The 122,768-nt window shown below is 55.8% G+C and overlaps 2 protein-coding genes across 2 annotated transcripts; both read right to left on the reverse strand.

Moving 5' to 3' along the window:
• Positions 1 to 6,227: 6,227 nt before the first annotated feature.
• On the reverse strand, positions 6,228 to 16,436 carry CACNG1 (calcium voltage-gated channel auxiliary subunit gamma 1). The gene is made up of 4 exons (XM_065897753.1): positions 16,202 to 16,436; positions 8,122 to 8,196; positions 6,888 to 7,025; positions 6,228 to 6,454 (listed from the first exon to the last, which is right to left on the reverse strand). Exons 1-4 carry the CDS (start codon positions 16,434 to 16,436, stop codon positions 6,228 to 6,230), a joined length of 675 nt encoding a protein of 224 aa, XP_065753825.1.
• Positions 16,437 to 30,412: 13,976 nt separating this feature from the next.
• CACNG4 (calcium voltage-gated channel auxiliary subunit gamma 4) lies at positions 30,413 to 84,614 on the reverse strand. Its single transcript, XM_065897295.1, has 4 exons — positions 84,395 to 84,614; positions 39,750 to 39,833; positions 34,979 to 35,119; positions 30,413 to 30,951 (listed from the first exon to the last, which is right to left on the reverse strand). The coding sequence occupies exons 1-4, from the start codon at positions 84,612 to 84,614 to the stop codon at positions 30,413 to 30,415; spliced, it is 984 nt and encodes a 327-aa protein (XP_065753367.1).
• Between the last annotated feature and the right edge of the window lie 38,154 nt (positions 84,615 to 122,768).

A 122,768-nucleotide genomic window follows, 5' to 3' on the forward strand; every position in this document is an offset into this window, starting at 1 on the left:
AGCGCAAAGTCGGCGGCGACACGAGGCGTGAAGAGGATCGTGGTTTCGGGACTCTCGTCGGTTGACGGGAGACGAACGACCAGGCGGCAGATCTGAAGGAAGGGACGCTTACTCCCCTACCTGAGGCTTTCTAGCTGCTTCCCTGCCTGTAGCCTCTGCCCCTTGGCCGTCTCTCACGCGCATCCCCTGTTCGTATGCCTTTATCATAGCGCTTCCCCCTCAGAGACCCTCCCTGGCCTTCCGTGAGACAAGTAATGTAAACTTTATTTTAAGGCTTTCTTGCTTTCTTGAACTCTGACAAGTCTGGACTGCTTCACTGAAGCAGTGATTAAACGATCGTCAGTGGTTTCCAAAAATTGTAAGCAGCAGCGTTCTTTTTTCTAACAAAGTCCTACGTTAGAACCTAAATTTCTCAGCCCTAAATATGTAATATACAAAATATATTTTTTTACTTTTATAAATTTATTTAGTAAACACATTCTGTAACAGCTTCTTGTAAAATCAATTTGTAAGGGCAATGATGATATTTTGAGGAACACAAATATTGGAAAATGGGGTTTACGGAAGACAGATGCAGTCTGACATCTAAATCTAACACTAATTTATTTTCCTTGCTTTCTTTGGGCAATGTGAGCAAACACTGTGATTTATAAAGATAAACAGCCTGCACCACTGTCTGAGCAGACATGCACAGGCCGGAATTTTCCAAAGACCAACGCAGAGCTGACAATCCTAGTCCGTGAAACACAGGCAAGAAGTTGAAATGTACGCAGAGAAATGGCCAAAGAAACTTTGTTTTAAGGCCTCCTCAGGAGAAAATTACAGCACACGTTTCAACCCTTTGAAGGTCTTTAATATACATACCAGAATGATGCACGCAACACAGGTAAGTCCACGTTGGGTTCTGTTCCAGTCAGAATAAATTGGAGTCCAATATCTGCACAGCTCACAGGGAACCTCCGGGATCCCTTGGTCTCTCCAGAAAACTGGGACCTGGCAAGACTGACCCATATTAGCCAGCAAGACAGCTAACAGCTCAGCTTCTGGAAGGAAGCAGACAGGAGCCTGGCTCTCCTTCCTTCCTCTGCTGTGTGCCCCTAGGTTAGCTACTCAGCCTTGCTGAGTCTCAGTTTGTTCATCTGTTGAATGGGAATAAAAGCGAACACACGGCTGTTGCAAGGCTTAGGAGAGAGAACACATGTCAAGCGCTCAGCCAGGTCAAAGGCCGTCTTACCAGTTCATGTGTGTTTCATGGCGAATTTTAAAATGTGAGATTTATGTTTGCCGAGGTATGGGACCACTTTGTGCATCTCCTGGTATTAACAGACGCAGAGAACCGCAGAAGCGGAGGGAGCGTAACGATGAGTTAGTCTAACACGTGCTCTGGTCTCGCAGGAGTTTGTTAATGTTCACAAGTGAGGGACTGAGGCCCAGAGCAGGTTGGCAGCGGCCCTAGTCTGGATTCGTCCTACCACAGCCCCTACTATGTACAGGGAGCGCATAGTAGGGCCTCGAGATGAGGGCGACTGAGGGGACACCTGAGTCCAGGAGACCCTGGCTCAGCGCCCTGGTCGGTTCAGATGGGACGCAGCCCCGTTCGTCTTTCCTCCACCTTAAGTGGAGAGGATCATAGGCTGCCACCTCCCTGCCTCTTGGACATTTCTCGGTAGACTGTGTCCCTATTTTATTAGCTTCACTTGGTGCTTGAAGCACGCGCGGGGTCACCCCAAGACCCTCTGTTCAAAACGCAGTGTAGGTTGGCTTCCGACTGTCTCAGCCTGGCAGGACCGGGCGGGAAGGGTGTTAGCTGTTTAAATCAGTGACTTGGATATTTGTTTTGAGCTCTTCAAACTCAGGGGTGAGAACGCTCAGACTGTGCTTGCAGACCAATCCCCCGAACTCTGTTTATCCCTGGGGCTACCAGGGCCAGTCATGGGCAGGGGGAGAGGCGGGTTTAAAGCCAAATCAACGAGAGCGTTTCCAGGAGGTCAGGGCTTTCACATTCAGGCCAGAAACTTGTCAGGAGCAAAGGCAGAAGAAGACAAAGCATCACTCCTTGTCATGGCAATTACCTTAATGAACTTTCTTCGCCAGGCGGGATGGATGGCCGGGGTGGCCGTTAACTTGCGGCCTCAGTGGCTGCTACTGAGTGAGGCTGTGAAGCGGGGGCTGAAGGAGGCCACGGCAGCTGCAGCCCCGCGGCTTAATCGGTTCCACGTCGTGCGTTCATTCATACCTTGTCTCCACTTCAGATCTTTTCTGAAAGCAGGCAGGGTATAAATTAGAAACGAATTGGTAAATAAAATATTTGATCAAAATGGACAAGTCACGCCAGCAGGGGAAATACTGCAGGAGGCTGTGATTCAAACCCCTCTTTATTGGGGCGGTCAGGAAAAATAGAGGTAACAGAATTGAAATGTTCAATCCCAAGGAGGGATTAATAAGGACCAAACCACCAGGACAGACCCCATTATGTGTTAGCCAAGGAGAGGATGCCATGTGTCTCGGACCCCCTAGATACCTGGGCAGAGGCTAAGTGAGGACCGGACGGGACCCTGGTTACCCAGGTGGGAAACCATCAGCCTTGTTCTCGTTCCTGCTCTGACACCAGTTAACCAGATCTTGGGAAGCAAGTCCTTCTCAGGTCTTCAGCTGTTTCTTCTGTACAATGGCCACAGGAGAGGGATCAAAAGGAAGAATCAGTAATATGGATCCAGTCTCTATTTAAAATTTTGATGCTGTCTTCATCCTGGATACTTTGCAATAATTTTGATTTTAAAAAATCACACATCACCTATCCAAAAGAACGTGAAGCAAGCTCCCAAAGACATATTTGTCCATCCATGTTCATAGCAGCATTATTCACAATGGCCAAGAGGTGGAAGCAACCCAAGTGTCCGCTGAGGCATGAATGCGTAAACAAACCTGATGTATCCATACAGTGAAGTATTGTTCGGGCTTTAAGAGGAATGAAGTTCTGACACAGGCTATGACGTGGATGAACCCTGAGGACATTACGCTAGGTGAAATAAGACAGACACAGAAGAACAAATAGTGTATGATTCCACTCATGTGAGGCACCAGAGTAGTCAAATTCAGAGAAACAGAAAGTAGATGGTGGTTGGGAGGGGCGGGGAGTTGTTAAAGGGGACAGAGTTTCTGTTTGGGAGATGAAAAGAGTCATGGGAACTGGCTGCACATGTAACATGACTGAGCCGGGCACTTAAAAATAATTCCGATGGTAGATTTTACGCTGTGTCTGTTTCACCACATTTCTTAAAAAGTCCCACACTTAAATATTATTTATCTTGACTGAGTTGCTCGTCCTGGCTCCCGTACCTCATGGGATCTGATGAATTTTAGAAAGCTGAGAACGTGAGAGCGTTATGGAACCTCAGGGTCGGATGATTTTTCCGTTTGTGTCCGTCCCGCTTGGCTGCTAACTGCCCGCCTCAGAGCCAGTGGCGCGGTGTCCTGCTGCGGGCCCATCGGCAGGCCCCTGGCCGAGCGCTGCGGTGAAGCCCGGGGACGCCCCGAATCCTGAGCCCCACCCGTCACAACGTCCTTCCCGCGAGCATTGGTGAGCGGACTGGAGACAAAAAGACGTCTTCCCTCATTGGTTTCGTTGATCTCTTTGTTTTTCAGCGCTGGGCTCTGTTCTGCTCTGTCGAGCTGTCTTCTTCCCACAGCAGAAGCTGGAGCAGACGCGGCTGTGTGCCGCCTGGCTGGAGCCGGCCGACCCCCGTCTGCAGAGCAGTTCCAGGCCTGCTTACGTGTCTCTCGAAAGAGCTAGACGCTGGGAAACCAAAGTATTCTGCGATGGATATTCAGTGGATATTCCACTCAGAGCGATTTTGGCTGCTAAAAATACAGCTATCTAGGTGGAAATACAAAACGCACACCAGTCTAATTCCCCTAAAAGTAATGATAATAATAAAAACAATAATGCTGGAGTCCAAAATGGAGTTTGTGGGACGACAGCACCCTTCTTACTCACGAAACCGTGGCCCCAACTCCCAGGCTGGCGTGGACTCTGATCTCCTAGCCGCTCATCTGGAGCAAGTCGCTCTCAGGCTCTACCTGTGCGTCCTCGGGACGCGTCCCGCCCTTGGCTGCAGGACCAAGCAGCCTCCTCTGGGCCTCGCCCGCCACCCGCCCTTCTCGGCAGCGCCCACCCTCTGATGTTACCCCTGCTCTCCTTGACCCTTTCGGCTTCACAGCCACGCACGGGGCATGTGCATGTTCCCTGACTCAAAAGCAGGCTGGGCTGGGCTCTGTCGGCCCCTCCAAGCGCAGCCCGGAGCCCTGAGATGTCAGAGGGCGATCTTCACCAGCCCCACCACGGTCGCTACCCAGACGCCCCAGCCTCCGGCTCCTCCCTTCTAAATTGTTCTCAGCAGGACGATCGAGTTGCTTTCCTCTCACTTTACAGATGCGAACAGTTAGGGGTTAATAAGCTGGCTGGTGAGAGTAGTTACTTCAGTGACTGGCCTGACATTGCAGGCCAGTCTTAACCCAGCCTGGAAGCAGGAATTAGCCATCGGAGGGGTGTGGCTGTGTCTTGGTGGACTCGCTCCTGGACCAGATTCCAGCCAGGCCGATCCCAGCCCTCCTCTCCCTGCCACCTTGGCCTAGAACGACGCGAACAGACACTAACACAGTTTCTAACAGCTCAAGGCCGCACCCCTAGGATGACCCCAGCCCCCCTTGAAGTGTCTGCCTGAGAAAATTCAAGGTTGCCTGAAGAGTTTGCTGTTTGTTCCAGGCAACACCCGAGGACAGGGCCCTCGTCTCCGAGCCTCTGTGAGCGGGTCAGCGCCTAACTTGGATCATCTCCAGTTCACACAGCCCCTTCCAGCCCTTCGCGACCTTTGGCTTCTCTGACTCTGTGCGGCCCTCCTCACCCCTCCCTCGCTCACCCTTTAAACCTCCCGGTCACCTCTGTGCAAAGAGTTGAGTTCAACTCATCCCAGACTCTTCCTGCTGCAGTAGTGCCTTACTGATTAAGACCTGTCCTGACCACTTTAACTGTGGCCTTGTTTATCTTTGGCAGTTCTGATAAAACCTTGCTTATGGACACTGAAATTTGCATTTCATGAAATTTTCACATCACAAAATCTTTTTCTTCTTTCGATTTTTCTTAACTATTTAAAACTATAGAAACCATTCTTAGCAGGCAATGGGCCCCAGGTTGACCCACGGCCAGTGGTTTGCTGCCCCTTCTCTGCAAGAAAGGTGTTGACATGGACCCCTGGTGCACGGTGAAGGTAAAGGGCAGAGGGGTCCTCTCTGCCCACCGTGTCTGACTTATCATCTCTGAGGGCTGGCCAAGTACGGTGAGGTTTGAAGGCGCAAGGGTGTAAATTATGAAACTCCAGTGGCCCTATGTGTCTAGCTGCTAAGCCCTCCTTCCTGATGTTCATTGCAACAAAAATCCAGTGTCTGAAATCAGACCCTTGCAGCTGCGCGGCTGGAGTGCCGTGTTAGCACTGGGATGCCTAGCGTGCCGGGAGCTCTGGAAATAACCCTCTGTATTTTTAACACCCTTGGCTAGTCAGAGCGCCTCTGGTTTCTCCCAAAGACAACCCCAGGGCCCAGAGTTACCAACTGGAATTCAGAACCTCTAAGTCTCACTGCCAAGCAGACCCTCTGTCCCTCTCATCCCCACAAAAGTCCTCAACATCCCCGGGGGCTATGCCTTCACTTCCCCTGCTGGGTCAAGGGGCCCCTGGGCTGTGGTCAGGAACCCAACAATTTCTTCGCAAGGCCAAGGAAAAAGCAAGTTTTTGAAGAGGTTTTATTTCAAACCACAGAGTCTAACCAGTTAAAAACTGCTTGTTGGGTCTCCCAGAAGCCAAGGAGGGGCTGTTCGGGTCACCAGGAAGGAGAGAGGGTCTGGCCATTCGCACAGCTGGACGCCCAGAACAGGTAGATGGCCCACAGAGGACCATCTACCGATAAGTCGGTGGGCTTATCGAGGACAGCCGGGCCCTCCAGCAGGAGGTCGGGCCTCTCCAGGCGCCTGTACACCTGCCTTCCACCTGCACGGGGCAGGTCTGGGCCACCGCCAATTGTGGGCTTCACCACCCAGAGAAGTGCTCAGACAGGGCGAGCAGCTGTGCTGCGGGGGAAGGGGCAGGTGGGAACGGGGAGAAGTAACGCTCCCGCCTCCTTCTCAAACGTTCTGGGCTGGGCTCGGCTTCCTTGGGGACAGGGGCCCAGGAGGGCTAGTGCTCGGGGTCGGCGTCCATGCAGGACTCCCAGGGGTTCTGGGGCATCCGCGGCAGGGAGAAGAGCAGGAGAGCCAGGCCGCCGAGGAAGAGGAGGCCGAAGGCCGCGCAGGCGCAGGCGAAGGACCAGGAGTAATAGTACTTGATCCAGACGGTGTCCTCGCTGTCTATCATGCGCTTCACCGACTGCCGTGTGACCTCCACCGAGACGAAGATGCAGAGACCTGGGGGCAGAGCTGGACTCAGGGCCCCGGGCGCCCCCCGCCCCGCGTCAGCTGGGCTTCCGCGTGGGCTTCAAGGTGGAGACCCCGCCGGGGGAGGGGCGGGGGCATGAAACGGCCCCGAGACCGAGGTCCCGATCGGGAAGCTGCAGAAGTGCGCCCTTTCGTTCCTTCTTCCCTTAGCACTATTTTAAAGTCAATTTAAATTTTTGTTAGTAATTAGCATCCTCCCCGCCTTGAGGATTGTCTTGGTAAGAAATGGACAGATTGCCGAGATCTGCCCCCTCCCGGCCCACCAGCCCTGGCGGAAGCCCTGGGCAAGCTTGCCCCTGGGTGGAGCCTGGGAATCTGTCCACACCCAGGCCCCAGGTAGGCATGAGAACGGGGTCGAAGCATCCCCCCAGACCCGGCACCCGGACAGGAGCCCCCATCCTACCCGCAAAGGTGTAGAACATGGACGCTGGCCTCAGCAGGTAGTCGCGCTTCTTCCCGAAGGACAGGAGCACGCAGATGGTTCCCGCGATGGTGAAGCCCAGGCTGAAGACGGCGATGGCCGCGGCCGAGATGCTATACTCTGTGGCACACAAGGGGGCAGGGATGCCGGGACCTCAGAGGGGCCTCATCCCCTGCACCTTTCGTCACCACTGGCTGTGTCTGCAGCCAGGTAAGTGAGTACCACATTCTACTATTCCCTTTTCCCAGGTGAGAAAACTGAGGTCCGAGAGATTAAATCACTCCTTCAGAGTCGCACAGTGGCTAAGGGGTGGGACCAGGATGTGCACACGACCTGATACCTTCTGGCAGGTCAGGCACCAAACTGAAGTTCCTCCCTCCAGGGGCAGAGGCCTCGGAAGGAAGCGTGAGATTTGTGGCTGGAGACCTTTCTGGAGCAGAAACCTTCCTCCGAGTGTCAGGGCAGAAGGTGGCACTCAGGCTGGCGTGGTCTGTCCTGGGACTGGCAAGCAGCCTCTGGACGGATGACGGAGTGTGGCTTGTTACAGAGCTCGGTGCCCAAGAGGATCTGCGTGTGTGTGTGTCAGAGTGTGTGCACCTGTGCATGCGTGTGCATGCGTGTGTGTTTGCACGTGTGTGTGCATACCCATGCCGTGTGCAGTCTTCTGTACACAAGCACATGCGGGTCTCTACTCAGTCCAGGGGGTGCCTCCGAGCTCGGTGGTTCCCACAAGGCCCACCAGGGCACGTGTGCCTCAGGGGCCCTCACGCATCTGCCCCAGTCCCCACCTTCTGCTTCTCGGGGAGTGACTTATAGGTGAGGGAGGGACTCAGACAGACTCCCCGCACACTCTGAGCTACCAGCCCTGCAGACCACCACAGGGTCTTGCATCCTTGTTCCATTGTCAGAGCTCCTGGGACAGTGGCGTCCCTTGGGCTCTGTGGGGAAATGGACTCCTTCTGCCCTTTGGGAGCTACCAGGCAAGTCTCTTTCACAAACTCGCCCGAGCCCTGATGCAGGGACGCTCAGGGTGCCTGGAGATGCGTGATGCTGTCTCGGGGGCGCAGCGGGTGACCAGGCTGCTGCTCAGATGCATCGGGAGGGGCTGCTTGTCATCAAGATCCGGAAGTCGGGGCATTTGCACCCGTGATTTTCTGGTTCAGCAGCGTGACGGGAGCCACGTTTCCTCCCCTCCTTGCTCTCCACACGGGCTCACCTTTCTGAGTGGTAACTTCGAAGATCTCCGAGCTCTCGCCTGGGTTAAAATGCCTGAAGTAGGAACAGTTTTTCTCTGCAAAGGAGGGAGACGGCCTATGAGTTGAGAGAAAGGGCTGCAGCCGGGGCAGGAGCTCAGCTGAGAGAGGGTGGGTGCAGTCCCCCAGGGGGCTTCTGCTCCCCAAACCCTGACTCGGGGCTGAAACAAACATCTTTCACTAACCCTTAGACCAAAACGTTGGTAGGAAAGAGGGTTGCATAAGAGGCTGGGAGATCATCAGGGAGCGGAGGCTGACTGAGTCCAGGGGGCACAGAGCACTGGGGTACTGAGCCCATTAGGCAGACAGGGAAACTGAGGCCCAGAGATCAAGTCATGTGTTAGGGGGTACAGGACCCATGGTCAAGCAAGGGCCAAACAGTGGTTCTCAGCCAGGGCTGATTCTGCCCCCAGAGGACACTGGGCGGTGTCTGGAGACATTTTTATGTCACAACTGGGCAGGGCTTCTACCGGCATCCAGTGGGTAGAGGCCCGGGATGTGCTGAGCATCCTACCATGTACAGGACAGCCTCCTACAGCACAGAATTACAGGCCCCCAAATGTCAGTAGTGGTGAGTCAGTAGTGGTTCACATCCAGTCTAGGGCTGGGTTTCTTATCTGCATCCAGGCCCACCCTGAGGCACTGGGTGTGACCTGGGAAGCAAAGTGTTTTTCAAGAACTTTCCAAGAGATTCTGGTGTTCAGCCATGTTTAGAAGTCTGGCTCTCGGCCCCTTGAAATGCCCTTCAAAGGGCTTTTCTGAGTGGGCCCTCTATATGGACTTGGGTGAAGGGCAGAGAACCTCTACCTGAGGGCCAAACGTGATCAAAAGCTCATTTCATTGGGCCCTCAATGCCTGTAGCCATAGAAACAGCCCAGATAAGACCTCCCCAGGTGAGCTGCTTCCCCACCCAATTAGTGTCAGAAAAGCCATAGAAGGTCTGTGTTGGCAGTAGGACCAAAAATATGGATTTGATAGGGAGCAGAGGAAGAACTCAGAACAAAGAAATTCACACTGATTTTCAATATAATTTCTCTTCCATTCTTCTCCTTTAATCTCTTATAACTAGATATACTGTAAAATCAAAGGATAGTCTTATTGCTTATTGAATACAGTTTAATATTCTATACTCTTGATTTAGGAAGTAGATGAATGGGTTATTTTATACTATTTTGTTTCTTTAAAAAAAAAAACTAAATTAGGTTGCTTTTTATTTCTGTGAGGCCCTTCATTGAATTCTTTTTCCTGCGGATCCTTGAACCTCAATAGAAAAACATCTCTGCTCCTAGTTTATATGGCGTCTAGTTTGTGCATCCATTTCTTTACCTACATTCAAATGATCACCAGGTGTTTGATGCCTAGTTTCTTTTGGAAACAAACCTGAGGTTTGCGAAGTCATAGCTTTCATTGGGGTCCAGGCTTCCGTCTGCCTGACCTGTATAACCTTGTTCCACTGAAGCCTGTGGCCTCCATTTCCCCTCCCCCAATGTCAGGGTTACTTCTGCTCCCCTAAGTCCAGGAAGAGAGTGACCCTGGGAGATGGAGCCTGGTTTAGCAGCAGTAAATGTTCCATGAGGTAAACAGCCTTTTCTTTGAGCTTCTATATTTAAATCACTTTCCTTTCGAGCTGAGTTGCCTGGGGTGTGTGACTGCCGCTGGTGATTCAGGAGTGATGCTGTGCTTTTCTCTCTCGCAGCTTCTGCTGTTACTTTAAAGCATAATGGAACCCTCTTACATTTGTTAGATTAGTAGCTATAGATTCTCTTGAATCCCTGCTTCAAAATGGCTCGTGCGAAGTTACAGGTCTCCTCATGTCTCCCTCTGGACGGAGGAAAACTTCTGTTTCCTTCTTTAAGAGCCAATCTTGGTCATCATTGAAAACACCCTGAAAAGAACTGACAGAATTCAAGTGTGTTTCATGGTCAGTTCCCTCCCTGACGACGCAGAAGCCAAGTTAAAAGCAGGCCCGGAGATAAAGGCCCATCGGAAGCCCGGCCAAGGCCCAGCTGTCTGGCAGGTCCGCGTTGCCGAGGCTCCTCTTGCACAGGTAGTGTTCGGGGTGTCGGCCCCCCGCCAGACAAACACCAGGCTCCTGGGGGAGCCACCCTGCAGACTCGGGGGTGGGGACGTGGGCCCAGGTTCAGTCTTCCCCTCCCTCCCCTCCTCTCTCCAATGCTCTCTGGGGGCGCTGGGGGGCACCCACGCAGGGCACCTGGAAGCCTCAGCTTCTCTTTCATGTGGCTGGTCCTCGGGCTTGAGGATGGGTGAGCCAACCCCGTCTGCTCTCTTGGACTTAGCACACGAGGAAGGCCAGCGGCCTCTGAACCAGGAGAAGCGTCTGCTACACGGCCCCGTGGCTGCCCGTTGGAGACCACAGCCCCTTTGCGGTCCCGTTCGGGATAAATCAGCTCGGGCACCTGCCAGTGTCACTCAAGAACTGCCCAGGGTCCTGTTGGGATGGGCAGTCCCCACCCCCGCCCCTTAGCCTGGGTGCTGTCTGGGTGAACCGCATCAAGGGCAACTTGAAAAGGAAGGACGTTTGAGATGGGCCTGCGTGGGTAGCGGGCGGGAGGGAGAGACCGCGTGCAGACTGTGAGCCTTCTCGCCTCTGCCTCTCTGACGTCCCTCTGCCCCCTGCGCCCGGTCTACATCCCACCTGCTCAGCACCTGCAGCTGTGCCTCATGGGCTCCAGCCCCTTCACTGGGCAGAAGGGGCAAGTGCTTTGGACCAGGTTGGCAGAGATACCAGCACTGGGGTGGTGACCTGGGACCAGAATTGAGCACCGAGGCTCCTCCGGCCTCCTTGCGTCTGCAACTGGCTCACGGTGATTTTAATATTTGTATTTCTTTTTTTCTGTGTTTCAGAAATGTCTACCATGGACAGTCATAAGGCTCAGTGACCTAACATCTTTAAGTGGATTATTCCTTTAAAAAATGTCGTAAATCAGTTATTGGGGTTGGGCTATTCTGCTCACCAAAGATTCTGATTAAGGGAGGGCCTGACTATGCAGAACCATATCTGCCAATTTCAGAGAACTAGAACAGAAGGCACATTTAGCTCCAAGCTGAACTGGAGTTAATACAGATCTTTCTCTGATAGTTGGAACAGCTTGTATGATTAGGGGATGCCTCTGGGTTATCACTGAGAATGTATCAACCCAATGCTGGTTGATGCAGACTTTAATACATTAAAAAAACCCAAAAAAACCCACCTCGTTGATTTGCACAAAACCAAGGGAACGAGTGCTCTGGGGGTCAGAAGAAATGTTTCACCCACTTGTTACTTGCATCAGTGCCAGGGTTGTCTTCACCCTTTTTGTAAAAGAAGTTCTTGATGCTCCCGATTAGTGGTTGCTCTGTGCTCTGTGTTCCCCCGTCCCTCTGATTGAAAGGCGTTGGAGAAATGCTCAAGACCTGACCCCAGGGCCTCAGAGCATTGCTGTTGTATGGGGGAGAAGTCTAGTTATGGCCAGTCTCCAGCATGGGCTCCTGCGGATGGGAAAGGGAGCCTCTGAGATTCTTGGGGTCACAGGAGTGTCATGTTCTTTCATTTGGGCTCCAGTCCAGCCCCACGTACTAGGAGAGAAGATGGGCCACCAGAGAAACTGGGCACTGCTGCTGCCTTGTGCTCAAGAGGCAGAGTCGGAAAAGAAAGAACATTCCACCCAGCCCAAGGGCGAGGGATGACCCTTCTGAGGACTCACTGGGCTTGCAGACAGGCAGCTCTTCTGACAACTGGGAAGCCCCTGCTCTCACTCTGGAGACACTGGAACTGACCTCAGATACTGATGCTGTGCATGGCAGTCCTTCGAAGACTCGCGGTCAGTGGAAAACCCAAATTAGACAATTTGTGTCCTCAGAGCCTCCAGCTTTCTGTGGCTGAGTGCGACCTTGAAAAGCTTCCTCTATTTCACCAGCTCTCGATGCAGCTTCCTCTAAATCACGTCATGTCAAAGTTGGTATCTAATGTGTTTGCTTGGGTCAGCAGCTTTTCGGAACGGTGTTTGTACGTGCAGTGGAGGGTGTGGGGAGGGACTGCAGAGCAAAGAAACTCTGGATTTGAGACTTTAGCCTCGGAAAGACGCCTCTGAGCCTCAGTTTTCTCACACAGAGAATGAGGACCCTCTGTAGAATCCAAGTCTCCTCACCGGGTGGTTGTAATAAGTGGTATAATGTAGCAACTAAGGTGAATTCTAGGTGTATGGGTCCTGGCTGCTCTGCCATGGTAACTGTGTGACCTCGGTCAAGCTACTCAACTTCTTCGTCCCTTGTTTTCTTTATCTGTAAGATTGGCTGATGATAATAGAATGGACCTTGTCAAGGATTTTGTGAGGATCTGATGATTCTGATTACTGTCTATCTGTCTATCTATCATCATCTGTCATCCCACTGCCCTCTGGCCTCCATGGTTTCTAGCAAAAATAAGCTGTTTAATCTTACTAAGAATGTCTTGTACGTGATGAGTTGCTTACAAAATTCTGTGTCTTTATCTTTCCGTGGTTTGATCATGATGTACCTGGGTATGAATTTACCCTGCTTGGAGTTCATTAAGCTTCATGAATTTGTAGGTTAATGTTTTTCATCAGATTGGGAAAACTTTCAGCCATTATTTTCCACGTAACCTTCCTGCTCCTCCCCCGCCCCCATCTCTCTCCCTCTCCCTCCTTCTGAGACTGCTATTCTGCATATGTTAATACATGTGATACTGTCCCGCAGGTCTCTGAGGCTCTGTTCATTCTTCTTCATTTTCCTTCCCTGTCTGTTCCTTAGACTAGCTAATCTCAGTGGACCTATCTTCTGGTTCACTGGGTTTTTTCTTCTATCTGCTATATAATCCCTCTAGTGAATTTTTCATTTCAGCTGTTGTACTTCAAAACTTCGGAATTTCTCTTGGGTCTTTTAAAAATTGTTTATATCTCTTTATTGATATTCCCTATTTCATGAGATATCATTCTCATCTTCATTTTAGTTCTTTAAACATGATTTCTTTCAGTTCTTTGTATCTAAAATAGCTGATTTAAAATCTTTATCTAGTAAGTCCAATATCGGGGCCTCCTTAAGGATCTTTTGGCTGCATCCTCCATCCCGACCCCCACCCCATGTATGTGCCATGCTGTTTTAGTTCTTTGCATGCCTTGTAAGTTTTTTAATTTAAAATTTAAAACTCAACATTTTAAACAATATAATCTAGCAACGCTGGAAATTAGATGCCCACCCTTCCCCAGGGTTTGCTCCTGTGGCTGTTGGTTACTGTTGCTTGTTAAATGATATTTCTGAATTAATTTTGTGAAGTCTGTATTCACGTACGGCCACTGAAATCTCTGCTCAATTAGTTTGGTGGTCAGCTCACAGAGATTTCCTAGAATGCTTGGAACCAACACATCTCCCAGTCTTTACTGAGGGGCTTTGGGCTAAGCAGAGGACCAAGCACTCACCTAAATCGCCTACATTTCTGCCTCAGTCTTTTTTTTCTTTCCCTCCCTCCCTCCCTCCCTTCCCTTCCTTCCTTCCTTCCTTTCCTCCTTCCTTCCTTCTCTCTCTCTCTCTCTCTCTCTCTCTTTTTCTCTTTCTTTTCTCACACAGCTGTTGGTTTTCAAGGCTATGACAGAGTCGGGGAGGGGAGAACAGGAGTAGTGCACATTAAGACACCACAAAGCTCATTGTTCCCACTGAGATTCACCAGTTTTTCTTGAATAAGCACTTGCTGGATTGCTGCAAGACTGGTTAATTTCTAGAGTTCTGAAAAAGTTTATTCTGACCATTTTGGCAAATGTTCTCATTGTTTTTATGGAGAAGAGGAGTTTTGGAGGTACTTACCCTGTCATTTTTTCTGATGTCATCCAAAGTTAATATATGTAAGGCACTTAAAAAAACAATGTTTGGGGGACTTCCCTGGTGGTCCAGTGGTTGAGAATCTGCCTTCCAATGCAGGCGACACAGGTTGGATCCCTGGTCAAGGAACTAAGATCCCACATGCCGCGGGGCAACTAAGCCCATGTGCTGCAACTACTGAGCCCTCACGCCTCAAGTGGAGAGCCCATGTGCCGCAAACTATAGAGCCCACGCGCTCTGGAGCCTGCACGCCACTAGAGAGCCTGCTTGCCACAACGAAGATCCCACGTGCTGCAACTAAGACCCAACGCTGACGAAAATAAATAAATAAATTAATTAAATAAGTATTTCGAAAAAAAACCAAACAATGTTTGGTAGATAGTGCTATGTTTGTATTTGCAGTTGTTGATGTTGTTGTTAATAAATGAGAGAACACAAATGAACTCTGTTCCTCCCTCTGGAAAAGAGTGATCCAACAGAACACAGGAAGGATGGGTGGGGAAGGAAAAAGATGTCCACTTGCAGGAGGAAAGAAGGCAGGAATACACTTCGGAAGCTTGTTGGGGGTAAGGCAGTGCTCACAAGTATGGAAGGTATGATTCTCTCCGGACCAGGATAAGACAGCCTGGAGACAGACTCTGCTCAGGCTCAAGGCCAAACCATGCTGGCTCGTCCCCCGTGGCTGGTCCACTCACCTCCCTCCTGCCTGTCTCTCCTTGTATAGACTCACCTCACCTCTGTCTTCTTCTGCTCTGTAAACTCACCAGGCTTTGAAAGGCTGGCGCCAAGGACAGGTGGACAGGGCCTTAACAGTGCGTTCCCATGCATGGTCCCTGGAGACTCTGCCCTGCCCTGCCCTGCACAGTGGGGTTGGCTGGATGAGGCACCTGTTTATGGGTGTGCTCCGCAGTGGCTGAGGGGCGTGGGCATCTGGGCTATGTGATACCCTTCAAGCACATGTCCGTGCCTGTTAAAGCCCTCAGGCCTGGGACTTGGTGTTTCCAAGAGAGCTGGGTGTTTATGAGTCTTCCGGGTAGAAGCAAGCAGGGCAGGGGTTTCCTGGAGCCAGCAGGAGGCGAATGAAGACAAAGGAGCCAAGTGGCGGAAAGGGGTTTGGGCACCTTCCTCCCCACGTGGACTGCAAGATCTTCGGGGACTTAGCAGTGCCTTTCTTGAAGGTAAGGGCTCCAGGAACAGCCCGTCTGATAACAGGGAGAATAATTCTGAAAACCAGGTGGGATGCTGCACTCACCCTGGCCCACTGTCACCTTGGAGTGACAGCTGTAAGCACCGGAAGGGGCTTTATGTTGCTGAGCCCAAGATCCGTATTTTATAGGAAGAAGCAGAGGCTGTGATGGGCTTTGTCAAGCCCCATGGTCCTTTGGGGGTCGTGGCCTCTGATTCCCTGCACAAGCCTCTTTCCTCAGCACCTACTCTATTTGCTATGAACGGGGAGGGCTCCACGTCTGCAGAACAGACTAGTCACCCTCACACCAGGTGTTCTGGCGAAAGAGCTCTCCTTCAACGTGCGCTTCACTCACATGGTAGGAAATCGAGGACGGCATTTAAATCACAGTGGAAGGAAACACTTTCTAATTCCGAAGGGGTCCTAGGCCAGGGAGGGTGCGCAGAAGGACCCACGGTTCTGGCAAAAAGGCAGGTGGCTGGTCCACAGCCGGGTCCTGCCTCACAAACATGCGAGCTGTGCCGTTGATCACGGCCCGTGCCCAGGAGGGACTCCCACTTGGTTTCATGCTCTGCTCTTGCCGTCTTGAAATTCTTAATAATCAGGACAAGGAGTCATGCATTTTCATTTTGCACAGGGCCCTGTAAACTCTGTGGCGATCCTGTCTACACTGCAGCCTGGAGGCTGGAGAATGAACCGCCCCCCCTCCCCCGCGCCGGGGGTCCCTTTCACCTGAGGACAGAGGCCTGTGTTTGCAGGGAGAGGGTGGGACCGGGCGCAACCGGAGCCCTAGTCTGGCTTCTTTCCTGAGCCTCTGTCCGCCCGTCCAGACCTCCGCCCTGGGCGCCGAGTCCCGAGCCCCAGCCGGACGCAACTGCCTGCAGCCGGACGCCCTCAATGCCGGGCCGGCGCGGGCCACCAGCTGAACCGCACACCGCCCCGCCCGCGCCCCCGGGCCCACGGGCGGGCGGCCTTCCCCGGAGGGACCGGGACGGGCGGGAGGGGGGCTGGGGAGGGTACGTTACCCCCAGGCAGGGTGATGGGTCCGCAGCTCCTGTCCCTGCCGTCGCCCGGAACGATCCGCTTGGTGCAAATCCGCCAGAGGCCGAAGTGTGCCGCCTGGCAGCTGGCGTTGCGGTGCTCCGCGCGGGGGCTCAGCACGGCCCAGTGGTCGGTCACCACGGCCACCAGCGCCAGCACGATCCCCGCCAGGACGCAGAGGAGGGTCAGGCGGACCTTCAGGGCCTTGGTCTGGGACATGGCGGCCACGGAGCGGCGGGCGCTGGGGCAGGCCCGGCGGCCGCGTCCTCCCGGGCAGGTGGCGGTCGCGCCGGGGCGGCGGCAGCTGTTCAGTGTGCCCGGCGGGGCCGGAGGGGGCCGGCCGTGGGCGGAGGGGCGCTGGCCGGGCTGAGCAGCTGCCCAGACGTGTCAGCGGCCTGCGGAAGCTTCTATTAATGCCCATCCCGGCGCCTCGCCGAGGACGGCTGCTCCTCGGGTTTCAGGGCCGTCTTCGCTCCTGGAGCCAGAAGCACGCTGTGGGGGTGGGGTGGGGGTTTGGGGGGGCGAGGACAGCCGGCGCTGATGTGACTGCAGACGCTCTCCTCGGGGGACCTGAGCTGGGAGGGGCGAGGGGCAGGCAGCCGGGGCCGGCTGTGCGAGCATCTTCCTTCTGGGGCCGGAAGGACCCCGGGGGACGCAGACTGTGTAGCCTCTGTCCTTGCACCGGGCGGGCCGGTCACCGGGGGGCGGGGGGTGAATGGGTCCTCGTCCCGGGGTTCTGGGGGGAGCCTGCCGAGGGACACGTCGGGGATGCCCTGCTTGGGGCCTCTGGAGCCCACTGCCCTGGCGAGCGCTCCAGCCCTGAACCCCACCATACCCCAAATGGCAGGAGGATCTCCGGTGGTTCCTGAGCCTCGCATCATCCCACACTATTTCCTTATCAATTCTGTTTCCATCCCCGCAGTGAGGTCTAGAAGAAAAGCTGTCTGGGGTTAGTAAGTCTTTAACCCCTTTCTGATGCTTGCAAATCCAAGACTAGCCTCGAGAGGACAAAAAACCCAGCTGGATTTGACTGTGGTGCTGTTGCCACTGTACCCTTTTAGTTTTTACCTTCTATTAATGGCAGGTAATAAAGATTTTCCAGTTACATTGTCCTTTAGAAAATAAGTATACTTAAGTAGGAAGAGCAGAAGTAGGTCGATTGACAGGTGACTCTTAAGAGGCTAAGGGGCGTGTGGCCCAGAGGACACATGGGGTTTGGGGACCGCCTACCCGTGCCCGCTTCACCTCAGGGCCGGCACTCCAGGCTGGAGCCCCTACATGCCTCCCGGGCTTCTGCATCTCCGTTCTCAAGTCACCAGGGGCCTCTTTTGGGGTGTGTCCAAGAAGCTGATGCATGGCCAGGAAGAAACCCCTGAGCTGGGCAGGGGTTTGACCTCTAAAATCCTGGCCTCTAGTTGACACAGCTTACAGAAAGACTGCCTGTGTGAGGAGAAGCATTCAGGGGTCCAGCCGCGAGGTTGCAGACTGTTAATAACAATGCTGATCATAGTGAGAGCTCAGCCTCAGTGAGTGCTTACTACCTACGAGGCGCTCCGCTAAGCCTTTCCATATACCACTGCAGTTAATCTTCACACCAGTCCATGAGGTAAACACAACTATCACTCCCATTTTACAGATAAGGACCCAGACGCTCAGAGACGTGAAGTAACTTGTCCAAGGTCACACAGCAGGTAAATGGTGAAGCCAGGTTTCAGAACCCAGAGCCCAAACTCTTAACCAGTGGTTGGAGCTGGGAGGAACTTTCGAGATCTGTTCTGACTGCAGGGGAGGAAAAACATCTTTGTCCTCTACCCTAACGAAAGACAAATTGACAAGAGTAAAGCATGCAAATTAATGGGTTTTTAAAAATTAATTAATTTATTTTTGGCTGTGTTGGGTCTTCGTTGCTGTGCACGGGCTTTCTCTAGTTGCGGCGAGCGGGGGCTAGTCTTCATTGCGGCGCGCGGGCTTCTCATTGCGGTGGCTTCTCTTGCTGCGGAGCACGGGCTCTAGGCGCGCGGGCTTCAGTTGTTTTGGCTCGTGGGCTCAGTAGTTGTGGCGCATGGGCCCAGCCGCTCCGCAGCATGTGGGATCTTCCTGGACCAGGGCTCGAACCCGCGTCCCCTGCACTGGCGGGCGGACTCTTAACCCCTGTACCACCCGGGAAGCCCTGATGTAAGTTTTATGTGGCACAGGAGTCTTCGTAAAACGTGAAGACCTAAAGAAACTGTTAAACTTGGACCTTTTTATTTTTTGAGTAGGGTATTTATTGTAATAATTTAATTTTTTTCCCTGAATGAAAACATGTTCATTATTAAAATGCAACCACATACATGTATATGGAGAAGAAAAGTGATACTTGTTGTTTTTGTATTCCTTGTCTGTAATACCCCTTTCCTCGTCCAGAGAGAAACCCTGTTCACAATTTAAACCTGAGCGTTTTAATGCGTGCTGTGTGTGATGAAGAGTGGGTACAGGGACTTCCCTGGTGGTCCAGCGGTAAAGAATCTGCCTTCCAATGGGGGTTTGATCCCTGGTCGGAGAATTAAGATCCCACATGCCGCGGGGCAGCTAAGCCAGCGCCATAACTAGAGCCCACACGCCCTGGAGCCCGCACACCGCAACTAAGACCCAACACAGCCATAAATAAATAAGTAAGTAAATAAATAAATGCTTTTTAAAAAAAGAGTGGGACATACAACAGGACAAATGGATTGAGCGAAGGGCACAAAACTCGTGGGGGGGAAAAGCAAGGTCTGTTTGTTCAGATGCCCCTCTACATTTGTGGGACGTTTGCTCCTTTCTTCTGGGTGTAAGGGCGAGCACCTCCAATGTGAGTGTCTCATGACCTGCCTCAGAGGAGGGTCACAGAGGCCTTCCTGTACCTGCCGTTTCTCAACTTCCTTCAGTTTAAATGTGCAGTGTGCCAAGGTACCATATCTTGGGGCAGCGTGTCCTGAACCCCGTGTGACTGATTAAGGAACCTGTGGCCTAGAGACAGGACGTCACAAACCAGGACCCCCATGAACAAGCACAGGGCAGAGACCTCGGGGCTCCAGCCACAGACTGGCCTGAAACTCCACATCACACACCAGCCCCTCATCCAAGTTATAATCTCCCGACAGCGTCTCTCTGAACCTTCCTCATCTCTGCCCCCCTCCTCTCCCTGTCTGCATCCCCCCCAACCCATCACAACCCGGTGACTTGCCGACATCTGTCACGGCTTGCTTCAGCTCAGAGAGTGCCTGTGTGTCTTCAGGCAGCTGGCCCCCCCGAGAGCACTCCTGGAAGCTGGGATGTGACACGCAGCCTCAGGCCCCTCACATTGCCCCTGCGGGCCCGGCTTCAGGGCCTAGCCGGCCGGGGTCTCAGGGGGCGCTGGGTAGCCTGATGCAGACCCACGGTGTGTCAGGCACCCCAGCCAAGCAGCAGGTGTAGATGCCGGTGTTTCAGGACTGACCATCTAGGAAGAAGCACATTTCCTGGTGTGGTGGGGATGGTACCCTAAGCTTACCAGCGCCGGGAGCCCCCCGAGGTCTCCGAGAGCGCCCTCAGGGGGCCTGGCCCGCGGGCGCACTCAGCCTTGGCCACAGCAGCACCGCAGGCCCCTCCAAGAAGCCAGGCCGCTCCGGGCCTCGGTGTGGGGCAGGTTTGTGCCACATGCAGGGGTCCTGACCCTCAGCCCAGCAGCACAAGCATGAAAGATGGATGCCCTCTTCCTTTTGGAGTAGGCTTTGTGTCAGTCTAGCTCAAGGTCGGCAGCCCCAGGGGTTGCAGGCACTGCCAGGCTGTCTGCCCTGCTCCCCGGGCCTCGCCGGGCCCGGGTGGGGGGGCAGCTCCGTGGAGGCCCGAGCTGGGCCACGCCGGCGTCCTCCACTAAGGCCCGGGTAGGGTATTTCCCGGGGACTGGCCTGTCGGTGCGGGAGCCAGCCAGCTGCACGGTCGGAGCCCTGCTCTGCCAGCCTCCAGCTGAGTGGCTTTCAGCCAGTTAACCTCTAAACGCCTTTTCCTCTAGATCTGAGATAATGCACTTCACCAGCTCAGCCCGCGGTTGATGCTGTGCACTGAATTAGGTCCCCCTTAAATGCATACGTTGAAGCCCAAACCCCAGCCTGATGGTACTGGGAGGTGGGACCTTTGGGAGGTACTTAGGTTCTGATGAGGTCACGAGGGCGGGGCGCTCGTGACGGATTATAAGGACAGACGCCAGAGGACTTGCTTTTTCTTCTCCTCTGCCACAGAAGGACTTAGCGAGAAGGCAAAAAATGCCCAGAAGAGGGCTCTCACCAGAGCCCAACCGTGCTGGCACCATGATCTAGGGCTTCCATCCTCCAGAGCTGTGAGAAAACACATTTTGTTCTTTAAGGCACCCCGTCTGTGGCGTTCTGTCATGGCAGCCTGAGCTGACTGATATAGTAGCAATTTGTCCAGCTTGGTTATTGCTACGATTGGTGCTTATAGACTACAGATGGACCAGCTTTGTCTGATGGACTGTAAGCTTCTGGAGACTCTATTATGTACTCATTCTGCGTTCCCTCAGAGAACCCCCTGGATTTGAGCCCAGGGTTGGACCTTCATAAAGGTTTGTTGAATGACGGATGGATGGATGGACAGATGGGCTGAAGGAAGGGGACAGAAGCTCAGATAACTGACTCCACTAGATGAGCCAAAGGACATTTTCATGGCCACAGGGGCATAAGAAATGGCAGCTCGGGCTAACCCAGTACAGCTTGGACCAGAGGCTAATGTGTTTCCGGGTGCTGAGGGGCAGCCCAGGAGGGCACCATTGCCACCTCTGTGACCAAGCGCGTGAGGAAGCTCCGATATTTTCTACAGGAATTCTTCAGAGTAGAGATGCCACGCTCAGCTCACCGGGAGTTGTCTGCACTTCACTCGTCCAGATGAACCATTTGTCCCAAAAGACTGCTCTTTTTCCAAGAAGGAGCCGACATAATTGAGGGAAGGAAAACACTTCTCAGAAGCGGGCCTCATCTGGAGCCGGGACCAGGGCACGCCTGGGTGGGGGACCCTCTTCAGAAACATGTTGGTCTGATTCTGAGCTCAGGCTTCGTTAGGCTGAGAAATGGCCTTGGGTGTATGTCTTAAAAGACCATGAAACAAGGCACCACCCTGTTGTCTCAACCTCTTTTCGCAGCTTCATCTCCCTCCCTGCAAGGTTCAGCGTGGACCTTCTGTTGCCTCAGGCCTGCCGTCCCCAGTTCTAACCTGTGAGCCAAGGACGGTCTCTGCCTCTGTCCAGGGGCCCAGACTTCTCCCGTCTGCAAACTCAGAGATCCCATCGCTCAGCCTCTGCTTCCATCATCATATCCCCTTCTCTGACTCTCCTGCATCCCTCTTTCCCTTAAATGGACCCTTGTGATCATGTGGGATCCACCCAGATAATCCAGGACAATCTACCTGTCTCAAGATCCGTAATTCAGTCACATCTGCAGAGTCCCTTTTGCCACGTAAGGTGACATCGTCGCGGGTTCCGGGGATTCGGACTCGGACATCTTTGGGGGCCACTATTCTGTGCGCCACACACACTGATGTATGATTTCCTTGATTTTTTTCTGGCATCATCGCCTTGCAGCTCAGGTGCAGAGATGGAGAAGGTGGGAGGTGACACTGAAGGAGGGCTGGGGCTCTTCCAGGGGGAAAAACTAGAAGGAAGAGGCCGAGGGAACTGAGGGCAAGGGTGGGTTTAAAGGATGATTTGTCAGGTCTGGTTAGGATTGGTTAGGTCATGGTTAGGGTCGCCCTGCAACCTGGAAATGTCACCGTGTTGGGAGAAAATGGAGAGGTCGAGACCCTGAAGGGCTTGACGAGGTTGCAAAGCAGGTATAGTGGGGGGATGGGAAAAGGAACTGGGTGCATTGGAAGCTGTGGTCAGAGGAGGATGGGCGCCCTGATGATCTGGCAGGGGGGACAGTCAGGGGAGATGGTGAGATCCAGGCTGGGAATGAAGGTGAGTGGACACAAGAAGGTCAGGTGGTCCCTGGAGGTGAGCAGGCCGGAGAGCTGAGAGGCCAGGGGTCGGAGTGTTGGCCCCGTGGACGTTGATGTGGCAGGACTTGGGGTGTAGAGGAGGGCTTTGTGGCAGAGCTGAAGCCTCTGATGACGTGAGGAGGCAGCCAGGAGAGTGTTCAGGAGATGACAGTGGTGAGAAAGGGTTCGCGGTGGTCTACCCAGGCCCTCTGAGAAGGCTTTTCCCCAGGAGGGTGGAGGAGTGACAGTTTGGAGGTGTCAGCATCCCTCCACTCTCCTCTCCTGCAATTAGAAGTCCAGGGACGTGAGCTCATAACCTCCTCTGATCGCAGACTTCTGTTCCTGAGGTTGCATCGGCAGTCTTGTTGGGACCTGCAAGTTTAAAAGTGTCTGAATCAGGTGTATCTGCCCCCCAGCTTCCTCTGGATCCTAAGGTCCCTTAGATCTCCCTTCTCCCTTTCCAGTTCCACACCTCTTGGGACTGAGGATGGGGCTGGGCAGCCTGAGTGTTACACTGGGACCCTGGCAGGGAAGCCCAGCAGGAGGGCAGGGGAAAGGAGAGTCCTTGGGGGAGAAGAAGGGTTCATCTGTCACGGGAGGATAGTTCCAGAAGACACAGTGGAGATGGAGGGTGGAAGGGAGGGTCGGCCCGTGGAGAAGCCTGGAGAGACTAGGCGGCCAGAGTGCAACTTCCCAAATGGCTGCAGCTGCGTTCCTGCTCGCGTACGTTCCTCCAGAGCCTGCCATTCCCCGTCAACAAGCAGAGCGGGAGTGATGCTCTGTGACCTCTGACACGCCCACCTTTCCCTCTTGCTCTGGGGACACCCGCCCTTGGGCCTGGCCACTGTGCTGTGAGAAGCCTCGTGTGTAGACATTCAGGCTGAAAACTGAAGCCAAGGTCTTTGTCAGCAGCCAGCATCACCCGCCAGGCCTGTGAGCTGAGCGGCCTGAGATGATCCCAGCTCCCACCATCGGGCACCGAGTCTTCCAGCCGAGGCCCCAGGCACAGGAGCAGAGCTAAGCCAGCCTGACCCTGCCTCTGTCAAGCAGAGATAAGATTCTGTGACGGGATTTAATGGTTGCTTAAGAGCACTGAGTGTTGGTGTCATTTGTTACATAGCCTTACTAGCTAATACACTCAGTGACTGGAAGGTTTTGTAATTGAAGGAAGCAGCCCCAGCTTTCCAGGAAGCACTCAGTGTGAAGATAGCCTCCTGGCAGGGAGTGGAGGAGGAAGGCCATGTTCGCCACAGCCCAGACCCCCTGTGTGTACGCAGACAAGATCTTGACTGTGTCTGGTGGTGGACAAGGAACCCGGTCTTTTCACCAGCCGCCAGGACAAAGCTGGGCCAGAAGTTCATCGTGTGAAGTCACCAGATCATTTTGCTTTGTTTTGTTTTGTTTTGGCTGTGCGACTTGCAGGATCTTAGTTCCCCCGCCAGGGGTTGAACGCTGGCCCTTGGCAGTAAAAGCACGGAGTCCTAACCACTGGACTGGCAGGGAATTCTAGAGAAGTCACCCGACCTTAACCAAAGGCAGCCTGAATATGCCCGAACTTTGGTCTCATCCAGACACCGTTTAAGATCTAAAGACCTGGATCCGGCAATTGTTACATAAATGGTGGGATCTCTGTGTCATGCAGTCATTAAAGATTATGTTTTCGGGCTTCCCTGGTGGCACAGTGGTTGAGAGTCCGCCTGCCGACGCAGGAGACACGGATTCGTGCCCCAGTCCGGGAAGATCCCACATGCCGCAGAGCGGCTGGGCCCGTGAGCCATGGCCGCTGGGCCTGCGCGTCCGGAGCCTGTGCTCCGCAACGGGAGAGGCCACAACAGTGAGAAGGCCCGTGTACCGCGCAAAAAAAAAAAAGATTATGTTTTCGAGGAATAATCTAAATTAAAGACACGGGAAGATTCTCATAATGAAAAGCAGTGAACAGGGGCAGGGAATTAACCCCACATACATCTGGGTGCAGTGAAACCCTAACTGTGCTCACGCCTTAGGTGGTGGGATTTGGGCTGGTACTGTTTTTTTCTTCTTTAACTTTTCTGTATGTTGCAGATTTTTTTAAAGGTGAAATGTAATACTCTTAGAATGAGAAAAACATGAGTATTATTTGTTTTAAAAAGCACCTAGTTATTTGCTATTTAATTTGTGAACTCTGGAGATCTCACAGGGGTTAACGTATCTCCGAGAACGCTTATCAAGACACAAAGGTCAGGACGTAGGTCCCTCCAAGCCCCCTTTCCTGAAGCTGTGGGCACGAGGAGGAGGCGTGGCCACCCTCTTTGATCGCAGACTTCTGTTCCTGAGGTTGCACCAGCAGTTTCATTGGAAGCTGCAAGTTTAAAAATATCCGTATCAGGTGTATCTGCCCCATCTCCCGCTCTGGATCCTAAGGTCCCCTCGGTCCCTCTCCTTGGTTCCTCCCCTCCCCCGCCCAGCTCTAGGGCTGGGCGGCCAGGGGTGCTATATTAGGAGCCAGCGCAGGGAGCAGAAATCACGTGGCTGGCCCTGAGCTCCCTGCAGGGAGACCTGGCCCCCATCTTCTTCTTCTCGCTGCCAGGCCTCTCCTCTTGCCAACTGCATGCTAGGAACCTAAAACAGGACCTCTCCCCACACAGTCTGGGGACCCCCGAGGGCAGAAATGAATGGGCACCAGCCAGGGAAGCCACCGGGACAGGAGCCTCCACCCGGGGGCACCACACAGTGTCCGGATCGGCTGAATGACGGGTTTCTCCCCAACCAAAGTGCTGCTGGCACAGACACCCTGCGGGCCCGGCTCTCAGAGCACCTCCTCCCAGGGCTGTTCTAGAAGAATTCTTCTGGGGAAATTCCTCGAGTGTTGTTAGTCGACAGACGCTCCTGAAAGTTCACTCTAAGGCCAGTCCCTGAGCTGGCGTATTTATGAATATTTGCTTAAGTTAAAGTCTAATTCATTCTCCCAGCGGCCCTGGGAGGGAGGCGCTGTCCTCCTCATTTGACCCGGGAGGGAACTGGGGCTCTGAGGGAGCTTGGCTTACTGGCCGGTGCTGCCCAAGCGCGGCTGGAGGATTTGACCTCTGTCTTTCTGGCTCTTGGCGACGTCGCTGCAGCTGCCGGCAGTGGGTGGTGAGGCCCGGTGTCCAGCTGGGCCAGGATTCTGGGCTTGTTCTACCACTGCCCTTTGGTTCAATTCCATCAGCATTTTGTCCCCAAACCCTGGGACAAGGCACACCTACCCTCACCCAGCGAAAGGTGGCCGTTTTCCCAGTTCCTTCTTCAACCCCCCAACTCCTGTTTTCAAAACTGTTGGCTCAGAAGCGAAGAGGAGAAAGGCAGAAATTGAAGTGTGTTGTAGGGAAAGGAAATACTGGGAATAAATACGTGAGTTTTCCCAATGTGTCCGCAGCCTAGATGCAAGTACTGAAAACTCGCTGTGTGAGCGTCACCCTTTCTGTGCCTTGGTTCCCCTCACTGTAAAACCAGCCTGGGAATTATTGACAGTTTGGACCATCTTATTCTTGGGGGTGGGGGAGGGCTGTCTTGTGCACTGCAGGGCATTGAGCAGCCCTGGCCTCCAGCCACAGGAGCCAGTAGCATCCCCTCCCCTGCTGTGACAACCAGAAATGTCTCCAGACATTGGCAAATGTCCCCTGGGAGTAAAATCACACCCACTTGAGAACCACTGGGCTAGTGGTGTCTCCCTTTTGAGTTTGTTATGAAGATCCTCAAAAAATTTCCCTTCCTTCCTTTTATTTTCCCTTCCATCGCCCTCACCTCCTTCTTTGGACTTGATTCCTTTTCTATGATGAGCACATTGAATGAGATGATTCTTAAGACACCTGCCACTCCTGCTGGTCTTGATGTCCAGTGATCCTGAGATTCTTGTTTACGTCAAGGCTTGAGCTCAAGCCTGCTCCTCCAACCTAGGAAGGAGGTAGCATGGACCCATTTTACAGATGGGGCAGCCAGAGCAGAGAAGAGGCCCGACTTCAACTCTGGAGCTGGAAGAGGGGCTCTGGACACACAGAGGCTGATGCGGTCCCAGGCAAAGGGGTCAGTTTCAAGTAGGCAATCCCAAAAATGATCGGGGAGGGGAGGCAAAAGAGGGAGACGCCCAAAGACCCAGACCAGGAGCTGAGACTGACCAGCTGTGCCCCAAACTGTATTCCTTCCGTCCCTGGCTAGACTACACAGCCCGTCTCCCGGCTCTCAGGTGGGACGACGTCACTGAGCTCTGGCCAGTGGCATGTGCGCAGAAGGGGATGTCACAACCTCCTGGTCCACTGAAACCTCTCACAACACCCTCTACCCACAAGACCACCTGCTGTCCCCCTTCTCCGTCTGCCCGCTGGATATCAACGCCAAGGACAAGCTTAGACACCCATGTTGTGGATGGCAGAGCCTCCACGGCTGGTCTCTGAACCTCTGAATGACAGTGTGTATTCTGTACACAATGTACCCACCCCATGGATCGGACTCTCTGAGTGAAAAATAGACTTCCATTGCACTAAGCCATTCTGCACTCGGGCTGGTTGGCGACGTCATCAGGCTACGCGGAGTGATACAGGTAAAGGGTAAAGTGAGGGCCGGAGGGGGCCCTGGGCCCTAGACCACCCACTTCCGAGTCGTTCCCGTGGCTCTAACTCTGCCGGTTATGGAGACAGAGTTTTTCGTTGAACTGAAACGCGTGACCGCGTGAGCCCCGCGTCGGACGGAGGCCGTAGCGTGGCGCTGAATGCAGGCTGCACGGGAGTCCGCCCAGGACCGCTGCAGAGCGTGTGCTGAGCCAGAGTCTCCTCAGGGCTAAAAATAACCAGTTCTGGCCCCTGGTGCCAACGCCGAGTGTCGTGGCTCTGGGCTGGCAGAGCCGTGAGCCCGGAGCTTGGCAGGGGTCAGGGGGTGGGACAGGGTGGAGGTTCCCTGCCCCTGCACCGGGTGGCTCGGCGCCCCTGGGAACGTCAGTTTCCCCGGGTGCCTGTCTCAGGAAGGAAGAAAGGGGGTTAAAAAACCAGGGCTGAAAGTTCAGACAAGCCGGTTCCTGCAGCCACAAGGGCCGGGATGTGGGGACACTGGGCCCTCAGCCTCGCTCCCAAAGCCCTGGAAAGGCCTCCGTGACACCAGCGTTCTTCTGAAGGAAGCTCGAGAGTCCAGTGCATCTTGGCTCCAAGAGGACCAGAGAAGGCCACGGCTCTCAGGAAGAAAACTCACCGTCTCGGTCCTGAAAGAGAGCGGAACACGTCACTCACTGCATGTGAAGGTGCCCTGGGCTGCGGCTCCCGTGGGACCAGGGAAGGCTGTTGATTATCCAGCCTCGAAGGCTGTCCAAGGGGTGGGTGGACGTATGGCCAGTGCCCACCTGCCAGCGTGAGCCTGGAGGGTTGCACCATGACTGGCGGGGGTCTGTGCAGTATCTTGATCGGAGGGGTCTCTCCGGTCCCCCTCCCCATCCCTGATTTCTCTCCTCCGGTGCGGTGGCTGGGAGCGGGCGCAGCCAGCTGCCATACCTGGGATTGGGTGGCTCCGTGCCATTTGACCTCTGGCTGGAGCTGCATTCTCCCGTCCAGTTCCTCCAGGCACAGAAGCTCACACTCTGGGACGGGAATCCTCTATCTGCTTCTCATTCTTTTTGGAATTGGGAGGGGAAGGAGGCTGCTTATGGGAAGTTTTAGGAACCCACCAGGCAGCTTGGCGCCCCTGAGGCTACAGCTCTGTCCAGCCAGCGCCTGCCCTGCAAACTCTAAAGACAGGCCTGGCTTGCTCAGCTGCCCAGATGCTTCCCCCACACTGGGGGTGGCCTGTGCCTCTTCTGGCTCCTCTGTGAAAAGGCACCTCCATGGCATCACCCAGGAGCGTAAAGCCAGCTGGTGGTGCCGGGGAGGTGGCCAGTGACCCGGACAAAACCCAGAGAAGCTGGACTTGACCAGCACCGGGTCCGCTCTCCCCTCCCCTTCTCCTGGAGGGTCCCCAGCATCTCCTACACCTGAGGACACTAAGTGCCCACGAAGACTTGCAGGGACCTCCCCCCTCCCCCTTCCCACATCGAGAAGAGAACGTTTTAAAAATGTTTTTATTTAATTAAAAAAAAGACAGAACTAACAACCCAAAACCAGTAGTTGGTACGGGATTCACAGGGGCTTAACTGGCGAGACACACAGGGGCAGGATGGAGCGGGCGTGGGGTCGGGGGAGTGTGAGGGCCACAGGCCACCTGGGGCCCCCGTGGGCGCAGGTCTCAGAGCGAGGGCAGGCGGGGAGGGGGTGACCAGAACCTGGGGCAACGGTGGGAGAAAGGCTGTGAAGACCACGGCGCTGAGGGAGCTCGGTCCCTGCTCTTCTGTCCCTCCTGTCGCTTCTTTCTCCTTTCTTGGTCCGAAAGTGGGCCCTGCGCTCTCTTCCTGGGACTGGGCAAGAGGTAGGATTCATCGGAACGCAGCTTTCTCCACGAAATGACGGAAACTTCCAGGGCAGCAGGTGGGAAGGTGGCTTACGTGGAAGAAAGGACAAGGCTGCCTGTTTTTGGAAGTGACCTTGCTGGGGGATGAGTCTCCGGATTCCGCCCCCATCCTCTAGCCTGGTGCGATGGTGTCATGGCCTGGGGAGGGGGAGGGCGGGCAGGGGCAGGCCACGAGCCCAGACACTCCAGCACTCACTGCTGTACATGCTTGGACAAGCCACACAAAGCCAACCTCGACGGGAGGGAAGGGTTTCGAGCAGTGCGGAGGGGCCCCGGCACGCGGCCACTGGGGGCGGGACGTGTGGAGGTCCCCTCTGCGGACGGTGGAGGATCTGAACTCTTGGGGCCAAGTCCGCCCAGGGGGTCCACGAGCAGGTGGCTGAGGTAAGAATTTGCTTGTCACTTCTAAGTACGACAGCTACCGGGATCGCAGACAACTGCTTCAGAGGGATTACCAGGTCTCAAAAAGTAAGAAAGGATCTGTCTTCAGAAAGCACGTGTTTATATAAAAGAGGCTCAGCTCCGTGTTCCAGAAAGCTGTTCCCCTGAGCCCGGACACGCTTCCACATTCTCTGCTTGCCTCCGGAGGCGAGAAACGGTTGGAAAAACGTCAAGCTTAGAACCTGCCGCCTCCCTTCCCAGGTGCTCGGCCCTTTCATCCAAACTTCCTCGCTGAGTGCTTTCAGGGGCGGGGCGAGAACAGAAGAAGTGACAGTAACGGGGCTTGGGGCAGGGGCTGCTGCCACTTTTTAAGAGAGAATGAATGTAACTGCTCTCTTGGCGTTTCTGCCAGAAATCAGGATGAGTGACCACCCCGGAAACGGGGGGTTGTTCTGATCTTTTGGCCTCTGCTCACCCTCGGGTCTCCCTTTCTTGCACAAGGTTCAGGCTCTTGTTGCCAAACACCTGGGGGGAAGGTCTGTCCCTATGACCCCCGAGGAGGGGCAGAGCTGCTCCTCAGGCCAGTGGGCAGAGGTGGGGGGACAAAGTAAGAGGCCACCCTTCCTCTGACCCGTGGAATCTTCCTGACTCTCAAGTACAGTCAGTGAGTTCTGCCCTTCCCATGTGAGGCAGAACATTCCAGAAGCAGAGAGGAGGAGCCTTTACCTCACACCCAGGCCAGCAAAGACGCCCTCAAACCCCGCGGATTCCTCCGCAGGCCTCGATGTCCCCAGGCTGAGGGAAGCGGCCCTGGACAGCACAAAGGCCAGAGCACCAGGTGGTCACAGGCTCTCTCCTCAGCATCAGTGTTGTCTCAACAAGCAGCCACTGCCAGAGACAAACAGACAGAGGGAAAGGGGGCAAACTTCGGCTTCTTCGCCTGCGGCCCACAGACCAGAACCTTGGGTTCAAAAGCAGCTGCCCAGCATCCGAAGGCCCCTGCGGGCCCGGTGAAGCCGGGCAGAGATGGAAGGCCCCGAAAGCCTGTTCTTCCGGCAGAAGATGTGTTTCCAAGAGGAGATAATGGCTTGATTTTGTTTTCCCGGGTGGGGCAAGGCTGTGCAGCCTCAGGAGAGCTCTGGGGCCTCCTGGGAGATTTCGGAACCCCGGGGCATCAAAACACCCTCCTGGGGGATAAAATCAGCCATCTTGCTTCTGATTCCCATCTCCGGAGCTTCGCTTCAAGCCAGCCTGCGACCCATTCTGGAGACCCGGGAGGGTGGGGTTCGGCCTCAGTCTGTTGTTGGTCTGTCTTAAGGGTCAGATGCCCCCTGGGGGGTCCAAGCCGCCCATCTGGGGAGAGGCCGGTGCTGAGAGGACGGGGCAGATCACACAGGGGTGGTCCGCCGGTTGAGCACGCTGATATGCACGCCTCCCTTCAGGTCCTGCTGGAAGAAGTCGTGCGCCTGTAGGAAGCTGGCCTCCCGGTCGGGGCTGTAGCTGGCAGCCGTGGTCACCTTGAGGGGCTCCCTGGACAGCGTGTACATGGACAGCTCACCCATGGGAATGGCCCCGGCGATCTTCAGCCCCACTGGAGATGCGTCCCTGGACGGAGAGGCCTCGGTGGACCTGGAGCTGGACCGCGAGCGCCGCCGCCGGTACCGGTAGCTCGGCATCCTGGCGTAGGGTGATGAGGAGGGAGCCTTAAGGAACTCCCGTTTGGTCTTAAATCTCAACTCTTTGTTTTTCTCAATGTAAATGTTTACGGCCAGGACGCCCACGGTCTCAGCCACAATGAAAGACAGGGCTCCGAAGTAAAAAGACCAGCCGTAGTTGTAATGGTTTTTTTTGTCTTCGTCGCGCTTGTCGCTGGGGTCTCCCGTGTTGCTGGAAATGTAGACGATGATGCCGATGATGTTACTGAGGCCTGAAAGGGAAGCGGGGGTGGGGGGGGGTGGGGGGGTGGGGGGGCGGGGCGAACAAAGGCAGAGAGAGGTTAGACCCACAGCTGGGCAAGGGCAGGTGGGCGGGGCAGGGGCAGGTGGGCGGGGCAGAAGCTGGTGGGCAGAGCAGAGGACACGTGGGTGGGTCAGGGGCAGGTGGGCGGGACAGGGGCTGCTGGGCGGGGCAGGGGCTGCTGGGTCGGGCAGAGGACAGGTGGGTGGAGCAGGGGCTGCTGGGCGGGGGGGGGGGGGGGCAGATGGGTGGAGTAGAAGGCAGTTGGTGGAGCAGGGGGCAGATGGGTGGGGCAGGGGATGGTGGCCACTCCCCTTTTTGGTGGGTATGTCTTTGTTCTGGTTGCTAATTTTAAGTAAAAGTAGTTGATTTTGAATGGGTAATAAAGTACAGAGTTTGGGTGAGTATATAATAAAACACAGGCTCTTACTACCCAGTTCCCCTCCTCAGGCAGCTACTGTTATCTTCTCTCGTATATCCTTCTCATATCCACATCCAGTCTCTCTCCCTCCCTCCATCTCTCTCTCTCTCTCTCTTCCATTTTTTTCTTTGCACAATACTCTTTGGCCCCTTGCCTTTTCACTCAACTGTCTCCACCCGAGAGACAGTTCCCTATCAGGACAGGAAGAGCTGTCTCTGTCTTTCTAACTGCTCATGGCACCAACACCGCCGCAGGGGCATCTACCCAGGCCTCTGCTCTGGACACGCAGGTGGCTTCCAGCCCTCGGCTATGAGACAGCCTTATGTCTACATCATTCCACACACACGTGAGTAAAAATGTGATGAATTCCTAGAAGTGAACCTGCTGCCTCACTGGGTGTGTGCATTTACAAACAAACTTTTATTTGGGGGTAATTTTAGATTTATTGAAAAGGTGTGAAGTCAGTACAGAGAAAGCCCCTTTCCAACTCCCCGTTCCGTTTTCCCCCATTAACTTCCTATGTTACCATGTACATTTGTTACAACCAGGAAGCCCACCTGGTGTGCTACTATCCGTTTACCTTCCAGACTTTCCTCGGATCTCACTGGGGTCTCCACTAATGTCCTTTTTCTGTCCCACGATCTCGAGTTGTGCGTAGTTGTGTTTGAATTCAGAGCCCCAGCTCAAGCACCCTCCATAGCGGCACAAAATGTCTCATCAGCCTATAATTCATTTGCCAGTCTGGGAGGCGAAACCCACTACTGTGTTTGTGTGATTTTCTCTCGTTATAAGTGAGGTTGAGCAGAGCCGAGCTGCCTGGGTTTGAATCCGGGTTCTACCAACTCTCATCTCTGGAACTTTATGCAAATTACTTACGTCTCAGGGTCCTCACATGCAAACTGGGAATGCTAGTGGCACGCACTACACTGGGTGGGTGTGTGGATTCAACGAGCTAATGCATACAAAGCACTGTGCCCAGCACACCGAGAGCATGCTTTGAGTTCTATTACAGTCTATTGTGTTTTATCGTAATGTGTCGTATCATCTATGCCCTGCCCGGGTCCTCTGTCCATCTTCCTACTGCACCAATCCCAGCGTGGATGGGTTAGAGTATTTCCTGCTAAGGGCTCAGCGATCCAGCTGTAGGTCTGGACTCCTCACCCCTTCCGCTGTGCTCCCCCCACTGACACGGGTTTTCACAATCACGGTTTGCTTCCTTCCGCCCCTCCTCCCCTGCCTGCTGGCTTTGTCTCTCCTTCCCCTATTCTGCACAAGCCATAAGAATGTAAATCACACCCCAACTGATTCCACGTTCCCAAAGAAGTTACCGGCGTCCTCTTCTGACTCTCCCAGCTTTGAGACCATACTTCTCCTGAGGCGCCAATCATTTTCCACCTAGAATTATTCACGGCCTGTCTCACCTCACTGCCGGGCCCTGCTCGTGACTCTGGGTCTGTGCTGCCTTGGCCCACGATCAGGGCTCCTTGATCCGGGGAATAAACGGGGACCAACGAACAGCCCCTGCTTGCCTGCATGGCCATTGTGTTTCCTCACGGCCACGTCCTCTCCTCTGTGGCTAGACCTGTGCTTTCAGCTGAGTGTCTCTGCGCCCCGGGCTCCACAGCCCCTCTGGAGACCCAGGGCATCTGGAGATGCCTTTGAGAAGGTTCCTCCGGGGGGAGCAGGCAGTGCAGGGGGCAGCGCGCTTTAGGGGCTGACAGCCCTGGGCTCAGCCTGTCGTTGCCGCCGGGTGACTTCAGGGAAACCGCCTGGGCCACGTGACCACCTCCTCAGGAGCTGGGGTGATGGGGGTGCACTCGTGCAGCATTGGCACTGGTGTTAGTGGAAGTCTTCTTTCCTTCCTCGGGAAAGGAAAGGGGACAGGATTCAAACGCCACAGCAGGGTTCAAGTCCACACCCTGAGCAATCTGCCTGCTTGGAGGAGAGAGAATGGCGTGTGTCCCTGTCTTCCTGCCTTGCCCCCGTTCTGCACTAAGGTGAGGAGAAGGGACAGGACAGGGACCTGGCCAGGAAGGAGCATCCTGCTTCTTCCTAAGGAGATCCTCCTTTCCAGCACACGCTCACACACACACACGCTCACACACACTCACACGCTCACAGTCACGCACACTCTCACACGCACACACACTCACACACACACACACACACACACTCCTCACTCACATACATCCCCCACAGATGCACACACACATATATTTACTGCACTGGAAGGAGACAAAGACTGAAGTGGGGCGGGAGAACAAGCGCAAGAATGGCAGCCAGGAGCCCTGAGATTCTGAGTCCGTCCCTGAGTGGCTGTGGCCCGCAGTTCCGCGATGCAAACGGCAGTCACCTTCCTTCTCCAAGAGGAGCCATGAGAAGAGATGGGGATGAGATGACCTCTGGGGACTTACGTGGGCCACGCACCTCGCAGGCCCCTTCCTGGGCCAGTGAAGGAAGCCCGGCCCGGTGACTGGGAGCCTCACTGTCACCCTCACGGTGCCAGTGGGCTGATTCAGGGTTCAGAGACCAGGCACAGGGACCCTCGCTCCACTCAGCCTCACAGGTCCGGTGTGAGAAAAAGGCTCTTTGAAAGCCAGAACGCCGTTAGGACCGTGCAAGGAGCTTTGATGACAATTCAGGAAAGGGCTGCGGGCGGAGCTCTGTGACACTTCTCACGCGGATTTACTGGAACGAGGCCTGGGAAGTCAGCTGCTCCAGCCCTGCTGCACCGTCATCTCCATCCCGCCGGGCTGCCCGGAGTCTTGAGGACACCACTGGCCGAGCTTTGCCCCTCAGACGCCCCGCCAAGCCCCCAGCTCCAGCGACTCAGGCCACTGGATTCTCCCCTGGACCAGGCGTGAGCACTGACCCCCCTCCGGCCTGCAGCGCGCCGTCCGCGGCTAGGCTCAGAGGAGCGACCATGTTAGGCCATTTCGGACCCACTGGGCAGGGAGTGGGTTGCTCTCACCCACAGCTCTGGGGGGCGCAGAGGTGCTGTTGCCCGTCTCGGAGCCGGGAGACTCGGACAGTCAGGGTGGGCAGGTGGGGCTCCGCCCCGCGCCCCCCTCGCTCACTCCGCCCCAGGCACGCTGGGCTCCTGCCCCCTTGCCGGCCCTGTGCGTCTCCCCTTGTCTTCACCGGCTCAACTCCTTCAGGCCTTGGCTTCTGAGCGTCCCTCTGAGGCCCGCCCCGACCCCCAACTCTGCCAGGCTCCCCAGGAGGGGCTTGTAAGGCACCAGCGCTGCCCCTGTGGCCTTCTGCACACCTGGACTAGTTATTCTTATTTTTAATTGAGGTGAAATTCCCGTAACGTAAAACTAACCCTTTAAAGCGCACAATTTAGTGGCATTCAGTTCACGGTGTTGTGCAACCACCCCCTCTGCTCGTTCCAGAACATTCTCATCGCCCAGAAGGAGACCCCATACCTGTTAAGCAGCTGCTCCCCACCCCCTGCCCGGCGCCCCACACTTTGGACCTGCGTCACCCACGGCGATGTTATGACCTGCCCCCCGTCATCCCCACCGCACGCCGCAGACGAGGCTCTGTGCAGCGGGGACCAGAGCGGACGGCTCACCTGCAGCCACAAAGAGGATGCCGGCACTGAGGACGATGTTGTTCTTGCGGCTGTGGAGTCTCCCGGCGCCAAGGCAGAGCCCGCCGAGCAGCAGGAGGGCGGCGCTGAGGATGGGGAAGGCGCTGGAGGCGCGCACGAGGCCTGGCCGGCGGGAGACACAGAGAGGGCCGTGGGGCTGGCCATCCTCCCGGCCCGGCCATGGGCGTCGGCCCCGAGGCTCTCAAGGCCCTTCCGCTGACTTTGAAGATTCCCATCCCGCCCTGGAGACCCCAGGTGGGTAGGGAGCTGGGGGGGGCGGGCAGGGTGGAGGCCACCAAGTGATGGCCCCGGCCTGCTGGTCACTCCCCCTGGATGCCACGTGGCCTGGAATCACATCTGCCCTCGTCTCAGACTCTCCCTGGATGTGGGCCCCACTTCTGCCAGCGGAGATCCCCTCAGCGCCACCAGGGAGGCCACAGCAACAGGCACGAAAACACTGTCAGACGGCCCGTCACAGCTCGTGGACATTGTCTCCGTGAAGCCTCCGGGATGCTGGAGAGTGGATCCGGATGGGCGGCCGAGGGCACGGGCTTTGCCTTCGGCGGGCCCGGGTACCCTGCTTTGTGACACGCTGGCTGTGTGGCCTTGGCCAAGGTGGGGCCTCCCTAACACTGGGTTTCCCTAGTAGTGGGATGCAGTTCATAACAGGCCTACATCCAGGGTGGGTTCTGCACATCTAATAGGCTTATTTAGCAAAGGCCCTGCCCATAGCACACACTCCTTAAGTGACAGCCTTGATCTCCCATCTCCGTCAACACCAGCGTCATCACCCCGGGAGGCTCCGGACCTCGTGAGGTCACCGAGGAGGGGGTGGCTGGACAGGGGAGCATGTCCATGGCCTGCGGGGTCCCACGGAGCTAGATCTGCAGCTGTGCACTGCCCAGCGGGGCAACCAGGGCAGCTAGCTTCAGACCACTTCACTCCCCTCTTTTACAGCCTGGGGAGAGTAGTAATACCTACCTGTAGGGGTTGAATTGTGGCCTCCCAAAATCTATGTCCACATTCTAACTGCTGGTACCTATGAGTGTGACCAGGTTTGGAGAAAAGTCTTGCAGCTGTGAGTAAGTTAAGGCTCTTGAGATGACACCGTCCTAGATCACGCTGGGCCCCAAGTCTAGTGACAGGCGCCCTAACATGAACAGGAAGCGACACAGCAGAAGAGCCCGTGGGGAGAAGCCACGTGAGGACGGAGGCGGAGGAAAGGATGACACAGCTCAAGACAAAGATGCCGGGGCTGCCAGAGCTGGAAAAGGCGGGAAAGATTCTCTGCTAGAGGCTTTGGAGGGAGCACAGCCCTGGCAACGCCTGAGTGAAGACGTCTGGCCTCCACTCTGTGTGAGGGTACCTTTCTGCTGTTCTAAGCCCCCCAGTTTGTGGTAATTTATTACAGTGGCCTTAAGAAAAGAACACACTACCTGCAAGTGCTGTGATGAGAATCTGACGGAATAAGGTACATCAGGCGCTTTGTAGGGCCCTGGGGGATGCGGGTCCCCCTCCCTGAGCATCTGGCTGGGAGAGGAGGCGGGAGGAAGGGAAGGGGTACGTGAGCAGAACCCCGAGCTCGGCCTCCCAGCCCAGGAGAAATCCCGGCTCCGTGGACCTGGGGGCCGCCAGGGGACAGTGAGCTGGGGGCACCGGCAGGCCCCCCCTCCTGAGCCAGCTGAGCTCGTTTGTGGCCTTTCAGCCTCTGAAGGCAGCGTTTGTCTCCCTGCTTGTAAGCCCGCCAGTGTGTGCCCTGCTGCACAGAGAGCGGCTTGTCTGGGGCAGTAAATGAAGCTCTTCTCTCTGCCTCCCCCTCCTTCTCCCTCTGCCTTCTCACAGCCGCAGGTTTCAGGAGGAGGTTTCCTGTGGGCTTTTGAAATGCGCCTCTGATCCGTGCGGGGCCGGCAAAGGGGGACCGGGTCCCCCTCGATACCCTCGTTCTGCAGGTGGGTCAGAGGGGTTGCAGCGAGGGAAGCCTGGAGCCTCTAACATCTCCGAGTTCAGGCCTGGCCCAGAGCCGTCCATCCTGCCCGCGTAAGTCACGTGAGCACCGTCCTTTGCCACGTGGGCTCACCTGGAGCTCTAGACGCGCAGGCACCAACCGCGGTGCAGGCTGGGTCTTGCACAGAGCGGGGCCGATGTCCAGCCCACGTCCCTGTGGCTACATCGAGCCCTGGCAAGGATCTGTGTTTTTGCCCAGAGGGCGGGCATCTCCTCCTCACTCGCCCTCAGGCTCACCGTGGGCTCTCAGCAGCCCTGACACCAGCACTCTGGGGTAAGCACAGAAACCATGCGCCCAACCCGAAATGCGGAGCCTGGAGAAGGGGCACCAGGCCCAGGGCAAGAGGGACGGGAAGCCCCGAGGCCAGCGGGCTCAACAGAGAGAAACGGCAGGGAATCAGGGAAACTCAGGCCGGATGGCCTTGGCGACCGCGGCCTTGTTCTGTCCTGGAATGTTGCCCACTCCCTCTGGCTCCCAGCTCACAGGCACCTGCACTCTGGGGCTCAATTTCAGGGCCGATTCTCGCTGTTTCTGCAGCCCCCGAGGTGAAAACCACTTCCCTGATGGAGAGTCAGCTCTGCCCTCCCCACCAGCAGCCGAGATCACAGGCCCCAAAGCCATCACCCCTTCTCTTCCTTGGGCTCCTGAGTGAACCCCGCTGGCTCCCCACGGTGCACAAATGAGGAAACATTTCCTTCCCAGATGAGCTTTGACGGCTGCCTCGGGGCAGCGCTGGTGGGTTGAGGACAGCAGAGCCTGCTCCGTGTGCCCCTCCCGGCCCTCGGGCCACCTCTCTCCGTCCTGCTCTGGGCCCTGGGAGGCTGCGCCAGGGACCGGGTCATCGGGGTCCCTGGACTCCGGCTTTGGGAGGAGAGTGCAGGGGAGACGGTTATTCCCCTGGCTTCCTTCCTGCAAATGAGGACGAGGTAAGGTGGCTGCGCTCTGTCATAAAGGCCACAGCCCTGCCGGGAGGCCTGTCCTTACAGCTTCCCTGGTGCAAGCGTCCATACCTGCCTCTCCCACCTGTTCAGGCCGAGGGCTGTAAGGGGTCCTTCTGTTGCTAGCCGCGGTGTGTTCACCGCCCCTTGTAAGTTTCCCTCAGCCCCGCCCACAGCTCTGTAATTAGTCCTCCACTAAATGCCCTTCCTTCATCCCATCGGAGTGTCCCCTCTGCTTCCTGCTGGGACCCCAGGAAGCCGCATCGTCTGACCTCTGGGCTGATGTGCCATGAGGCCCATCCAGAAAGAGATCCCAGCACTCTGGGGACCATGAAGGGGAAGGGCAAGGGAGTAAAGAGGCAGAGCCCACGCCGATTAACCTTAGGCAAGTTCATGTGGGAAGTGGGGAGGGAATGGCGTGTTTCTCCAGGAGCTGCTTCCGCACAGTCCCAAGGTGGCCAGGTTAGCAAATCTGCCCTCAGAGCCTCAGGGACCATCTGACTGCCCTGGGCCGGCAAACAAGGGGAGGTCCTGTGTCAGGGCTGGCTTTCACCAGCAGCCGCCCCAGATGGCTGTGCAGGCCACGCACCATGCAACTCACAGAGTGTAATGTATACGCTAGTCTATGCAAATGACATCCCTTGAGTTGTGCAGTGTGCAACCTGCACAACCATCTGTGGCGGCCCTATGGACTATCATTTGCTGGGTTCAGTGGTGGCCCGCAGAAAGCAGAGAGTACAGGCGTCAGGAAGGGGAGAAGGTGAGGGAGGAGGGATGGGAGGCAGATCTGGCTACATTATTCCAGGTTCCGGGCCTGACGCTGCCCCAGGCTGCAGGGGAACCGCACGCTGTTCTATTTCACTAGATGACTCAGAACCAAAATCCTTTCTCTTAGAAAAGAACGATCCATAAGCAGGTGCAGAGTGAAGCGTGCTCCCTCTGACACACTGGTATCGATTCTCCATAAATGAAGCTGGCCTGAGCCCCTAGGGGAGCCGCTGGGAGCAGCTCTGCCTGCGTCTTGGCTAATGCAAAAGGGGAAAATGACTTCAAAACGGTGCCGTTTTTTCCATTTCCAGGTTCCTCCCCAGGCTGAGGCTCCATCCTTTCTCCCAGGGAGGTGCCCTCGGACGAGATCTGGATTTAGGGTGTGGGACGGGGTTTGTCCTTTGAGTTCCGGGTTCCAGTCCGGGGGCCAGCCCCACTGCAGGACCCGGGCAGGGGCAGCTCATGGGCTCTACCAGTCTGTGCCGGAGACACTCAGGGCCACATACCCGAGGCTGGTCCCACCACTGTCCTCACGTTCTCCCACAGGCTGCCTGGCACCCAATGGCTGTTTCAGCACGTGACTTAATCTGATTTTTCAAGACTAGAATGCTGGGTGGGGGTGGGGAGGGTGGGCAGGTCCAGGGCTGGCCGGGCCATGTGCTTGGGGTGGCACAGCCCCCAGGATGCCGGGCCCTGGCAAACCTACGTCCTGACCTCTGGACCGGACACAGCAATCAGTTCCTCTGAAGACAGCGGCCCTGGGAAGCAGGGATTCCCCCACCCTGCTCCATCTTCCCGGGCCGCACCCGGGCGTGGTCCTATCAGCCAAGCAACTCCCCCAGGACACCCAGCACGTCATGGCAACTTTGAACGACACTCCATCCTCCGAACTAACGATTCGGAATCAGAAAGGGAGTGAGGGCAGCACCCGGGGACCAGCCCCCTCCACCCCCACGGGGCCCACTTTCCTCCCCCGCAGCTGGCTGCCCACCACCGGCCCCCGCTCCACCCACAGAGGAAGCGAAGGACCCTCGGCACTCACGCAGGAGGTACTCGGAGCTGTCGTGGTCGTAACCGTTGTCCTCTGGGAAGTGGTTGATGCGGAAGCAGTGCCCTTTATAGACCCCTGCAGGGAGCGAGGGGAAGAACGGTGTAAATGTTCCGTGGGCTCCACGTCCTTTCTCCCCAGACTCGCTGGCCGGGTGTGCCTGGCTCTGGGCGTGGAGGGCGCAGAAAGGCCACTCCGATGGGCGTGGGGCACAGAGAAGAACCGCCCAGCGGGGGACGCGCCCCAGGCTGACCGCGTCATTACGGTCCACGTCTGGACACCCGCGAGAGGGAGGGGCACCAGGACACAGGGACAAGAGGCCTCAAGCAAAGCATCCTGGGCCAGCAGGGACCAAGGGGACTGCGGAGCCAAGGCTTGAAAGGTGACAAAGACCTTCCCAGCGGGATGGGGGAGGAGCCAGCCAGGCAGAGGCGGGGCTGTGAAGAGGCAGGGCTGGGGCCGGCGGTGTGTCTGGGGAGGGTGGGAAGTCCAGTGCAGCCAGAGGTGAGAAGGACACGTGCAGGGAGAGGGGCTGTGGGCCAGGATGAGATCCGCCGCCCACCTCCCTGCAGCAGTGTCTGTCTGTCTGTCTGTTTTCCCCTCCCTCGAGCACACAGTTACGGTGAATCCCTCCTACGTTACAGGCCGAATCTGCACACGGTCGGTCGGCAACGTGACTGTAATCCCTTCACTCGGTGTGATAGAAGGAAGAGAAACTCCCGGAAAGGCCCAGACCCTCTCCTGCCTGGTCTCCCTCCCCGCTCGGAGAAGTGGCCTTCGCAGGACACCCTGAGTAGTTTCGTGACGGCAGGAGGACCGCCCAGCCCTCCCTTCTGGAATCTTCTGCCAGCTCTCCCAGCGCCTGCTCCCCTGCAGTGTGGGCGTGCGCAGTGCAGAAGCGGACGCAGGTCGGGGGACACAGGGTGCCGGGCTCTGTCCTGCCAGCCCCCCGCACGCCCAGGCCGGGCCCCTGGCCCTACAAGGAGCTCCTCCTGGCCCCCACACGGGCCCGCCTGCTTTCAGCTGGAGGCCGTTCTCGTTTTGCAGCTGCTGCTGAGCGGCTCGCTGACCCTCCCACGTCCCGGCCAGACCTCCTGGTCGGGCGCACGGTGCAGGCAGCAGGGCCCGCGCCAGGCCAGCCTCCGTCCCCGTCCTTTCCATGGAGAAGGGCCTCGACGAGCTTGAGGGCACCTTCAGCGCCTCCCATTTACCAGTCAGCTGCCCCCCAGCCTCCCCTCAGCTAGGCCCATGAGCTGCTGCCTTCAGAGAGCTCAGGGGCTGGTCTCCAGGCCACTGCTGGGCAGGCTGGGTTTGGTCAGGGACAGTGGGGGACAGTCTGAACGTGTCAGAGGTGGCGCCTTGTGTGGGGTACGCTTCCACAGTGTCGTCTGAGCCGGGTCAAGCGTGAGCGTTTTAGCTACCTGCCTCAGTCTCCTGCTCTGGAGAATGGGGACAACCACAGGCCTCATCTAGGGATCTCAGGAGAGTCATGTGAGACGATACCGAAAGGCACTTCGACGATTCTTGGCCTGCGCTGATGGCTCAGGGGAGATTTGCTGCTTTGGGACCCAGACATCACCCACCCTTTGCTCCGTGGCTCTTACTCTTTGGTGGAGAGCCATGAGTACCTGTGAGCGAGAGGAAGGAGCCCCAGGGCAGGCCGGTGTCAGGGTGGCCAGCGCGGGGCCGCACCCCAGATTCAGGAGTTTTGTGGAATGCCGAGCAAGCATCTTCCAGGCGTGGGTGGGTGAGGTAGGGCCCTCTGCCCTCCTTCCCTCTCCCCCTGCACACTTTTGGGGCTACTTTATGGGCCTAAACAAAATCACCAAGTCCCCCACGCTTGTGGGAACAGTCAAACATTAAGAGGCTGAACAAGAAGTAAATAATCTGTCTTCAGAGTTGATTTCCAGGGGTCAACAGTCGGCTGTGCGTCTTCCCACGTGTACACGGGTGTGAGGCTCCCCCTGTTTTTAAAAATTAATCTTTTTACTTGGAGGTAATTGTAGACTCACACGCAGTTGTGAGAAACACTGCAGGGAGATCCCATGTACCTTTCACCCGGTTTCCCCAGTGAGAACATCCCGACCAGGATCCTGACATTCTGCCACCTGGAGGACCCCTCGTGTTGCCCTTTCATAGCCACACCCACCTCGTCCCGGTCCCCAGGCTCTGACCCCGACGCAGGGCAACCACTAAGATGATCTCCTTTTGCACAGTTTTGTCATTTCCAGAAGGTTCTATAAATGGAATCTTACAGCGTGTGACCTGTCGGGCCTGGCTCTCTCACTCAGCGTAATTCTCTCGAGATTCACCGAGTTGTGGTATCGATAGTTTGCTCCTTTTGACTGCTGAGTGATATTCCACGGCACGGATGTACTACAGCTCATGACAGCTGGGTTTGCGCCCAGCTATTGCACCTGTGGTTTCCAGCTATTTCCAATAACGCTGCTATGAACAGGTTTGGGGATGAACCTAACTCTTCATTTCTCTGGGCTAAATGCCCAGGAGAGTAATTGCTGGGTGACGTGACAGCTGCGTGTTTGTTATAAGGGACAGCCAAGCTGGTTTCCAGGATGGTTATATCCCTTATTTTGCAAAAGGAATAATACAACACACTTTACCTTGCAAACTACTTTTTTCATGTAATAATGTATACACACTTCTCCAGGTCAATACCTATAGATTTTAAAAACTTGTTTGTTTTTAATAAAAAAAATAATAAGTTGATACTAATCCAAAAGTTGCTGACAGCCTTAGAAGGCAATAGCACAGGGACCAGGGCAGTGAAGGCAACAGCACGGGGACCGGGGCAGTGAAGGCAACAGCACGGGGACCGGGGCAGTGAAGGCAACAGCACGGGGACCGGGGCAGTGAAGCTTTTGCTGCCCCACTGATGATACTAAAACGATGCTTCGCCAGGAAACCGCATATTTACATATTCGATCGGAAAAGAAAGCAGGTTCTGAAACTAGCTTGCATGTAGACACGTTAGTTCCAAATGCCCTTCCAATGTATTTTGCGAACCTCCACTCTGCATTTAGGGTGATAGTTTCTATTTGATAGAAACTGTAAATAGGGATCACACTGCCCAACATATTAACAGATTTCCTGACACATTCTTTTCAGTGGCTGCGTAACGATGCGCAGTCCAACTCTATGATAGGAAGAGACATTTCCCTTTCTTGGGGCCGTGTGTACACACGACGGATCCTGCCGCAGGGTGTTCTGCTCCGAGCGTGCTGACAGCGCGCTCTCCCGCGTCCCCCCCGCCCCTCCTCTCCTCTCCTAACTTCTCTCCACTCCTTCTCCACACCAAGCTCCTGTGCACAGACTGAAGGAACAAGCATTGCCTTGGGTTAAACTGTGTCCCCCCTGCACACACCCCCTGCAACCCCCCCCCCGAGAAAACTCATGTTGGAGTCCTGACCCCTGGTCCCTGTGAATGGGACCTCATTTGGAAACAGGATCTTGAAGATGGAATCAAGTTAAGATGAGGCCACACTAACTTAGGGTGGCCCTAAATCCAATGACTGGTGTCCCTATAGGTAGAGGGAAACCTGGACCCAAGGGAAAAGGCCGTGTGAAGACAGAGGCAGAGGTTGGAGTGATGCGTCTACACGCCGGGGGATGGCAGGGATCGCGGGCAACCAGCCAGAGCTAGGAAGAGGCAAGGAAGGAACAACGTACCCAGAGTCTCAGAGAGGGCAGGGCCCTGCCGACACCCTGCTTGCGGACTTCGGGCCTCCAGAACTGTGCAACAACTGTATTCTGTTGTTCCAAACCTCCTGGTTCGTGATGGTCTGTTCCAGCAGCCCCAGGACGCTGACACAGGAGCGCTGCTGTGTGAGAGGAAATGCAACACGCCTCGTTCGCTCACTGGGGTCAGCCTTGCAGGAAGGCAAACAGATGTGTTGGCCCTTCCTGCTCCTCTGTCAGCGGCAGGGGCCCACACGCAATGTTTGGGAAGCTGCGTGTACTGCATCCGCAGAAGCATCTTCCTGTTGCAACGAGACACGTGCAGTCTCTCAGGCTCACGCTTCCAAAGCCCCTGGAGCAGGTTCCCCACCAGGGACTCGAATCCTCTCCCTGTCCCCTCCAGCTAGCGACAGGGACCTCGCCACCTCCCAAGGCATATTCTGTTTCCAAACAGCTTTAACTTCAAGTTCCTGAGAGGTTGTCCGCCTCCACAAAACCCTATCCACGGGTATTACTTATAATCCCTGGGAATAAAAGAACCCATCCTCTGTCGTGCGTCAACCCTTCAAGGCACTGAAGAGAGGAACTGTATCCAACAGGATGAAGGACAAGCTAGTTTTCCAGCCATCCAGGGTTTGCACAAAAAGGGAGGCCCAAGGTCGAGGACGAGAGGAGGCTGGCAAGTTGCCAACAGTCGGGACCAGACGCGTCCCCCGGCCCCAGTCTGAACAAGTGGGGTCTGCGGAGGAGTGGGGCACCTCGAGTAGAGAACGTGGGTATGTCCCCTAAATGAGCATCCTCTCTAGGTCAACTATCCCCATTTACTTTATTTATTTATTTATTTATTTATTGCTGTACGCGGGCCTCTCACTGTTGTGGCCTCTCCCGTCGCGGAGCACAGGCTCCGGACGCCCAGACGCGCAGGCTCAGAGGCCATGGCTCACGGGCCCAGCCGCTCCGCGGCACGTGGGATCCTCCCGGACCGGGGCACGAACCCGTGTCCCCTGCATTGGCAGGAGGACTCCCAACCTCTGCGCCACCAGGGAAGGCCTCCCCATTTACTTCAGCCGTTTCTTTTTTTTTTTTACGGTACCCGGGCCGCTCACTGTTGTGGCCTCCCCCCTTGTGGAGCACAGGCTCCGGACGCGCAGGCTCAGCGGCCATGGCCCACGGGCCCAGCCGCTCCGCGGCATGTGGGATCCTCCCAGACCGGGGCACGAACCCGTGTTCCCTGCATCGGCAGGCAGACTCTCAACCACTGCGCCACCAGGGAAGCCCCAGCCGTTTCTTTATTGATGCTTCCAAGACCCTTGTCCAGCCCCGTCCCCTGCCCTGGGTCCGCCTAGGAGCACAGCCCTGCCTCTCCTCTTCTCGGGATCCTGTGCTTCTGTTCTCGGGACCTGCTCTTGCTGGACTCAGCCTCCCAGGATTTTTTCATGAGAGCGGCCTCACCTCCCCCAACCTGTTTTTGTCGAGTGGAGTGTTTAGTCCGAAGGACTTCACATCTATCCCTGTCAAATTTAATTTTGTGAGTGTTGGCCTCAAGGCATTTAATAGGGGAGAAAATTAATGGCTGATGTGAGCAGTAAGAGAGAGCACCATTTCCAATCCATCGCACACGTGCTTTCTCGGTAACTGGGCCACTTGCTGCGTTATCTGCTAAGTGATGAGCTTCGTTGGCTAATTGTGAGATCCCAGGTGGACCACACCGCGGGAATACCGCAGCGCTCCCGGGGTCGTGGCCTGTGCTCCCGGGGACACGGCGGTCCTCTCCCTTTGCGAGTCAGGGAACCACTGTGTGAAGAGGCTTCTTGAGACACATAGCCCCAGACGCGTTACTTCTTCATCTGTTAAAGCTCGGGAACTGGGTCCAAAGGAGTCCCTCCTGCCCTAAGATTCTAGGACCATTTTGTGTGCAGATGTTAACATATCCATTCATCTACATACATCATACTAGAGGTATTTCTCTAAGCCTAGGAAGCATCTGGAAAGAAATATCCTAAAAGGTGTCCACTGTTTCATTTCTCTGTGAATTCAGATTTTCCTCTTTACATTTTCTCTGTAATTTCTAAATTTTCTACAGTGTCTGAAAATGAACCAATGAGGTTTATCGAAAGAAAGAAAAGAAACCGGATCTTTGACTCCAGGGAAAACGTGGCGCTGTGTCTGAAGTGACCGCAGGGCCGCCCAGATGTGGAGGCTGGTGAGTGGCGGGTGACCCGTCAGGGGGACATGTGTGTGGGTGACCTTTGGCCCCCGTGGGTGAATATCCCCACTGCTTGCCTCTGGGCAGTGATGGTCGTGCCCTGGGGTTACGCCCTGGTAGACCGCGAGGGTGACCGACCCCCAGGACTCAGGCGGTGACGGGCATGTAGGACTTTCAGTGCTAAACCCAGGAAAGTCGTAGGCAAACCGGGACGAGCTGGTTACCCTGCGAGTCATTTCAGGGTGTGACATAAGCCTCCATAACAGGCCACCTCAGAGGTCGGTCGCCATCAGGGGAGCGCTGGAGCAAAGGATGTTAGACGGTGACTTGCTAATAATGGTGTCTTTGTGTAATCCCTTACGGCGGCTGGCAGAGCGCTTCCACAGGCACAACCTCGCCTGTTCCTCACAGACGCTGAAGCAGCGCTGGCCCCGGCTGAGCGTGCATGGGCCCCCTGGGGCCCACCCCTCACGTCTCTGCCCGCCTTTACTCCAGCCCCTCAGAGCAGCAACCAGCTCCCTGGGGTGTCGCCTGCCGGAACCTCGATTCAGCCGCTCCAGTTGCTTCTTCCTTTTTGGCCCGCGGCACTGGGTAGGTCGCCCGGGGGCAACTGCACACACACTCACTCGCTTGTGGAGCTGGAGGTTTGGGGGGCGAGGGCCCCCCGGCCCCGGGGTGACCTTGGTGCAGGAGGATGGCGGCCGGTGGATAGGTGTTCCCATTCTACCTGCTTCTGGGGGTGGGTCCCAGCAGGACCAAACCAGTGATGGTCAGCTCAGGGCTGCCCCTCGCACTGCCTTTCCCTCTACCTGGGTTCCCTCTCCAACCCTCCCACAGGCCCGCTCCCCAGGATGGCCACCCGGGACACCCCGCCTGCACACAGGCCCTGGCTTGGGCTTAGATGAAAGCTGGCCCATCAGCCCATCTCATCTTTGTAAAAACACACCTTTGAAGATGCAAGAAAGAGGCGTAGAGATGTCACAAGCCCTGCTTTCCCAAGCCCCGGGGCAGAGGCCCAGCTCTGAGCACTAGGCCCTACCTTAGGCCGTAAAGGAGACGTCTCTGCCTCGTCTTAGAGAAGAGGAGGCTCGGAGCGCCCATGGCAGAGCAGCTGCTGGAATCCGGCTCCTGACGTCTCACCACATGTTCTTCCCAAGCGCCCGATGCCCACGCCCTTCCAGGAATCCTCGCGAGTGCCACAAAGGGCTCTGATGCAGTGTGGGTCCTCCCCAGACACATCAGGGAGTGAAGCCAGGTAACAACCGCGAGTGCTGGGTTAGCTTTAAGGCAACCGCTTCCCCGACAGTGAAGCAGGAGGCAACTGGCGTCCCCAGACTTTGGAAGAGGCAGCTCTGGGCGGCAGGGCGGGCGGAGGCCTGGTCGGCAAGGCCCCTTGGGCTCCAGGACGGGTGAACGAACGTGAGTCGAGTTGGCCCCCTGTATGGGTTTCCAGCTGTGCCGTTTCAGGGGGAGATACGGTTGGACAGCAGGGGAGGGATGTGAGGCATTTTCGATCCTGGGCTCTTGTCCCGGAGTTGAGGCCGAGCTCAAAGCCGAGGTCGGGGCTCCGGTGTGAGGCCCGCGTCCGGGAACAGGTACTTCTGCAGCATGGGGTGTGGGGAGTGCTCAACTCGTGACCTCAGAACATCCGTGTCATCGCCGGGCAACAGAGGAATGGGAAAGCCCAGACGAGGCCCGGCTGCTGGTGAAGGCCACCCAGACCGGAGAAGGAGGTAAGGGTGAGAACCCCGTGTGGACCAAGCATTCCAGCAGCCTTGCTCGAATCATCTTATGTGTGGGAAAATAATCAAACTACATTAAGTGTTCTAAATAGCTATCAATTTGGACTTTATAATAATTCGAGGTGGCCGTGCCCTAACTGGTCCAGATCAGGGAGGTCTCACTGGACCCGAGTCAGACTGTCCGTACCAGCTGCAGCCCTGGTCCAAGGCCAGACGGACCAAGTCCGTGTCTCAGGTGGGCCGTGGGAGGAGCTCAGAGCCCGCCTGGGCCTGCACTCCTCCCGTGTTTCCCCAAAGCTGCCCGGCCCCTGACCCTAAGCCCCCACGGGGACAGCCCGGCAGGCCTGGAGGCCTGTGTGTCTCCAGGAGGGCACAGGCCTTCCAGGAAGGACCCAGGGCTCTGTGGAGGAGGTGGGGGGCTGAGGGGTACGGGGCTGGGCTGACGGGAGAGGAGGGGAAGGGACAGTGTTATCCTCAGGGTAAGAATAACATCAAGAGTTCACTTAGCACCTGTATGGCCAGGCACTTTTTAAGCACCTGACATCTGTTAACTCACTTTGTCTTCATATTAACCCTGTGATGCAGAGACGATTACTGACACCATTTGCTACCAAGTGCCCGAGCCAGGATTCGAACCGGGGCCGCCCGCCCAGCTCCAGAGTCCGGGCCCTGACCCTCCCACACTCGGGAGGCAGAAGGGCATGGCGTGGCCTCAGGGCTACGGGTAGTTCTGATTGGCTGCAGCGTGACTGGGAAACATGGGTCCTCGACACTCTTCATTGTTGGGAAACCTGTTCTTCCAGAGTCTTGGGCTAAGGGCGCTGGCTCAGGTTCGAGGCTGGGTTACCCTGCACTGGAAGTGGCGGTTCTCCAGAGCGGGACCCTCCGGTTGGGGCAGAGGTCAGGGAGAGGTGGAGGAGGGTGCGAGGGCACAGCTCGGCTATGGTGGCAGCTCAGGGTTTTCCAGAGGTGCTGATGTGTACAGAGGGGCGCTCCTGGGCTCCGTATACGCAAAAGGGCAGAAGTGGACAGGCAGGCCGGCCTCGTGTTCTGGAACCCTGGGTGGCCTGGCCTGGGGGGACAGCGGCCATGGGGATGCAGCGGCAGAAGAGGCCAGGGTGCGGTGGAGGTCCCGCAGGGAGGCCGTGGAGATGGGACCTAACCGCACAGCCGCCACGAGGGTGACGGGGTGGGAAGGCTTGAGGGGCAGCCTCTCCTGAAGGGAGCTGCCTGGGTGAGGGCGGCAGGCAGGCGCGAGAGGAAAGGGCAGCCCGGGACAACGGCAAGCCGTGCGCTGTCTGGGGGAGACCCTGGCTCCTGGTCTTAGATGTGTCTGCAGACGAGGGACCGGAGCCCAGGATGGAAGTGACCTCGACCATTCCAGCACAGACAGGCAGGGTGGCTGTCGTTACAAAGCGCCACAGACGCATCCACGGCCTCGCGGTTCTGGAGGCCAGAAGTCCTAGAAGGAGGCGCGGGCAGAGGCGGTGCCTTCCCAGGGCTCTCTGGGGCATCCTCTGCACCACTGTCCGTCCTGAGCTCCTAGGGGCTCGCTGTCTACCGCTGGCACCCCTGGGCTTGTAGAAGCATCACCTCGATCTCTGCCTTCACCTGCACACAGTGTTCTCCCTGTACGCCTGTCTGTCTCCAAATTCCCCCTTTTCACAAGGACACCACTCATATATGACCAGGACCCATGCTCATGACCTCATTTTAACTTGATTAGCCTCTATAAAGACCCTATTTCCAAACACAGTCACACCCCGAGGTACTGGGGTTAGGACTGCCACATACGAATTCCGAGGGGCGCAACTCGGCCCGTGACACCGGCTCAGGGGCAGACGCGACTGGCCAGGCGTCCGTGCCCCCGGCTGCCACCACAAAGCCAGGCTCCATGCCTCCCCGGCCCCGCCCCACCTCCAGCTCCCTGTAATTCCCCCTCTGAACACCCCCTCATCATCTCTCCGCTTCCATGCTTATCTCCAAAGAACCTCCTAATAACTGTGATTTCCCGGCTGGCACACGCTGGTGTTCTCCGGAGGGCTGGCCTCTCTCCAGCTGTAAGGCGGCAGGCTGTGGGAAGCCTCTCCCCCGGGCTCCTGCAGAGAACTGCCAGGCTTGGAATGGCAGCGAGGGCTGGGCTGGACTTTCCTGGCAGAGCCTTAGCTCCCTGGCTTGCAAGTGACCCTGTGAGACCCTGTTAAGCATTATGACCTTATGCATTATGAAGTTCCTCCATCCAGCTTACATTTTTGAGCACCTGCTGAGTGCTAGATGCTGGGGACCCAGATGTGGCAGAGGACCTGCTCACCCCTCTTCTTCCTGGACTCAGGGCTACACTGGATCTCTCAGCCTCCTTTGCAGGTAGATGGGCCATGGGACCCAGCTGGCCAATGGGAAGTGGGTGGAAGTGATAGGCGTCCTTCCTGGAGAGGTGGGTGCACCTCTCCCTCTCCACAGCCTCACCCGCCAGCTCAGGGGGTGGTGGAGCCACAAGACGGGCACAGCCTGGGTCCCTGAATCCTTTGTGGAGGAGAGCCATCCCCAAAGAGGATGACCCACCTTGCATCAAGGGCAGTAATCCACTTCGATTTCGTCTCAGACATTCTACGTTTTGGCGTGTTTCTGTTTCATCGATAATCAAGGAGAAGAGACAAGACAGGCGTGGTCTCTGCCATCCTGGAGCTTTCCAGGTACACAGTCATCCAGTGACACCTGAGGACAGGGTCTGAAGGAGGAGGCCAGAGTTTCAGAGAGCACGCCATCCAAGGCCGCAGAGGAGAGGTCAGGAGAGCTTCTCCTCGTCGGGAGGATGGGAAATGTCTTTACCACCTTTGAGAGCGGAAGCGGGGCCTAACCCTAACCCTAGCCCATGTTGGTCAGAGCACTTTGAGAAGATCAGTTGTGGTGATGTGAAGGGTAAGTCTATACTTTTAAACTTCTCATTTCTAGGAGCTGCCTTCGGACCAGACTGTGGAGTTTGGGGAGGAGGCCCCGTGTCCCCTCCACGGCCAAGTGCTTGGGGTTCACAGCCTGCACAGCTGCTTTGAGCCCCAGTGCCTGGGACAGGTTTCCCTCGTGCTCTTTTCTCCTTTCTAAAGTGAGCTCATAGGTCACTGAAGGGCCTCGCTCCCCCTCTAGCATCTGTTTGGGGTCTTTGTTTGGCCGTAGACCTCGTGTTTTTGTTTTTTTTTTTTTTCCAATAAATTTATTTATTTTGGGCTGCGTTGGGTCTTCGTTGCTGCACAGGGACTTTCTCTAGTTGCGGCGAGCGGGGGCTATTCGTCGTTGTGGTGCGCAGGCTTCTCACTGCAGTGGCTTCTCTTGCTGTGGAGCACGAGCTCTAGGTGCGCGGGCTTCAGTAGTTGTGGCACGTGGGCTTCAGTAGTTGTGGCTCGTGGGCTCTAGAGCGCAGGCTCAGTAGTTGTGACGCATGGGCTTAGTTGCCCTGCAGCATGTGGGATCTACCTGGACCAGGGCTAGAACCCGGGTCCCCTGCATCGACAGGCGGATTCTTAACCACTGCGCCACCAGGGAAGCCCCTGTAGACCTCGTTTATCCATTCAACCCTTTGCCCATTCTTTCATTTAATTCAGTATCCATCTACTGATGCCAGGCCCTGTGGGGGCCCAGAGGCACGGGTCCAGCCAGCAAGAACGCATCGCCTGGTTGGGGAGGTGAAGTGTCCACATCACCTCAGAACAGGGAGCTAGTGACACGTGCTACGGGGGAAGCCGCGGGTTCAGGGGGCTTCAGGAACGAGGGTTGGTGCTGGACGGTGTCTGGGGCAGCTCGGGGGACGGGCTGCGTTCACACAGAGCTGAGGACGGAACGTGGCAGCTGGGGGTGGCAGCGAGGGGAGTGAGCTTCCGGAAGAGAGCATAGGCGCAGGGTGGGTGGGCTGAGGCTGAAGGAGCGGGTGGGCAGCAGTCACGGCGTGGCCTGGATCACCCTGCGAGGGTCCTGGATTCAACGCCATAGGCTCCGAGGTGCCGCCGTGCCTTTCCCGAAGCTGGAAAAGTGTCCCCATGACTGACGCAGGGACCCCTTGGCCCTCACAGCCTGGCATGTCTCTAATTCTATTCCCAGCCCGACTTGGTGGAAATGCGACCTGTTACATTGGAGGGCCCCAGCCTGGGGCCTCTTGGGTGTCTTATTTTAGTCCCAGAGGAGCCAGGCTGCCTGGGAGACGCAGGCTCAGCTCCCCCCGGGATTAACAAGCGCTCCCTTCATCGCCCCCCTCGCGTTGCCGTGCCTGGGAGGAGGGACACATTTAGACTTTAGCTCAGAGCCAGCGGCATCCTGCAGCTGCCAGACAGACCGTGGCAGCCGCAGGACCCGCGCAGGTAGGAGCGTGGGCCGGGGGACCTCGGGTCAGCCCGCCTCACCCCTCACTCACCGTCAGTCATGAGGAGAGAACGTCTCAACTTGCATTGTGTCAGACCCAGCAGGGGAGAACGGATTCCGCAGACACCTGGATCCACCCTCAGCTCCGGTCTGTAAGCAGGTGGCAGACAGGGGCTCCCTCTCCGAGATCCTTCCTAGCTTCCCCAACAGTCTAGGGGAGCCACTAGGTCCAAAGGGCGTTTCCCCCAACGGGACAGTCGGAGTGGGGCTAGTGGAGGATTTGGGAGAGACGTCGCCCTTGTCATCAGCAACACGAGCGAGATGGCGCCCGTTTCAACGGGGCTGGACCCCGGCTTAGTGTCCCCCAGGGGCCTGGGCTCTGTGGTGCAAGCTCCCGCCCCCAGGCGGTGGGGTTCACACAGAGACGATTTCCGTCCCCAAATTCCGCCTCTTTAAACCTGGAACCTAGAGATCACAGTCTGGTAAACAGAGGCATCTCCCGAGGTCCTAGACTCTACGGATCTTGTGCTGAGACAGGTGGGCTGGGGCAGGAGATGGGGAGAGAAGGGCGGGCCATGGCCTGGCACTCAGCCCGTCCTGAGGCTCTGATGGACCCATGGGGTATGCCCGTGGAGCCCCTTGCTCTGGGAATGGGTCTCTCACAGAGTGCCCCCCGCACTTGCCAGTGGCTGCATCGCATGGCCCTGCCCCAGCCAGGGATCCTGGGCACACATCCAGCCCGAGCTGGACCAATCAGATGTACTCTCAGGGGTTTGGATTTTGGATCAGAAGCAGAGGAGACCCAAGGGCAAAGAGACTTTGGCGTGCTCACGAATGGGGAGTTCTTGGTGGTCCACGAGGCCAGCTACGGAAGATTTTCCCTTTTCAGTCTTGGCTGTTAATCTCGTTTAATCCCTTGGGACCCTCCACACACTCCCAGTAAAGTCTTCCTTTGGGATTAAGTCAGAAGTTGGTTTTTGCCTGCAGGAGAGCTTGACCCACAACAAGCCACACCTTCATCAGAGATTCCAACTCAGTTCTCGCGGGCCCAGGTCATACTTCATTCCTCAGGGCAGGTCTGTGATGCTTTTACGAGACGTGAAAATGACTGCAGGTCTCTGGGCGACCACGCACCCCCGGGGAGAGAGGGTAGAGGATACCGGGGGACAGCAATGCCGAGCGTCAGCCCTCAGGTTCCCACGTGGAAGCACGTGGCCTGTGAATTTCAGCCTGCTGAGATCACCGTCACCTGGGAAAACGCTCGCTGGGCCGGTCAGTTGGTCGTTTCCTTTCTCCTTGTCTGTGAAGTGGGATCCCCACAGACCTGGCACCGTTGCCTTGAGGAATAAGGGGAGAATGTGTGACCAGCACGGACAATGTTCCCATTCGTGGTGGCTTCTCCTCCATCTCTATAAAACAGAGCCTTCCTACCTGCTGGTGGCCCACGAACCAAGCCCTCGACCCAAGTCTCCTCCCACATACGTGCTACTTTTTCAAGGAACGCCTGCTGTGAGGACCCCAGAGCCCCACCTCACAGCCCAGCTCCCTGGCGCTCGGCCGCAGGCGGGACCCCGGCCTCCCTCTCTCACCATCCGTGTCCCTTGTCTCACTCTCCAGCCTCACACCTCCTTCAACCCTTCGCTCCGGGGCTGCCAGGATTTTCCAGGCTTCCTGCCGAGATTCCTAATTGAACGGAGCCGGGGAGATTTCCCGGAGAGAGAGCTCGTTCTCTCTCCTAACACAGGGAAATGGGTGTGCACTTATTGTCTCTGTGATTTTTCTACTTGAATCTGCTTGATAACTGCTGCTTGGATGACATCTCAGTACCAAGGTTCAGGGTTTTTTCTTCTTGTTTCTTCCCTTTAATGAGCAAATATGAAGCTCCAAGGGGCAAAGCAGCTCGCTGCAGGTTGCAGGCTTTTCTGCGGGTTTGGCTCTGTGGATCTCTGGAAAGTTACGTTCCAATAACCTGAGAGTTTTAACTGAAGGCCTTGGGTGAGGGAAGGAGAATCACAGTGTGGAATTATAAACTTCTAGAAGGAACCCTCGGGACCATCTACTTCACCTTGTTCACTTTACACATAAAGAACCTGATGCCTGGAGAGACGAAGGGCCGTTTCTACGGCGACAGGCTGGTTGGTGCCAGAGTCAAGCCTAGAACCCTGGTCTCTGGACTCCAAGTTCAATGCCGTTTGGCCCATAGCCCCCACTGCCTGCTCTGGGGCAGGAGTTCACAACCAGGGAAGACTTTGCCTTTCAGGAGACAATGTCTAGAGACAGTTTTGATCGTCAGAACTTAGCGGGGAGGGAGGATTGGTGCTACTGGCCACTAGTGGCTGGAGGCCAGGGACACTGCTAAACACCCCACAGTGCACACAGGACGGCCGCCCCAGCCAACAAGGAACGGTGCCGCCCAAAACGTCAGGAGTGCTGTGGTTCATGATGTGCAGGCGGCCGGCACAGAGCTGAATCCGCCCTTCCCAAGCCCACGGCAGACACTGCGGATCCATAACGGTAGTTTTCTCCTTAATCACCGTCTAAAGTCTTCTCAATGCAGTGTTCCAGGCAGGGGCTACGAGTCGAGATGATACCTTTCGATCATCCCAAGGCTAGATACCATGGAGACGGTAGGGTCTGAAGTCATTCCGCTGGGCTGAGTCCTGGCTCTGACGTCACCTTCTAGCTGTGTAATCTTGGGTCCTAACTAATATCTCCGTGCCTCGTTTTCCCCATCTGTGAAATGGGGATCATCGATGGGAAAATCTTCAGAGGGCTGTTTGGCAGATTAAACAAGTTAATGCAGTCTGTAAATGTCACCGTGCCTGGGACAACATGTAAGCTGTTATTATGATAATCAGCCCTGCTCTAGTGACAAAGAGGCAGCTGGTCCTATCACAGGGGAGCAGGCCAGTTCTCTTCTTTGTCCTCATATGCCCCTGATGTTGCAACTCAGAATGTGCAAAGCCCCCCGACCCTTAGAAGGCCCAGCAAGATGACTGCTGCCCCCTAGGCCCATGGCCAATGGACCGACAGACAAGGGCTGGCTTCCCCTGGGCACCGACTCCCTGCAAAGCCCTGTGCTAAGCTCTTTCCATTTTCTCATTTACGCCTCAAAATAACCTGTGAAATAGGAGCTGTTAGGAGCCTATTTTACACACAAGGAAGCCGAGGCTCTGAGAGGGCAGGTAACTTCCCCAAGGTAGCACAGCCCCAAGCAGCTGAGCCGGATTCTCACCTGCCCTGGGCTGACTCCGGAACCGGAACCGGGGCCCCAGCGCCATGTCCTGAAGGCGCACACCTGCCGACCACCAGCATTTTCTGACAGTCTGGGCGGGGCTGGGGGCTGTAGGGGGTGCATATCCGCTTCCTGAGTCTCCCCAGGTTGCGAAGAGCTCCTCCTGGGCAGCCAGAGACTGGGTTCAAACCCAGTTTTCAAGACCGGCACCTGTAGTCCAGAGTGCCAGGTTCAAATCTTCCCTCACCTGCTGGAACTGGGGCTGCCAGGGCACTAGGTCAGGAGACACCGAGTCGTGGGCTTAGACCGGACTCGCAGTACCTGGGCTACTGAGCCACACCCAGCGCCCATCCCTTTGTCGCCAACCCCCAGAGCGCCCAACGTCCGGCCTGTGCCCGGTCCACTGTTGGCGACTTCCCAGGGAAGGCGTCATGATTTTGGACCCTGTTCCTTCCGTTCTCTTTGGAGCCAGAGGGAGCGTGTCCATCCCATTCCCGCCCCTCCCACCGAGGACCCCCGATGCTGGCAGAGCAGCTGTGGATGCCCAGCCCCCCAGCCCCCCTCAATTCAACTCTGCACCCACGCTCTGGGGCCTGCACGTGCCAGGCCCCCGGCGGTGCTGGGCTACAGCGGGGCATCGGCCAGATTCCCTGACTTGGCACCAGCGTGGTGGGGAGCCTGTAACGGGGTCAGGAAAGCTACCCAAGGAGCTGGCACTCGAGCTGAACCCTGAAGGGTGAGCTGGAGTTGGCACCACGAAGGCAGTGTGGACGCTCCAGGCAGAGGGAACGGCACTGCCAAGGCCCAGAGGCGAGAGGTCAGGAGGTCGGGTGCATCTGAGGAGGTGAGAGGAGGCCAAGCGGTGTCTGGAGGCGGAGGCCAGGGAGGAGATGGGAGGCGGTGGGTCCTTGGGGTCAGAGGGAGCCTTGGAGAGTGTTACACCAGCCATCAGGTGGGATCCTCAGAAGGTCTGTCCCTCCCCAGGAAGGGGGACAGGACTGGAATCCAGGCTCTGGGACAAAGTCTCACTCGAGGTTACCCGCTGGTCTGGGGCAGAGAGGCGGGATGCCCCGCCCATCTTCAGAGTCACCCGCCCCCCAGGGAAAGCAGCCTTGGCTCCGGGACACTGGCGCCCTCTCACAGTGGCCTTCCCAGGCTGCTGTGCCCCCGCCCCCCCGCCCCCGCTGTGCCCAGACTCAGGGCCTGGAGGACTTGGCCACCAGCCCTCACTTGTCCTGTGCCCCTCCCAGCGGGTCCCAGAGGCCACGCCCACACCCTGTCTCTGTTGCAGGCTCTGTTTCCAGGGCAGGTGCCCCGCCCCGGCCCCAGGCCCTTTCATTCCCAGGCACCGCTCACCTTCGCTCCCATTCCTCCAGGAGGCTTGGAGCTGAGGCCTGGGGCTTTTGCTCACATGAAAGTAAACAAACTGTAAAAGCCAGCTTCCCTCCCTCCAGGGCCCAGCAGGGCTGGCGTGGGGCGTTGGTGGGCCAGGACACAGCAGGTACAGGCCGGCTGGGAGCGACAGGATGACAGAGAAAGCCCCGGAAACAGAGCGGAACAATTGTGTGAGTCAAGCAGTCCATTTACGGGGAGGATACAAGTTAACGGGAAGCCGTAGTGCAGCAAGAGAAATGCTGTCGAGAGACACGAAGAAAAGGAGGAGAGGCTGGGAATGCAGCGGGATTCTGCTCAGAGGAAGCCCGGGGTCAGGCTGGGGAGCAGTCCCAGCCGGCGCCTCATTAGGAAGCAGTCAGTGTTTGGACATAACTCAATTCTATCTCATCTCCAGGAGCTTCTCAATCTATTACTCACCACTCCATCCCAGACCCACTGAAAGTCGGGGGGCGGGGGCGGCCCTCTCCTTACATCATCTACGGAAAGCCCTGCTCCCCAGAGGGCGCCCTGTCAGACAGCCTGAACCTGGAGCCTCCCCCAGCCTAACAGTTTGCAGGTGCTCTAGTTTTGACACGGGACAGAAGTCTGCAGAGGGGACCCTCGGGGGTCAAGCAGCTACCCCCGTTACCAGGACAACTACCACCATCCCCAGTAGCTTAGTCCTCGCTACAACCCTCTGCTGTGGGGGCTGCGATTATCATCGACTCCATTTTATGGATGAAAAAACTGAGGCTCCAAGAGGTTAAGTGACTTGCCCAGTGCTGCCCAGAGCTGGCATTGGGACGCAGGCAGCCATCCCTCAAACCCTGAAACCACTCAGCCCTACCGCCATCCACACACACTTTATATCAGGGGTCCCCAACCCCCCAGTAGCGGTCCGCGGCCTGTTAGGACCCGGGCCGCACAGCAGGAGGTGAGCGGCGGGCGAGTGAGTGAAGCTTCATCTCTATTCACAGCCGCTCCCCTTCGCTCACATTACCGCCTGAGCTCCGCCTCCTGTCCGATCAGCGGCGGCATTAGATTCTCACAGGAGCGCGAACCCTACTGTGAACCGCGCACGCGAGGGATCTAGGTTGCGCGCTCCTTGTGAGAATCTGATGCCCGGTGGTCTGAGGTGGAGCTGAGGCGGTGATGCTAGCGCTGGGGAGCGGCCGCAAATACAGATTCTCATTAGCAGAGAGGTGTGACTGCACAGAGACCATATACCAATTGCTTGAAGACTCCTATCAAAACCATCCTCCGCCCCAGTCCGTGGAAAAACTGTCTTCCATGAAACCGGTCCCTGGTGCCAAAAAAGGTTGGGGACCGCGGTGCTAGATAATACCTACTTACATACAGGCACCAGTTGGACCGGCAGGGGCTGAGGGAGGCCCAGCCGGCCCCAGGCCATCGCAGGAGGGCTGCCTTTCACTGGCTTCTGTTTCAGGCAGGTACCAAGTGGACCGAGGTGATGGGTGTGTCTCTTGGGAATGTGTGCAGGAGGGTCCTGGGGGAAGCAAAGCCCCAGGGGGAAAAGGATGCAAACGAAAGGACGCACAGAGGGGACCAGGTGGGTCCCCAGGCCGGGCCCCAGGTGAGCCCAGCCCATGCTGCTGCTGGAAAGGAGCTGCCTGCCTGGGGGGACACTCAGGAGGCACAGACCAGAAGGACCAGAACCCATCGGGGGCTCAGGAAAGCACGGAAACATGCCTCTGAGACCTGACCCTGGGGACGTCCAACGCAGGGCCCTCGGGATGGACGCGCCCCCCCGCCCCCCGGGACACTCTGTCCAGAGGAGCCCTCGAGTGTCCTGGGCGCTGACCAGTCAAGGGCATGGCTCAACACCCCTGACCCTGGCGGCTCCTCCTGGATGGGGCTCCCTTCCTGGCTTCCGTGGCCCTCCTCTCCCGCGCTCTCTTGACTTCCTCCAGATGGTCCTTCTCGGGCTCTTTCTCGGGCTCCTCCCTTGGGGGTGGCGGCTGGAGTTTCTCTGCTGCCCTCACTTCCCATGCTCACAGGCCCCGGGCGACCTTCCACCGCTCTGGGGGCTCTGGTCCCCCATCCATCCACGGCTTCTCGAACTTCAGACCCAGCCTGCAGCTGCAGGGGGACACTGCCACCCAGACGTCCAACAGGGACCAGACCCGGCATGGCTCGCGCCAGACCATCGCCCTGCCCTGGGCGACCCTCGTCCTCCCCGTCTTCCTGCCCCCGCCCGTTGGGGGGCCCCTCCTTCTTCCTGCCTGCGTTTCATCCGTCAGCCAGTCTTACAGCAGTTTCACCTCCGAAGATGCCTCCGAAGACCCCTCCCCGCCTGCACACCCACGGCCTTCCCCTAACGGGCACCCTGTACAGCCTCCCTCGAAACTTCCTGCCACGGGGACTCTGGCCCCAGCGCTGTCGGCGACTTTTGGCGCCCCCAGGATGGGGTTCGGGAACGGCCGCCACCTTGGGCAGCTGCCTCTGGGCCCTGCGTCCCCTGCTGGCCGCACCCTCCGGCAACTGCACAGGGGTCCTCGTTCCCGTCACGCTCCGTCGAGCCCTGCTCCGCTTCCGGCTCTCCCTGGCCTGGAGTCTCCCCCCACTCCCCCTTCCACCTTGTACACTCCCCAGGTCATCGGAGCCAGCGCCGCCCCTTCCCAGAAGCCCTCCTGGACCTGCTTCCCATGCCTTTTGTGCAGCCATAATGCTCTGCGCACTCCCCTATCACTGCTGTTTTCTGCATTGTATTGAAATTGTGTCTCCCCCGAGCCAGAAGGCCAGAAGGTCTGAGACTTATCTGTCTTTGAACCTCCAGCTCCTGTTCCCAGTTGCCTGATTCACGTCGGCGAAATGGCACTGAACTTCTGCCGCCAAAAGGCTCTTCCATGGGGCTGGGGAACTCGGGGAGCACTGCTCTCTCCCGCCCCCCTGGTTCCAGGTCAACGTGGGAAGGTGGAGAGAGCACCCATGCTGCACTGCCCTCTGTCTTCCCCTCCAGCGAAGCCCCCAGAATGCCCCATAACAAGTCCTGAGAAGCAGTGGGGGGACGTGTGCAGTGTCTGCTCATGAGACGCCAGTGAAAGCGCTGCTGTCATCGACCCTCCTGGGCCAAGACTTCACCGCAGGAAGCGCGAGCCCAGGGTAACATGATGGATACGACTGTTCTAGAGGAGGATCCCTGGAGATCCGCATGACTGTTCTAGAGGAGGATCCCTGGAGATCCGTCCTCTGAGAACCACAGCTGGGATCCAGCATGACTGGCTTTCAGACAAGCTCCATTTTAATCCACTCCGAAACCAAAGGCTGAAGTGAGAGCTGCAGGAAAAAGGAAAAACTCCGAGGTGTCTGGATCCCATTTTCAACACAACACGCACTGTCCTAAATCCTAGAGTCTTGATGTTTCAGAAGAAACACTGGCCCCCACGGAGAGGCGTGGACTCGCAAATCCCGACCCTGGCAGGTCTGGAAGGGTCTGGTCCTCCCACCCTGCCGTCCCCGTGCCTCCCCTTTCTCAGCCGGCACCGTGAGAAGCCGCCCCGGGATGGCAGGGCGCGGGTCACTCAGGGAGCCGTTTACCGCCCCCCCCCGCCCCCCGCCCTGTTGAGACCCGGATCCAGAAGCAGGAACGGCACATCCCTCGGCGCCTGGCAGGACCGCTCCTGTCTGTGGACAGAAGCCCGCGACACCCACTTCCAGGCTTCAAGTAACAGCTGGAAAATGAAGCTCATTCAGGTGCCTCGACCCAGGGCAGCACAGTCGTGGAGGCCTGAATGCTTTAGATCTAATGCCTCTGAGTTATGGGCTTTATACCTTTAGATACCAGAATAAACTTGATTTGAAATCGGCCTCAGGGGAAATTTGTTAAAGAGAAATAAAGATGTTAGACAGAGCCTAAGGTACTTTGCAAAGTCGCTCTTGCCACCGGCGCTCACGAGGCCATGAATCTCCGGATAATCTGGCGGGGGCGGTGGGGGGGGAACTATTCCCGCCCCCCTCGTATCTATGCCCCGACTCCCCCATTCCTCACCACCCCCCATCCTGGAAATACCACTTCTTCACTCACCCTCCGCCCCCTGTCGGCCTCTGAGAAGGAAGGGAAGCCGAGAGCTGGGCGTGCGGCCCTGGACACGCTGCTGTTCTACTTACTGTCCCCATTTTACAGAGGAGGAGACTGAGGCGCCAGGAAGTGCTATGAAGAGCAAGTGGAGAGAGCCAGGACTTCAACTCAAATCTGGTTCCAAGGTGCATGCTTTCTACTGACATGACACCCAGCTCAGGGCTCACCAGGACCCGGCCACTGGAGGAGCCAATTTGGCAGTCAGCTGAGTCTATTACTGTTCGTACTCAGCAAGTGGCTTAACTCCTCTGTGCCTTGTTTTCCTGCCCCAAACGGCCTGGAAAACCCCAGGCCCCACCTCCGCGGGTGAGGATGAGGTGAAGCACGGAAGGCCATCCGCACAGGGCCTGATGTGGCTTCTCCACGTGCGCCTGCCCCGAGAGGGAAAGCACTTTGTAACGTTAGCCCCAACCTTAAAAGGCTTTTGTCCTCGACGGACGGGACGTGCCCAGCTGCCTGTGTGTGGACAGGTGTGTGGGTGAGTGGGTGCCCGGAAACTCCAGCTGGACGACCATCGCGGGGGTGGTGGACGGACAGGCATGCACCGCCCAGGGCTCAGCCCAGCCCCAGCGGGAGAGAGAAGCTGCCTTCTTCTCCAAGTGCATGCGCTTTGCTCTGCGCGGACAGGCACTTCGGGTGTGACCTGCAGGCGGGAGCAGACGGGGCAGATGACAAGGCCCCGGGAGCAGGCGGCCTGGCCTGCCCAGCCTGTCAGAGCCACGAATGCCACGAGCCCTAACTCACAGGCTGCTGCCAACGCTCATTAATAAATGATGGAAAACCACTCAGCAAATGCCGAGCCCGGAAGCAGCGCAGTGCGGCCCCCATGAACCCGGCCAGGCAGCCTCTGGGCTGTGAGGCCGGCACGAGATCTCTCCTGACCAGTCCACGCCCGGGCCGGCGACCCCAGGCCAGCTGCTGACACGTGGGGCTGCTGGACGCGGGGGTGGGCATCCCCTCGGGGGTCTCCCTGCAGAAGTTAGAGGCAGCCAGGTTCTGAGGGCTCCGTTTGCTGATGGGGTCAGGACTGCGGCTGCGGTCAGAAAGGTCAGCCAGCATGCTTTCCAGATGTCTGGGGAGCCGGAGAACAGAGAAAGGAGAGGGAAGACCCACAGTCCTTGCTGGGAGACCCTACCTGGCCTGGGGTCTGGGGGCAGTGAGGTTACAGGGCCAGCAGGCTGGCTTCGGCCAGGAGGCACCCCCAATTCCATCCAGAGAGCCCGGCCCTGTTTCAGTGCCACAAGCCCCCATCCCTGTCCCCATGTAACTGGATTTAGGAAGACCTCCTGGGGGACAGCGGGCTCCGCCCAGCGGGGCGCATGTAACTTTCCGGGCCCCTGAACCTTCTTCCATAAAGGGCCTCCTGGAGTCTCCACAGACAAGGACCCCATCTTCCGGAGGGTCCTGCGTGAGTCACGTTTCCACCTGCGGCCCAGCTGAGACAGAACCAGATTTCGTTGGGACCTGAAGTTTGTGTAATTAGACAGGCCCTCTTAAAGAAAAAGAACACACAATTACAAATACACAGAACCCGGGACTAGGGGGGGCCCCTGCAAGGGAGGACCGGAAGCTTTGGCTTCTGAAGCCTCAGGATAAGCCTACTTCGCGCTGATCTTGTCGAGAGAAAGCAATGCAAACACCACCGCCCCCTCCCAGCTGTCACCTGTTCAGGAAGCCCCCACTAGACCGGTGGTCTCTACGTCAGGCAAATGCACGAGTGATCACGCAGGAGGAAAGACACCTGCCACCACCTCCCCGCTGCCACTGCCTGGCTCGGCGCCTGGAGGGGACAGCGCCCGTCCCCCTTTGGGGTCAGGCCTCTGGGAAGAGGGGAACCAGGCTTCACACTGCACAGGGAGGAAAGCCTCTCCAATGTGTCTGTTCTGTTCGGGGATCTCATTTCAGCTTCACTTTTCCAGACAAAGCTGCAGTGAGTCTTACTGTCGGGGAGCAGGGGAAGGGGCAGCAGAAACTCAGAGACACTCAGGCCTGAGATCAGGCTGGAGCCCAGCCAGGCCTTCTGGCTCCGGGGGCCGGGGGCCTTCCACGTGCTCTGCCCAGCCCATGTTTTCCTTTGTGAAGGAGACACCCTTGCAAAGGGAGGGGAGGGAGCTGCCGAGCTCCTAGCAACTTCCAGTGCTTGATGGTTTCACTGATCTCATCCTCATGACACCCCCTGGAGTCTAGTATTGTCATCCCGCTGTTGTAAACAAGGAGAGTCAGACTTAAAGGGTGTGGGGGAAATTCTCCAAGGTCACACCCCAAGTCAGGGACAGAGCCAGGGCTCCAGCTCGTCTTGGTCTCCAAGTCAAGTTCATCTGAGCTTGGTAGGCAGGATCCTAACATAGTTCCCAGAACCCCACCCTTTGGTGTGCTCCCCTCAAGTGTGGGCGGCCTCTGTGAACAGGGTGATTGGGTTGTGTTACGTAAGGCTCCACTCGGGCAGGCTGGAGGGGAGGGGAAGTCAGGGGGACACTCCTGGTGGCCTGGAAGGAAGCAGACTGTCAGCTTGTGAGCTGCCAGGGGGCCATGTGACAACGAGCTCTGGGCACCCCTAGGAGGCGAGAGGCCCCTAGCTGACGGCTAGCAGGGGCCTCCGTCATGCAGCCACAAGAGACGAATTCTGCCAGCAACCAGTGAGCTGGGGAGAGGAGCCCGGCCCAGGAAGGGACGCAGCCCGCAGACACCCTGATGACAACCTTGGGGCACCCGAGCAGAGGATCCAGCCAAGCCGGTGCACACTCCCGGTCCGGGGCCACTGTGAAACAATCCACCTGTTGTTTTAAGTCACTAAGCTCGCGGTAATTTGTTAAGAGGCACAGGAAACAAACATATCTCTCAACCAAACAAGTCCATTTTGCCCAGTCCGGCCTTCAAAATAGCCACAGAGCCAGAAAGGAATAAAAACATTCATGTCGCCTTGGGAGAAGTATCTCGTCTCTCTGAGACTCAGTCTCCTCAATTGTCAACAGGGATAATACTGGTACCTACATCACAGGGCTGGTGGGAAGGTTCAACGAGACGACCCATATCCCTCCTCAGCCCGCACCGCGAGTTCTCAACACGCCATTGATCACAAGACTGCGTTTCTTTTGTTCAAGGTTCCCCACTCCTGGAGAGTGACCTGGGCAACACTCTGGGAGGCTGGTGAATTGGGTAGCCATTTGCAGGGTTGAACAAACTTCCCTGTATTCGCTTCCTAGGGCTGCGTAACAAAGCACCACAAACCGGGATTAAAACAACAGAAACGTCTTCTCTTACCTTACCAGGCTACAAGTCCAAGATCAAAGTGTTGGCGGGGGCCCTGCCCTCTCTGAAAGACCCGGGGAAGAATCTGCTCCACGCCCTTCCCCAGCTTCCAGCGTTGGCCAGCCATCTTCGGCGCCCCTTGGCTTGAGGCTGCCCCACTCCCGTCTCTGCCTCTGTCTCCTCGGGCCTTCTCCCTCCGTGTGCCCCTCCTCTTCCTCTAAGGATCCAGTCTGTGGCACTCTAGCCCATCCTGGTTACGACCTCATCTTAACCTGAGCACATCCGAAAGGACCCTGTTTCCAAATAAGGCCTCATTTACAGCTACCAGGGTTAGGACTTCATCTATCTCTCTGGGGACACAATTCAACTCACGCCGCCCCCCGGTGCTAAAGGTGCCGGGAGTGTGAGTCCCTCGGCACCCTCCTGTTCTCTTTCATCTCCTGCCTCTTCAGTGCCTTTCACGTGATAGACTCAGAAATGGGGAGCCTCCACCCAGGGCTTTGTAGGACACTCTGTCCTGGAGCCGTGAGGAGCCCCCCTGAGGTCCCGTGTTGCTGGGGACCCTCTGAAGAGCAGTGGAGACCGTGAGCTGTCTGCCGCTGCCCGACAGCTGCAGGGGCCAAACGAATCACGGAGGCGACGGGTGCCGGGTGGCAGGCCCCGCGGGAGGCCCGGCCCGAGCTGCAAAGTCGACAGGCAGAGGGGGCAAAGCCTCCAGGGGTGGAGCTGGATCTCTGAGGGCAACAGGGGAGCTGCTTCCTCTCTTCAGAGGAGAGAGCGCCGCCGATTCTGGCGGCCTGCCTCTCTCGGGCGCGCGGGGGTTACAGCGGGAAGACGCGCCCGTCCGTCCGGTGGCTCAGCTAAGCAGCCCGGAGAGGTCGCGGGGCCCGGGGGACAGAGGGAGCCCTGCGCCCGGGCGCTCGCGCCCCAGCCGGCTCCTCCCGACGGCGCGGGTGGGCTGCAGGCGGGCGCCGTCCTCACGCCGGCCCGCGGCACTCGTGCGGTCAGGCTGCGCGCCGGCGGGCTGGCGGCTGGGGCGCTGGCGGCCGCGTCCCCGCTGCAGAGCCTACCCTCAGCAGGCCCGCGCCTCCGGGAACCGCGCGCCCAGGCCCCTCGCCCCGTGACTCCAGGCAGCTCTGCCCGGGGTGGGGGGGCGGGGGGGCCTGGGACGTGAGGGAAGGAAGTGGTCTCGGACAGGGTCTGCGGCAGCCGCTGCACCACTTCTGGGGGTCCAGCCCCGCCCGAGAAGTCCCTCCCTCACTGGGCCCTGCTTCCCAAGACCCAGAGGCTTGCTGAATGGCCTGGCCTCTGGCGAAGACACCTCCTCCTGCCGCCTCTCCACTGTCGGGCCGGCAGAGCCGCCTGTAGTGACTCACGTCCGGGCCCCACGGCGCCCGCGTCCCGTCTCAGCTCTTGCGTCACCTGGGTCGTCTCTCCCTCCGCTACAGTTCCTCTGTCTAAACACAGAGTGGCTTCTGTCGTCCTGGATGGAGCTCGACTGAAAGAGGAATGAGAACGGCGAAGCGCTTAGGCGGTACCAGCGGCTCTTAACGTGCACTGTCTCCTTGCGTTGGCACGTGGGTAGAGGCTGGGGTTGATATATGGATTCCATTTTGCAGACGAGGAAGATGAGGCTCGGAGGAGTCAAACAGCTTGCCCCAAAGAAACGTCCGCTTGAACCCAGTTGTAGTGGAAAGAACACGAGCCACGGGGCAAATCTCATCTTACCCACTTAGCAGCTGTCTGTCTGCAGGCAAAGCTACCTATTCTCTCCAAGCCCCTGTTTCCTAGTTCCAGACGTGTCCATCACCCCAAATAGAAACCTCGCACCCATTAAACAGTTACTGCCCCTCCCCTCTCCTCCCAGCCCCTGGCAACCACTAATCTGCTTCTGTTTCTACGAATATGTCGGACATTTTGTATAAAAGGCATAACACGATATGTGAGTGTTGAGGGTTGGATTGTGTCCCTTTCCTTCCAAATTCCTGTTGTGGTCCTAACTCCCAGGACCTCAGAATGCGGCCTTATCTGGACATAGGGTCATTGCCAAGACAGTTAAGACGCCCATTCGGATGGGCCCTAATCCACATGACTGATGTCTTTATAAAAAGGGAGCATTTATACACAGACACGCGCACACAGGGCGAATGTCCTGTGAAGAGGAAGGCGGAGGTCAAAGGGCCAGGGGACACCTACGATCGCCGGCGGCCCCTGCAGCTCAGGCAGAGACACGGAGAGACGCTCCCGCTCCCTCCGCGCCTCAGAAGGCACCAAGCCTGCCGACACCTTGATCTTGGGCTTGCGGCCTCCAGGACCGAGACAATACATTCCTGTTGTTCAAGCCACGAGGTGTGGCACTTCGTTACAGCAGCCCCAGCTTCTGCGCCTGGCTTCTTTCACTTGGGACGCTGCTGACGCGCTCATGCGTGCTGCAGCGTTTCTTGTCACTGGGTTCCGGGTCCTCTGGGGTTTCGTTCTCGAGCGTTGAGCGCCACAGTCCGTCCCAGCGAGCACTGCGGGACAGAGGCATGACCAGTGTGGGGAGGCAGGCTGGAGACCTCCGTGAGAAGCCACGCCTACAGGGGCCTGGGGGCAGAGCTACCCCTGTCCTGCTGAGACACAGCTCCCAGCCCGCACGCACGGCTCCTCTCACTGCCCCAGAGAAGTTTCCAGCTCTCACCCTGCATCCTGGGGGCGGAGGTCTCCCCGTGTGATTGGTGGTCAGGAGCTTGGGTTCAAAGCCCAGGGCCAGCCCTGCCGTTTACATGCTCTGCCGCTTGGGAGAGTTACTGTCAGCCGCTGTGCCTCAGTTTCCCCATCTGCGAAATGGGGATAGTTAAATAGTGGAGAAATTAGTTAAGACACGAGAGCCTTGTACAGTCTCGTACAGACCAGCTGCTGTAAGGGGCCCTGCTGTTCCCCTCGTGTGCCCTGTGCTTTTACCCTGGAGCTGGACTTTTCATAAGGTCCAGCTCATTAGGTCCTCTTTCCTCCCAGGTGTCCCGTCTTGCTTGGTGACACACCGTCCACAGTCACCCTGTGATGGGCTCTTCCCCCGCTCACGCGTCCATCTCCAAGATGGAACTCACATGCATCCTCTTCGCCATCCCGTTGTCCTCCTTCAGGGCTCATCACCCCTGGTCTGGACTCTCCCCGCATTTTCCCAACAGGTCTCCCTGCCTCCAGCCTGGGTCCCTCCTCCCCGTCGTCTGTCGTAGAGCCACAGAATCTGGGTGTCCGAGGGCCGAATGCAGGCCCCTGACATGCGCGAAGGACTCCAGCTTCGGGCCCCGCCTTCCTCCTAACGCTGGCTCCTGGGCCTCTTCCCATACTGGCCTTTGGTTTCAGCAGACCCAAAGTTCTTTGGCTTTCTAGAACACACTGTGTCCCACGCCTCTGCAGTGCCAACGTGGGATGTGGGAGGCCTGTGCCCGTGCTGGTGCTCTGCCTGCAAATTCTCCTTCCTGTTTCTCGGTGGATTCGTCCTCATCTTTCAAAACTGGCTCAGGTGACCCGTTGTCCAGAAAGACTCCTGTGACCTCACCCCGTGCCACGGAGGCTGCCCCCCGCCCACTCTGTGCGGCTGCAGCTCCCTGCCGCGTTTCCTCGTGGATGTGTTACGGATCTGGCTGTCCCTCTGTCTTCCCACTCCTTGCTGGACACTGACTTCTTCGAGGAACAGGGCTGGATTCTACTTTTTACCCAGGTGCTCAATAAAATGTCCTCTGAATGAATAAAGGACGAATAGATGAGTGAATGAACTTGTGAACGAGCGAAGACGCGTGACTCTGCCTCTGCAGCTCCCCCTGCCTGCAGACTTGTGCATGTTCTGCAAGACACAGACCAAATGTCACCGCCTCTGGGAAGCCTTCCCTGACTTCTCTGTGGAATCGAGAGGCCCATGACAAGTTTCTCTTAATTAAGGATCCCAGAAGAGCCTTACCCACTTAAGAGCCACCCAAGGGCAGGCCCCACCCTATTCAACATGAGAGCCAGAGGGATCCTTTTGGAATCCGGGTGGAAGCCCCTCAGGCCTCTGCTCCAAGCCCTCCATGGCTCCTCCCTCAGAGTAAATGGCCAAGTGCTTGCCAGTGGCCATGGTCCCCTCTCTGACCCACATCTCCTGCTCCCTGCTCAGCCGCTCAGGCCTGGGACAGGCTCTGGAAGGGCCGTGACACCTGCTGTCCCTCTGCCTGACACAATGGTCCCCGAGGGCTCTCCCTCCGAGGCCCCCCAGCCACTCTGTCATCACGACCTTCACCCTGACGCTCCTGGTTTTTCTCGATTACTGTGTGTCTCCCCTGTGACAATACAATCATTCCGTGTATTGTTGTCCGTTTTATTTATTTACTGCTGTGAAAGAAAATTTCCCCACCACCTGAAAGGCTGCCTGGTAAGTAGCAGGCACTCAATAAATGTTTGTTGAATGAATAAATGAATGAATCTTTGGGTGCCCATGACTCAGTCTGGGGTCTGGTTTTTAAATTCCCAATGAATATTTGCTGGATTTGAATAGAAACTTAAAACATACAGTGGCGGAGCTCCGGGGGCTGATGGGGCAGGACGAGGGCTGGTGGCCGAGTCCCCCAGGCCAGGGTACCAAAGAGTCTCTCAAAATCACAGTGGCTGGGCCAGAGAGAAGGTGTCCCTAGGGGTCTTGAAGCTTCCCGGAGAGGCTATAGATCGTGACAGGTCCAAGTGGGAGGTTCTTGTCTTTCCGAGCAGCTCTGAACCAGGGAACTTGCTGAAACAGGAAGATCTTTTTCCTTTAGCAGGTCAAGCAGCATTTCCAAGAGGCCAGGCGCCAAAATCATAGCGGAATGAATGAATGAATGAATCCTTGAGTCCTCAGAACTTAGCACGGGTAAGCATACACATTCCCAACGAGTATTTGCTGCATTGACAAGAATTGAAGAAAACACAGGCCAGTAGGTGAGGAGCCCTGGGGGCAGGGGAGGGCTGGTGGCAGGCCACCTGAGGGGTCTTTGTCACCCCAGACCTGTATTTGTCTGTTTTCAATTTTTACCGAGGCTAATATACAGGGAGAAATACTAAGAGTGCGGCTTGATGGTTGTATGTCCACATCCGTGTAACTACCACCCAGATCAAGGTACAGACACCATGTTCGCCCTCCTGGAGGTTCCCTCTCACCCCACGCCCCGGCAGCCAACCCTCACACAGGGAGCCACACGGCTGACCTCCATCATCCTAGATTAGTTCTGCCTGCATTTGAACTTGATATGAATGGAAGCATACAGTAGGATCAGACTCTGCTTTTCTATCTGCCTTTTGTGAGCCGGGAGTCACCACGTGAATGCCAACAATCACAGTCTGGGTGTGAAAGCCTGCTGACAGGTGGCATCCCCTGCAAGACGTGGGTTCCGGGGGCTTGAAGTGCACACTTACTGCCTCCGTAAAGGAGCTGTCTTGAGCAGAACAATTTTCACCTTCTTTGCTGAGAGCACCCCGTCTTAAGAGCCGCCCTCGGTCTGACAGCTGAATCTTTCCTTTCCAGGCTGCATGAGTCAGCCCCAGGGCCCAGCATCGTGCTCTGTTCTGGTCACGATGCTGTGCCCACCTCTTCCCAGAAGCCTGCCGTGCCAGCCCGGCCCACAGCCAGCGTCTGGCAACCCCTGGGCTGCGCCTGTGGGGTGGGTACTGCTCTGCCTTCACACCCAGCCCTCCGCCCCCGTCACCCCCGCCCCCAGCGTCTGTGTGGCCCCTGGGTTCCGGACCCTGCGCTACCCCACAGCCTCTCCTCAGGGAGCCTGAGGCTGCCTCTCTCCCCAGCATGCAGCGGGCACAGGAGGTGTCAGCAGCGGGCTGCAGAAAAAGCTGGGGGCGGGTTTTGGAGTCAGAGACTGGGGCTTAGCTGCTGGCTGTGTCCCAGGCGGGTAAGCCTGCCCCAGTCTCCCCACTGCCCACACAGGAAGTGTTACCCTCGCTACGGCGCACGGATGAAACAAACTGCAAAGCGCCTGCATGTAAGAGATATTCAGATGTAACAGCTGCAGCTGCTACAGCCCAGGCACGAGGAGGGCGAACCTGGAGCTAGACCGCGTGGGTCTGAATCCTGATCTCAACACGTGCGGGCTCTGGGGCCTCGGGCAGGTTGCTTAACCTCTCCGTGCCTCAGTTTCCCCGTGTACACAACGGAAATAGTAATAGCACCTCACTCATGGGGGGCTGAGGATTAACTAAGTCAGTCCATCTAGCTATCTAGCCGTCTATCTAGCTACCTGGTGCCTGGGACAGTTCCTGGCACATAGTAAAGGCCGTGTAGGTAACAGCTCAAACTATAACGAATAGTTCCACAGATAATTAAATAGCATTAAATCATGGCTGTTATTAGGATGACCTAACATGTGGAAAGTTCCTGAGATAATACATGTCATGCTTGGTACACGATGAGTGCTCACCAGATAACCCTTCGTGCTTTGGGTCCTACATGGAAAAGTGGGCGGGAGGGTGTGGGACGGACGAACAGGTAACCGGGTCGGGGGAACAGGGCGCCGTGAGGGCTGAGCAGGGCTGGCCCGGCCACCTTCTGCTTGTGGGCAACTCGACGCCCCACCTCTGATAAGGAGAGGGTCTCCTCCGGGTCTCTGGACCCCAGCCCCTCCCAGAGCCCTTTGCACCGGCAGGCACACCCCAAAGGCTTGTTGACTGAAAGCCAGAAGTGAGCTAGAGAAAGCACCCAGGTTTAAAAGCAAAAAGCAAGAAAACCAGGTAGATTTCCTTCCCGATCCTCCAGAGAAGGGGAGACCAAAGGTGGGCATAAACACCACTTCCGAGAAGATGAAGGGCTTTCAAGGCTGAAGATGAGTGCTTTGTTTTCAGCAGGAAAGACTGAACAAGAAGGAACAGACATCACCATCAGAGGCACAGAGATTCTGGTGAGATTCGAGAAACAACTTTCTGGTTCAAGTATTGGCCATCTCAGCCACAGACGCCAGATGTGGACCTCGCTGGTGCTTTTATCTTAACCACAACTGCCGCTAATGGCTAAAAGCAGCATTAATGAGCAACAAGGACCATTAACCTGGCAATGGGGACTCCCGGAAGCTGATACCCCAGCACCCACTGTGGGTGACCTGTCACCTGACTCACTGGCACAAAGAGCAGGGTGTGGTTACAGCAGCAGTACAGGTACGGGTCACTGTGGAAACTGCCTTTCCTCCAATATCCACCAGGCACAGGTCTTTTCTAAAGAATTTACACAAAGGGAATTGGCAATGGAAAAAATCTGAGACGGAAGAACCCTTTTATTTTAAAGCATTTGAGGATCTTTTGGTGCACGGAGCGTGCTTAAACTTGCCGCAGGGCGATTTTCACGGAAAAAAAGCAGAGGCTTCTGTTCAAACTTCATTGGATTCATATTTTAAGAAACCTTGGCCAGTCTGGCTCAGGCAGAAAAATTCCCCCAAAGGAAGATTTCATGGCCAAGCTTTTATATTAAGTACTTGGTTGTACATATGTGATAAAAGTTTGTGAGAGCATATATCTGGGTTTTATTTGCTTTTCACTTACTGTTGCAGTCACTTTGGGCACTTTTATTACGTGAGATGGATGTCTAAGAATGGAAACCCGGTGTGTAAATTGTGCTTATGGGAAATAAAGATTTGATGGTGGATGGCTCGAAAAGGCTTTCATCCAGCCATCAATTTGGTTATAAGTCAGGGGCGACCCGAAATAAAACACTGACAAAAGGTGACTGGGCGTGATGCCTGGGGCATGTTCCTGGATGCAGTTAAGGAGACAGAGAGCAGACACGGCGGATGCTGAATGAACATACGGAGACATTCACCTGTCTGCGGGCTGGAGACTGGCCCTGGTGCTTTTTAAAATTAAATATCAGGTTCAGGTATTCCCCCCCCCCAAACAGGGTAGAAAATTAGAAAAGGAAAGAAGGAGATAAGATAAAGCACTCAGACTTCCCATGACCATCATTAAGAAAAACCATTTTGGTGAATTTTTCCCCAATATTTCTTTCAGGCCTCGGAGAACAGCCATAGCGATAGTCGCGTCTATTTTGTACCAGATAACCTTTAGAGGTTTCACATCTGTGGGTCTCTGACTCACTCAATTTGCTATTTAATAGAATTCTCCTCGTGTTTAATAACCCTCCTAATAATCGCAGAGTTCAGAGAATACATTTTTATCTAGTAAATGTCACAAGAACTTTCAAAAATCTGCCTTGAACAGGAAGGAGGAGAAGGCTTCTGTGCTTTAAATACGGCAGACTAGAAAGGAAAAGGGAAGAGATAATCAGAAAGGCAAGTTAGAAAGAAAGAAACAGAAGGCGGGGCGGGGAGAACTGGGGGATGGGCGGGAACAAAGGACCTGGGTTTCGGAGGAGGGGGTGATGGTGGGGACAGTGGGGAAGGAGGCAACCCAAACAAGGACCCTGGGGACACATCACAAACAGCCACTGCGTGGGAAGAGGGGCTGACCAGCGTGAAGGTGGGGGACAGGCCAGGGGCCCGCAGGCAACGCCCCGAGAGCCGGATCGCCAGGGCCGCGGCCACGGGCCACAGGGGCGGCCGAGGCGGGAGAAGGAAGCCCCTCCCAATGGTTAAGCCGGTGCAGCCTCTCCACCCCCCAGGCGTCTGGCCTTGACTCGCACGCAGGAATCCGTGGGCAGAAAGATAACAAAAGCTATTTTTCATGCTAGAGGAGTTGGACATCAGGGGAAATCAGAGCCCCTTTGTATGATATGCCAAACTGCTGAAGCGGGCAAATGTCTCGGGCGAGGGCTCAGATGCGAGCCGGGAACAGCGCGCTGGCCCCCGGGAGCCGGCGTCAATGTGCGCTTGTTATCAGCGGCGGAAGCAAGCCTGGGGCACCCTCCCCACACCGCGCGGCCAGACAAGCTGGTGACACGGCCTTGGCTGGACTGTCCGGCCCCTGGAAGGAAGCCTGGGTGTCCTGAGATGTCCTCGGGGAGTCCCGTTCCCCTCTCAGCTCGCGGTCTGGTCTGGGGGCTGCGGATAAGCCTGGTGCGCCCCTAGAGACCCACCCTCACGGTGGGCCCTCCCGTAGCCCCAGGTGCAGGGCAGCCTCTGGGGCGTCGGGCATGTGTTCCAGCCCCAGGCCAAGCGTCAACAGCTCACCTCGCCCCGCCCCCCGCCCCCGCCAGCACTTCTGCACAGGAGGTGTTGCTAACGTACCCATTTTGCCGAGAAAGCAACTGAGGCTCAGAGACGGTGCAACGGCCGGTCAGAGGCCATTGGGAGGTAGAGCCTGGACTCAAAGCCCGACGCACCCGGGCACCGGGCCCTCCGCCCCACGTCCACCAGACGTCCTCCGAGACGCCACTCATAAGCGCTGCTGTGTATTTCGCGCCTATGGCGAAGCAGGTGTACGCAGAGCGCCGTGAGTGTTTTCCACTTGACCCTCCGGACGACCCTGAGAGACAGGCCTTAGCGGAACCCCTGGGAGCAGGCCCTGACATCCGGATGTGTTCTGAGGCTCTGTCCTCACTTTGCCGCCTCTTCTCCCTTGGCTTCCCCAGCACCCGCCAGTAAGCTCCCCAAGGCCTTTCTGTACCCACAGTGTCCAGCACGAAGGCAGGCGCTCGGCAGGTGGCCCATAAACGCTAACAAGGTGATCTCCCATCTCCAAGGCAGCCCTGGCCCTGCGTACTGTTTGAGGGGGCCCTTGGAGGAAACAAGAGAGAGGTGGTTCCAGTAACACCCCCCTGCCCCCACCCCAGCCACCAACTTCTGTGCAAACTCAGGACCCTCCAGCATCACCCCCCTCCAGTCCCAGCTTCCCCGGCCCACCCCTCCTCCAATCAAAGTCTTCTCTCGGGACAGAACAGGACACCCAGGCCTGGCTACGGGATTTTGGGGGGGGTCCAGTGCAAAATGAAAATGGGGGTCCTCTCGTTCAAAAATCATTAAGGATTTCAAGATGGCGACAGCAGAGCGTGAAAGGACGCAGAGGTGCCCGAATACGGCCCTGGTGACACCAGTCGTTCTGCATCCTTTGCACGTGGCCCATTACTAGGGTCTGGGGTTTTTGTTTGTTTTTTAACATCTTTATTGGAGTATAATTGCTTTACAATGGTGTGTTAGTTTCTGCTTTATAACAAAGTGAAGCAGCTATTCGTATACATATATCCCCCTATCTCCTCCCTCTTGCGTCTCCCTCCCACCTTCCTTATCCCACCCCTCTAGGTGGTCACAAAGCACCGAGCTGATCTCCCTGTGCTATGCACCTGCTTCCCACTAGCTATCTTACACTTGGTAATGTATGTATGTCCATGCCACTCTCTCGCTTCATCCCAGCTTACCCTTCCCCCTCCCTGTGTCCTCAAGTCCATTCTCTACATCTGCGTCTTTATTCCTGTGCTAGGGTCTGGGTTTCTCTAGGGCAGTCTTGATTTAAAATTTTCTGGATCGTTCTCCCTTCTACTCCACCATCTCCCCACCAAATCTAAGAATGCCAACATTTCAGGATCTCAGTAACACTTCCTACATCCTATACAACAACATGAGAGAATCTGTCCTCTGCTCTTTTGTCTAGAACTTTGGTTCAGACAATACAAATGCCCCAGTGCCATTGGTCCCATCAGGGAACCGAGACACTGGGGTCAACAGGCACAGCCTGACATCTCATCACAAGGGGAGCTGTTTCCAACCATCGAGCAGGTGACCGCCATGTCCCTGTGTCCAGGCCAGCCCCGCCTCCACCCTGCAGAGGGGGGGCCTCAGCCTTGTGCACTCAGCCCATCTGAAGCCGAGGAGTCTCCTGTTCCCCCACCTCAGGACACTCCTCTTTGGTTGTGTCTTGGGGAGTGGCTCCATCGGCTGAGGGTGTCTACCGCTGTATCTCTGTTTTACAGATGAGAAAACAGAGAAGCCAAGGAATCTGCCCAAGGTCACAGAGCTAACACAGGGCAGAGCAGTATTCAAATGCAGGTCTCGTTGACTCCCCTGCCACACACCCCGCCCCTGTCCCATTAACCATCAGGAAGACTTGGTTCAGAGATCACCTGACCTGACTCTTCTGTACAGTGAAGCCCCTGGTGGGAGGTGTCAGAGGTGTGTGTGTGTGGCTAGATCTGTGGAGCTTCGCAGATCAGGGAAGGAGCCTGACTTTATCTCAAGTGGGTTGTGGCCCCATTGACGGGCCATCGAGCTAGGGAATGACGTGATCTGATTTCCATTTTTCCAAGCTCGTGTGTGAAGAAGGGCTAGCATGGGGGCGGGCGGGAGGGAGGGGCGGGAAGAAGGGTCAGGACACTACTTGCGGCATCCAGGCAAGACATGACAGCGGCTGGGAGCCAGGTGGAGGGAAAGCTGTGAGTGGGTCTGGGCGGTCTGTAAGGAATCCCAAGGGGATGTCGCAGGAAAGGCGTTTTTTCTCATCTCTGCGGTGGCCAGCTCTGGGATGAGCGCAAAGCAGGTCATCAGTGTGTCCTGAGCACGAACGATCAAGTGGGTGGGAGAGGGGACCGGCTGATTCTCTGGAGGTGAGAACAAGCCAGCAGCAGCGCATCCAACAGGTGAGGCTGCCACCAGCATGCGGGTCCTCGCTGAGGTGTCAGGGTGAAAAGAGGCCAAGCCAAGTGTTTCCAAGAAAATGAGCCCGAAATCCTGTACCCTCTGCAGCGCCTCTGTGGCAGCACAGCCACCGTGCTTGTCACAGCACTTTCCCAAGTACCCTCTCATTGGGTAGTCGCACAACCCTGGGAGGGCACAGGAGGACGGAGGGAAGAGGGGGAAGAACAGATGCAAGGAGACAGGAGGACGGAGGGAAGGGGGGGGAAAGAGGGAGACAGAGGTAGAGAGGAGGGAGGTTGGAGGGAGGGATGAGAGACGGATGAAGGGAAAGACAGGTGTCATTTGCCCATTTGACAGCCAAGCAATCAAAGGCTCTAGGAGGTTAAGGGATACCCAGAAGACTGTCCGGATGTTAGCCACAGAACCAGAACAAGGCACAGGTCTCCTGACTCCTGCCCCAGTGTTTCCACACCCGGCACCCTCTCCTTTATCACAGCCCTGAGCCCACAACACTGGAGGTCACAGCTGTAGCCCCGGTGCCTGCCAGGAAGTGCGATGGGGGGAAGCGCTCTGGGCGCTGCCTTGGTGCTAGACCCTGTTTCGACTCTTAATTGAGAGCCCTCTGGTTCTGATTTTATGGCTCACAGAAGCCATTCAGCGTGGTTTTGCCTCTGAGAGGTGATGAAAGAACACCATGTTCTACGGTGCCCTGAACATCCCCGGGGACACTCAGCTTCCTCCATTCCCAGACCCTGGAGGCCAGTGAGCTGACCTGGGGCCTCACTCAGCTCAGCTGCAAAGGTTGGGTGACTTATTTTTTCTGGGAAAACTTCCAAGTTTCAGGAAATATGGAAGTAAGGGGAAGGCCATCACACCTTGAAAATCTACAAGATGCCAGGCGCCATGAGGGTTATTTTACATGCATTTTCTCATAAAACCTTTACAACAATCCCAGGGGTTGATTCAGTGATGGCTCTATTTTACAGTGAAGGAACCGTAGTTCAGAGAGGTTAGCTAACTTATCCGAAGACACAACAGCTGACTAATGGCAGAGCCTGGACTCAAACCCAGGTCCATGTGACTTCAGTGCTAGCCACCTGACACGGCCACTTCCACGTGGAGTAACAGAGGTTGGAAGAAGTGAGCTGAGACAAGCGCGCGGCCCCTGTCTGTCTCCCCAGGGCCAGGAGGCTGATGGCGGGTGAGCTAGGGAGGCGAACAATTTTGAATAATTTGTTTTCCTTCCAGGCTCTGGAGCTGGGCTTGAGTCCAGAAACTCCCCTGGGCCTCTGCACACTCTCTTTTGTAAATGGGGCAATGGCGGGGCAGGGGGTTGTAGCGGGGTGGGGGGAGGACACGTAAACAGCACTTGCTGGGCACCTCTGCCTCCGTGGGCTTGGTGAGGTACGAGGCACAGAGGGTTGGATGCTGTGACAGTGGGGACCTTGCTTCAGGTCTGCAATCGCGGAGGTGGGGGAGGGGAGTGACGAGCGGGGGAGGGGCGAGAGCAGCTCCAGTTAGAAGCCCTTTCAAGCCCGTGGGCAGTGAGGCCCTTTGCAGCTGCGGGACAGAATGCGCAAGGAGCCCGAAGAAAGAGCTGGGGTTAACTTTTCGGAGGACGCTGACTTGAAGGGCAGATAGAAGTTTGGTGTGGGTAGGCGTGGGGGTGATGGAGAGGTCCTGATGTTTTGGGAAGCAGAAACAGTCAGAGGGTTCTTCTGACCCAAGCCATCTCCGGTTCCTGCCTCCATCCTGGCTCCGGGGAAGGGGGAGGGGTGGAGGAGGCCTGATGCCAAGGCCAGGCATGGCTAAGTGTGAGGTCACACCCCGCATCCTCGGGCCAGCTGGGAGCCGTGGGCCTCTGAGGGGAGGCACCGTCTGCTTTGCAAAGACCCTGGAGCTTCATTTGGAGGGTTGTCTGGACCCCGGCCCCGTCCCGATGCTCAGGGAGCCCTCGAGATGCCATGGGGCAAGGACGGCAGAGAAAGGCCCGGGGGGAGGGAGTCCCTTCGTCCTTCTGTATTTCTTGCTGCTCACCTTGTGCTACGGTGGTTGCTAGAAGCCTGGTCTTCACCCAGGTGCCAGCCCACAGGGAGGCTGGGCAGGCAGAGAACCCTAACCAGGCAGCCCCAGACCTCCTTCTGCTCCCGGCTCTGTCACTAACCAGCTGTGTGACCTTGAGTAAGTCCCTCTGCCTCTCCAGCCTTGGTTTCCTCTGCTTGCAGAGTGGAAGGATCCGGCCACATCTGCAGTGCCCACCCGTGTGGACACATGCTGGGGCGTCACAGGCAGGGTGAGCTGGGTCACCTGCAATTCACGACTCTTAAGAAAGGAATGGAGCCGGGTACCAGTTACATCTGCGGTCACCTGAAGCAGATGCTAGGTCATCCCCTTAATAGAGATGCTCCCCGACATCCGCTTCCCCCCAAGGTTCCATGTGTTTTCTCGAAGGAAAGAGAAATAAGTGAAGTTCCTTTCAGTTGCCGGAAATCAGGTCAGCCCTTGCCCTCTACCGAAATGGCACTTCCCTGAGAGCAGCGGTTCTCGATGGGGGGCACTCTTGCCTGGGCCCCCTCCACCATCCAGGAGACCTATGGCAAAGTCTGGAGACGCCTGCGGTTGTCACAGCTTGGTGAGGCGGGGCTGTAGCTGACTTCTAGTGGGTAGAGGCCAGAGACGCTGCTAACCTTCTACAACACACAGGGGAGCCCCACAGACAAAAGGATCCCGTTCAAAATTTCCAAGGTACCGAGGGTGAGAAATCCCTCCCTGTCGTGAGGGCAGCAGTGGTGAATCCACAACACCTGGACGGGTACGAGCTACCGTGGTTCCCCTAAGCTGTGCTCTACGGAACTTTCCGGCACACTTTTGGCTGTGGGGGGCTGGGCAGTAGTGTGAAAACCTGGGACCCCTACGGGCTCACACTTGATTTCCTCTCCCAACCCGTTCTCCACAGGTAGCCAGCGGACTTCCTGAAAACGTAAATCAGACCCCAATGCCATCCCCTCCCCTCCCCAAGCACAGATCCCTGGTCATAAAAAGCAGATAAAGCAGGGTGCTGACCCTGACCTCGAAGCCTCTCCCAGCCCCTCCACAGGGATGGAGCCCCGCACCCCCCGCAACCCCCCTCGCGCTCCGCCACCTGCACCAGGTTCTTTCCTGCCTCGCGGCCTCTTCCTCTTCCTGGAAGCGCTCCCTCCGGTCCTTCTCTGACACCTCCTTCACGGCCCTCTGACCAGTGGCCACCCTGCCCGGCCTCTCCCAGCGCCCCCCGACCCGGCTCTGTTTCCGTCAAAACACTCATCAGTACCTGGAAGCGTCAGCTACCCCATTAGAACTTCGGCTCCAAGAGAGCAGGGCCACGTCCGTGCTGCCCACCCCTGTGACTCAGAGCCCCACACGTCTGACACAGAGCAGTGCTCCGTGAGCAAGAATAAATGAAGGGATGGATGGATGGATGAGGCATGCCCAGCAGGCAGGTGACATATCCTTTACACGTGTGTCTTAGCAGAAATAAGGTTGAGAGCCACTGAACTAATCTCAAAGGCTCTTCCAGCTGGAGAACCCGGCTTCCTGTGGGCCACATCAAGGCCACACTGAACCTGGTTCTACCTGGAGGCTGTGGGCAGGGCTCTCTGGGGCTTGTTTGGCTGAAAGACAAAGGTGGGAGGAATATTCCAGATCAGCCAGGCCCCACTTTCAGATGAGGAGACAGAGGCCCACCAGGCTCTCTGACACCCTGGATCTGATGACCTGAGGCCCCTTCCTACTCTCTGCATCTGTTACTACGTCCTAGATATCCCCAGAGTCTTGGTCGTCTGAGCAGACTGACACCAGGAGATTTACTTTAAAGAGCTGCTGGTTTCCTACTGAGCCTTTCTGAAGCCCCTGACATGGGGCTCCTCCAAAGCCGGCCCTGCTGCAAGACCATTAAGTCAGGCTGGGGTCCACCAAGATCCCCAGCTTCTCTTCACTAAGTCAGCTGGCTCTAGCTGGGTTTTTCTTGTCAGAAGAAAGAAAAGAGTGAAGAACAGAGGAGGGTGAAGAGACAGAGCAGGACATTAAGGGAAGGTAGACATGAGAAGGGACTGCCAGGGCCCCTTCCTGAACGATGAGACACTGGGCACCAGCTACAGAGCAGGGACAGAAGGAAGAGCAGCCCTGTCACAGACTGAATGCTTGCATCCCCCCCAGATCCATATGTTGAAGCTCTAACCGCCGAAGTATTCAGAGACGGGGCTTTGGGAGGTGACTAGAGAGATGAGGTCATGAGGGTGGGGTCCTCATGATGGGATTAGTGCCCTTACAAGGAGAGAACAGAGAGCTCTCTCCGTCACATGAGGACACAGGGATGAGGTGGCCGTTTGCCAGGAAGCAGCTCTCACCAGGAACCGAATTGCCCAGCACCTTGATCTTGGACTTCCAGCCTCCAGAACTGTAAGAAATAATGTCTGTGGTTTAAGCCATTGAGTCTACCACATTTTGTTATGGCAGCCGAGCTGACTAAGGCAGCCCCCTTACCTGTCCCTTCATCCCCTGGCTGGGGGAAAGCTGGGCTCATGTGCTTGGCCTCAACCACGATCCGGACAGTGGCAGGCATCCCTGACACCCAGAAGCCGTGCCTATCTTAAGCCTCATTTTCTCCACCTATAAAAGGCAGATAATTAAGATTTACCTTGCAGAGTTGCTGGCAATTATACGAACTAATGTGAAGTCCTGCATGGAGGTTGATGTGATGGCTGTTATGAGCAACCCTGGAGGGCAAAGGAGGGCCTGCAGACGAGGGGACCAGCTGATGGGCCGGGTGCTGCGGGAAGGGAGCCTGCTCTCTGCTCGCACCCCCCTGGGCCTGACTGGACAGGCGGCCTGTGAGTTACTGCAAGAGAAAATGAAAGACAGGAAGAGCGCCCAGCCCAGTGCCTGGCCTGGGGCAGGAGGGGAAAGGATGGAATTCAGACCCAAACCTCCCTGAACGGGCCTGTGTCCGGAGTGTGGGGTAAGGCAGAGCTTCCCAGCTGGCCGGTCGTGAGAGGGTTCCAGATGTGCCAGAGAAGCGTGCCCCCCTGGAGCTGGGCAGGGCCTGGGGTGGCTGGTGCCCCGGGGTAGTCACCGATGGCTGTCCTCTCCTCCCCAGCCCCCGGGGTGCAGTGCAAATACCTTCTCTTCCTCTGGGGGCCGTGGTGTGAATGAAATTTGGGTACACTCATTGGTGAGAGATGCCGCCCGCGGCGGGGCGGGGGTGGGAGTGAGCATGATGGAGCAAAGGAGCCTCTCACTCGCAGGGGCCAGCGCCTCCCTATCCGCTCCCCAGTAGGTGCCCAGGACAGAGCTGACACAAAGCAGCAGGCCCGGGGCCACCCCTGGCACTTGCCATCTCAGGGCTCTGACCGAGCTGCGAGTGTGCTGACGGCAGCTCCGTCTATGGGCGACCTGGGCGGTGGTACCGCTGAGGCTGAACTTTGCCAGGACCCTGTATTCTGGGCCCAGAGCACAGTGACTGGCTCGCTCGGGGACCCTGGTGTCTGGCAGCCCCCGTGAGCATCTCGAGCTCCCAGCGGGCACGGGGGCTTTGCCGCATAAGCTGCTGCCCCCGGGGCCCAGAGTCTCCCCTTCCCTTCCCGTGTCTACACAAGGTCTCCGGTCCCTGGCACACAGTGCATGCTCCGGAATGCCTGTTTACCTTCTACACCTTGCCCGATTCCAGAATGCATTAGAGACTGAACAAATGTTGGTGGGCAGTAGCTTTGGTGGAGAAGTCCACAAAGATTTGTTACTCCTTTCCTGTGTCCCCAGCCTTGGGCTGAATGTCACCAAAGATGCAAAGAAAGAAGGAGGTGGGGGTCTAGGAGACGGAGGAAGCAGATGGCTCTTTGTGGTGGGAACAGGCTAGTCCAGAACGTAGTAGGAAAAGAGAGAGAGACAGACACACAGAGACAAAGACAGAAACAGAGAGAAGCGAGAAGAGAGTGTGTGTTATGCAATTTGTGTATCAGTTGTACATTCTCACTTCCAAATGCCTTCACGCTGCCGCAAGCCAGCCTCAGAGCTGGGCTCCTCCACTGGCTAGGCAAGTACTTGGTTCTATTTTTAATGGTAACCCAGAAGATGTTTGGGAAAGGGCAGGACAACACGGTGGGGAGAGCTTTGCAGTGAGACAAAGGCTCGATGCTGGCCCTGCAGCCTCCTACCTGGGTGCCTCTGGGCGAGTGCCTTGCCCTCTCTGAGCCTCTGTTCCCCACGCTGCAGGTGGAGGTGAACAGGGCACCCTCTCAGGGCTGTTGTGAGCGTGCCGTGCGGTAACGTGCACAAGGCTCTGTGCGCTGGAGGACTGTGACACTCGTCCTGTAGAGGGGCAGCGGGGAGAGCCGGCTTTGGGGGTGGAAAAGGGTGATGTCGGCCGTGGTGAGCCTGGGAGCAGCAGGTTTCTACACGCAGCCCCACCAGCCTGCACGGACACCTTAAGTACACAGCGGGCTGGGCTCTCCCGACCTCAGAACATCATTCCTGTGAAACAGCCAGGGAACTGAATCTGCGGTTTGTGAGATGCCAGCAAACCCTTCAGAGTCCCACTGTCACAACTGGTGTTTTATTAGCTGCCTGCTGCAGTGTATCTTCAGTTTCAGCTTAGAGGTTTGAGCTTTTCATTTTTTTCCCATGAAATGCTTTGGGGTACTTTGCTAGAGAGCAGGTGGAAATGATGCATTGTACACACAGAAGCCAATACTGAGGTGACCATGTCCCCACAGAGCGTCCGGGTCTCGGCCTGGACGCTCGCTGGCAGGTGGAGACGTCATAGATGGCAGACAGCCGTCGGACTCTGCGATGTGCTTTTGTGAGATAAGCTCGCAGTTTCCGCCCCAGCTGAAGGACTGCCAGGATGATTCTAGAGCATCCCGAGGGATCCTGAGCCAGCTCTCTCAGCCCTGGCTTGGTCCAAGGATGTCCTGGCCCTTGGAAGTGGCCTGGTTTGGCCCCCAGAACCCCTGAGCTCCTGGGGGATGACAGAGGCAGCCCAGTTCTTGGGGTGAAGTCCCCAGATGGCGGCTCCCCACCCTCCCTCCGCCAGCAGAGCCTGCTGCCCAGATCAGCTTGGGGCTCTCTTGATGAACATCGAGTGCAAACGGCTCAAGGCAGCTGGCAAGATGCTAAGTGCGGCATCAATCCTAATTAGGATGAGAAATTAATAAAGGAGGCATTCGAGCCACTCTGCAGAGGCCAGGCTCACTGGCATGGAGGAGTGAGTTCCAATTTCGACCAGGAACCTGGAAGGCCTGGGGCCCAGATGCGTGGGCTTGGGTGATGACAGGGGCTCGACTTACTGGACCACATACACAGCACCCAGTGGGGCCTGCGAGGTAGAGCACGGGGCCCCAGCCGCCCTTGTTCTGTGTCTAACGCAGGTGCTGTCGCAGGCAGTGGCGTGGGCACGTCCTCCAGATGAGAGGAGTAGGCGTCGGCGACCTGAGCATCTGCACACCATTTTCCTTTTGAAAAATGATGTTTTTCAGAAGAAAAGAGGAGGGTGTGATGGTGGCTGTGTTTCCCAAACTACTGATTGCACATTCCTGCTCCTGGAAGACTCCACTCAGTCCGGGCAATAAGCTCCAAGTTCAAAGCAGCTTCGTTTGGGAGAGAAAGTGGGGGGCAGAGGTGGGCAGGTTTCCAGATGAGAACAGGCATCATGGGGGTGAGGGAGAAAGGGAGCAAGCTCCACCTCACCTGGCGACCCTGCTTTACAGAGCCTCCTTTTACCCGACCCCAAACACGGCCAGAAGAAGGGCCATCTCTTCCAGAGCTGCCTACCAACCTCCAGGAAGACGCCACCCTGCCGAACTCTTCGCAGGGGCTGGAACTGCAGGAAGGCTGGGGGTGCGGGAGAACCTCCCCGACCACGGAAGGCGGAGTTGACACACGCGGAAAGATTACAGAAAAAGGAGGAGGAAACTCTGTCCAAGGATTTTTGAGAGGAACCCTCCACCAACGTCCCCCACCCCTTTCCCAGTCTGAAAGCCAAGACCAAGCGGCGAACCCGTGCACAACCTGGAGGGGAACAGACCGCCCGGACAAAGCCACCTGTTAGTCCAAGTTCCGCAGCGGGGCGGGCGGGAGGCGCTGAAGTCTGGCGCACGTCGTCACTGGAGGAGTCCGGGTCCCTCCCCCGGAGGGAGGGGTCCCCGCAGTCCGGGGACACCCAGTCCCGGCCCCCAGAGGCATTCCATCCGTACGTCACCTACTGCAGGGCCCGGCCGCGCACCTGGAGGGCTCAGCACCGCGTCCCTCCTGCCGGGATCCGGTGGCCACGCCCCTCCCAGGCAGTTCGCGGTCCGCGGGTCGCCCCTGCGCGCCCCAGTTCTACTGAAGATTCCCGGCCTTGGGACGACGGCGGCGGGCTCGCTGCCCTAGTCGGGGGGGGGGGGGGCGGGGAGACTTGGTGACGCTCCCCTCCCCACCCCACCGAGCGGGGAGGAGTGGGCCGGTGGCCCCTGGAGGAGTACGTGGCGGAGCAAGGTCTCGGCAGGCTTCAGGCTCGGGCGACCCGGGTCCCCAGTCCCGCTCGGAGCCCAGCCCCCCTCCCACACCTCGGCCAGGCCTCGAGCGAGCGCGGAGCGGCCCCGGCGCTGCCCGCCCCCGGCCGGCCCCGCCCCAGGATGGCCAGTTCCCATAGCAATCGCGCAGACACCGGTTGCCAAGCAACCTCTCCCCCAGCTCCCTCCCTCCTCGGCCGTCCGCTCCCCCCAACCCTAGCTTCCTCCCGCCCCCTCGCCAGCCTCCGCCTCCCCCGGGGGCGCTGGCGCGGCCCCTCGGGATCGCTCCGGTTTCGGGCTGCGCGCGCGCGCGCGTGAGTTTCGGTGTGTTTCATTGTGTCTGTGTGCGAGGGGGTGTGCGTGTGCCAGCGGAGAGTTTGTAGGGCCGGTGTGTTGGGGGCGGGGGGCGGGGGGCGTCCCCAGTCGGGAGGGACCGCGAGGTGCTGCACAGCTGGCCGCGAGGGGACCCGCCCGCTCGCTCCGGCTCCTTTGTGTCTCGCGCGGAGCCAGGGCCGCGCCCACCCCTTCCCGGCCGGCGCCCCGAGCAGGGTGTGTGCGTGTGCGTGTGCGTGTGCGTGTGCGTGTGTGTGTGTGTGTGTGTGCGTGCGCCTGGGCGCGCGCGCGCGTGGCGAGGGGGTTGCCGAGGCCGGCCGTACCTTCGATGCAGCACACCCGCCACAGCCCCGAGTGGGTGAGGTCGCCGCGGGTGCGGCGGGGCGGGGGCCCGTCGTCCATGGTCAGGTTGGTGCCGTTGCAGATGTACGCGCTGGAGTAGAGCCAGTAGTCGGTGCCGATGGCGATGGCCATGAGCGAGAAGGCGGCGAAGGCTCCGGCCGTGGTCAGCAGCATCTGCAGCCCGCGGTCGCATCGCACCATGGTGGGCGCCTCATACTCCGCCGCCCGCCGGCCCGCCCGCCCGCCCTCCTCCCTCCGCGCGCCGCTCCGGGGGCGCCGGGGCCGGGGGGCGGCGCCGCGCCGGGGCTCAAACTCCGAGGCGCGGCGGCGAGTGCGGGCTGCGCGGGCCGCCGGGCGGGCGGGCGGCGGCGACCGGGGCTCCTCCCTCTCGGCCCGCCCTCCCCGCTCGGCCCGCGCCTCCGCCCCGCGCCCTCCGCGTCGCCGCCGCCGCCGCCGCGCCCCGCGCCTCTCGGCGCCGCCCCTCGAGCCTCGGCCCCCGCCGTGTGTGCGCTCTCCGCTCTTCCCTCTCGCCCGGCCCGGATTTTCTCTCCCTCCGCGCCTCTCCGCTGTCCGCGCTCGCGCGCGCTCCGCTCTCCTCTCCGGTTCGTTCACATTATCAGAGTGACGGAGCCGGGGCACGGGTTCCCCAGGAGGATCGAGGGGAGACGGCGTGGCCAGCCTCCCCGCTTTCCCAGCCCAGGACACCCCGTCTTCCTTACATGGCCCTGGGGGCTCTTTAATATGTGGTGCGCTTGTGTGTGTCCCTGCTCCCCCGTGCCCTATCCGCGCCTTTACCTGGTGACGAATGTATAGGCGTGAGTGTGGGAGTGGGAGTGTTCAGGTCAGATTTCCAGAAGCCCCAGATGGGGGTCACAGCTGGGAGACAGGCCAGGCCCCGGCCACTTCCCTCCCCCACCTAGGTGGCTCCGGGCCACCAGCTCCTGCAGATCCGCCGGCCGGGGCTGCAGGACGCAGACTTTACAGTCGAGGCAGAAGGGAGGTGTCAGCCAGCGGCGCTTTGGGAAGAACACCTGATCCCCGTTTTATGGACGGACGGGGAAACTGTGCTGGAAGCTGCGACGCTCCTCCCCCAGTACATTTCTGATGGTACATGTCTGCCAGTCCAGGAACACCCCACTTGTACTGGATTCAAGCGTCTCCGCCCCCAGCTGTTTCCCTCTCTCTCCCAGCTCCCTCTTCAATGCCTTTACTTCTTCTTCCCTCTCGCTCCACTCGAGCTTAACTGGCTTTCCCTCACCTCCTCCCTTTATTGCCAGGCTCTGCCTCAGGCCCTGCTGGCTTCACTGAGTTGCCTCTGCTCCTGGCACGATCCCAGCCTGGACACGCTCCTTTCTCCAGAGCCAACCCGGGCTCCTCCTAAACCCTCCCCTCTAGGAGGCTCTCAGAGACAGGCACCTGGATGTCCAGCGTGCCCTTACTTCATCCCCTCCCAAGGCTCACGTCGTTGGCATCACCGACGGGTGTCTCGCGGGATGCAGCCCTGGACCCCAGGAAAGGAGGTCTATGGAGAGCTGCTTTCTTCTTGCAAGATGCAAATTTCACCTCCTTTTGGCACTTTCCGTGGCCCCTACTACCCAAGGAAAGTTAATTACCCCATGCTGGAATTACTGGTCTCTCTTCCATGAGATTGTGAGCCTTTCCCATACCTGACATATACGGGAAGTGTTTAAGAAACATTTGCTGAGCGAGCAGTGTTTCTTGGCCCCCTGGAAAATGGTAGTCTGATTGGGGAAAATAGAGCCTGTAAATAAGAGGGGGGAAATTCCAAGATAATATAGCTGCATTAATTAGCACTTGGCCCCTTCTCCTGCCTTTGGGGTGTTTGTTCTGCTTCTTCCAAGTCTCAAAGGACAAGAGCCATCATGTGTATTTCACTGTCACCCACCCACCACCTGATCCCGGGTTCTGCACACAGCAGGTACCCAGCGTGTGTCTGAAGGTATGCACCAGGTGTGAGATCACTTGCTCTGGCCCAGAACAGGGCCGTCTACCTCTGCCCCTAATCTCCATGAGGATAAATTCTGGGTTCTGTTCTCAGAAGCTCCCAGAAAGGTGGATCTCAAGCTTCTCTTTTCTTCTTCTTCTTTCTCTTCTTTTTTTTAAAAAAGCAGCAAATCTTTGCTTCACATTAAATCTTAAACAGAAGCCCACTGTAAACAAGCCAGGTCTCCCACCAGTTAGCCTTGTAGGCGATAGCTGGCATTGCTCTGGTTGAATGGAGGACCCAAGGTACCTGTACCCACCCCCCACACCATCCCCTGCAGCCCCCAAAACACCCCTGTGGACCTAGGCTTCCATGAAACATGGTGTGAAAACTGACACCCTAAGTCAGCCCCTGAGTCACTCAAGGACAAGCCCTCCCTTCTGTTCTGCTTGCAGCCTTCCTCGGGGACTTCGAGGGCAACTGATCTGATCTGTGGGAGCGAGTGAGTGCGGCGACTAGCTTCCCTCGATCTCCTCTGAGGTCGGAGAGGTGACATCTGGATGACAGGGTCCGCCTCCAAACAAGCGACCTTTGGGTTAGTCCCGCGGAGGCAGAACCCTGTTCATCGTAGCACTGTTAGACCAGCTCCCACCCCGCCGTTCTCAGAGGAGGGTGCGGGAGAGTTGAAAAAGTGCCCGACTAGGAGCCAAGACAGTCGCCATGTCGTGCTGGTTCCACCACTAACTAGCAAGGTGATCTTGGACAAGCCAGCACCACTGGGGAGGAAGACAGGTCTCCAGCCCCCCTTCCAGAATTGTTTTAAGGGTCAAATAAAGTAGCCTTGCACACCGCATCCACTTAGCAACCCTTCATGGAATGAGCAGTAGACGGTCCCTTTTCTACCTTTCTTTGGAGACCACCAAGCAAATTACTTCTCTGTGCCTTGGATTCCTGAGGTGTTGTAAGGGGGGTAATAGTGAGAATAAAAGGAAGTGTAAAATACATCCCCTAGAGGTTAACTTCCTCAAGGTCTCACACCTTGCAAGATCCCAGCTCAGACCCCGATGACCTTAAGGCCAGAGTTTTCCAAGACACTGAACAGCTTCTTTGTGCTTGTTGAGTGTTGCTTGACCGTGTTATTTTTACCTGTTAATTCACTAGAGGGGAGGGGACTCCAACGGGAGCTTGGTGGTTTGCTTTTCTCTCTGTGGACCCCCAGCTGGCAAGCATACCTCGTCCTGAGATAGCAAGGGTGTGGAGTCACAGAAGGACTTGGCCGCCAGCGAGGGGACTTCGAACAAACTCAAGACCGTCTGAGACCATTCATCATGCCTGGGCGAGCACAATTTAAATCTGGGATTTCTGCTCAGCCGGGTTAGAGGGCTCTAAATGGCAGTATGTAAATCTCACCTGAGGTCCCTGCAGTTTCTCCCGGGGGGGCATTTCCAGAGCTGAGGGGGGATGTGTCCTTCGCTCTCTCTGGAGGCGGCTCTGGACCGCTCCTGTTCTGGAGAGGCTGGGCGCTCGGCATCTTCCCCCAGGGGGCCACTCGGGATACGTTTTCCTCTTGGGGGGAGGGGACAAAGCACCATGCACATTATTACCTCTCTGGACAGCTGAGAAGGTGGAGGTATTTAGACCGGCCTCCAAAGCTGTCTTTTTCAAAACAAAGTGGCTTCCTCCCCCTCAGCAGATCACTGGGGTAGTTCCCACAGTTCTTGGCTTTTTACTTTGGCTGTGGAGACAAAGCTTCAATGAGCTCAGAACCGTCCGACAATCCCAACTGCAGGGTGACGCGGCCGGGCAGCTGCTGTGGGAGAGGAATACAGTATTAGCCGCTGCCACCCCGTAAGATGCATACCAAAGCCGTGAGGCGGCGGCCTTTGCGGTCACAGGCAGAGGAAGGCGAGCAGGAAGGGAGACGCCCTTGGCTGGTTTGGGGCGCTCGGTCGTTGTTCAGTGGCGGCTCCGAAAGCCTTTATCAAAATCTTGGTTTTCCCCCTTTGTCCTCCAGAAATAATGACCTTGTGTGGCAACGTTTTGTCATATCTCATTTCCATGCCCCAAGCGGGTGGTTTGGCTGATTTCACAAGGCTTAATAGGGGAATTTGGGGAGCCTGGGAGGTATGTCAGGTGAACAGACATAAAGAGTGATTTTGAGTTTTTATAGCAAAGGGCTGGGGATGAGTCTCAGAAGTTTCCGGGGCCTGGCTCAGTGTGGAGGCTTATCTGCAACCCACCCAGCCTGCTCAGGATCCAAGAAGAACGCCCCCAGATCCTGGCCCTGACGGCCTCTCCCCGTCAGATTAGGTACGGCATGAGAATGACCTTTTTCTTTTTCTTCAGTATTTCAGCAGGATCCTTTGAGGGAGAGCGCAGATCAGAAAATGGTACTCGGCTTTGTGTATTCGAGTTTATTCCATTTCGTTTAGCGTATCACTTCTGTCTCAGGCAAGGTGATTGGAGCTGGATACGTTCTCTTCCCGCGCTGCCGCAGTAAGGCAGCGGCGGGCTCAGTCTCCACGCCGGGCCAGCCCCTAGAAGTGCAGAGGGAGGGGAAGCCGCCTTTCGTGAGTGCCCTCTGCGTGCCAGCGCCTGTGTGCACATTTCATTTATCACGACAGCAGCTGCGGCAGGTGGTCGCTTTCCCCCGCCAGCTTGTAGAAGAAGAACCTGCAGCTAAACAGAGAGTAACCCACTGAGCCCGGGCACCACCAGGCTCTGTCAGCTACACACGGCACCCCCCACCCCGGGGGTGGCAGAAACTCAGGGTCTTTGAAGTCCCTCTGCCCACGTCTGCTTCCCCCCCACCCCCAACTCCTTGTATTATCCAGATGAAATCGAGTTCAAAGTCACACGGAGCTGGAGAGGTTAGGAAAGGCCTGCACCTTGCAACCCAGGTGGGACGAAGCAGACTCCCCATTTCCCCGGGAAGGTGGAGGTGAGCTGGGCCGATGGCAGGTGATGGAGCCCCCCACCCCCCCAGCTGCTACCCCCATCGCCCGTCCTGGTTGGCCAGAGTGGAGGACAGGGGCCACCCCCGGTTCAGGAGCGGCGGCTTCTTCGTGACAACTTTGGCCTCCTGGACCTGTGGGCTTAATCAAACCCGTGTGTTTTCAAGCTAGATCCCATTAGGCCTGCGCGCACTCGGGTCACCATACTGGGTGGTCTCCCCCTCTAGAATCCGTTCGGGAACCAGCCCCGCTCGCTGATGACTGTATTGGTATTAACGACCTGACTTGGCCAAAGCTTCCGCCCCACACGCTGACAGTTAGCCGGTTATTCTGAGAACATTCTTTTCAAAACAGTTGACATGACAAACAGGCTGAGAGGTCCCTTTGTCCACAGCCAGCCTCTGAAACTGAGCTGATGCTCACAGGGCTGGAAAGTGTTGGCAGTGCAGGAGGTGGAAACGCTTGAGAACGGGGCTGGGGAAGATGGTCAGTGACCGCTTGTTCTGCCGCGAACGTGGATCATTTGTGCTCTTACCAAAGCGGAGCTTTTCATTCCTAAAATATAACCGCCCTGCGCAGGAGCTCGAAGAAAAGGCAGCCTCTCCAGCAGAACTTTGCTGCCAAGCACCTGCCGCGGAATGAAGGCTTTGGCTCAGGGTAGGTCTGGCGACTTCCGACACCACCTTTCTTTTCATCTCCGGCTTCCTGTGGCTCCGGGCTGTACAGTGGGGTAGGGACTGAGGCTGCTCTTGGCCCCCGTGGGGCTGCGCTGGCCACTGGGTGGGAGAGCTTGCTTTATTCTGCAGACACCTTTCTGGATCGTGGAAATCGACCGAATATTGGCACTCTGCTTCCTCTTTTGGTGATTCCCACCCTCTTCGTTATGGAGGAGCTGCTGGGTCTTTGCTGCTTTCCTCTCCGAGGCCGTTTCTCATGAAGAGGAAAGGGCAGGTCATTGGAGTCGGGTCACTGAAGCTTTCCACTCCTGCTCTGCCACCGGCAGCTGTGTGGCCTTGGGCTACCGGCCACACCTCTCTGGGCCCTGGTGAAATGGGGAACGAAGCACCTGCCTCGTCGTGGGGCTGCTGCACAGATTCAGGAAGCCCAGGCAAGGCATTGACACGAGGTTTCCAAGAGCTAAGGTCTCCTCAGCGTTTCGCGAGCATCAGATTCCATCCTGAATGTCCACCGCATACTCACGCACCTGATTTTCTCCAGAACCCTTTGAGATAGGTACTATGATTGGTCTCATTTAACCGAGGAGGTAATGAAGGCTCAGAGAAGGTGAGTCCTTCTCCCAGGGTTGTGCAGGAGGGAGCCCGATTCTGCACCTCGGCAGTCAGCTTCCAGAAGCCACACTTATAATTTTGACTTTACTAAATAAGTGGTATCATTCTGTCCCCATAGGAACCTATGACTGTGGAGCTTCTGGGTGACAAAGACATTACTAAAATCGTTGCCGTCCTTTGCCAAAACCCTCTTGGAGATCTTGTTGTGGCCAGAGAGCTGGGCCGGTGGCAAACAGTGGGGGAGGGAACAGCTCTGGGGCATGTCACTCAGTGCTCCTCCATTATCAGAGCTGCTGTCAGACTGGAAGGAGATGATCCCTGAGAAGTGTGGTCCCAGCTGACCCCGACCACACCCCTCACCCATCTCCTTCAAATCTGATGTCACTGCTAGATGCACGTAACATGAACTGAGAAGTCACATTTATTGTACAGATGGACAAGGCAGCCGAGACTCGGGGGCCCTCTTGAAGCGGTCCGAAAAATCACTGGTGTCTTCCTGCGCGTGTCTGCCCACAGTACCTGTTTCCCGGCACAAGGGCTGTGCCCTTCTCAGGCCTCCTCCACCACCCCGGCACGAGGCAGCACCAGGCAGAGTGAATTTGCAGATGCTTGCCTCTGGCTCCATACTCGGCTGGATCTGATAACAGACCGTTTCCACATAAACAGAGGATGGATGATGAACTGACTCCCTAGAGGGGCTCTTTCAAATGCTCTAGATCTTTTAAAAATTCAAGGAGAAGGCTTCTCTGGGAGGGTGCGGTATCTGTAGAGAGTGCTGTCACCTGTGGGATGGCACTGCCAGGGGGCTGAATTGCCTGCCCTCAGCCTCCACCCAGAGACAGTTCTGCAGGGAATGGTCCTGTGCATCTCAGCTCCCTGACCCGCGTCCTTGCTGGGCTCCTCTGCGTGTCCAGCTTCAACAATCTCTGTCCCACAAGATGGGTTCATGATGGGATATGACTAACAGAAGCTCTAATTTACCGAGCAGTTAATATGCCAGGCACTTTATAACAAGAAAGATGTTGTCACCCCCATTTTATAGATCATAAAACTGAGGCTCCAGGAAACTTATTCAAGGTCAAAGCTAGTCGATAGAAGAGCTCGTGTTCGTCTAGAACTGGCTGTCTCCGTGGAACACGTTCTTCCCGCAGTGCCATAGGCTTCAACCCTGAATACCCTTGCTTGACAATGGCCTACCCTAGAAATGTACGCCCCACTCCCAGAGATTCTGACCACTCTGGACACACTCAGGGCATCAGTATTTTTTAAAGCTACCAAGGAATTCCTAATGTACAGCCTGGGAAAGAATCAGGGCACAGGGCCAGCCTGGCTTTGGACCCAAGTTCTCCTGGAAAGTGTTTGATTCTCAGCTGAATTCATTGCTGGCACCTGCAGCCTGGCTCCGTCTCTGTGGTAACTCACAGGGAATGGCGGGAGGGTGTGTGTGTGGTGGTCCTGGCATCAGCTGAGCTGGCTATGCCCTCGGATCACTGGGGAAGGCAGCTGTTAATCGGGTGTGATCTGGGAGATTCTATGAGGCTCTCCCTCCGCCCTGGGGTGGGTCACGCTGTCTGGCCCTTTGTCTGCCTTTCCGCCCAGCAGGTGGGAAATGCTCCTTGGTGAGGACACAAGGGGGGCTGTGGCTCTACCTCCAGGCCACCTCCTGGGATGGGAGAGCCTGGGGACCTGGGGTCCGAGCCAGCCCTTCCCTTCCAGCACCCTGCCCCACAGGTAACGAGGAAGCCGGTTCCCACCCGCGTGGTTTACCTGGAACAGTGGAGGAACTCTGGCATCAGATCAGAGGGCTTGAAGGATGAGAAGCAGGTGGGGATGCTCTGAGGGTCTTGCGCCTGGGCTCCCACAGGGGCTCGGGGCTGTGGGACATCAAACGGTGGATGCACCCTGCTCTCTCGCGATGCCCGGACCCCATGTGCCAGGGCATGCCAGGGCTTCCCAGAGCTGGGTGCTCGGGCTGGGGGCTGCGTGGCTGCCCACCCTGGGTCCCCCCTCCCTCTGCCTCGGCCGATTCCCAGCAAGCTGCCCGCTGCACTTGCCAATGGAGCCAGATGCTGCTTTGGGGAAAATACCTTCTGGAGTTTGTTGTCTGAGCCCTCCCAGCTGACACCCACGGTGGAGAAGATGTGTCAGGATAAATGGAAAATCTCTTCATAAATATTTGGAAAAAAGCAAAAAGGAAGAGAAAAAAAGAACTAACCTTTTGGGAAGCGTTTGGGAGCACCTTAGTGATGGCCCTAGCAGATGGGGGAAGCAGGTCGTTAACATTCGTCACTTTGCAGGAGGGTCACCGCGGGAGCAGCCAGGGGCCCCGTCTGGTTCAGGCTCTGCCAGCGCCGAGGGGCCCGTGGCCCGCCCGCGGCTCCGGGGAGAGGACGGGCCTGCCTGGGTCACCAGCAGAAGCCGTGCAGTGCACTCAGACGCTGGCTGCCCTTTGTTCATAAAGCAGAATTGTGTCTTTAAACCCAGCTGCCTTGGGACTTTATTACAAGTGGAGCACAGGCTGAAGAGGCTTTTAGGGGAGCCCCTGGAGAAGAGCAGAGAGGCCCTGGGGGCTGAGGCGCGAACAGGGTAGAGCTGGCGCCCGTGCCAGGAGGAGAGAAACGCACACCTGAGCTGGGAGGCCCCTGAGACGGGGCCTCCACCTCCCAGGGGACTCGACTGAGGAGAGACAGGGCGTTTTAAGGCCGGTCAGTGTGGTCAGCCGTCCCAGGCCCTCCCAGGTCTGGAGACCTGAAAGGGGGTCCCTCCCAGGTCTGGAGACCACCTTCGCCTCACCCCGCCACTACCAGTTCCGGACACACCAGCCTGTGCGTCCCTGGAAAGAGAAGCCGCTGCTCCGAGCTCCACGAGGACTTCGGGCTCCTAGCATGCTCTCCTGCCTGCCCTCCTGCAGGGTCACCTGCCTGACTCAGGGGCCCGGTTCCCGTCTGTCCTGGGTCACAGGAGGCGGACTCGTCATACCGGAAGAGAGGATGGTCCGCCGGGCAGCCACCGGGAGGGGCAGGGTCTCCAGAAGACAAACCCTGGGGAGAACTTCCTCGGGAGGATTGGGGTCCCTAAATCTAAGTGTCGGTGCCTGTGGTTAACCTGCGAAGGCAGACGTGCTCGGGGCATCTTTGCCTGGGAGGTGGGTGCACAGACTGCCCTCCCAATCTGTAGTGGCTGCTGTTCGTTAGTCTCCATGGTTGGCGCCATCGCACAGGAGAGGGCCTTCCGCGCTTTTGCAGTCGGGGCTGGGGGCTGGGCGGCAGAGACTGTGGAGGGACGATGGCGGGCGTGACGAGATGTCTGTTCCCCAGCATGGGACGGTGGTCCCGGGGCCCTTGACCGAGATATTTGGAGGAGCATTTCCTGTTACCTGTGTATCAGTCCGCGTCCTGCAGAGGAACAGACCAATAGAACACATACCTGTATGTGTATAAGAGGAGATTTACTGTGGGAATTGACTCACAAATATAGAGGCTGAGAAGTCCCGCGATATGCCGTCTGGAAGCTGGAGAACAAGGAAAGCTGGTGGTGAAAACCAGTCTGAGTCCAAAGGCACAAGAGCCAGGAGCTCTGATGTCTGAGGGCAGGGGAAGACTGATGTCCCAGCTCAGTAAGAAAAAGAGAATTCGCCCTTCCTCCACCTTTTTGTTCTTTTTGGACCCTCACAGATTGGATGATGCCCCCCTGCGTTGATGAGGATGGCTCTTCTTGGTCTCCTGACAAGTGTTCTTTTTTTTTTTTTTTTAATTTATTTTTGGCTGCGTTGGGTCTTCGTTGCTGCATGCAGGCTCTCTGTAGTTGCGGCGAGCGGGGGCTACTCTTCATTGCGGTGCGTGGGCTTCTCATTGCAGTGGCTTCTCTTGTTGTGGAGCACGGGCTCTAGGTGCACGGGCTTCAGTAGTTGTGGCGCGTGGGCTCAGTAGTTGTGGCACTCAAGCTCAGTAGTGGCACGAGGGCTCTAGAGCTCAGGCTCAGTAGTTGTGGCGCACGGGCTTAGTTGCTCCGTGGCATGTGGGATCTTCCCAGACTAGGGCTTGAACCCGTGTCCCCTGCATTGGCAGGCGGATTCTTAACCACTGCGCCACCGGGGAAGTCCCAACAAGTGCTTTTCTCTTCGGGAAACACCCTCACAGGCACACCCAGAAAGCATCGTTAACCAGCTGACTGGGCATCCCTCAGCCCAGCTAAGATGATGCAGAGAATTAACCATCACAGCCTGTCTCTTCCTCAAAGTGCAGATGTTGGAACTATTAACTGCTTCCGGAAGGGTGCAGAACCTTCGAGCTGGCACTCGTCTCTCTGTCCGTCTCGGCAGGAAGAGGGCTTCAGCCACAGGCTGGGTCCGTGTCCACTGGTCGGACGTGAAGTCTGTCTTTCTGTGTCAAGTTCTGTCTGTGTATCGACGGTGAGTCAGTTCTACCAGCCAGAAATGCTGGGTTCTGGACAAAATTCTAAAAGATCGACTTAGAGAAACTGATGATGAATTAAAAACATCCTGAAAATAGGGCTGGTTGAGAAGCAAAGGATTTTCTTTCTTTCTTTTTTTTTTCTTTGCAGTAATACATCATTTATATATATATATATATTTTTTTATTGAAATATAGTTGATTTACAATGTTGTGTGAATTTCTGCTGTACAGCAAAGTGATTCAGTAATACATATATATATATACATTCTTTTAAAAAAATATTCTTTTCCATGATGGTTTATCACAGGATATTGAACATAGCTCTCTGTGTTACACAGTAAGACCCAGTTGTTTATCAGGATTGGCTCTCGGAGGCAGCACCTGACTTACACTTGGTTCTTCACTCGGCTGACCTCGTCCCACAGGGTCCTCCTGGCATCTGGCCCTGGGCTGGTCGCATTCTCTTTGACGTAAGCAGAGCGAACGTGATGCACGTATTTACTGACCCAGGTGACACATGTTGTGGGTTGCATGGTGGCACCCCCAAAAGACACGCCCGTGTCCTCACCCCCAGAACCCGTGAAGGTGACCTTATGAGGAAAAAGGATCTTTGCAGGCGTCATCAAGGACCTTGCGACGAGACCGTCCCAGATGTGGGGCAGGCCCTAAGCCCAGGGACAAGAGTTCCTACAAGAGAAGGGGGGAGACAGAGGGGCAGAGGACGGCGGGGGCTGCTGCAAGGCCAGGACGGCCAAGGTTTCTAGCAGCTACAAAAGCTGGAGGGGAGGCACGGGACGGGCTCCCCCTCCGAGCGTCCAGAAGGAGCCCGCCCTGCCGACACCCTGACTTTGGACTTCTAGCCTCCAGAGTGCAAGAAAATACACGTGTGACGTTTAAGCCACCCAGCTGTTGGCAATTTGCAGCCCAGGAAACTAACGTAGCACATCTGTGAGGCCCACAGGCAGGGGGCACTGGGCTGCCCAGTCGGAACCGCAGGGCCCGGCCCTCGCGGACCTTCTGCTCTGGAGCAGGCACAGACCCGCAGGAAACACTGTGCCCAGGGCGCTGGCACCACGGAGTCTGTCTTCTTCCAGAGCTGCTTCTTTACCTGAGCAGCATCGCCCGCTCTGGCTGACTCACCTCCCCCAGGCGCCCTCGACCCGCGTCCTCTGCAGTCACTCACCCTCGGCAGCCAGAGGGCTCCGGACAAATGCTAGTGACCTCGCCGCTGCTGACGCCAAGTCCCAGATCTCCCAGCCCGGAAAGGCAAACACTAAGGCCCGACCTGGCCCTCCCGCTCCCGCTGCCCTCTCCCTGCACGGCTGGCCGAAGCTCACCTTCCCTCCTAGCCTGGAAGCTCTTTCCCAGCTCAAGGCCGTCACACACCTGGCTTGCTCTCTGTCTAGCAAGTTCTCTCTTCTCCTTGAGGGTCTCGACTCTTGGTCTCAACTTCAGTGTCACCTTCTCAGAGAAGCCTTTCCAGACCGTCCGGCCGGGGTTGAGCACCTCTTTCTTCTTCCTCATGTACTTTTCTTCTCGGCTGTGATCGCCACTGTCACTTAGTGATTGAGGGGGAGATGTTTCATGCCTGTCTTTCCCACACACGGCAAACCCCAGGAGGGCAGTGGCCGTCTCTGTTTTATTCAGTTCTGATTCTCCACCACCAAACGTAGGACCTGGCAGAGAGAAAAGCTCCATAAATATTTGCTGAGTGAAAAGGTAAATGAATAGCTTCCTCGAACCAAATGGGGGAGGGGAGGAGAAGAAAGAGCCCGCACTCAGGTGGCAAACTTCTCCAGAGATCCTACAAGCTTCTTGTCTCATGACAGCAGGCTTGGAAATGTAATTGCTTTGTTTTTCTCTCTCCTCCAGAAACCTTTTATTTAAAGTTTGTTTTTTTCCCTGGGGAGTAAATATGTGCATTAACTCTTAAGGCAGCAGCAGGAGAAGGGTTTGCGGGTTTACAGCCAGCGTGCGGAAGACTGCGGAAGTCAGTCCCCCAGAAGGAGAAACTTCCTGTCCAACAGAACATTGGATGAAAGTTAAATGCACTTGCAGAAATAAATTGGTTGCTATAGCAACTGGTCCTGGTTCTTTCTCACAAGGAAAACATAGAAAGATGAAAGGAAAAAAAAGTCAGCCAACTTTGGTCTGGGCTTGAGAGAAGGAGCTGTCCAAATAGAATCAGCAATAATACTGTGAAATGTTTCACGTCACCAGCATAAAATGACGTGTGCGTGCTTGCATCGGTCTGGCTGCTGGGCTGCCTTCCCCAGCCTGATCTGTCGTTTCCATTGCTTCCCTGGCTCCTACGGGTGGCAGAATGTTTGGTGCCCGCCTGACAAGGCTTCCCGACCCTCTCAAAGTGGTACAGTTTAATACAGCTCCTGTATTAAAACGCTCCTCTGTGCCAGGTCCTTTGGTAATGAGTAATCAACTTCTAGAAGCCTCTCCTGGTAAATTCAGATTTTTATCGATATGTGGTTTCCCAGGGTGGCATCCACCCACCTGCGCTGGAAGAGTTCACCAAAAGTACCAGACGGGGGAGTGAAGTCTCAGAGGTGATTCTCAACGGTGCGTTTGGGATTCGTGGGGAGCGGTGACCTGCTTACGGGAGGAGGGCCGCGATGGAGGAGGATGGGGTCAGGCACCCTGACCTGGCCACGTTGTCAGTGAAACGCAGGGGTCCTCGTGAGGGGACAGCCCAGCCTTGGCTGGTTTTCTCCGAGCAGACGATCTGTAGAGCGTGTGGTTCTACAGAAGCACTTTTCAGTGACTAAGAGGCACAAAGAATGTTCGTGATGCGGGCAGTTGGGGGCGGTGGTCCATGATGTTTTTAGGTTCATTTCACCCTTCGTCTTTGTTCAGTGTGCATTTATCGAACCCCCTCTGCGGGAAGCAGAATTACGGCTCCACAACGAAGCCCACGTCCTAACCTCTGGAACCTGTGAATATATGTATGTTACGAGATAAGGGGGTCAAGGCTGCAGGTGGAATTAAGGTTGCTAGCCAGATGACCTGCACACAGGGGGTGATCCTGGGTTAGCAGGGTGAGCCCAGTGTAATCACACAGGTCCTTGAAAGCAGAAGAGGGTCGGAGTGATGTGATGTTGAAAGAGCTGAACCCGTCGTTAACTCTTAAGATGAAGGAAGGGCTGAGCCACGGAAGGCAGGCGGCCCCTGGAAGCTGGAACGGATGGAAACGATGCTCCCCCAGAGCCTCCGGAAAGGAGCACGGCCCTGCCGACACCTTGACCTTAGCCCAGGGAGACCCGCACAACTGTAAGATAATAAACCCGTGCTGTTTTAAGCCATTAAATGTGTGGTGATTTGTTACAGCAGCCCTAGGACACTCCAAGTGCCAGGGAGGCGGCTACCCACATCCCACCCTGGGGCTACAGTCCAGAGAAGGGGCAGCCGGGCCTCTTGGGGGTGGATGGAAGGACTGGCCAGCGGGAGAGGGGCAGGGGGAGGACAGCCCGGACCAGGGAGCCAGCAGGGGTCAGGGGCTGGGAAGGCCGCAGAGACACGGAGTGCTGAGCCCACGGCAGGCCTGGTGAACTCACCTAAGCGGCTTGAATTTTCTCTGAGAGCTGCAGGGGGGCCTCGAAAGGTTTTGAGCAGGAAACTGACATGTTTGTTTTGATGAACCCGACCAGAGGAATCAGGCAGAAGCGAAGCAAGTCTGAAATGGAGAAACCAAAGCTCGTCGGGGCCCTGGGCAGAGCAGGGCCGCTCTCCCCTCCACTCATCCCAGCTGAGTCTGGACACCTAGAGTTGCCTGACCCGCTTCAAATAAGCCCTAGAGCTCCCGGGACCGGCCTGCACCCCAACACATGCTTTTCTCTCCTCAAGGGGCCCCAAGGAAAAAAGGCAGTGGACAAGGAGCCGTGGTCACAGTCCGAGTGCTGGGCCTGCTGTCCCTTCAAAAGTCGAACGGGAACTGTAAAGATTGAGCATCGAAGGCATGACTACCATTATTTTCTAATATAAAAAAGCAGGAAATGGGTCACCAGCCAGAATGAAGACAGGCTTTAATGCATTTCTCGAGTCTGCGGACAAAGCAATCCCCGGGGAGGGGGCTGCAGCTGGCCCTCCCAGGCGACGGACACCCCCAGGCCTGGGGGCTGCTCCGGCGGAGCCTGTCCTCAGCGGGCTGAGGCCTGGGTGGCCCGAGCCGCGGAAGGAACAGCGGGTTGCTGCCCTGGTGATGCTCCGGGCCCTGGGCTGGGCTCGGGCTCCGGCTTCGTGTAGCAGCCAGAAGGGCTCTGGGCAGGTGGGAGGTCGGTGGAGACCCACAGTCCAGGCTCTGGAAGGTTGAGGTCAAGTGCAGACGCTCAGCTGAGCCGAAGCCACAGGGCCCGCAGGTGGGCCTTGAGGGGGAGCCCGAATTCCCTCCTCCTGTGACTGAGCTCGGGGACCCTCAGTCCTTCGGAGCAAGTCCCCACCGTCCTCTGCGGCTCTACTAGTTGGGTCCTGCCTCGCCACTCCTCCAGTGTGTCCGGGTCCCTGGATCGCCGTGGTGACACCACCATGTGGTTCAAACCCCACCACGACCGCAGGTACTATGATAGCAGGTGCTCTGTACACACCCTCGAAGGGTTCGGCAGTTTTCCACGTACACGTTGTTAGGGGCAGGGTGACGCTTCAAACCCGGGTCCCCGGCGCCTGCTGAGCCAGTGTGTCGCCTCTGTCCCAGCCACCATCCCAGCCTCCTCCCCACAGCCCCCAAGGGTCCTTCTCAGACCCGTCCTGGGGTGGGCTTGCTCTACCGAGAGGGGAGGTCTCTGGGGTTTGGGGCGGCCACTTTCGGAAGCAGCCACTTTCAGAAGCGGCGTTTTGCGGCCGCCTTCAGAGCTAGGTTGTCTCCCAGCCAGACCTGCTTCCCGAGTCATCGCGTGCTTGCCAGACTGAACAGCAAAATGCAGGTGAGAGGCCTGGCCTCGCTCCTGGTCTGGGGGGGCCCTCTCTTGCCCTGTTTTCCTCTCCTGTTTCCATCCGGCTCACACCGTCTCTCACCGGCACCCTCCAGCACCAGGACCAGAAGATATACATTTTCCTTCACCAGAAGCCCCATCCCTTCACAGACAGCGATTAAACTCAGCTACAGGTACCAGCCAAAGGCTGGAGTCTGCCTTCAGGAAGCTCCCAGCCAGGAGGGGAGGCAGACAGGTGACAACAGATTCTACATCCAAGTGCTGTGACGGGCAAGGCAGGGGCTGAGGGAGTCCAGTCTGGGTGGAGGTGTGGGGAGGGGGGAGACAGTTACGCAACCCCCCAGTGGTGAGCAGAGCACAGGGCTGACTTCCAGGCCAGGAGCTCAGCACAGATCTGCTCGAGGGAGGCAGGAGCGTTTGGGGAATCGGGGGTGGTGGGGACAGGCTGCAGGAGGGGAGGGGGCTGAGGTGGGCACGTACTCAAGAGTTGGGTCGCGAAGGATTTTGCATCTTTTCTTGAAAGGGTGGGATGTCATCGAAGGAATTTAGAAGCAAGAAACTGAGCGACATGGGCAAACCTTTCGGAGAGCTGAAACTAGCATCAGCGTGAAGCAGAGCAGAGGGTTCTAGAAGGAGACCCTGAGCTGGGAGGCTGTGGGCATCTGGGCAGGAGAAGGTGCTGGCTTGGGCTGGGCAGGAGCAGTGGGATGGAGAGGGGGAGAGACTTGGGCTTGGACGGGGTGGGGGGCGGCCCTGGGTGTTTGTCTCGGACAGAGATTTCCATAAAACCGAACTGAGAAGGAAACAGCAGAGGGACAGCAGCCACTTACATCCCAGACCGTTTCCCGACCCCTTCTGGTCCCGGGACACACGCCGTGTTTATTTTCGTGCCCAGCTCCAGCTCTCAGGACGCATCACTCGGAATTGAGTGAATAACGCCACCCTGACACTGTGTGATTCATGGTCCCTGTGACGGGCGCTTGGGAAGCTGGTGTGGCCTCCGTGGCCACTGGCGTCTAACTGATTGAATACATCAGCTAAGGAACTGCCGTTTCCTCAATGAAACCTAAAATCGCATTGACACTGCAGCTGCAGTTGAGAAGGGCTTCGACCATCCAAATGCTTCAACAGAGGTGGGCTTGCTGGGACTGTCGCTGGAGTTTATCACCGTGCCCTTGAGCTGGTGTCACCTGCACTTCCCCAAGGGGAGGAACAGACACAGGGGAAGCAGTGAGCTGTGTGAGAGACTCTTTAGAGGGTGACGATGGCCACTTTTCAGAAAACAGGCCCCCCTGCTCCCAAAACACACACGCATGCACGCACACACGCACACACGCACACACCCACTCACGCACACAGGCGCGCACACACACACACGTGCGTGGCGGGGCTAAGACAATGAACGTTCTATGAGCAGCTCTCATCTGAAGGGAACTAGCTGATCCCACTTTTCGTGTTACCAGTCCCGTAATTCTTTATTAAGCCTTCTTTTACGACTTGGGAGGCTTTGGGGCCGTGTGGCTGCATCACAGGAGAGCTGTGTAATCCACATTTATTCACCAGCAGGACAAAGGGCGCTTTGTATCGTTAAGAGGATCCCCAGCTCTCACCCCATCACTCCTCTCTCATGGGAGACAGGTGTGTCAATCTCAGAGCTCCCTGAGCCATCTTCCCCTCTGAGAAGAAGGAAAGGGAACAGGATGCCTCAAAGGAATCTCAGAGATGAATCCCAACTCGCCATCACCTCCCCTCAAGCATTCCAAGACAAATGGTAACATTTCTGGGAAAATCGCGCTTCAAGATGGTTCACTGATGACAGGTGGCTTGAGACAGAATTTATTTCAGGAGAACGGACTCAGCTCTGTCTGCAAGTGGGCAGGGTGTTCTGCTCCCCAAAGCTGCTGCTGGGCAAGGTTCCAGGGAAGCCAGGTTATTAAGCAGGTTTTCAAAGGCTGAGGTCATTGCCGTTCTCTCCTCTCTACAAAAACACAAAATGTCAGCTCCTCCCAGCAGCTGACTTCCCAGGCTCCTGCATGCACGGCCCCATTCATTCACTCACTCATTCACTCCCTACTCCACATAATTTATCAAGTCCCTGAAGTGTGTCAGGCACTGGGGTACAGAGATGAATAACGCACGCGGTCCTGTTGTCAAGGAGCTGGCTTTCTGGTAAAGGAGGAAGGAAAAAGCAGGCCAGTAAAAGAGCGATAGAGCGTGGCGTGAACAGCGAAAGAAGCGGGTCCAGATCCCACCTGGATCTGGGCCGGCCTCTGCACCAGGGCTGAGGGGACAGAGTATGCCAAGGCTTGTGGTGCGTGGCCAGATGGCAACTTCAGGGAACCGTTAGCAGAAGTTCAAGGAGAGGAATGGCTGAGATTCACCAGCCAGGTCTTGAGGGCTGTGTCCGCTTTGCTAAGCGTTTAAGTTTTATTCTGGAGGCAGTGGGGAGCCTATACAAGTTTTGAAGCCAAAAAGGGACACTCCTCAATGCGCAATGTATGCGTTTTAGAATGATCCCTCTGGCTGCAGTGGAGTGAGGCTTGGAGAGGGAGAGGGGCAGCATGAGAACCTGACCTTTGACGTGAGCAGTGAGCGTAGCCAGGAGAGAGGAGGTAAGACATCGAGGAGGTGAGATCTCCAGGGGACTTATGAGACATGGAGGGTGAGGAAGGAGGGGGTGGATTTTATTCCTGGGATCCTGGCTTGGGGAGCTGTATAGGTAAGATTGCCCCTATCTGTTTTAGGAACGCTCTTGGTAGCAAGACATAGAAACCTAACAGTGACTTAAGCAATAAAAGCATTTAATTATCCCGTACACCAAGAAGTCTGGTGGTGAGCCATCTAGGGCTGGTTTAACATCTTGATAGTGTCATTAAAGATCTAGGGTCTTTCTTTCTGCCCCCCATCCTCAATGTATGGGCTCTTTAACCTCATGGTTGCAAGATGGCTGCTGTAGCTCCAGACGTTTTCATGGCACTCAAGACCAGAAGAAGGGGAAAGAGGTGGTCGCAGCCACACCACAAACATGTCTGTTTCCTTTAATCAAGAAAAACAAAGTTTCCAGAAGAGTCTGCCTATAGGTCAATGGCCATCCTTAGCTGCAAGAAGGCTGGGAAAGTGAGTTTTTAAATTTCCATCACCAATAGTGGAGGCAAGTAAGGAAGAAAGGGATTGGGAATGGGTATTGAGTCAGCAGTGTCATCAACCAAGATGGAAAGGTTCAGAGGAAAAAGCGGCAGAGCCCCATGCCCTGGGGTGAGTGGGTTGCAGAGAAGCAGCCTCTACCCAAGAAGGTTATGGGGATGTGGGTGCTGGATGGGGGTGCATTGATTTCCGACCTCAGTGCCTTCTACCCGCAGCTTGCCTTTCCCCTGTCTCTGAGGCTGTATTTCCTAGCTCATCCCACCAGTGGGACGCACCGGAGGGGCCTGGAGGGCAGGGGGGAGGGAGAAGTAGGGGTCTCCCTCTGCCTTCTTCTCTGTCTCCAGGGCCTGCATCTCCTTGCTCCGGCCCCACGTTTCCCCGCTTGACCCCAGGCCCCGTTCTCCATCCCTTCTGCCCAGCGGTGAGGGCGGCTCCCTGCTCTGCTGGCCTCGGCACCCTGACTATCACAGTTCACTTCCCAGTGACTCTACCTCCTATGGAACCAATTCCCTGGATTCAATTCTCTCTATTTTAACTATTCAGAGTGTTTACGTTTTCCAGATTGGACCCTATCTGAGCCGCCTGTATTTGAACAGGGAGGGGATCAGAGGTGGTGGGAGGAGGGTTGTGTGTAGGAGTTTCTTTTCTGAAATAATGGCCCCAGTAAATAGAGATAGAAAGACAGCAGCAGATAGGGCTGGGTCAGAGGAAAGGGGAAGAGGGAAGGTGTCCTGGGGTGACGGGATGAGAGGCCTCTCGGGAGGGACCCACGGTTGGAGACATGGCTGGGCTGGGGGCAGGGGGTGAGTACCAGGTGCGGGTCCAGCCGCTTCCAGGCTGTGCTGGAATCTGCAGTCTTTTGACCCTCCTGGAGCCGGTGCCCGTGGAGCTGCAGCCACTGTTTACACACAGAGTGAATCTGAGACATGGCAGCTGTCCAGCCTGCCTGGATGAATAGAGCAAGTGAGCAAAGTAGGATTTCTGTGTTGGCGTTCTCTGCCTGGGGACCTACCTTCTTAAGTTTCTGCTTCCTGTGGACCTGCTAAGACGCAGCTACAGAAAGGAGACTGTGGGAATCTCTGCAGTGCCCCGGCGGGTGTGGGGGGTGGGCGTTTATCCATCAGTGCAGCTCGTCCAACACTGCCATCGTAGGCAACCCTCAAGTCCCAGATTAAATCAGTGGTTTAATGCCACAGAAAACCTATGTCTCTTTCACACTACCAGCCCACTTGAAAGGCCGACAGGGAGGGCAGTTGAGAAGTCCCCACAGGGGTGCTGTCACCAGGGACCTGCCTGGTCACAGCATCCACGAGACCCAGCACTGTGCACTGGTTCATAAAGCTTCCACCCAGGACCCCATCAGTTCTTCTTCCTTTTTAAAAAAATTTTTAAAAATATTTATTTATTTATTTATTTATGGCTACGTTGGGTTTAATATTTATTTTTTAATGTATGTACTAAGACCCCGTTACTTCTGCTTGTGTTGCTTTGGTCAAAGCAAGTCCTGTGTGCCCAGAAAAAGAGGTGGAATCTTTGTGAACAGTCGTGATGAATGCACACCAACAGAGGTGCCCTGGAGCTGCCAGCCAACCGTGCTGAAAGTCACTCACACTTTAGTAAGAAGTACAGCACCTACCTGGTGGTCATGGCTCTGTTTGTATCCACTGAAATGTAAGCTGTGTGAGCGCAGATGTCTCTGTCTATTTTGATCACTGATGTATCTCAAGCACCCAGAACTGTGACCAACACATATGAGATGCTCAACAAATATTTGTGGAATGAACGATTAACTCATCAAACCTCACAACAGCCCCGATGAAGTTTTCCAGGTGAAGAAGCTGAGGGTCAGAAAAGCGAGTCAGTCACCGGAGCCGAACACCCGGGCTCAGAAATCAGCACAGAAATCATCAGGGAAGTGAGCCCCCGTCGGTCTGGAGACCCCATCACCCGTCTCTCATGGACGCTGCACTCCTCTGAGTCAGGATGCTGCTGCCTCCCTCTGTCAGTCTGGAAATTTCACCTGCGCGGGGATTACTTGACCGTCTCCATCGGTTGGCTTCTATCAAGGACCTGTGTGTGCTGGACACTGTGTCAGAGCTGACCGCCAGGAATTCCCAGCAAGTGGGATCCTCCAAGACAGAGCTTTCTGGCGCTGAGGGAAAACCCACCCACGGAAAGTGACCATGGGGAGACACAGCGTCTCAAAGCCTCAATGGCAACCCGCCTGGTTTTCCCAGGTTGTTCATCACCTTGGGTAGAGCCAGAAATCAGAGCTTCCAGACCCTCAGTCTCACCACCCAGGGGGGTGGGTGTCTGCTGGTTCTGTCCCCAGGGCTCTCGTTCCCCTCTCTGTGGGCCACAGCACCCCACCGCCCCTGGAGGACCTGGTCTCCCCCGAGCACAGCCTTGGGGTGCGGCTGATCTGGGTACCCTGCTCTCTGCTGGCCAAGGAGTGGGGCCTCCTGAGGGTGAGGCGAGGACCCGGACCCCCTGCAGGTGCTGGTTCCCTGGAGAGGGTGTCAGTGGGGTCCACCGCCCTGATTTCAGACCCTCTCTGGTTCTTGCCCCCCAGTTCTGTGAGCACCCCCTTCCCCCATCCCCTTCTGCAGAGCTCAGCCAGAGTTGCAAGTCTACTGCGTGTAACCAGAATAACCTAACTGATGTACGCACAGTTACTGGAGGGCGGCTCGGAGAGCATCTGACCCAACCTTTTATCCTCCAGCTGAACAAGCTGATGGACGTAAGGGCCAGCAGCCTGAGTGCTCTCTCTGAGTCAGCGCTTTTCCTAAGCATCCCGACAGCCCAATAACCCAGTACGGGGCGAGCCTTTGTATTCTAGGGACGGGAGCCGTAGCACAAAGGTGTCAGCAACTCTCCCCACCGCTGTGAAGTGGCAGAGCCAGCGTCTGCATCTGGGGTCTCTGCTGTCTTCCTGTCGTGGCTTCCCAGGGCTCCTGGGTCCCGCACAGGGTCTCATCACAGGTCTTCATGGAATCCGTGGTCAACAGGCTGATGTCAGATGTGTCTGTTCCTTCCCTCCCGCCCTCCTTCCCTCCCTGCTCCTCTGGGTCCCATGCGGTCCCCACTTTTCTGTTTTGAAGGCCGTTTCTTGAAAGCCTGCTGAGCGGTCAGGGAACGCAGCTGTCCACTGGCCCCCACGCGGGTCCCCCTGCCACCACGGTTGAGAGATCATGCCCGTCCCCTGAGGGGCCAGGCCCCCCAGGCCGCAAACTATGACCGGGGAGCAGCCGTGCCCTTGCCTCGGGGGCCCCTGCGTCACGCCCGGCTCTGTAGAGTGTGCCATCGGGTAGGACGCACGGGGCGCTTCCAAGGAGGAGGCTCACTGAGCATCCCGCGAGAGGACGGCTCACCCACCACGGGGCCTTTCCGGGCGCTTGCTGAGCCCCCTCCTGTCTGCCCCAAGAAGCACACGCCCCTCCCCAGCAGCTGAGGTCTTCCTCAGGGGCGGCTGGTGCCACCTTGCTCGGGGAGAGGCTGTCCGTCTATTAGCAGGGCTTCGATGGTGCCCCTCGTGAAGGAAGCGTGGACCCCAGGATTTTGCAACAGGGGACAGTACATTGTCTAGATGTCTATCTACGTGACTCTTCCGGTCTTTCCAAGAGAGGGGGGCAGAGCCAAGGGGGTTATGTTCTGTTCTCTGGAGGATGGGTGGCTTTCTGTTACCTCTGCACATCACCATTCACTTCTCGGGTCCTCAGGGAGAGATGACGGGGTGTGCGACAATCCATGAGGCAGGTCTCAGCGCTGTTAGCACCAAGCAGGGCAGACAGGCAGAAAACACACAGTGACAGGTAGGGGCCACGAGCATCGTTTGACACACCGCAGGCAGCTGGGCCGACCTAGCGGCTGGGAAGCCTCCCGGGGAGGGCACATTTAAAGTGACATCTGGGGAGATCAGGGCGGTTTAGCAGGACCCGATAGGCGGGGTGGGGAGAGAACAGTCCAGGCAGAGAATGGGTCCCCTGATGAATCGAGCAAAAAAAAAAAAAAAAAAAATGGAGTTCAAGAAGAAGGGTGAGGACATTTAATTCAACAATTAACTGGACACCTACTGTGTTCTAGGTGACAGAAGAGAAGGACAGGGAAGGCTGCCAGATGGAGAGGGGCTTGTAGATCAGGCTGAGAGCAGGGGATTCATTTACATATTTAAGCAAAGGAGGAGGGAGGGTGCATTCCCACCTCAGGGGGGTCGTTCTGGGTAACACGTGGAGCCGGGAGCAACCCAAGTGTCCATCGGTGAGTGAGAGGATACACAAGATGTGGTTGACCCACAGGATGGAATATGACCCAGCTCTGAAAAGGAAGGAGATTCTGACACCTGGATGAACCTTGAAGACATCCTGCCCAGTGAGATAAGGCAGTCACAGCAGGACAAGTCGTGTACGATCCCATGTACGTATCAAATCCACAGAGACAGAACGTGTAACGGTGTTTGCCAGGGGCCGGGGGAGCTAGCGCCTCATGTGGAGCAGAGTTTCAGTGTTACAGGATGCAAAGCATTCTGTGGGTGATGGTCATGGTCGCACAGCAACGGGAATGTCCTTAATGCCACAAAACAGTGCACTTAACGATGATTAAGATAGCAAACTTTACATTATGTGTATTTTACAGCAATTTTTTTAAATCTCCTTTTTTTTTTTTAAAGGAGATGGTCAGAGGGGAAAAAAAGTGCAATCTCCTGGGTTTGATAAAGTAGGACCGATATGTGAGATGTTATCCTTAGAGGAATCTGGATAAAGGGTACACGGGACCTCTCCGCACTATTGTTGCACCTTCTTGTGAGTCTATAATTATTCCAAAATAAAAAGCTAAGAAAAGGGGGAAACATCTCTAGAGGAAGGGTAAAAGATGAAATCTCCCTCTGCCACCCCAGCCTCCCCAGGAGACCACTTTAGTTTTTTATTCGTCCTTCCAGGATTTATTTTTGCATGTGCAAATGCAAATAGAGATGATGGGTTTTCCCTAATTTTTTATACAAAAATAGTATTTGCCCTTTTGCTTTTTTTCACATAACACTAGATCCTAGAAATCCTTCTATTTCAACACACAGAGAGCTTCCTGGTTATTTTTAAACATGCATATCATTCCACGGTACGAGTGCACCATAACTGACTTAACTAGTCCCCGTTAGATGGACACCTAGACTGTTTTGCTGTTTCAAACAGCACTGCAATGAATAGTCTTGTACAGACGCCATTTCTCACTTCTGACTTCCCAGAATGTTAATAGCTATGTCCTTTGCTCTCTTATCTCATGATGGAGGAGTAACGGAGGGGCAGAATTGGGAAGGCTGCCTGCTGCCCTCTGCCGCCCGATGTCATAGGCAGGATCTGAGACCCAGGGCTGTTTCAGAGGACATCCTGCGTCTCCGTAAAGCTGGAGGGTGGCTCAGTGTGAGATCAGGAGGATTGCACTAGGCAGACCTAGAGACCCACCCCAGCTCCCCGACAGTGTGACCTTGGGCAGGTCACTTCCCCCGAAAGCTTCGGGGTCTCTTACCATGAGACGGAGGTCACACTACCTGGCACGCTGGGGCTTCCCGTGCATCACCTCACTGAATCCTCACCACAACCCCATTTTGCAGAGGAGAGCACTGAAGCTAAGCAAGTCCCCTGACTAGTAAACAGCAGATGCCGAAATCCAGCCAGGTCTGTCTGACTCCAGAATGTGGGTTCCGTCCCATCACAGTCTTTTCCACCAACTGAAGCTTTTATTCATCGTGAAGGCAGAGTCTGCTTGGCCAGTAGGTGGAGGGTTGGCCAGAGGCTGGAGAGGAGTCTGGAGCCGGTGGGCTGGAGTGCCTGCCGTTTCTGACGGCGCCGCCTCCAAACAGCCCAAGCCCCTCGGCAACCTCGGGCAGCTGGTGGTGAGCTGGGGAGAGATACAGTCGGCAAAACACGTTAGCATCTTCCCCTCTGCTAATTAGTTTTGTGAAAAATTCTTTGTCTATTAATTCTCACCAGAGAGCAACTGGGGCTGCGGAAATGTGGTGACACGTTTTACATGAAAAGGAAAGGAAGATGCCACTCACCCAGAGCTCGAAATCAACTCCCACGTGGGTAACAAGCAGGGGTCTGGGAGGCCCACGTGCAGGGGAGTGTGGAGGAAACGAAACCATCCCCAGGCATGAATAAGAGGGGCGCCCACACCGCAGGGGCTGGAAAAACAGGCCCACAGCCCTGGACGATGTCTGCCCAAGGGTCACACGACAGGTGTGGAATTGAAGGCCGTCCCCCACCCACTGCCCTGTGAGTGCTGTCCCCTCTGCCTGGACCACTTTTCCCCACCTGTCTGCCTAGAAAACGCCTCTCCATCTCTCAGTGCCAACTCAAGCAGCATCTCCTCCGGGGAAACATTTCAGACCCTCAGGAACAGAATACAGTCTTCCCTTCATGTCCTTTTCCAAGTCCCTCTGGGCCGTCCTGGCACCTGTAAACACGTCAAGCATCTCAGTGGTTTCCGGGGTTGTCTCATGACGGAGCATGCGTGGTGCACGGTAAATGCTGGTTGGAGAAGGGGCAACTGGGATGAGGCCGTGCCTGCAGGCTGAGCGGGTGAAGGAGGGCTTCCCAGAGTAGGAGGCTGGGAGCTGTGTGTTCCAGGATCGAGGGACGAGGCCAGGTGGCTTGCACACGGCACCGGCTGGCTCACGAACCCAGGGGCCCTCCCCACGGCACGTCGGCTTCCTGAGGGCAGCAGCGAGGTTTGACCCTGGGCCCCGCCTCAGCACTGGCCTTGCTAGCGGAGCCATGTGTTTGAGAGGCCCCACTACCGTGGGCGTTCACTCAGCACTTGCTGAAAGAATGAACGGAGACACTGATGGAGCCAGAAGATACTGCCCAGGAGTCAGCGCGGGGGAAGATGCTGGTCGTGACCTCTCACCCTCCGTGTGATGCTGGACCAGTCCTTTCCCCACTCTGGCTCTCAGGTTCCTCGCCTGCTGATTGAAGGTATCAGGCTCCGTGCAGTCTCTAGGGCTCTGTCTGTCTTGGTGAGGACCGCCCTTCCCATGTTTGCAGAGCTTCTCGAACTATGAGTTCTCCTCCCCCGCACCAGGTAGAAACCGGAACTCACTTTCCCAGCCTGCCTTTGCAGCGCCAGTGCTGTCACGTGACCTGGACCCCGCGATCAGACGCACCTGCGCGGCTCTTCCACTGGCGAGCAGCGTCAGGCAACAGAGAGAGGCGCTGCTTGCAGCTGCCGTTCGCCGGGGAGGGGTGGAGCTCTCGGAGCAGAGCAGTGGCGCAGGTCCTGGCGGGGGCACCCACGCAGGGAGGGCGCGCTTGTGGTGTGAGCCAAGGTGCCTGTGTTGGTGGCAAGAGCGTCTCTACCCGGAGCCTCTGAAGGAACGTGGCGCGTCCTCCAAGTCTGATTCCCTGGCCTCCTGCAGAATTTGTGATTTGCATAATAGTCCTTAATAAATTCCTCTTCAGCTGAAAGCAGCTAGACTGGGTCCTGGTGCATGCACCTGAGAACTGTGGTGGATGCACCGTCTGACTTGCAGATTTCATGCCTCCCAACAGGACCTGGCGGTCTAAGACGAGGGCTTGCAAGAGAGACACAGAGTAGCTGCTCCACGGTATTGATTTACAGCAGGCCTGCTATCTAGCTCTCATTACCCGTTAGCACAGACTTCCCGGCCATCTTCAAACGTTTGGGTAGCTGTGTTTCTGAGAGACCACACCACCACTTCAAGAAATCAGCAGTTTTGAGAAAATGTCTGAGGGCATGATTTTGACCTTTACATCTCACAGAGGGCCAAAGCCAGTGCCATGTAGTTTTCTGACAAACGCATTCAGTTTCACACAAGACCAGAGAAGGACATGCATCCCCTCTCTTGGAAACCTCCTTTCTTTACACATACAGACGTCAAAGCTGTGGGTGCTGAGCAGTGGGCCTGAAACAAAAGCCTTTGGAATCTGACAGCCCTGAGTTCAAATCCCAGCTCGACCACACACAAGCTGTGTGACCCTGGCCACGCAACTTAAACCCTCTGAACCTCAATTTCCTTATTTACAGATCAGAACAGTAATCCCTACATCAGTGGTTGTTATGAGGAGGCTGAGTGCTGCATGCATCCTTCAGAGCTAGTCTCTAAAAACAAGCAAATATATTGTTCTCTCCCTTCTTTTAAAGAAAAATAACAACGCACTATAAATGACATTCTGTATCTTACTTTTAAAAACCTTATCAATATATCTTGTAAATGATCTGATTTCTGTATATAAGACCTTTCTTATTCCTTTTTAATGGCTGCATATTATTCCATCGTGTAGATGTATCATCACTTATTTAAGTCCCTGTTGATTCAGTGCTCCTAATCTTTAGCCAACACAAACAATGCCATAAAATCCTGTACATATGTCGTTTCACACACGTGCGATTCTGTAGTGCTGATGGTGGGCAAGTGCATTTATAATCTTGATCAATGCTGCCACGTCGATCTAGACAAGGTTGTACCGTTTTACGTCAACGTACAAGAGCATCTCCAAAAGTGTAATAAAACTTTTACTTCTTTGCCCATGCTCTAGGTAAAACATGGTGTATCAGGATAAACTTTCTCGTATTATGAGAGCAGGTTCATAAGAACTTTCATTGCCTTTTCCAGTGAATGCTCTGATCAAAGCCTTTGCCTAGTTTTCTACTGGCCTGTAGGCTATTTTCTTCTTGATATGAAAGGGTTATGCCTTCAGTGGGGAGTTTGCAGCCCTGCCTGTTGATCATCTCTGATTTCCTGGTATGGAGTCTGGAATCACAGTGTTTTGAGTCTTCATTGCCAGTGTTGTCCTCACTGATCTTTATTTTCTTGGAATCTCTCTGTGTTGTGATGTGTGATCGGCGTTTATGTATGTAGACCACCACTAGACGGACGCCTTAAGGCGGGAGCAGGTGGGGGACGTGGGGGAATGGGAACCCACACTTAGTCTCTGTTTCCCTCAGTCTAACACGGAGCCTTGTGTGAAGTGGATACTCCACAAATGTTTCTGAAATAAATAAATGAGAGAACGGATAGACGGTGTTCTTGAGACGTTTCACATTTGTACATCTCACCCACTTTTGTGAGCAGAGATGGTGTTATCTAATTCTTCTGTGTCCCCGACAGCACCCCTGCAATGGACAGTAATAATTTCTTAAAATCTACAGGGACCGGAACTGAACCAACAGAATCTCCTTCACAGGGTGGTTACTGAGCGATCTGAATGCGCTGGAGAATAATAAATGCTTGTAGCAGGAACTCAATAAATAGTTGCTACTCAATAAACAGTGCCACTCACTGATTTAGTTGTCTTGACTGTACCGAAGCCATTTATTTCATGTATTATTCAGTGCTTTTATTTCACTGTCAATATTAATACACAATTTATACCAGTTAGCTTTGGCTGTGTAACAAACAGCCCTGGAATTTAGTGGTTTAAAACAATAATGATTTATAGACTTCAAATGGGTACTTTATAGTATGTAATGTATATCTCAATAAAGGTTAAAAAACAGCAATAAAGAGATCCTACTTTTTGCTTAACAAATTAGGTTTTTTCTTTCTTTAAAGATAATGTTCCATGGACTGCCCCCACCCCCCACCCCAGGGCTCCCTGAGGCCCTTTCAAAGAATCTAGGAGCTTAAAACTATTTTCATAATAATATTAAGATGTTGTGTGATATTTTCACCCTCATTTTCTCACTAGTGTACTATGGAGTTTTCCAGAGGCTTCATGATCTGTGATATTGCAACATAAAATGCAGATATGAGAATTCAGCATCTTTTATTAAGTCACATGTTAACGAGATTTGCAAAAATGTAAAACAATGCCTCTCTTTTCAGTAATTTTGTTTTGTTTCGTAAAATGTTTATTTTTCATTAGATATAGTCTTATGTTAACATTTAATGAGTTTATTGTCATTATTTTAAGCGAATAGCTATTTTTAAAATCTCTATACTTTGATTTCTAAGATAGTATTGATAGAAATAACACACATACACAAAAGCTCTTTGGGACCCTCAATAATTCTTAAGAGTATTAAAAGGCCTCAGAATCAGAAGTTTTGAGAAATGCTTCCATAGAGCAAGGAGACAATATGGTCCAAAGCCTAGAAAATGGAGTTTTCCTTTAATTCAGCATTTCCATTTTAAAAAAATTGTCCTAAGGAAATAGAAATATATCTCAAATTATTTCTGCAAGTATACTGATCACAATGCTAGTTCAGACAGCAAAATGTGAAAACAATACAAATGTCCATCCATAGGGGACTGTCTCAGGAAATTACAGCAATGTAATAGAGTATATGCAGTTAATTACAAAGAAAATTACAAAATAGTATTTTCTTATGTCAAAAAATGTTTGTAATTCATTGCTAAAAAATATGATACAACTCAGTGTGTAGAATGTGATCCCCTCTTGAAAAGGTGATGTATCCACATATGCATAAAGCTAAGAATACATGTTAACAGTAGGGTTATGTATTTGCAAAGTATTCTATAAAAACATGTATTGCTTTTTTAATTGAGAAGCTGGGGAAAATCTTTATTAAAGATTAAAAAACAATCATGATTTCTTTAGGCCACGGTTCTGTGAGTTGGCCTTTTGCACGAGGCTCTCTCAGCAGCTACAGATCAGCCGGGTCGGACTCAGCTGATCTTGGCTGGGTCTGGGCAGAAGGGCAGGTCTTGGCTGGGCCGACTTGGGTGTTTGTACTGAGCCAAGTAGCGCTGCCTCCGGAAGCCAGCCGGCATTTGGATGGGGCGATGCGGTTACCTGGGTCTCTCATCAGCCAGGGGGCTAGTCAGGACTCCATCACGTGATGGCTCAGGGCTCCAAGAGCAGCAAGAGCGGAAGGGTTGGCAGGTGCCTGTGGCCTCTTGAAGTTTAAGCCGGGAAATCGCATGTCACGTTCGCTGTATTCCATTGGTCACAGCAAGACAAGGCCAGCCCAGCTTCAAGGGGGCAGTGAAACTGATGACTTCACCTCTTGAGGAAGGAGCTGCAGTGTATTGTGGTCTTTATGCAATCTGCCGTGGAGTGACGCTGAGCACCCTCTCATCCGACAAACGTTTACTCTCTGTCATGCACTGTGCTAGGTACCTGGCCTTTCCTTTCCGTGGGGGAGAGAATACAGGTGAGAATCTCCCACCTGGAGTGCCAAGCACACAGTAGCTGCTCAGGAAACCTTTCTGGAAGGAGGGATGGAGCTGGCACAGCCTCAGCTCCTCCTAGCCACCACTCTAACAAGCTTCGCTATTATCCCCCTGGCGTGATATGCCACGTGGCATAGGCGAATCATTCAGACACAAGTTCACAGGAAAGCAGAGAAGGGTTTCTTCTGAGATGAACAAACGTGGTGCTGAGCTGTCATGGGGTGCTGTCCAATCCAGTACAAGGAAGGTGCTGCCTGCTCCGCTTTGAGAGGAGAGACAAAGGCAAAGATCTATTCGTTTAGGGGAAAATCGTTATTCTGGTTTGAGACACAGGCAGACAAGCATATGAAAAGAATACATTTCTTTGGTGGTGTCACTGGTACCAAGCCTAGACACCCCAGAAGACAGCCTTGCTAGGCTGAGCGTCTCAAGCAAGCTTCAGAGAGAGGCGGAGGCTGGGGAACATGTGTGTGAGAGAGAAAGAGAGAGAGAAGTGGGAGGCTTCAAATCGTTTCACTTCTGAGAACAGCACACAGAATGTCTCTGAAGATGTTGGTTTACTTTGGGTTTTCTATTTTTAAAAATTGATGACTTCCTCTTCTCCAGAGAGAAGGTGCTCGGCGCAGCTGCTCCTGAGTCTGCGTCTACCTCTCTGCCTGCGCCTTCCGAGTCTGTACCCCAGAAAGCAGACTCTCCCTCCGTCGGAACAGCCCACGGTGTCTCCTGGAATAGAGAGACGCTCAGCTATGACCCGTCCTGTCCTGGTCCTCTTGTAGCCCATGAATGCAGAACACGCCACGCTTCTTGCAAGGCAGAGAAGTGGAGGCTGGTTGGGAGGAGTGGAGGGGTCTCAGGCTGATGAGGTACCCAGGCAGGACCACGGGTCGTGGTCAAGAGTATGGACTTGGGACCCTGGCAGCTCTGCCCCTTACTGACTGGGAAAACTTCGGGCAAGTTACTACACCCGGCCAGCCTCCGTTTCCTCACCCATCAAAGGAAGCAGTACTTGTACCTACTGAGCATATAATAATTGTCTATCTAGCATATAATAATTATTAGACTGCTAGCACGTACTAAGTGCTCAGTAAACAGCCGTGCTATGGTCTGCATCTTTGTGTCCCCTCAAAATTCGTGTGTTGAAGCCTTAACCCCCAGTGGATGGTATGTGGAGGTAAGGCCTCTGGGAGGTGATTTGATTTGGGTGACAGGTGCGGTGAGCCGCTGTGGCAGGACCGATGCCCTTAAAAGGGCACGCAGAGAACCAAGCCCTCTCTCCACCGTGCACGGAATCCAGGAAGAGAGTGACCCCGGGACCGACCAGGCTGGTGTCATGCACTCAGACTCCCCAGAGAGTGAAAAGTGAATGGTTGATGTCTGTCACCCAGTCTAAGGTATTCCTGTTATAGCAGCTCAAACTGAGACAAGTAGTCACAGTGCCATAGGACACAGCATGTGGTAGGGTGCAGAGAGGGACCCCAACATTCAGGTCTTTAAGAACCACCTTGGCTTTGGGTTCTCCACCCTAGACGTGCATCCTCCCCCCTTTTCCCCCATCCCCGGGGGCCGGCGGGTTCCAACTCCAAGGGCAGAATGAGATTAGGAAACTTGGTACATATGGTTATATTACCTTTCAGCCATGCGGGGCTCTCCAGAGCAGAAAGGTATTCCCCTGTGTGGTAGTGAGTCTCCTGTCCCTGGGGATATTCAAGCAGAAGTTGAATGACCAGTCGGCAAGAATGTGTAAGGGCGATTCGAGATGGTGGGTGGAGAGCCACTGCCTTTCCCTCTCTAGATCCCTAACTAGGTGAGCAGTGCCCAGTGCTGAGCTAAATGTTTAGTAACTGATTCACATCTGTTCCACTGATCCATGAGTTTACCTTGTGTTCCCTCTGCTCCATCTGAGTCCCCACTTCTCTCTCCATAAGTTCCCCAAGCCTGTCCCTCCCATGTGAGCTGGCGCTGAGGTCCTGGAGATGTCTGCGTTCATGATGGCCTTGGAGAAGCAACACCCCTTGTTTCTTTGTTTGTTTGGTTTTTAAATCACAACTAGCACTGTGTTTTCCTTTGTGGGAAGTAACATGTTAAACTGAAGTTAGGATCTCGAGTCCTATTAGCTCCACGTCCAGACACACTGGAAGTTCACACTGGTCTTGGGGGCTGGACACAACCCACAATTTCGGGGAACCTAAGAATCTTACACAGGGCCATTTCTACTGGAAAGTGTCTTCTAAGCTCTGAACCTGCCTCGGAGGCAAGAACTGTCTGTAGACAGAGGTAGGTACGGACTTCAGGTCAAGGCCATGGGTTCAGCACTTGAATGGCCCAGTTATCATTTCTCTTCCCGCACACCACAGGAAGCTCCTCCAATCTAGACCAGCGTCTTCCGCTACTTGGACACTTGGTCCCAAAAGGACCAGGAGCATGAGTCCTGGTGGCTTATCCCATCTCGTGTGCACCATCCTGTCCCATGCCAGCCCAGCACATCCAACCTCGCCTCATCCTTCTCCTGGAGAACTAATTTTGAGCACCTGCCCTCTTGAGAGACACCCAGTCCCACTGACGACCAGATATCACCTGGGCTCAAGCTGCCCCTTAAAATTAAGATAAGACCTGCTTGAATCCCCGTCTCGCTTCCCTGAGCCTTTTGCAGGTCGCATTCGGCTCCTGGTCTGTGCCTGTTGTCTGGAAGGATGGCCTCTAGCTCACCCTGAGCTTGACCCCGCAGTGGAGAATCACCTTTTTACCTGGAGTCCTTCTCAAACTTCCACTGACACAGACTTTTGCGGGGTATTGAGGATGTGGCAAAAGGGAGGCTCATCTCAGCACCACCAGAAAGATCACTGCGAGTTGACTTTGCTATTTGTTTTGTTTTGTTTTGTTTTTTGCGGTACGCGGGCCTCTCACTGTTGTGGCCTCTCCCGTTGCGGAGCACAGGCTCCGGACGTGCAGGCTCAGCGGCCATGGCTCACGGGCCCAGCCGCTCCGCGGCACGTGGGATCTTCCCAGACCGGGGCACGAACCCGTGTCCCCTGCATCGGCAGGCGGACTCTCAACCTGCGACACCAGGGAAGCCCTGACTTTGCTATTTTAAATGGTCCCTTGGTTGTTTCCGCTAACCTGGGCTACATTGTCCTGCCTCTGTCCTGCGTGCGGTCCTCCGCACCCCGTTCTCCACGCATACCCACCACTACACTTCTGTTCCCCTTTGGCTTTTGTCCTCTCTCTCTAATCATCCCCCGGGCATCCCCTCCCCCACCAATGTGGTCGATCCTGGGGTTTTCCTAATCAAAGGCTGCCCCTCCTTCCCTCAGAGCAGCTCTGGTGCAAACTAGTGGAAAAGGTTTCTTCTCTCTCTACACTACCATCTTTACCTGTAAATAACAGTACTTATTAATCAGATATTTATTGGCTCCACCGTGGCTTCTGGGACAGTAAGTAAAATTGGATCTCTGCCCCAGACAGACTGGTCAAGTAGCCTTTGGAAACACGGTTCACATTCTGCGCTGGCGACCACCAAGAAACCAAAGGATGACCCGCGGCCCACGGGGCATTTTCATCAGGGGGGCCAAGAACCAACACTCTGAATGAGGGATGAGAACAGAAAATCCATTCCCTTGGGGTCGTGGCTGCAGTTTCCTAAGTATTCATTCCAGACACACAAAGAGCCAATTAAGATGCCAGCGTAAAGGAGGTGGGGACTGAACGGGTTACGTGATTTCCTTTCTTAGTACTCTAACAAGCTATTAGCTTCACCCCAATTAAGGAGCCCAAGTATGCAGGTCCCAGCCGACTCCCCAGTGACGGGCTGGATTCTCTCTCCACTATATCACCTATCAAGACCAAGGTTCCCTGGGTCACCCATGTGGCTTCCCTTTCTCCCCAGTCACACCAGCACTCATCTTACATCTCATTCCCCCTGACCAGCCCCCAGGCTCTGGCCCAGCACTGCCATCTTCACCAATATCTCTTTTAAATGTCATAGCAGGGCATCAGGCAAGGAGGAGGAATTAAACTGGTTTTCTCCAAGCCAAGACCACGAGTGCTCAAGCAGCTTATTTCGTATCCTATGGGCAAAGGAGAGCCATTGGAAGTCATCAGATTCGTGTTGTGAAGGGGTCACACTGATGGAGACAGGAAGGAGGGACTGAATGGAAACACAACTAGAGACAGAAAGGCCCAGAGACGCCCATGGATATACCATAGGGTCAGATTTGGCTGCAAGGAGCAAAGAGAAAAAGCCAAAATAATAGTTTAACAAGGTAGAATTATACTTCTCTTTCATAGCAAGAAATCTGGAGGTATGGCTAGTGTCAGGGCCCCAGACTCCTTCTATCTTGTTGTTCCTCCATAAATGGTTTCCACGCACATAGTCATCTTGTGATCCAAGATGGCTGCTTGAGCGCCAGGCTTCACATCTACATTCCAGTTAGGAGGAAGAAGGGAAGGCGAAAAGGAAACGGATGCCATTGCTGCAAAGAGAGGCTAAGAAATGTCATCTTTATTCATGGCAGCCACGTGTCCAGCCAAACATCAGGGGCTCTGTGACTAGGGAAGAAGGAAAGAGCAACAGACTGGCTTTAGCTGGGAGTGGCGTCCATTACCTTGGCCACGTGCACGTACTCCCCTCCCTCCCTCTCCACACAAATCAGGCTGTGGAGCCCATCTAACTCCTCGCACTGGTCATTTCAAGGGATGGAGAAAGACAGAAGGCACTCTTGGTGTCTCATCTCGTTCACAACTGTATGTCCTATGGACAGGGAGTAGTCGGTGGGCAAGAGATGTTTTGTTTTTAAAGACTTTATTTTTTTTAGAGAGAGTTTTAAGTTCACAGTTGAAAGGAAGATACTTTGAGGGGCGAAGACAACAAAAATCACTCTGGCCCGCTTAACTGAAGAAAACCTGTTGGAAGGATACAAGGAACACAGGATATTTGGGCGAGGGCTGGGAACCGGGTTTCAGCACTAGCGGCCCCCTGCCCCGGGGCTGCCACCTGGGTCTCTGTCCTTCCTCTGCCCCCTGGATGTCTTAGCCTCTTTGCCTGCCTGGCCAAGGGGCTACCCATTGTCTTCGGTCCAGCCCAAGCATCCTCTCCTCTGTGACCCCCCCAGGTACCTCTGACAGCCCACTTGTGGGCGCCCATGGTGCCCAGTAACTGTGTTAGAGCCTCTACCCCCCGGGGCTGCTCCCCCCACTGCCCCGTCGCCACTGGACGCTGAGCCCTTGAGGGCAGGGCCTGCCGCTCCCTACTTCTGGCCGCCCTGGGTACAGCACAACTCCTGGCACACCGCAAGTGCTGCCACCTGCTAGCGGGACACCGATTCTCAAGCACCAGCAGAAATGATTCCGATTAATCCTAGAAGGCCACCCCTGACTGCTCCGGGACCATGTCCTGAAGGCTGGTCTTTGTTCTCCGTGTTGGGCCCGAGGGCCTTAGGAGTGGGCGTGGGCGGCGTGCAGGGCTTCTGGGAGTGAGGAAGTTTGCTTGTGACCTGTGTCTCCAAGAGGTCAGAGCAAGTCGGGGGCGACAACTGCTAGAGAGGATGGGGAGAGGTGTGCGCGGTGCAGGTGCGTCTTTCTAGACAGGGAGGAGTCTCAGGGGTCTGTGGGGTGAAGGGTCTGGAAGAGACCCTTCCTGTTCTGTGCAGACACACACATGTGCACACATGTGTATGCTGGTGGGGAAGGATCAAGGGTGTGAGATGCCAGGGTTTGTACTCGTGCATTTACTTCTGTGCGGTGGGAGGAGGGGTGTGTGCCCTCTGTGTGTGCGAGGGAGAGGGGTGGGGACGGATGATTGTGGAGGGAGAGGGGAGGGGAGAAGCAGCAGCACAGGAAAAGGAGGAGGGGGAGGGGAAGGAGGAGGGGGAGGGGAGGAGGAGGGGAAGGAGGAGGGGGAGAATGAGGGGGAGGGGAGGGAGAGGAGAGGGAGGGGAAGATGAGGGGGAGGATGAGGGGGAGGGGGAGGATGAGGGGGAGGGGAGAGGAGGGGGAGGGGGACAGGGAGGGGAAGGGGAGGATGAGGGGGAGGGGAGGGAGAGGATGAGGGGAAGGGGAGGATGAATGTGGGTACTATTTTCATGAATGGTTGAAAGCAGAGGTTCCCAAATGATGGGCCACAGACCCTGAAGGGACAGTGACTGATTGTCAGGGTCTCAAAGTCTTGGAGAAGCAGCTCTGCCCACAGACAGAGTAAATGTCGTGTCTTGCACGCACAGGCAGAGCTCAGAGAGTTGGCGGGTTCAGTTCCAGACCAGCAAGATAAAGCGAATATCACAATAAAGCAAGTCACACAAAGTTTTTGGTTTCCCAAAATACATATGAAAGTTATGTTTACATTATCCTGTAGTCTACTGAGTGTGCAATAGCTTTATGTCCAGAAATAGATGTGCATACCTTAATTTGAAAATACTTTATTGGGCTTCCCTGGTGGCGCCGTGGTTGAGAGTCCACCTGCCGATGCAGTGGACACGGGTTCGTGCCCCGGTCCGGAAGGATCCCACATGCCGCGGAGCGGCTGGGCCCGTGAGCCATGGCCGCTGAGCCTGCGTGTCCGGAGCCTGTGCTCCGCAACGGGAGAGGCCACAACAGTGAGAGGCCCGCGTACCGCAAAAAAAAAAAAGAAAAGAAAATACCTTATTGCTAAAAAACGCTAAGCATCACCTGCGCCTTCAGTGAGCTGTAATCTTTCTGCTGTGGTAACAGATCACCATGACGAGTACAGGAGTAATAACGAGAATTTTGAAATATGACGAGAACTACCGAAATGTGACACAGAGATGTGAAGTGAGCAAATGCCGGTGGGAAAAGGGTTGCCACAAACCTTCAGTTTGTAAAAACAATGCAATATGTGTGAAGCGCGATAAAGTGGAATGCAATAAAGCAAGGCCTGCGTGGGTGCAGGTTACTGCTTTTGAACCTGTGTAGGTGCCGTCGTGATGAATCAACCACGTGTGTGCGCCAAAGCACTACGGAATTCGTAGTCACTTTCGGTGGACTCTGTACGTTCTCAGTCAGTGTGTACCAAGTGGCAATCACCAGGATGTGCGCTCTGAAAAAACAAGGCGCTTTCTGAATCCGGGAGGCTTCTCGTCCAAAAGCTGTAGAAATGTGAGGTCTTCACAGGCCTCTCCTGCCCTTTTCCTCCACCAGGAAATCAAGGCCGTTGGCCTTTTAGATTCTGTGTTTTCAGAGCAGAGTTGGGCAGACAGAGCCGGGTGATGTGGAAATCTCATTTTCCGGCTGCCAGATCGCGGAGTTCTACTCTCTCCCTTGGAGAACACCCAGAGATGGTGGGAAAGAGCCAGTCTTGGTCTGCACGGCACCCCCTGCTCAGAAAAGTAACCCTGTGGCAGACGTGAAACCTGATCTCCTTCAACCTTCAGAATCTCATCTTTAGCTTCCTGACCTTGTAGGCTGGGTCGGCTTTTTCTGTTCTTATTCTCAGTCAGATTTTTTTTAAAATAAATTTATTTATTTATTTATGTTGGCTGTGTTGCGTCTTCGTTTCTGTGCGAGAGCTTCCTCTAGGTGTGGCAAGCGGGGGCTACTCTTCATCGCGGTGTGCGGGCCTCTCACTGTTGCGGCCTCTTGTTGCGGAGCATGAGCTCCAGACGCGCAGGCTCAGTAGTTGTGGCTCACGGGCCCAGCTGCTCCGCGGCATGTGGGATCTTCCCAGACCAGGGCTCGAACCCGTGCCCCCTGCATTAGCAGGCAGATTCTCAACCACTGCGCCACCAGGGAAGCCCCCAATCAGATTTTTATAAGCAGATCCTTTGCTTCTGGAAATGGAGCAACTGGGCCGGGAATGGGAACTGGCTAGTGACTGGTTAGCATGACACCTGACCCTGGCAGTGTGTTGGTAAAGAAGAGCTGCCTTCCATGAAATCCCATCCTGCTCCAGGCCGCTGCCCGGGGAAGCCTCCCCCAGCTACACTGTCCCAAGTCCCCATGTGCATCAGAAAGATACCTATTTCTACAGACTGATCAGGAATGAGGTCGTGAAATGAAAGAACAATTGCTCTTGACAACTTTTCTGAAAATTTTACTTTAAAATTTATTTGTCAACCTAAAACTGCCCTAAAAATATAGCCTATGAATTAAAAAATGAAAAATTTTTAAATGCAAAAAAATTATAATGGGACCACAATTTCTCCTTTATTTTCCCCTTGACCACAAAATCATAATGCACAAATTTAATAAAAAGTACCCAAAGAATCATACACACCATTTGGATACGTTTTAAAACTGCTTTCAATGAATGAATAAGTTGTATTAAAGGAGGATTTTGTCCCCCTTAATGGATGACACTCACATCTCCAGGTGCAGAAAAAGAGACCTCATTTCTGGTTCAGGTTCACGGCACTCAACCTCCCGGGGCCAGGGTGGGGTGAGGGTGTGGTGTGGTGTATGGTCACCAGGACCATTTCCGGTGATTGTCATGAAGATTCCATGCCCAGAGAAGCATACACACACAGTCATGTGCTTTTGGAGCCCCCGGGGCAGTGCACCCCTGAACGTTA

Source organism: Phocoena phocoena, chromosome 19 (genome assembly GCF_963924675.1).
Source record: "Phocoena phocoena chromosome 19, mPhoPho1.1, whole genome shotgun sequence".
Classification (NCBI taxonomy): Eukaryota; Metazoa; Chordata; class Mammalia; order Artiodactyla; family Phocoenidae; genus Phocoena; species Phocoena phocoena.

Bases quoted from the DNA above. Each gene is read 5' to 3' on its own strand.
- CACNG1 (XM_065897753.1), bottom strand. From the start codon at position 16,436: ATGTCCCAGACCAAGGCCCTGAAGGTCCGCCTGACCCTCCTCTGCGTC. The intron at 7,026-8,121 runs GTGAGCCCGTGT...TGTGTGCCACAG, and splicing joins CGAAGTTACCACTCAGAAAG to AGTATAGCATCTCGGCCGCG. The intron at 6,455-6,887 runs GTAGGATGGGGG...CTCTGCCCCCAG, and splicing joins CATGTTCTACACCTTTGCGG to GTCTCTGCATCTTCGTCTCG.
- CACNG4 (XM_065897295.1), bottom strand. From the start codon at position 84,614: ATGGTGCGATGCGACCGCGGGCTGCAGATGCTGCTGACCACGGCCGGA. The intron at 39,834-84,394 runs GTACGGCCGGCC...CGCTCCCTGCAG, and splicing joins GCGGGTGTGCTGCATCGAAG to GGGTCTATAAAGGGCACTGC. The intron at 30,952-34,978 runs GTGAGCCGTCCG...CTTCCCTTTCAG, and splicing joins CATCCTCTTTGTGGCTGCAG to GCCTCAGTAACATCATCGGC.